At 38.2% G+C, this 144,179-nt stretch overlaps 3 protein-coding genes and 2 pseudogenes across 5 annotated transcripts; 4 read left to right on the plus strand and 1 right to left on the minus strand.

Moving 5' to 3' along the window:
- Positions 1–63,701: 63,701 nt before the first annotated feature.
- On the plus strand, positions 63,702–67,939 carry LOC149147071 (uncharacterized). 3 transcript variants are annotated; one of them, XM_089445399.1, is made up of 3 exons: positions 63,702–63,873; positions 64,685–66,868; positions 67,260–67,939. In XM_089445399.1, the coding sequence occupies exons 2-3, from the start codon at positions 65,169–65,171 to the stop codon at positions 67,483–67,485; spliced, it is 1,926 nt and encodes a 641-aa protein (XP_089301525.1). In that variant the 5' UTR covers positions 63,702–63,873; positions 64,685–65,168; the 3' UTR covers positions 67,486–67,939. The 3 variants fall into 3 exon arrangements, with proteins under 3 accessions (XP_089301525.1, XP_089301526.1, XP_089301527.1); XM_089445400.1 differs by lacking the exon at positions 63,702–63,873 and adding an exon at positions 63,899–64,100; XM_089445401.1 differs by lacking the exon at positions 63,702–63,873 and adding an exon at positions 64,110–64,589.
- A 12,145-nt stretch (positions 67,940–80,084) lies between these two features.
- Positions 80,085–81,207, plus strand: LOC149147072 (putative methyltransferase TCM_000168). The gene is made up of 3 exons (XM_089441708.1): positions 80,085–80,252; positions 80,495–80,752; positions 80,839–81,207. Exons 1-3 carry the CDS (start codon positions 80,085–80,087, stop codon positions 81,205–81,207), a joined length of 795 nt encoding a protein of 264 aa, XP_089297834.1.
- A 476-nt stretch (positions 81,208–81,683) lies between these two features.
- LOC149147073 (putative caffeine synthase MTL3) lies at positions 81,684–82,162 on the plus strand. Its single transcript, XM_089441709.1, has 2 exons — positions 81,684–81,707; positions 81,794–82,162. Exons 1-2 carry the CDS (start codon positions 81,684–81,686, stop codon positions 82,160–82,162), a joined length of 393 nt encoding a protein of 130 aa, XP_089297835.1.
- Positions 82,163–82,329: 167 nt separating this feature from the next.
- Positions 82,330–104,616, minus strand: LOC149147074 (peroxisomal 2,4-dienoyl-CoA reductase [(3E)-enoyl-CoA-producing] pseudogene; annotated as a pseudogene).
- Positions 104,617–142,125: 37,509 nt separating this feature from the next.
- Positions 142,126–142,609, plus strand: LOC149147075 (putative protein phosphatase 2C 59 pseudogene; annotated as a pseudogene).
- Positions 142,610–144,179: the final 1,570 nt, after the last annotated feature.

Here is a 144,179-nt window from a genome sequence, read left to right on the forward strand (position 1 = left end):
TCAACTCAATCTATGGTCGGGTGGTACATGGAAGTCCCTAACTTGGTTGGATTTTTCATATGTTAATAAGAGCTCTTCTTCCTATCATATTTCATGATTACTTGTACTTGTTATTATGTGGATTTGATGGTTGTTCTATCCCAGTTAATATTCTGGTTATATGCTAGTTATAAGCATGGTTTCATGACAGGTTCTAGCTATGGCTCTTGACATGTTTTGATTAGTTGATGAATGGTTATTGAATGCATGAGCTAAAAAATGTTATTGAAGCTATTATGAGAGGGAATTAAACCTTCTTAATGATTCTCAGATAAGTATCAGACCCCTATGTTAAGATATGCATTCATGATCTGTAGATTACATGTTCTCAATATGTTTGATGAAATTACTGTCATGATTAGGCCTGGTTAGATCAAGTCTCTAACTCAAGTTTGAATTTTTAGCCTTGTTTTCAAGGCATTTATGCATATGAGAAGTTATAGGAAGTTATGGGCAGTGGTATGGAGGCTGAGCTAGAATTTAGGATCAAAATTCGAGACCGCATTCTCCTAACTGGAATTTAGGTCACAACCACTACCTGGTAGGCTTATGCATGTGGTTGGAGGCCCTCAACCACAAGAAGGTCTTGTCATGCATGAGGTTGGAAGCCCATATCATTGAAAAAACATGTCATCTCAGGTTTTGGGTACTGGGAGTGGTTGTTTGGATCCTGGGTGTCTTGTAGATCTTGAGGAAGGTCAGTAAGATTCTATTTTGTCGATTCCACTTCCTTAACTATACTTAGGAGGTTGAGTCATGTCATAGTATCCCTCAGCGCATGCTTACCCCAATAGGCCAATGAAAGTGGTTAAATGTGGGAGGGGTGGTTACAAAGGGTTTCCCAGGATATATCTTGTGTCAATTGTGGTTTGTGAGTTTTTATTTTGTTTTTTTCTATTTTCTACATAATTATAATCTGTATGCATATTGGATAAATAGTGATTAACAGATCCAAAAATCTGAGGAGAAATAAACCGTCATAGCATAGATTTCTGATTTTCTAATATATTTTAGTATATTTGTTGTGACGAACTATCTTATGGAATATCCACGACAGTTATAGATCATATTGGTATCAGAGTGGGTTTCTTTGGGTATATCGTGGGGAGATGTAGGGGATCCGGATCGGTTAATCCAAAAGTCACAAAACCCCAATCATAGGTGGAAAACCTATTAATAACCCTCATGATCCACAAAGGAGAGGTTTTCATAGTTAGAAGCACAATTTGTAGATATAAACCATAATGTGAGTCTCCTTACGGCGACCCTAACTAATAAGCTCAATATATTCAAAGAAGATGGGGGTTCTAACAGAAAGTACCGATCAAAGGGGAGATCAGGAGATTGGGAAGAAACAAAGAAGGAGTCGAAAAAAAAACTTGAAAATATCCAATTCGAGTGTCGTGAACCAATCACAGTCCCTATTCCAAATGGAATTGAAGGTTGATATCAAGTTATATCAAGGTGAGATTGATTCTGTGAAGCTATATAATTGGTTGCAGCAATTGGAAGTTTATTTCAGTGTTCATCATATGGAGGAAGAATATAATTTTATTTCCAACAATGAAATTATAGGTCCATGCTCTAACCTGGTGGGAAAGAGACACAAAGACCTTAAAGTTGGAGGGAGATCCTCCAATCACTAAGTGGGAGGAATTTAAAACCCTCATAAATTCATAATTTTACGCTATCAGGTATGTAGTGGACTAGTGGATTTGATGGCACCGCTTTAGGCAAAAGAAAGGCCAGAGTGGACAAGTGTACACCACATAATTTAGAAAGATGGCCATAATGTTAGGTATCTCCCCAAAGAACTCAAATGTACTCCTCAATTATCTAGGGGGGTCTACACAACTATTTGTGGAAGCAAGTGATGTTGTTTAAGCCTAGATTTAAGGATGAGGCTTGTTTGCAAGCATAATACCAGCAGAACAGAAGCTAGAAGAAAGGGAAATCAAGTGAATTGAAGCAGAAGGAGAACCAAGACACTTCTAAGGAGGGGTAAAAGAAGTGGAAAGGGGGGAAATATAAAAATGCATAAGACACAACACATAAGTGCAAATATCTCAGCAACCATTGTAACCATTGTAACATTGTCGGTCATATAGAGGAGAAGTGTTGGAAGTTGCATCCAGATGTTAACCCAAAGAAAAAAAGAAATATGCAAAGAAGAAGAATCTCATGGTCACTGATTTGAGAAACCAGTTTGAAATCAACTCATACATGGATGAGAATATTATATGTACATTAGTGTAGAAGGAGGTGAATCTATGTAGCCTTCAACAATAGGAAGAGAACGAAAAGACAATACTCTTCCATGTAAAGATATAAGTTAAAAAGACCAAGATTAATGCTCTATTTGACTTAGGATCATAGGAAAATCTCATTGCAGCAAATCTCGTCAACAAAATGGGTTGGAAGTTCATGATCATCCAAGCCCATATCCATTGGGATGGGTAAATAAGGATGTAGAGATAAAAGAAACAAAACAATGCAAAAATAGATTTGTTATTAGTGTTTATTTTATTGATGAAGTAGAACTAGATGTAGTTCCCCTTGATGTATGTGGAGTAGTGTTTGGAAGTCCCTATATGTACATTCAAGATACAATATTCATGCAAATACCAACCAGTACCACCTCATCAAGTATGGAAAATCCTTCACCATTAATGTGCATAAGGGCAAGTCCAAAATTTCACTAGTAAGTGCTAACCAAGCCAATAAATTGATTAGTTCAAGCAAGAAGTATGTTTCACTATTCTGTAAAGAAAATTTATTCATAGAAGAGTTAGTAAGAGAAAAGACATCCCTGTCGGGGTGTACTACGAAATAGAAACAACAACTGGAAGAGTTGTTATAGGCATACAAGGATTTGTTCTAGGATCCTAAAGGGTTACCACCCAAGAGGGAAGTGGAGCACAAGATCCAACTATTCCAGGACTCCCCATTTCCAAACATTGGGTTGTATACGTAGTCTATTATAGAAGCAAGTGAAGTGAAGAAAAAATTGTAACAGTTATTGGAACATGGTGTCATTCAACAAAGTACATCAACATGTGGTTCACGCATCATAAATGTGCCAAAGAAGGATGGGACTTGGTGAATGTGTATAGATTACAGGGCATTGAAAAAAGTTACGCTCAAGGACAGGTGCCTCTTGCTCATAATAGATAGCTTGGATCAATTGTAGGAAGTCAAAGACTTCACCAAGTTGGACTTAAAGTCTGGATATCACCAGCTTCGATTCAGAGAAGAAGATACCTGGAAGACCACCTTCAAAACCATACAAGGCTTGTATGAGTGGTTAGCCATGCCATTTAGCTTGTGCAATGCACCAACTATGTTTATGAGGTTAATGAATGGTATATTGTGCCATTTTATATATTCATTTGTTATTGTCTATTTGGATGATATTGGTATACAATTCTACCTGGGAAAAGCATATATCAAATTTGACGCGGGTGTTGGAGACATTAAAGAAGCTCCAATTGCTAGCAAATATTAAGAAGTGTGAGTTTGTACAATAGTCTTTGGTGTATCTAGGGTATGTGATAGGTGGAGGAGAGTTAAAGATAGATCATGCTAATAAGGAGGCCATCATGAAATGGTTGGCACCTACTAATGTTTATGAGGTTAGGAGTTTTGTTGGCGAAACACACTACCCAAGGAAATTCATAACCTCATTTTCAATAGTAGCAGTGTCATTCCACACCCTAAAAACAAGTGGCGAGAGTTTTCAATGGGGAAAGGGTCAGCAAATATACTTTGTGGAGCTAAAGAAGATCATTCAAGCACCCATTCCAACATTACTGAACTTGCAACAACCTTTCGAAGTTGAGACAAATGTGAGTGGGTATGTTATGGGAGTGGCCTTGATGTAGATGGGAAGGCTTGTATGCTACCATTTTGAAACATTTCATGGGGTAGTTCTTAACTACCCTACCTATGAAAAGGAGCTCTATGCCTTGGTGCAAGCTGTGAAGAAGCGGAAACACTATCTGATAGGAAATGAGACAAGAATCACCAGCCACTATAGTACCTGTATGCTTAGAGTAAGCTACAACAAACAAGGCATTACAAGTGGATGGGGTTTCTACGATAGTTTCATTCAGTGATCAAATATAAGAAAGGAAACATAAACAAGTTGGTCGACATGCTTTCAAGACCATCTACATCAAATATCACAACTTTGGTAACTCACCCATGATGCATACCAAGGGGCAGGTTCATAGGACAAGGACTTCAAGGAGGTGTTTCAAAAGTTGTAGAGCTAGATTCATGTGCATGACAGTGGCAACAGAGTTGACTACCATCTCTAGGACGAGATACTATATAGGTTGGATAAGTCATGTGTTCCTAAAGGTGAGTGATTGCAACTTATTAGAGAGGCTTACACTTCCAAGGTTGTAGGGAACTTTAATGTAGGGAAGACAAAGACCAACTTACATAGGTATGTGTATTGGCCCAATATGCAAGAACAATTAGCTAGGTTCATAAGAGGATGCATGCTTTGTTGTACCAACAAGCCTAGTAACAGGAAACAGGTTGTATACCATCCCTTACCTGTACTCACTCATCCTTGGGAAAGCATTTCCGTGGAATTTTTGGGAGGTTTACCAACAACCAGGAAGGGGCATGACTACTTGTTTGTGGTAGTTGATAGGTTAAACAAGATGTGTGTCCTAATGCCCTATAAAAAGACCATCAACAGGCAAGAAGCAACAAACTTTTTCTTTGGAATAGGTCTGGTGTACTTTGGGTTACCATGGAGAATCATTTCAAACAAGGACATAATATTTCTCGGTGCATTATGGATTACATTGTGGAAGAAAATGGACATGAAATTGAAGAGGTCTACGACATTCCATCCACAAATAGATGGGGTAGATAGAAGTAGTCAACAATACTTTTGGTGTAGATTTTGAGGGGTTACAAATAGAAGCATGTGAAGACTTGGAATGAAAATATGATATATACACAACACTCTTATAACACATCAGTCCACACTTCTATTGGTAAGTCCCCATTTGAAACTTGCTTTGGATATTTGCCACCTTCATCTTTGGATATTACATATGGGAAACAAGGAGGAGAGAGGAAGGATATTATAAGGGAGGCCTTAAGGGAAGAAAAAATTGTTGTGAAGATCAAGCAAATCCATATATAGGTATAAGAGACACTACAGAAGTCATAGGAAAAATACAAGGCCATACATGATCGACATTGAACAAAGAAGTTGTTCAAGGTGAGAGACAGAATATGGTTATAATTGAACAAGGAGAGGCTACAAGGTCTTGGTACGAAAATCAAGGCTCTACAGTATGGTCATTTGAGATACTGGAAAAAGTGGGAGATAACACATATAGACTTACTCTACCCCCATGCATGCACATTTACATAGTGGTGAATATAGAGAATCTAAAACCCTATGAGCCTTCCATGCTAAATCGGGAAGAGGAATAGGTCCTACCTTCTGTAGAGGGTTTGGCACCAAATGCTTAGCCATAGTTGACTGAGGATACAATTTTATAGAAGAGGTATAGAACTAAAAGACACAAGCAACATGACCATTGATAGATTGGGTTGAAAGGAAAACTCCCAGGTAAGGCTAAATGGTACACTTGAGAAAAGGTCGAGGAAAAATTTCCTCACCTCATTCAGTAGAAGCTTTTGGGGGCCAAAATCTTCCAAAATTGGGTAGGTGTGATCCAGATTAAATCATTATATTTTTTTGTCATCCATCTTAATGCTTTCTTAGTGGAAAAATTGGATGAATTAGCTCATAGGACCATTTTTACCAGTGACGCCCATTTTGGAAAATTGGAGTCTAAAGCCTTCATGGAGTAGTTTGAGGCATTAAATGACATTTTTGGCGGGAAAAACTTTGTGGCTTCGGCATAGAATTTTTTTTCATATTCTACACACCAAGACCTTTCCAATGGTGCAAGAATCACCTAAATCAGAGTCTATAGTTATGCCACTTAGACGTTGACCTTCTTGTTTTGACCACCATAGTTCGAGAGGATGCCACATTAACCCCCATTATTCAAGGAATAGGGGCTAGACACATGATCACGGTGAAGATGACTATATAAGAGTCAATATTGTACTCTAGTTAAGAGTTGAAGGAGTCAAAATTAACCACTAGTAAGCTATCAGGTTGTGTTATAACTGGGTCACTAGGAAGAAAAGGGGTTCCTTTATTTTCAAGTGCATTTTGTTCTATAAATGACCAAAGTTTCCGAGAGGGATAGTGAGAGAGCACACATAGAGGATTTGTGCACTGTAGTAATCCATGGGCCACTTGCCTTACTTCTATGTACTTGCAGTCATTTTCTATTCAAAGAAAGAGAGTAAAGCGACCTCACCTTCCAAATGAGTTTTGTCCCAAAAGGGTTTCCCAGGATATATCTTGTGTCAATTGTGCTTTGTGAGTTTTTTATTTCATTGTTCTTTATATTCTGCAAAATTATAATTTACGTGCATACACAATAAACAATAATTAATAGATCAATAAATCTAAGGAGAAATAAATGCTCATAGTGTAGATTTTTTGTTTTCTAATATATTTTAGTAAATCTATTGTGATGAATTGTCTAGTAAAATATTTTCAACAGTTTGAGCATTTTAATTTTAAATTCTCAAACATTAAAGTAAATCTATATACATTATGGCTAAAATTAATTACAATATTTTAAAACATATATAAATTTCCATTTTAACAAAACATATATATATATATATATAATAATCCATTTACAAAAGACAAAATTTACATAAACCAAGCAAGCAACTTCACCACATAAATCAATATAATTGAATTGTTTGACCAACAAAACACACCCTTCAACCTAAAGTGAGAACAACACTAATGTATTCCCATGAAACCTAGGGCTCACAAGAAATAATGATGTATTCCCATGAAACCTAGGGCTCACAAGAAATAATGATGTATTCCCATGAAACCTAGGGCTCACAAGAAATAATGATGATGATGATGATGAACGTCCACCAAGACCAATGTGGTCTATCAAAACTCAAGAAAAGAAAAAGAATCTAATTGTGATTCTTCAAAATCTTGTTTCTATGATCAAAAAGAAGAGAAAGAAGTGCTCCAAGATCGTCATAGTCGGGTTGGCTTAATAGGTCAAGAAGATTGGAAGTGTGGCAAATGTTAGTGAATTGAGAGTGGGTGTGAGTAAGAACCGGGCAATCTAAAAGGAAGTGGTTTTCATGTTCCACCTTCTTGGTATTGCAAATCTAACAGATTCTATCATTATTGTCTTGAGGCTTCTGCGAATTGTATTTTGTGTAGAGTTTTCTTCCGGATTATCGCATCCATAATTCTTTGTATCGACGTTTCGAGCCATCTATTGTGGCTCATCATCAGGATAGATCAGAAAGTGTGTAAGCTAGATCTCTGTAGAATGAATAAATAGAGGTGTGAGATGGTGATGGAGTGAGAAAGATGGTAGCCGACTGTCTTAGGTTAGGTTAATTTGTAATTATAAAACTTTGTAATTCATATTTATTACAGTTAGTATTTTTATAATAATAATTTAATTTTAATTAATTATCATATTGTCTTTAATAATATATATATATATATATATATATATATATATATATATATTAAGTTCCTTAGAATAGAGATGAATAATATTAATTAATCTTAATTTTACTTTGTTTTATCATAATATGAAAGGATTATTAGGGTTTCTATAATTTTAATAATTTTCATTTAAATATGTTTGTATTAAATTAATTTAATTATGAATGTTATTTAGGATTTCTTATAATGTTAGTATCAAGAGGATTAGTTAATTAATAATTAACAATTTTATGGTAATAATTGAGTGATGTTTATTTTTATTTTATTTTATTTTATTATTTACTTTTGGAATTAAGAATGTTTTTTTTTTAATGTGATATTAGTATTTAATCTAAGATTCTATCATCTCAGGGAGTCTTGGGAGTAGACCACCGCCCGATTTCACTTCGAAGCTCATGAGAATTAGTTCTTATCCTAGCGATGTTCATTTTTTTCTTAGTGTTGGTCAACACAGAGAGATAATTTTGGTTATCAAGGGTGGGGTTGATCACCTCCTTATAGTATCTTAGCTTCCTTTTACCCTCCAGCTCCTTATCATCCCACAACTTGTCCTTAAAATTGGAGGTAATAGTATCTTTGACACTATCCTTGCTTCCCATGATGATCTCCTCCTTAATTCCCCAATGGTTGAGCCAAGACTGGGCATCCTTATGCCACCCATGCTTGAGGCGAAGGTGGGGGTTTTGACTAAAGTTAGAAGCAATTTTTGGGAGCCTCTTGGATTCCATGTTGTAAAGCTTCTTCTTATACATTAGATATCTAAACATAGTCGTACTTTCAATGGACATCCCTTTTATTTTAAAATTTTGACGATTCTAATTTAAAAAGATGTCAACATCACCACATAATTCCTTATGAAAAACAAAGTTGTTAATAAGATTTTGAGAATTAAGAAAATGCAACATATTTAACCTCATCAAATATAAGTCTTTAACATTTCAGTAATAAACTATTTAACTATTTCCATACATATCACATGTAGTTTTGTAATTATTAATATTAATTAATATGAATTTCCATAGTGTTATAATGATTCATATTAATCAATTTGATTTTCCATCCCTATCACATGAATTTTTTAATCATTAATAATAATATCAATAAATATTTGATTTATAAAGATTGCATTACCTCATAATAAACCTTTAACAAAATTTCAATAACGCTGCAAAACCATTTTCTTGTAATTTCCACAAAGAGAGGCAAACATGTATCAAGAAAGAGTCGCTTGTATATGGCACACAAACTTCTAAGAAACCATGGTAAGTCACACATAGTAATAGTATATGATATATCATTTTCATATTGTGTCACAAGATAGGAATATATTAGTATTGTTTGAAAAAACCATCAAACACTCGGTGTGAGTTTGTAATTTCCATGAATAAGATTATACCAAATAAAACTCATTATTTTAAAAATTTCCTTGGAATTTAATGAACTTACTCATGCCCGCCGAATGCAAGTAGGATATTTTGAAGAGAATATTTTATTTATATAAAAAAAAAGATTAGAAGGAAACTCGTTCGTTAGTTTTCAAGCACTTTTAATTTTTTAATTGGAACTTACTTAATTTTCCTTGTTTTAAAATTTCGACGATTCTAATTAAAAAGGATGTCAACATCACACTCAAACGTTAATTTCTCGACATATTATCATAAACGTTAATTTCTCGCATATTTTATTTACATAAATTATAAAAAATGGTATTTTTTAAATATTTAGCATGTTCGTTGTAACGATACTAATGATGTTTCGTAATCACATAATTTATAATAATAATAATAATGTTTTCTTGTGATTTTCCTATCATGGTTTTGATTTTAATTATTATTATATTTAAGATTAGACCTTTAGAATTAGATATGGGCTCGTGTTGACCTCACGAGTCTATTAAGCAAGTTGCTCCAATGACCATAAAAAAGCATGATGTGGAGGACTCTCATCTCATACTTTCCTAAAATTGCATACATTCACAAATTAATTTAATCAACTCAAATGTTGATTGAAAATTAAAGAATGAGATAGGAGTTTTAATCCATAAAATAATCTCTAGTGACTTCCCCTGTGGTGTGTATGAAATGACAAAACATGAAAGTTGTCTCGACTTCTTTTTTTTAACTCTTATGACGATAAATATAGACCATCGAGTGTTTGGCCCACGCATATGATATTTTCATAAAGTGAGTCGGTTAGTCAAGATATTTCCTTAGTATGACGCGGTTAGGGGTTATATATATAAATATATCATGGAAGGCTACTAAATAGATTATGCCACGTGACTAATATAATGTAGAGTGCAGCATTGCATTAGCAGGTAACCACATATACATACTAATACCCTTCACTCTAGGCCACCCAAACAAATACAATACCCTTCATTGTAGACTACCCAAAACAAATACAATACCTTTCACTCTAGGCCACCCAAACAAATACAATACCCTTCCTTGTAGGCTACTTAATACAAATACAAATACAATACCTTTCACTCTAGGCTACCCAAACAAATACAATACCCTTCACTCTAGGCCACCCAACTTTTTTTTGAGGATTCCTTTTGTAGTAAAAATAGAGTACATATTCTCTTAGATAGCGTATATTTTTATGAAGTTTTAATATTTTAGTTCTTATTAAATTATATATTATTGGCATATCTGGTTTAATGATTGTTGGATATATTTTTGGTGTTATAATGGTAATTAGAAATTTTGATCTTAAACTTAATATATTATTTCAACAAATTACTAATTCACTGTAATTTGGAAAAATATATATAACTTTGAATTTCATTGCAATTGTAATTTAAAAATTAACATAATTTTTTTATCAAATAACAATTAATGATGATGGTGGTGGTGGTTAAAGTCCACTAAGACCAAACTTTGGTCTATCGGACCTAAAGAAACGAATTATTTAGTTTGATTTAAGATTTTATTCCTATGCTCAAAAAGCTTGGAGAGAAGCCTCCCGAGCTCACTGTAATTTTGACAACGTAAAAGGCTAGGAAGGTCAGTGTTGCAACAAATATTTTGACACTGAGATCTAATGTGGTTGTACGCGGGACACTCTAAGAGGAAGTGATTTGCATCCTCGATGTTCGTATTCTCACAGGGATGGCAGAACCTTTCCATCCATGGTGTTTTAGGAACTGCCCAATGACCCATTTCACTATGGAACTCATGAGAGTTCGTTCTAATCTTAGCTATATTAATTTTCTTCTTTGAGCTAGTTAAAACAGAGAGATATTTTGATCTTCTAGGGTGGGGTTGATGACCTCCTTATAATATCTTAATTTTCTTTTAGCTGCTAAATCTTTCTCACACCACAGTTTTTCTTTGAACTTAGAAGTAACAATATTTTTAATGTTATTAATGTCTTGCAATGAAACATTCTCGTCGATCTCCCAATGGTTTAACCAAGCCCTGGTGTCTTTATACCAACCTTGTTTGAGCCTTAGGTGGTTTTAGCTGGAATTTAAAGCTAGCTTAGGAAGTCTATGGCCTCCTATGTTATTGAGTTTGTGCTTGTACAACAGAAGCCTAGTCATAGCTAGGCTCTCGATAGGGGAAAGACCCACTTCTATAAGGAGAATAGGATAGGGTGTGTTGCTTTTAATTTTGAGGTTATACGTTATAAAACGCTTCTGGATTTGCTCAATCTTTCTCCAGGATTCTCTAGAGATGCTACAACCCCAAACCTCACATCCATATAAGATAACCGGAGTGACTAAAGTTTCAAAGAGGAACTTCTTTCTATCCCACATTACGAGGTTTGTTGTTTTACAATTATTTTCAAGACCAAAATAAGCTTTCCATCCCCCATTAATCCTTTTCTCAATGCTATAGTTCCAGTTGAGCTTGTGATGAATATCAATTCCTACGTACTTGTAGGAAGACACTTCCTCCAAGTTACTATTGTCATACATAAAATTAGTGTAAGTGTCCTTCTTGGATTTGATGATCATAACTTTTGTTTTGTTAGTGTTAACTATCATACCCATGGTAGAGCAGAAATCTTTAAGAAGTATAAGTTACTTATCAAGATCAAATGAGCACCTTGTGAGAAGAACAATATCGTCAGCATAGAGAAGAAAGATGATGACATTTATAAACATAAATTATATAATAATGTCCAAATTTTAAAAAATATAAATTATCACCTTAATTGAGATACAAGTTTTTCTTACAATAATGCATTATAAATATCAATTTTTGTATGAATAAAAAGTACCTTTTGTTGTATTCAGATAATAAAGTGCATTTATAAATCAATGTGATAGAGATATATTATCATTCATATTAATTTCAAAAATAAATATAATATAATTAATTATAAATATTATTATATGTTAACTAAATATAAAGTATCATTCATATTGATTTTCAAAAATAAATATAATATAATTAATTATAAATATTATTATATGTTAGCTAAATATAAATATAAATATTTTTATATATGAAAAATTGTTGTGAAGTTTTATAGGATAATCAATTGAGAAAATGTTTCCTTGGTAAGGTGGTGTGTTTAAATCTCATCACGCTCTTAAGCATGTGCACTGGGAAGGGACATTTGATTTAAAAAAAAAAAAGTTATTTTCTCTAGGTAATTTTAAAATCATATTAATTTAAAATATATATATAATATAATTAATTATAAATATTATTATATGTTATTTAAATATAAATATAAATATTATTATACGTGAAAAATGGTTGTCAAGTCTTATAGCATAATCCATTGAGAAAGGGTTTCTTTCATAAAATGGTGTGTTCAAATCTCATCAAGTTGCTAAGCATATGTTGGGAAGAGACATTTAACTTTTTATATATATATATATATATATATATATTATTTTTTCCTAGTTAATTTTATATTCCACTTTGGTTCATACTTGCTAGCTTTATCATAAATTGTCACTATTAACTTAGTCTTAAATCCTAAATATTTTGATTTAACATGACCAAAAAAAGATTTAATATATACACTTAATATTTAAACTTTTATATAAAATAAAAAGAAATTCAAATTTATATATAAATAAACCAATAATAAATATAATATTTATGATCATCTTTTTAATCTTTTTCATTTACATTTAAATAATTTAAAATAATTAAAATTTTTACAATTTAAAATACTCAACTTCTTTACATTTAATTAAAATTAATTTATTTTTATTAATAAAAAATATCATATTTTATAAATTTTTAAATTTAAAAAACATAATTATTAAATTTAATATATACAAATAAATTAAAGTTATACTAATTAAAAATACTAAATTGTAAGAGTAGCAGGTGTGGAAGGGGCCTTTTTTGTCACCAAGGAACAAATAAAACTACAATATGCCTAGAGGTTGGGATGAGAAACTAACAACTATGCAAAATATTTGGCATTATGGAAAGGGCTTGAATTGGCAATAAAGAAGAATTTTTAAAGCTTATGGTCTTCAAGGATTCAATAATTGTTATTAGACTAGCTTTGTCCCTTGATCGACAACCAACAAATTCCCCCCAATCCTGCATCTGATCATTGGCTTGATTAAATGTTTTGAACACTTTGAAATCCACCATGTGCTAAGGCATCTAAACTCCATTGCACACACTTTAGCAAATGTGGGAACCAGATTGGACCAAGGTGTGTTGGAATTGAATTATAGTTCAACCATATCATGTCCACTACCATGAACATTTATCTATGGTTAATATACTTTCTAATGGTGAGAATTCTAAATATTATGAATCAAAGTGCGCCCATGGAAATCCCGCAATCCCTAAAGGTACTCATGAGAATTGTCAAGGAGTAGTTAATGTTTGGGTTATGGATTCAATGTTATGGTATTGGGTGTCTCGTTCGCCATAAAACTTGGCTCATACCTTATGTCATTCACATGCACAAGACGACGGTGGATGTGTCTCCTGCATCGGTGATTATATGAAATATAGTAGGGCTTTTAATTCTCATGTGAATGGTAATACCTCTCTATATCACTCACCAATACTAGAAAGCATTTCAAGGCATTCCAAATCTGGTTTATTGTGTCTGGCATTTAATATATGAAAAGAGAATGTTGGGTGAGGAATGCACATAATTAGTTGATGGAGTCTCTTTCACCTATATAAAGCAGTGATCTTCTCTAGGGATGTCGTCGAGGACAAGACTCAATCTACAGATTGCATCATTTTTGGTCCTATGTAATTTCATTTGGTTATTTCAACGGAGGTTCAATAGAGGATATATAGAGCTCAACATGATGGTTCCATGGAAGTTGAAGGCATTACCTCTGCGACCTTTGAGCAAGAGAGTACTCATCAATTATTGAGCAAATTAATGAAGGTTCGAGAAGGCCTCTTGGCCTCTCTAAATCACTGGAGGGAGGTTGAAGAACTAAAGCCTTCATCTTTTCAGTTGCTACTCAACACTCAAATCACATCCATCTAAGATCATATGGACAGGATGCGGAACGAGTTCAAGGTGGAATTGGCAGTACTCCACTGTCGAATTGAGGAGCTCTGGACTAGTTTCAAGGAAGGTTTCACGCTAGCCCAAGATACAGTGACACACAACCCAAGTCTAGCTTGGAAACAAGGATAACATGGCCTAAGGGAGGGTGGACAAGACTGAATACTATTGTTCCTGTTAAATGGCATCTACGTGGCCGAAGCAGGTCCATTTTAAATGTCAAAAAATTATGTAATTTTGATCTATGTTTTGTAGATTTGCATTGTTATTAGGGGTTTTTATCTAAATTTATAGTAGTCTTCCTCTTGTATAGTTGGTAAACAAGGTCACAATCAAAAAAATTGTCCTTTGGGTAGTTGAAAAGAGTCCCATTTTGTGGATCACAGAATATAGTTTCTTCTTGGGGAATACGAAGTTGAATGTAAAGGTTCTGGCCCGAAATCCAACATCTTTTATAATATACAATTTACCCGTTTCCTTGAAAAAAAACACCAAATTATCATTAATCCATTATCACTAAAAACCCTTCTCAACGACCTTATATTTGGTGTTTAATTATCACTTAAAAACCCTTCTCAAAAACCTTAAATTCAAATTCAATGTTTAACTAGCTGACATTTTCTATAGAAAGTAGATGTTAAATCATTTAATTCACATGCAATTGGAGTCTCATCGAGATAGTTGTTGTAGCGAGTGGGTTTTCCAATGAAATTCAACTCGGGGTTTAGCTCGAAATCCCCCTTGTTTGCATTCAATGGAGGAGGCCCTTGTAATCAAAGGATCAGTGGTTTGTTATATGGGAGAATTTTATCATATTCATGCTCAGAATTCTAGTATTTATATCCCTTTCAAATCTTCTTGCAGCGCAAGCTCCTCTTGTCTTAGCCTTTTCAAAATATGCTTCCTTAAGCTTTTGCGATTGTCCAATTTAGTCATGGATAAAGGTTGTGCTTCTTCTAGGGAGTCTGACTCAGTGGACATGAATTACATCTAGGATAAGGTCTTTGTGGTGATGGAAAATATGCAATTGGGGGTACAAAGAGAGGTAGGAGGCGGAGGAGAAGGCATGCAATTCACTGTAGAGGATTGTTAATTCATAGCTTGAGTTAATGCAGGCAAGATTGATCGGCTCCAATGTGAATTTAGGATGGAGTTAACAAAATTAAATTGTAAGCTAGAGGAGATCGAGTTATTGTACAGTGTTGGTTTGCAACTGACACTTGAAGACTCCAAGTAAGAGGAGGCATCAGCGAAAAAGAGAGGAAGGGCAGCTCGACTTCCTTGTCATCCAGATTGACTAGTCCCAGTGTTGGATCGTTCTATTAATTTTTGTTTTATATAAAATGTAGATATAAGTTTCTTTCATGTTCTTTTGTCATGATATATAGTAGACATATTTTTCAAATTATAGGGAAAATATGTCATAAGCTCAGACTACATGTATGTTGGACTTCAAAATCCATAATTTTGATGGAGATTGATGATCTGGATTTATGCAGGAACAAAATGAAATATAGAATTAAACAGAAACATAGAGCTATAGTGAAAACTAAACTTCAATTGATTAATAAAAAATACTGAAAATTGTTTACATGCATAATGGAAACAAAATAGCTCTTACGATGGTAGCTTATCTCTAAGAAGAGATGTGACAGGCTACATGCCTTCTGAACTGTGTTATAATGAGGTTTGCAAGCCTTTTTATTATTGAGAAATAAGGGAAAACCCTAAACATCCAAAAACCTAACCCTAAGAGACGAAGTGCCAAAAGTTTGTGGGCCCTGTTGGGGTTAGTTGGTATACCAACTTCCCGGTGTCGTAATTTTGGCATATGATCTTTGTTTTACGTGTACAATACCTCGTTAGAAATATCTATCTGAGGACTACAACTTTCAACTACAAACTTGTAACCTACAATGGTTTGTCCGTTTTCCAAAAAAAATGTTGTTTAAGGCCTCAAAATGACTCCAAAAGTTCAAGACCCAAAACACTGCCAAAAATAGTAAAATGTTCTACAATTAAGGAAACTAGAAAAAGCAGTGGTGGATGTCCAACTGAAATAAGTGGATGGTCACAAATATCCACCTAAACCAATTAATAAATTTTGTAAAAAGTATGACCAAAACTCTAAATTTTACATTTTAATAGAAAACTCTACCATTCTTCTGAAAATCATAAAATTAATTAATCAAACAAATTCATAAAATGAACAATGAAAAAAATTAACGTTCTATATACCTCAAAACTATAATATAATAAAAAATTAAATAAATTTATTATTAATTATTTATTTATTAAATTTATTTAATAAATAATTAAATAAAATTATTATTCGAAACATTCACTTTATATATTCAAAACTATATTATAATAAATTAACTAAATAAAATTCATCATAATTGATGGTCGGAAAAGTAACGTCTATGTATTTCAAACTATATTTACCTAATGTTATGATAAATCATTTAAACAACAATCATTAACATGATTGATCCATTGGAAAAAATCATCAACATGATTATCCATCGGGAAAATACCAGATTAATTGATGTATATTAGGGGATATTATGATTAGATCATTTCAACAAAAGTCATCAAAGATGATTAATTGATGGAAAAGTATTAGCAATTCATCAAGAAAAGTATTAGAAATTTATATATTGAATTAATCAATCTTTATTAAGGAAAAAGATGTCATTTTATAGAAGAAAAAAAGATGGTATGAAAAGTAGTCTGCATAGAGGATATTTGTTCCATCCAATGGCTCAAAGATGGAACGTCAAGAGAGCAGCCACACTGAGCCAATTCGATTGTCTTCAATTGTCTAATGTTATGATAAATCATTTAAACAACAATCATCCATTGGAAAAAAATCATTAACATGATTATCCATTGGAAAAATACTAGATTAGTTAATGTATATTAGGGAATATTATGATTAGACCATTTCAACAAAATTCATCTGATGATTGATTGATGGAAAAGTATTAGCAATTTATATATTGAATTAATGAATCTCTATGTCATTTTATAGAAGAAAAATAGATGGTATCATTTTCATATTTTCTTTTTTAATATAAATAAAATAAAATTAATGTACAAAGTATGTTAAGTATTTAAAAATAGAAACTAAAAAAATAACGCTCTGTAAAATATTATTGAATTATAGAAATGTTGAATTGCATGTTATAGATGAAAATCAATATTTCATAAGAATATAATAAAAGATATAACAAATTTGTGGATAAAAGCATATACATATTTTGTTCACAAAGAAAAAATAGCAGACTTTGCATTAATAAATGAAGTTATTACACCATGTGAGTTGCTCTATACCCAACCAAAATGCAGATCATGCAATAGCGACTAAACATATTAATTAATTCAGAAAGAATATACAGCAGATAGATCTGGAAAAAAAGCCTCGCCCGACAGATAAAAGACACAAAATTATGACTGCATATGATAGCAAAGAGCCCAAAAAGAGATAGGGGCTCGAGACAAAAGCATATCAGGAGAAGAGACAGACCATCAAGCAAAAATGAAGTGTCCAGAACTAGTCACAAATCCCTTCACTAGACAATCAAAATGGATATACCCAGGATGTTCCAAGATCCCACGCTTGGAGAGAAGGTACGCAATAGTGTTCTGCTCTCAGAAAATATGGCAGAAAGATAGGAAATGAAAAGTAGCGTGAATATAGGACATTTGTTCCATCCAATGGCTCAAAGATGGAACATCAAGAGAGCAGCCAACCTGAGCCCAGTCGATTGTCACTTTAGAATCTCCAAAGATGATGATCTCATCCACAACTAACCATAAAGCACGTCTTACGACTCCCCAAATGGAAAGCACCTCAGCACGTGTGTTAGTGTCGAAACCACTAGACTAGAAGAAGTGATAATGATGTGAAGGGGATAGGGAGATAACAAATCCACACCCACAGACACCTCCCTCAAAGGCACCATCAAAGAAACCCCTTCGAAATTTATGTCCAATATATTTGAAAGTATTATCACTTTTTTTTCTACTAGAAGAAAGAGGACCAATATCCAAGAAATACTTAACAGCACTGAGGGAAGTATGTCTCAGATTCAGAGCAACATTGTAAAAAATGCAAGCATTCTGACATCACCAAATTGCCAAAAAAAATACAGAGGAATGGTCATATACATTATGTTGTGTGTTTCCCAATATTGGAGGCATGATAAGATGGAGGCTTTGTCCAAAACTTTGTTAATATTGAGCAAAGAAGTGATCTCCTCCCAAACAACAAGAGCATAGGGACATACCAGGAAAAGATGCACGATATTCTCCTTTGAGAATCTATAAAGTGGACAGACTCCAGGACCTATGAAACCTCTTTTGGCAAGGTTGTCCCACGTTAGAACACGGTTGTGGAAAACTAGCCAGGTGAAGCATTTCAGCTTTGTCGGAACCTCCCATTTCCACATCCGAGTCAACCAAATGGAGTAGGGATCAAGCATAGGTCTGTCAGATATATAATTGTAAGCATCCTTAGCCGAAAATTCTCCTCTCTAAGATGTACCTCCCCAAGTGATATGATCTTCTTTATCGGCAAGAACAATGCCCGCTTGTATAAGGTTTGAACGGAAATATTCTCATTCAGGATGAAGCTCTGATTATAAATCCAATTCAGTTGCTTGTCTCCAATAAGTAGAGGGAAATATCGCGTTGTGCACATCCCCAATGTGTGATAATGTCACAATATTTATACTGTGTAGGTGCTGGATGATAGGAAAAGAGAGGGAATGGCTTCCATCCATACCAACCATATTCTTTAAACCAATCAAAATTTTGTTTCCCCTTCCTACTACCCACTTGAGGTTGTTGCAAATCCAAGGGTAGACTTTCACCATGTTGCGCCAAATATAGGAGGCCTTACTCTTCATCGGGGCACCAGCTCTGACCCAATCCTCCATATGTTCATTATTCAAATATTTTTCTCAAATTATGTTTTGCAAAATACCCCTCCCCACCAACGCCCTCCAAAGGTTTGTTGTGAACAAGGCACAATTGAAGACATATGTATCCTTAATACCCCAGCCACCATATTCATGTAGTTTACATATATTTAACCAACGAGGATAGGTGGAATTTCTTCTTGTCTCCAGTGTTAGACCAAATGAAATCAACCATAAATGAGTTGTTTTTGTGTATGATATCCATGGGGAGAAAGAATAAATGTATCCAGTAGACAGATATTCCCTGAAGGACTAACTTAGTCATGATCATTCTCCCACCCAGGGAGAGCCACTTGTTTTCCCACTGAGATAATTTCCTTTCAAATTTATCTAAGATCCAGTTCCAATCACATCTCATGTATTTGCAAGGCTTCAGGAAGGAACTCAAGTATTTGAACCCTTTAGCAAGGGGTTTTACTTTAATCCCCAGCAAATTAGCTATTCTTTTGAACTCTAGGTCCTCCGCCAGTCTAGCAATCAACTCCATTTTTTCTTTATTTATGAATAGTCCAGAGGCACTGCCAAACTTGTCTAGTATTTGGGAGAAAGTGAGCCATTCAAGAAATTTTCCCTCCATAATCCCAATGACATCATCCACGAACATTAAGTGTGACAGGTAAATGTTTGTAGAAATTCTTAGTCCCTTAATACTTCCCTCCTCCCTGGTAGACTTGAGTGCCCTGCTAAGTCCCTCCATCACAAGAATGAAGATTAAAGGGGATAGAGCACATCCATGTCAGAGTCCTCGATGGATTCTAAAAAATTCTAAAGTTTGTCCATTAATCAAAACAACTAGAGGAGACGCATGCCATGAACTAGTCAACATGTATTCTTTGAAACCCACGCCTATGAAGTATCAATCCTAGAAACTCCCAGTCCACCCTATCATAAGCCTTCATGAGATTGATCTTCATGAGGCATGCATTGATTCTTTTTGTGTGTATGGAATGTATACACTCCTGAGTTATTCCAACAACATCTTGGATTCTTCTTCCTGCAAGAAAGCCAAATTGATCCAAAGTAGTATGTTCAGACATCAGATGTATAATTTTGTTAGTTATAACTTTGGAGATCATTTTGTAAACTACATTGCATAAATATATTGGCCTATAATCAGAAAAAAGGGAGGGGTTAGGAATTTTTGGAATGAGGGTGAAGAAAGTTGTGTTTATAACACCTATGATCTTCCCCTGGAGACGATACTTCCCTACCATCTTAATAAGAACAAAGCTCATGATTTCAAAGAAGAATATAAAAAGTTCCACGGGCCATCCATCAAGCCCGATACTTTTGTCCTTAGCTAGCTCACTTAATACTCATTTTAGTTCTTTGACAGAGACTGGGTTGTCTAAACGAACAAAAATTGTTTTTTTATAAGCTGGAAACAATCTATATTAATATCAAAAAGAGAATTACATCACATATATCCAAGAGAGTTGAAGCATTAATACCACAATACATACTCCTCATGAGGGCCCAAGAAATGGACACCTATTTTCTAGCCATTGAAATATACCAATAATACCATATAAGAGACGATAGAAACATGAGCCACATGGCCAACAAGGACAATGGAACCATAGAACAATAAAGACAAGTGCCACAACACATATCATGAGGCAACTGATGGAGAAAACAGAGCATTGGAGTAATAGTAAAAACTGAGCATAACAAACAAATACAACAACATATCCCACGAGTAGCTCGACGAAGACAACAGAGTATGCAATGTTGGACTTTCACACTCACCTCATTGGTAATCGATCACGTGGACTAACTGCCACTCTGGGATCCACCCTGGGACCACTTAAAAAGGTAATGATAATGGTTTGGAAGTTTACTAATGCATGCGGTTTTTGGTGTAATGGAAAACTTAACATGTTATCAAAGCCTTGGCCCAGGTTCGATTCCCTGATTTGCATATGAGGGGGGGTGTTGTATTTTCACACTCACCTCATTTGGAATTGATCACGTGGACTAACCGCCATTCTGGGATCCACCCTGGGACCACTTCAAAAGGTAATGATAATGGTTTGGAAGTTTACTAATGCCTAAGGTTTTTGGTGTAATGGGAAACCTAACATGAAAGCCAGTTGGAAAGGGCACATAGCCATAACGAAAACATGTAACCAGAGAAAGAAAAATGGAAATGCTAACAAACCACATAGGACCTGCAAATAGAAAAATGTGCACCACCACATATAACCTACAAATAGAAAAATGTGCACGACCAACATATGACATATGTGCTGAGAAGATAACTGCCAAAATCAACCTACAATGTTGTATAAAAACAAAACACCATTGAGAGCTAACCTCTAGATCAACATCCATGTGGGAAACACAAGCCATGACTGACCCATATCCAGCATGAAAGAACATATAGTCATTGAATAGTGTAGCATAAAACCATGCGCTCTCCAAAAAGATAAGGCCTAGGGTTGATATGAAAATGATGTTCCATAATGATCCAAAAGCCCTACCATAGAGTGTAGAACAAACTACATCTACACAGAGATTGAAACCATGTAACCAAAGAAAGAAAATTGCCAATGTCAACAAACCACGTAGGAACTACAAATAGAAAAATGTGCACCACCGCATAGAACCTGCAAATAGAAAAATGTGCACCGCTAGTAGACGACATTTGTGCTGAGAAGATAACTACCAAAATCAACCTGCCATGTTGTATAATAACAAAACAACATAATTTGAAAGATAACCTCTAGATTAGCATGCACGTGGGAAACACAAGCCAAGACCGACCCATATCCACCATGAAAGAACATATAGCCGCTGAATAGTGCAACATAAAACCCCGCACTCTCCAAAAAATAATGCCCATGATTGATATAAAACGGATGACCCATTATGATAAAAAAGCCTTTCCATAGAATGTAGAAAAAACTAAAGCTACACAGAGATTGACAAAAAGCAAAACTCAACACCATAGGAGTCAATTGTGATCTAAAGAATCGATAGTGTCATTAGGATTGGTACTATCCATGAGGGGAATCAGATCCACGGGTGGGTCCGTTAAATCACGAGATGCAGAATCATAAAGCAAGCAACACTCCACACGACCCAAATGAGCATCAATGTTATTGAGACTAAAATGATGGTTCCTCAAAAAGTGCTTAATATCTTTAATACTATAGAAAACATTGTAGGTATTAACCTGCTTATTCTTAAAAACCAACTTAAATATTGTATCCAACTGTTGATGCAGAAAGAGGGAGTAAAGAAAATTGAGTTTCTTCCTCCGAGAATAATCCTAAGTGGGAAACCATTTGAGTCCATTGCCCATAATTTTTTAATCCAAAGAATACCCCGTTCCATATGTTCTTGTGCCTCTATAAAGAGCATTTCTTGACGAACCTTAAGGGGCACAAAATCAAATAAAGTGACCACAGAATCCCAGGTGAATAGTCATTCGTGTTTTATATCAATATTCCCCATAAAATTATATACATAAAATGTTAAATACTTTCTATATTATATTTCCAAATTAAGAAAATTTTTAACTTAGGTATTATCTATGATAATCACTATTTCATAAAAAAATAGTTAAAAAACATAACAAATTTGACCAGGAAAATGATTTATACAAAAGTTTATTTATTATTTGTAAATTCGATAATGCAAGTGACCCAAAAAAAACCTATCTTTTAAATAGGAAAATATTTATAATATTTAATGTTGTTATTTTAATTTTCATTAATACAATTTTAATATGTTGATGTGTAGTAATATTATTGTGTGTATTTTAAATTTAATCACTTACAATCATTTTTTAGTGGTTTACAAGCGTATTTGCACCTTAGATCATTATCTATTTCTTTATGTTTAAGGAAAACAAACTTTGAACAAATTAGAAATAATTTTAAATCATACTCCAAACCAAAAAGTAATTCCAACCTAAATTATCCTATGTTTATCTATTTCCTTATATTTAAGGAAAACAAACTAGAAATAATTTTGAGTCATACTCCAAACCAAAAAGTAATTCCAACCTAATTTATCCCATGTTAATCCTTGTTGAAGCTCTAACAATGAGTCATGTGGTTAGAGGTAGCATCTATCCTTAGTAAGTGCATGAGACTTAGCATAACATAGATTTATTTTAATTTTGGACTTAATCATTTTTTAAAAATAATGTAATTTTTTATTTAAAAAATTATATAATAAATATAGATGTTTGTTTAATTTGGAATAAACTTCGTACTGAGGAGGAGTACTAAGACTTAGCATAATATAGATTTATTTTAATTTTGGACTTAATCATTTTTTAAAAATAATGTAATTTTTTATTTAAAAATTTATTTAATAAACATGGATGTTTGTTTAATTTGATATATATATATATATATATATATATATATATATATATATATATATATATATATATATATAGTTTCTTATGTTAATAATTCTATGTATTTGTGAGATTCGAGTTATATAGAGAAAATTGAGTAAACCTATAAACGTTTTTGTAAGAGCCCTAGGTTAAAAGTTCATGTAATAAAGTTAATAAAGGCCAAAATAAGACTTAGCATAACATAGATTTATTTTAATTTTGGACTTAATCATTTTTTTAAAATAATGTAATTTTTTATTTAAAAAATTATTTAATAAACATGGATGTTTGTTTAATTTGGAATATATATATATATAGTTTTCTTATGTTAATAACTATATGTATTTGTGAGATTCGAGTTATATAGAGAAAATTGAGTAAACCTATAAATGTTTTTGTAAGAGCCCTAGGTTAAAAGTTCATGTAATAAAGTTAATAAAGGCCAAAATAAGACCAAGGTCACGAGACACTTATTCCAAGCTAAATGTTGGGCAAAACATCCTAGTGGGTGTTCATTTGGTTTATTATGGCCAAGGGGAAATTGACAAAGGCATTGAAAAGGCAAAGAGACACTTATTAATATTTTATTTATGAAATAAAGGAAAATAGGAGAAAAGAAAGGTGAAAGGTCATAGGTTGCATGTGAGGAGGAAATTGAAGGAAAAATAGAGAAAATTGAAGAAAATAGAGGTCTCATTAATAAAAAGGAGTTCTGAGGATCAGTTCACAACCTTTTGTCAGTTCAATTTTGGAGCTCTATCTCTCTATTCTCTCATACTTTTGCACACTTAGAGCATTCTTGGAGCACTCTACCATTGGAGAAAGAAAGGCAAAGGAAGGAAAAGAAAGTAAAGGAAAGCATAAGTCAAGCAAGGAAGAGTTAGATCAAATAGCTAAAACGGGATTACTGCAGCTATCAAGTTGCATATATGATTTTCTTGCAAGTTTTGGCATGCATGGTACATGCATGTGTGTATTTGGTTCTCTTGATGTCATTGGCATAGGTTTTTCTAGGTGTGACTGTGGTTTCAACCTTGCCTTGCCATTTTCGGATAGCCATGGTGTGATGGGGTTCTTTCATTTGGTTGAGTTGGATTGTCGGATGGTTTTGGAACCAGGTGATCTAAATGGAAAAATTAGTTTTTGTTGTGTTAAATTCCTCTTCAGAGTATGTAAATGTTCTTAGGGATTCATGAGGTTAATTGCAAGTTTAAACATGATTTTTTGAGTGTTTTTATGTAAATTTTATGTACAAATTAACATAAACAAATGACTGAACAACATCATATAACATACATGAACATCACCAAAACAGTATCACAATAGCACATGATGAAGGAGTTCACCCCACTTGGGCTATGTCTCCTTGGTCCAACTTCCAATGGCTTGGCCCTCTCTATTATGCTCAAAAGTGTGAATACATCAGTTTACAATGCTCAGATAGCTCTGAAACCTATTCCAATGGCTCCAGAATGCCCAAAAATGCCTGTCTAGCCTCTTTTTGCTCCTGATTTGGTAAAAAATTGAAGAATTTATGGCTTCCCCAAGTCTTTATGCTAATCGCACCACAATTTCCCCAAAATCCGGCACCATCCTACAAATTCGCCCCAAATTGTGCTAACGGAGTGCTGATTTTGCCGATTTTCAGGTGAAATTGTTGGACGCATTAAATTGCCTCTAATGCCTAAAATCCATAAATTATGGTCCACATGGGGGCCATGTGCCTGGGGCTAAGGCTAACGGCCCGCCCCCGTCATCTGGGCCCCCGCACTGCTCCTCTGGTGGTCCCGTGGGGTGGTGCATCCAAGGGTTGGCCCCTCCCTTCGAATGGCGCGAACATAGCATTTAAATAAATGCTGACAACATAACATGTTAAGAACTAATTCATGTGGTGTGTTGGTAGGAGGCTTGGTCTTGATGCTTGGAGGTCGCGAGTTCGACCCCCGCTGCTGCTGCCCGAACCTTAACCAAAATTTTGGTCGCTCCCGGGTTGCCACGTGGTGGCCTCTGGCTGGGCCACGTGTCAGCTTGTGTTTGGCCACCTTCCAACCAACAAAATTCATCCAAATTAGAACCTAGGTAGCTGCCACGTGTCAACACGTTATTTGTCGAAGGAGCCCGTTGACTAGTCAACCTGTCACATAGGCATGCTCAGTCAGCACCACGTCAGTAGTACGGACTATTGGCTGGGCTGTCACATTTTGCAAAAAATTGCTTGTTTGGAAAAGTGAACAGAACATGATTCTAGGAGCATGCGGAGTCTGTTTTGCATGAAACGAACTTCGTATTCAAGATGACGAGCACTATGCGGTCATCCAGTTTCCATACTAGTCCGACAACTTTTAATTTTGAGCCATTTTTTTGAGCACCTGATCATTCCTCCCCATTGGAAGCCTTTTGGACCTCAAAAGATCACTTTTAGTTATCCAACAGGTGAGGGTACAGTTCCCTCACCTTTCCAATCTCGATCCATTTGGCTTTTGAAGGATTTGTTCCTTTGAGCCCCACTCAAAGGTAGTCCACACTCCCTCATTTTGAAGACCTTGTTCTTCTGTCAAGAATGGTGTCTTGTCGTAGTTAATCAAGGTATTCAGGAGGAAAATCCTCAATGGAAGGAATTTGGACATTTTCTTCTTGATCTTCAATCATAGGAGGCTCATACAACCTTAAATTCTCAACATTAACAATAGCATAAATTTGCATATATGAAGGAAAATCCAACCTAAAGGCATTGTCACTAATCTTTTCCAGAATTCTGAATGGACCATATCTAATTGGTTTCAAATTTTTACCTTCTCCTTGGAGCCTCTCTTTGCTAATGTGAAGCCAAAATTCATCACCGACTTGGAACTTGTGATCTACACGATGCTTGTCATGCCTTGCTTTGTACTTTCCTTGGCTCTTTTCAAGCTGATCTTGCATTGTTTGATGTAACATTTGGATTCATTCAATAAACTCCTTGGCTGTGTCCATGTTACCATCAATAGCAACATCCTTCTTACCAAGATGATACAACACATTATGATGCAAATGGTAAACAAATTCCTCTACTTGATTCCTTTGACTCAAGCTTGAATGTACATCTTGAAAGTATGTATTTTGCTTATCATAACTTTCATGCAAAACAAAATGATGCTTGAGGAAAGTAGTTACACAAACAATAGGCCTAGAAAGCATATCAACAAACTTGTTGCTTATACCTTTCTTATTCCTTTTGACCAAGTGGAATAGTAGAAGAAAACCCATCCAATGAAAGTGCCTTTGTCGTTGCAACTTAATCACTGCACCATTGAAAATTTCTGAATGAAATGAAATGGGCTTACCATATTTCATAAGGATTACACCCATGGCATAGTCGCATACATAAACCTGAAACTCAAATGAATTTTTCAAGTCTAGAAGAGCAAGTATAAGGGTTGAACTGATCTTTTGTCTTAAAGCATCAAATGCCTCTTGTTGTTTTCCTCCCCACTAGAAGACCTTTTGCACAACTGCCAATGAATGAAAAGGAGCTATAATAGAAGAAAAATTAACAAAAATTTTCCTCCAACATTGGGTTGCTCCCAAAAAACCTCTTATCTAGATGACTATCTTGAGCGTTGACCAATCCATAATGGCATCAATCTTGGAGAGGTCTAACTTCAGCTCACCTTCTCCAATATTATGGCCCAAGTACATCAAAGAATTTTTACCCAACTCATACTTTGACATTTTCAATAACAAATGTTCTTGACTTATGACATCAAGTACTTTTCTCTCATACATGACATGTTCATAATGAAATTTTCTGAAAATGAAAATGTCATCTAAGTAGACTATCATGTCTAGAAATGGCTTGAATACATATTTCTTCATATGCATAAAAGTAGTAAGAGCATGGCAAAGACCAAAAATCATAAAAAGCCATTCAAACAAACCTTGCTTGGTTTTGAATATCGTCTTCCATATGTATTCTTCAACAACTCTACTTTGATGATAACCACTCCTAGAGTCCCATTTAATAAAATGTGTTCCATTCTTCTTGGGCACCAAAACAATAGGTGCACCACATGGTGAAGGAGATGGTTGGATGATCCTTTTGTTCAACAACCCTTGGATTTTCTTTGTTATTTCTGCACTTTCCCTTCTTGACATCCAGTGCATGTCAATGTTAGGAAGAAGACACTTTTGCTGCAATGGTATTTCATGTTGGATTCTCCTCTTGGGAGGAAATCCCTTTGCTTTCTGAAACACCTCATCATCATGGTTAACTACATCAACCAAATCAGTTTTCAATTTTGAATTACAACCATCAAACGCTTCATAATCAACATCAATATTGGGTTTGATCATAAGAAGCACTAAATTCTTTCTTGAATTCACTAGTCTTTTCATTTTCCCTGCATTAACTAATGAAAGATTTAGTTTCTTGCGATGAGCTCTCACAATATACTCCACACCATCTTTGAACAAGTGGTACTTGTTTTCATGACAATAGAAGATTGATTTTCTATCATAGAGGTAAGGACTACCCAAAACAATTCTTGAAATATCAAGTGGTACAACATCTAATTCAACTTCGTCAATGAAGTTTGTTGTGATTGCAAACCAAAGAATACATTTTCTTGTAACCTGTAAGTTTGTGTCCTTGCATATCCAACCCAATGGATATGACTTGGGATGTAAAATGGTTTTAATATTAATTTTCTCAACTAAGTCTTCAGATATCAAGTTGGCTTGAGACCCACTATCAAATAGTGTTTCGATTTTTATATGTTTTGAGATTACCCTTAAAAGAAATAATTCAATCTCTGTTTCTTCATTTGGAGTGCTAGTGTGACAATTTGATATGCTAGTGCGAGAAATGGATTCTTTTCCTTTTATATCCATGGATGTAATTTTTACTTTCATCACCCGAATCGGATCCCAAATCCTCTTGAATGATTTTAGTCATCTTTTCTTTTCCTTTGTTGTTGAGTTTCTTAGGATGAAGCTTCGAACAATGAGCTTCATCGTGACCCTCTTTGGAACAATGTTTACATATTGTTTTCTCTCCTTCCTTTTTAATGGATGCATTTTTCTTTCCTTTGAAACCCTTTTCTTTTTCTTTACCCTTAAATGGCTTTTTACTACCCTCTTCTGGAGTATTTTTCCCTCTTGCCTCAAGATGAGTGGCTTGCACACACACCTCATCTAGATTATTGGGATTAAACATAAGGATAGTATGCCTAAGGTAACTATGTAAACCTCCTATATACTTCAGCAACGTGCCTTGTGATTGCAAATATACACCAAACATTTGAGACCTTCTTCTAAATTCTTGGGTGTAATCTTCCACATTTTGACCTTTAAGTTGTCTAAAGTTTTGCCAATTCACGATGGCTTTTTGCATATATGCTAGAGGGTAAAATTGTCTTTTAATTGCAGCAATGAAATCAGACCAAGAAATTGAGCTCTTACCATGTTTTTTTATCTCTTCTTTTGTCTTGGATTCCCACCATACTAGTGGTGCACCCTCCAGCCTCAAGGAATTTAACGGAATCTTTATGTCATCGTATTGAAGGTTTTGAATTCTATAATATACCTCCAAACGATGAACCCAATTGTCAAACTTCTCTGCATTCACTTCACCATTATACATGAGCAGTTCAAATTTAACATCAAGTTTTAACAAGAGTATTTTCCCAGTTCCTTTTGAGGTATGCTAATGAGTATGAGTAAGGGTTGTATTAGTGGAAGAGGGTGAAGATGTCTGTGAAGATGAAGATGAAGATGATGGTGGAGAGGGTGGAGGTTTACCTCCATTTCTGTTACCTCCTCCTCCTGAAGAACCTTCTCCTTTTGGAGACTTGGAGCTTTCACCCTACAATCTCGTATTCCTCTCTTCATAGAGGACTTTCACCATCTCTGTCATGTTAAAGAAAGCCTTCCTAAAGACCTTCTCATCCTCTATCATATTTGTAGGCTCTCCTTCATGTGACTTGCTCACTGAAGCCTCAACTGCAACTTGAGGAAGAACTCGTGGTGGAGATTGTGGAAACCTTGCACTCCTTCTTTTTGACCGAACTTCAAGACTTTCAACCGGCTTCCCTTCTCCTCTCTTGAGCTTCAACCTTGTAAGCATGACATTCACTTGCAAACAGTTAAATCCTTCTTGCACAAAGAAAACCAAGAGCTCTGATACTAAACTTGATATGAATGGGAAAATTAGTTTTTGCTATGCTAAATTCCTCTTCAGAATATCTAAATGTGCTTAAGGATTCATGAGGTTAATTGCAAGTTTAAACATGAGTTTTTGAGTGTTTTTATGTAATTTTTATGTACAAATTAACATAAAAAAATGACTAGACAACAACATATAACAAACATGAAAATCACCAAAACAATATCACAACAACACATGATGAAGGAGTTCACGCTGCCTGGGCTACATCTCCTTGGTCCAGCTTCCAATGGATTGACCCTCTCTATTATGCTAAAAAGTGTGAATACATCAGTTTACAATGCTCAGATAGCTCTGAAACCTATTCCAATGGCTCCAGAATGCCCCAAAATGTTCGTCTAGCCTCTTTATCCTCCTGATTTGGTCAAAAGCTGAAGAAGTTATGGCTTCCCCCAGCTTTTCTACTATTCGCACAATAATTTCCCAAAAATCTGACACCATCCTACAAATTTTCCCCAAATTGTGCTAACAGAGAGTTGATTTCATCGATTTCCGGCAAAATTATCAGACGCATTAAATTGCCTCTAACACCTAAAATCTGCAAATTATGGGCCACATGGGGGCCATGTGCCATGCCCCCATACCACTCCACTGGAGGTTCCGTGGGGTGGCGCATCCAAGGGCTGGCCCCTCCCTCCGAATGGTGTGAACATAACATTTAAATAAATGCCTACAACATAACATGTTAAGAACTAATTCATGTGGCGTGTTAGTAGGAGGCTTGGTCTTAATGCTTGGAGGTCGCGGGTTCGACCCCTGTTGCTACTTCCCAGACCTTAACCAAAATTTTGGTGGCCCCCAGGCTGCCACGTGGCGGCCTCTAGTTGGGCCACGTGTCAGCGTGTGGTTGGCCAGCTTCCAACCAACCAAATTCGTCTAAACCAAAACCTAGGTACATGCCATGTGTCACCACGCCATTTACCGAAGGAGCCCATTGACCAGCCAACCTTCCACATAGGCATGCCCAATCAGTGCCATGTCAGCAGTGCGGACTGCTGACTGGACTGTCACATTTTGCAAAAATTCACCTTTTTGGAAAAGCGAACAAAACATGATTCTAGGAGTATACAGAGTCTGTTTCGCGTGAAACGAGTTGCACCGGATTCAGGATGATGAGCACTATGCGATCGTTTAGGTTCCACACCGATTCAACAACTTTGAATTTTGAGCTATTTTTTTGAGCACCTAATCACTGGGTGGGTGGTCCCAAGAAAATTCCCAAGGGCCTAGAAATCCCTTGACTGGTAATGGAAGGATACACGGTAAAGCCTGAGGGTGGAGACGGGAAAATTCCTCAAGGTATTGGTGAAGAAACCCAGAGGTGTCCATGCTTGTTTCGTCCTAGTGATCCCTTGAAAGGTAATTGTGAGATTATGGTAAAGCCCAGTAGTGTATGTTTATTGTTTGGCCTAGGAGTCCCTTGAACGGTAATGGCGGGATATGTGGTAAATCCTGGTTGTATAGATGAGGGTTTCGAGCCTAGAAATCCCTTGACTTGTAATGGAAAGATATGTGGTAATGCTTGAGGAAGCCCTGGTTGGTTTTGTTATGAGTCCACATTCATGCTTGGAATATGGCACGGGGGTTTGGCTGAAAGAAAGATTTGGTTCAGCCCAATCTATGGTCGGGTGGTACGTGAAAGTCCCTAACTTGGTTGTATTTTTATATGTTAATAAGAGCTCTTTTCTCTCTTATATCTCATGAGTATTCATACTTGTTATTATGTGGCTTTGATGGTTGTTCTATCATTGTTAATATTTTGGTTATATGTTGGTTATAACCATGGTTTTATGACATAATTTAGTTATGGATCTCATCATGTTTTGATTGGTAAATGAATGGTTAATGAATGTATGACCTAATAGACGATAATGCAGCTATTCAGAGAAGGTGTCAAACCTTCTTGACGATTCTTAGATAAGTATGAGATCCCTATGACCAGATATGTAATTATGACCTGTAGATTACATGTTCATGATGTTTTTGATGAAATGTTTGTCATGGTTAAGATGGGCCAGGCTAAGTCCTTGATCAAGATTTGAATTAAAGGATTTGTCTTTGTGTTATTTATCATTTCTGAGAGTTCCATTAAGTTCTAGGTAGTGGTCTGGAGACTAGCCCTGAAAAAGTGCCTCAGATCTCACGGTCGCGGACATAGAACTGGGTGAAAATGATTGCAGTCGCTCCCTTATAGGCTTATGCATTCAACTAGAGGATTACAATCAAATTTTTGCAGTGTTGTGCTAACATCTAGGAGCCTAAGACATTGAAAAAGAGGCTTAACACAGGGTTTGGGCACCTGGAAGGGTGGTTTATCCCTTGGGGGTCCCGTAGCACTTGAGGGAAGTCATTTTGGTTTTGATTTTGTCGGTTCCACTTCCTTAAGGTGATCTAGGAGGTTGAATCATATCATAGTAACTCTTCATCACATATTTACGCCGATGGACCAGTGAACTTGGGTGCATGTGGGAGGAGGGTGTTACAAAGTGGTATCAGAGCATGGTTTAACCCTTGGACTGGATGGGCGGAATGTGTTTTTCATGCATGAATTAAGGTTGTATAAGTGCTTGTTATGTATTCATGGTGGTGGTCATTGTTATAGTTGTGTTGACATGTATAAGTTGTTGATGTTGTTGTTGGGATGTGTTTTTCATGAATGCATGTTGGTTGAATATGCATTTGTTATGCATGTCAGTATCTATATGTTGTTGTGCATGCATTGTCATGGTTATGGTTGTTTTGCATGAGGTCATGGTATGCAGTTGGTATTGTCATGCATGATGTCAATATATTGTTACAATTATGATTATACATGTATAATGCTAATCCGGTTGATCTTGCAGATGAGATATCCTCACTTGAACCATATTGAGGTATGTTGGTTATTTGACATGATATACTTGCAGGAAGTAGAAGATCAAACGTGACTAGAAAAATGGTGGATTACAGTTCATGAGACTCTCCCTACAGATCAGATGAGCAACATGGTGATGGGTACTCTCTTGACATATTAGACACTTTGAGAAGTTTGAAGAAAAAAATAACAAATTGCAAAGCAGATAATGACATAATCATTCAGGCACAAGAGATACTTACCAGGGCACAACAAAAACAAGCAGAGGTCAATGCAATTATCTTTCAGAGTTTGTTAGACTTGCAAAGACAAGGACTGCTTAGAATTAGTCATGGACATGAGGACATGACTAATGGAGCCTATGGTAGTATATCTCATGATGAGAACAGGTCAGACAAGGATGATACTGTCAGGGATGGAAGATTCTTGGATACACCTGATAGGAGAGGCAGTGAACATGGGATTTATTCTAGTTTTGGCTCGGAAAATTACCATGGTCAACATTGCTATCATCCTTACAAGAGGAGTGACAAGGGATATTTTTTTATGAGTTTAAGAAATCCAAGCCACCTACATTTAATGGAATGTTGAAGTAGTCGGAGAATGCAGAGGCATGGTTTCTTGGAATGAAGAAATTCTTTGAGCTGCATGACTACACAGAAAAAACGAAGGCCAAGATAGTTATTTTCAGCCTCAAAGGGAAAGTGGACATCTGGTGGGAAGATGTGAAGTGGGTCATATAAATCAAGACAAAGGAGTTGAGTTGGCATGAATTAAAAAGGCTTTTCCGAAAGAAGTACTTATCAGAGAGGTACTATGATAGTAAATCTAAGGAGTTCTATGAGCTGAAAATGGGATCGATGACAAATGAGGAGTACATGACTAATTTCTTAGAGTTATTGAGGTATGTACCATATCTTAAGGATGAGAAAGCCAAAGTTCAAATATTTGTCAGTGGATTACCATTAGCATTTAAAGATTGGATTGAGTATGATGACCCTCGGTCACTAGAATAAGTCATTGGAAAATTGAAACTATTATGAGCAATCGAAGCGTAAGACAAAGTCTCAATAGGGTTGGAAAGGGAAAAACAAGACTAAAGGTATGTGGTCACTGAAGTGAAAAAGACCTCAGGATGTGGGTGAGAAAGAGAATGTTGTTCCTTACAAGAAGTTCAATGTAATTGGAAAGGGACATGGGTCATAGTCTGAAGGGAAACATAATCAAAGTTAGGGTAAGGAACAATTGCAGTGTTGGATATGTCACAAGGAGCATCTCAAGAGGGATTTTCCATTGTATTAGGGTGGTAGGCCTTAGATATATAGTGCACAGGAAGTGAAAACGTTTTGGGATGTTGTACAAAGCATTCCTCAGATCTATGTAGCATTGGATAACAGGTGTCGAGCCGTAAAAAGGGTCTTTTTCACCTCTAATTACCTCACATTAATTTGTCAATCTAGGAACGATTTGTTATCTCAAAGAGTGTACTCAGTTTGAGGCTGTCATTTTTCAGAGTAATGCTAGTAGTATAGTGCTCAAGAAAATACAAGAGTAAATAGATGTTGGAAAGAAAATCTACTTACAGCAAAATACTTTGAAGCCTAAATCATGCACTCGGAAAACTAAGCAATGTATCAGTCAAGGGTCTAGTAACAATAACTCATCCCTTTGGAAACTGATGTAACTAAAAGTAATCAAGGAATAGATCATCAATCTGGGGACTAGACAGCAAATGCCAATGCCCACTACAGTTTCAGATCGTTCTGCACACCAAAGCAATCAGTAACTCAAATAGCGGGAAATGGAACAGCAATTAAGAAATGGAACAACAACTAGAAAATGTAACAGCAACTAAGTCTGATGAATAGAAACACCTTAATCTACAAAAACAAGTACAACAATCTTACCCTACAGAAATCAAATGTCAATTCTCACTCAAAGGATAAATTGGACAGCAAATAGAAATGGAACGACAACCAATTACCAATGAAACATAGAACAACGCTTAGAGCCAACTGTGAATACACGGTGCCGAAATAAATAATACACACAACATACAGAGATATTAAGAAAAACAGTAATCTGAGTCTGATACCGCAAGTATTGATCCCGGTTAGAAAGGGTAACGATAACAATTCATAATGGAACAACAATGTCAATTGAACAGCAATCGTATGAAGTATAAACCATAGACGAATACAGTAATACCAGCTTAAGAAGGTTACAGCTCGGTTACCCTGCAATTGAACAGCAATAGCATTCTGTAAATAACAGCGATGTTAAATTAATGACTTTAAAGGAACAACAATACGTTATAAGATCAGAATGCACGATACGACTTTCCTGTTGCAGAGAACGATATATAAAATATAACAGAGCTGCGATACAAGATAACAAAACACACTAGATTACCGATTAAAGCTGATAATACAAACCACACACAAACTAAATATAATCATATAGGAGCAAATGTTCGACCAGGGTCGGGCCCTTAGCCTCCAGGGACACGCCGCTTGAGATTATTCCAGAATCATAGATGGAACAACAACCAGATTTATATTAAAGCATTAAAACAGAGTTACAGTAGATCACTTCTCAACGAGAGCCGATGATCAAAGTTTCAAATGCAGAGCAAAGTTACATGATAAATTAACAATCTTCTCGGGCTAGCAGTGCTACCCCTACTTATAACAGCTGAAGCGGAGATATCAAGGATGCAAAAATAGTTAAAGCAGCGATCCCTCAGGATCAAAGGATCCTGAGGGATTCGCCAAGCTGTTAATCCTCAGTTATTCGGTCATTTTCTTGCGCCGAGTCGATATCTCCTTTTCCTTTCCTTGGTTGAGATGTTTTAATTTAGATCGTCTTGTTTGCATATGGTTCCCCGCCAAAGGGACAGCGGTTAGCTTGGCCCTATCTTTTTCCTTGGAGCAGCAATCTTTAGTTTTTCCCTTTTCCTGCATAAGAAATAGCAATTATTAGCATTTTCATGTTGCATATAAATCTTTATAGATTTTGTCATGATTTCCCATTATCTACCTAGTTCATGATGCAAAGATGTTACGAGTTCTAAAGAAAAGATGGCAAAATAGTCAATGAAAACATACCTTCTTCAATACTCCACACACCCCCCTGCTTACCCTTTTTCATGCCCTCATGAAAACATTGTAGTTGACATGTAAGGTAGTGAGAGAGTAGGCTAGAGATGGGATCTCATGTGGTGGCCTACAGCCATGATGCCTAACTAGGTGTTCAAAAAGATGGCCTGTTTGACCCTCAGGCATCTCATACAGGGCTTGGTATCCAGGTGCAGGGTGCCAAATAATCGGACTTCGAAACCTATATCCTAACCAAGATGGCCCTACCCTCAAGATAATTTCACCATAGAGGTTCAGACGATCAGCGACTAACTTAAAGTTCTCGTAATTAAATGGTTCCCTGAGTTGGATGTTCGGATTAGAGGTCTGATATCGAAATTTAGCAGTTGCAACGACAAGGTCCTTAATGGTAAAGAAGTATTCTATCCCTTGTCGATTGATTGCTATATGAATGGGTTTTAACGCGTCAATCACGCCCGGAGTCCTCATAAGGCTCCTATGTTTGTTCCATAACTGTAATGGATCTCTAGGCTCAGCTCTTACCCATAAGTCTAATCCGTTTTCTTGTCTTTGGAAGGCATTATAGGCTTTAAGCCATTTTATTTGATTAACTCCAAACGAAATAAATGCCTGCAGTTGGATATCCCCAACGAAAGGGCCAGGGTTCTGCTCTGTGTCTTGGTCTAGCACAAGGTTATGCAGATAGAATTCACACAGTAGTCTTTGAACCTTCACTCCATAATGCTTACAACAATTTATAAAATCATCAATGGTATTAATTTGGATAGGGGCTCCTGCTTTGAGGGCCTTAATTTTCAATTGCAAATATCGTTTCATTAAAAACAAGGCATAATTTTTGGCAGGGGCTCTACATGCTAGGACGTTAGTGTATAAAGAGCTTAAGGTATCCATCTGTCTGATAACTACATCTAATCTATGAGTTACCTTTGCAACTTTTTCTTGTTCTTTTCGCCATCCTTCAAAGGCTTGGCTCTCAGATAAATTAACATTCCTTAGCTGTTGTTGTAATTCTTCATACTTTTGTCGAGAAACTGTTTGTTTCGTGAGTTTTTCAACTGCTTGCTGAGCTTGCATCAAACCCTCTCGTAGGGTTACTATCTTCAGATCGTTGTCCCACGCAATAGTGGCCATTGGAAGATTTACTTGAATCTTCCTATTGCGTCGCCTTGTGTTTATAGTCTGTATCGTTTTAGAGGAGTGTGCCTCTGCCTAAACTTCCTTATCACAGGCCAATATATCGTCCGTTTGTACTTCAACATGAGCAACAGTGGAATGCTGTTCCTTTTGCTTTTGAACGGCAGTCTGTGCTTTAACAAGAGTTTGAACAATAGACTATTTTTCAACGACGGTTTGAACAACAGACTGTTCTTCGACAACGGTTTGAAAAGTAGACTGTTCTTCGATAGCGGTTTGAACAGCAGACTGTTCTCCGACAACAATTTGAACAACAGGCTGAACAGGGATCTTTCGAATCTTTTTCTTGGGGGGTCTCACCGGAGTAGCCGCATGTCTTTCCCCTGAAGTTCTTTTTGCTCTCTTTCTCATTCTCAAAACCCTGATTTGTTGTCGAAGTTGAGCTATCACATTTAGCAACCTTTGCTGTTATTTCCGTAATCGTTTGATTTCTTCTGTTTCCTTAGAAGGAACAACTGTCTGTTTATTCGGGCCTGGACTGTTATCTTGTCCAATTCCCTGGTTTTCCTCTTGGGGTGCTCCTTCGGTGTTTTGTTCAGGCTGCTCAGGAGTAGAAACCCTAGCTGGCTCTGTTACTTCCTGGGTAACTTCCTTGTCCACCCCTTCTTCTTCATGCAATTCTTCTGGTGTAGTCTGGCTGGGAGCGGATTGTTCCCCTCCCATATCTTCATCATTTTCTTCTCCTGTCATACTTGCAAAATGATTCTCTTTATTTTCTTCCCCGTCGTGCAATTCCTCAGGTGCATTTTTATCCTGAGCAGAATGCTCTTTTGGTTCTTCCTTAGTCTGGAGGCCTGGCGGGCTGAGAGGCTGGCCATATTCACCCATATTGGCCAGAATTTTGGCCAATTCGTCCTCTTGCAATGGATTTTGTAATGGACTCTCTTCACGTTGTTCTGCCTCTGCCTCCACCTGCTCAGGTTGCTCGGTCTCTTCCTCTGTCTCTCCTTCCTCATTTCCTTCCACTTCTTTCTCATTCTCTTCTCCTTCCAATTGCGGGGGTTGCTCATCCCCTGAGTCATCTATCTCCACAGGCTGGCTAGTACTCCCTTGGGGATTTTCCAACCTTCCTCTAATCCGTGCCAATCTAATTGATTTTCTCTGCTTTGATGGTTTATTTGGTGTACTCGCAGTATGTTTGCGTTTTGGGGCTGGCGGAGTTGGTGCCCCATCTATTATAGCAACTAGTTCTTCCCAGCTGCTCTATTATTGAGCCAAACTGTGGCTAACTATCAGCCGTATCAGTCCATGGTGACTCACTACCGATTCCACATGTTGTGACTTTTTCATGCTTCGGGCAACATCATGCAGTAATGAATTTAAAAATGCAGGTAGGTTCACAGAGCATTTTTCTTTTAATACAGCTAAGAGTTTAAGGTGTCGTGGTCTTACCACGTCTTTCCTGCCTTCACAGGTGATGTAGCTCTGGATGATCCTCGCCAATTCTGCCTACGGCTCTCCTAATACTGCTGGTAGGACTCCCTTTCCTCTGATTGTTAGGTTCTAACCTTCATCCTGGAAGATCTCCATGATCTTTTGCAATATCTCCTTCTTCAGGGTCCATACAGGTACAGTGGCTGGCAGTCCTGAGACTTCTGCAATTACGTCATCGGTGACTGCTATATGTTTTCCCCTTACTGTGGAGTGATTTTCTTGTAAATTCTGCAAGAATTCTATTGCCACGGTCTCATTGGATTCCTGTACGCGATTAAGATAGACTAACCATCCTGCCTTTGCCAGGATTTCCTGTGCAGCGTCGAAAACTGTCAATACCTGTGGTTCTCTTCGAATTGACCTTCCTCCCATGTCTTAGCTCACTGTAAAAACACAGAGACAGCAATGGAACAGCAGGCTGTTCAAACTGTTAGAAACACAGAGAAAATAGCAAAATCGCAATGCTCGTTCAAATCTTACTAATTGCTGCAGACTATGATATGGAAATATCTTAGGAACAACAAGGCATGCAAATTGAAAAACGAGATACCATTAAGGCTTGCTATTCCCGAGTAAGAGTTTGCCGAGTAATAGCCTGACACGTATGTCAGCAAATTATGAAGTCAGCCCCCCCCGCAATGTGATAGGCCATCCTCGGCCGTCAAATGAAGGAGCGGCGGGCCGGTCTGTTCTGGTACAGGGTCATAAAGGAACAGCGTATGCAATGATGCCATGTTTACAAAAGTAGCAGGTTACCGAAATCGAGGTGTATAATAGGATCGCTTAATAAATAAGAAAATGTGGTTACATGATGCGAGGCTGGGAGGATAGGACAACTGACGTGCACAATGAGTGTAATGCGGTCATTGTCTACTTTTTCCGTCATGATTGGTTATAATGGATTTTCATGCGTTTAATGGTTCGGGGAAGGGATATGCATAATCTTATTTGACAGATTACCAAGGTATAAGACAGAGAAGGGTATTAATGATGACTATTGGTGTATAAGAAATGTGACTTCAATACCATTAACAGAGCTCTGCTGCTGACAGGTGTCCATAACCTTGGCAGAGTTGTTTGTTTCACCCATGGAACCATGATCCTTTGTGTATGCGTAGGAAGTTCTATTCAGTGTCAAAATGGAGGTCATTATGCTGGCTTGGTAACCAGTTAAATCATAATGCCATTCACCAGGAAGGAGTGAAAGGTGGGCAGGCCAGCTCGTGATGAGATCTCCTGTTCCAAGGACTCTTTATTTTTTCTGATGTGCCTCTTGGACCATATCCCTGGTGTGGTGGCCATAGTGGGAATGCCACTTCACTTTCTTCCTTATGATCATGGTAGGCTGGCTCTTGATGAGACCCCCTATCCTGCATTTGACAATTCAAAACATTCATCTTTTTTTTTTAATTTTTATAACATGCTTTCCCATTTATACACAAAGGGTGGTTCGGCCCTCCTTAAGAGTAGGAATGGTGGAAGAAGTCTTAACATCTCAATAGAAAAATATAAACCCTTTGTTCTTATTCCTTAATAATTATCAAAGAAGATTATGGGAATTTAAAAAGAACCAGCATGATAAAGATGACCAATCATGTCGGTATTAGTAGGGTAATGACAGCAAAAGTAATGAATAATTGTGTCCTTCCTTCGTTCCTCGTTATCAATTCACAACAATTTCTTGTAAAAGTAGCAAGTTTATATAATTCTCTGATTTCAGTATGCTCTAGCTTTGTATCCATTGCATGAGTGTATAGCTGTGCTCCAAAAGACCTGAAACAAGAGGAATAGCAGGGATCTTTAGGCATAAGTAGAAGGAATACAAGAATGTTGTCGTTTGAAAAAGGAAGGGCAAAGGAATACAAGTGTTGTTCCTTTGAAAAAGGAACAGCAAAAACCGAAAGTGTCGTTCCTTTGAAAAAGGAACAGCAAAAACCGAACATGCCGTTCCTTTAGAAAAGGAACAGCAGAAAACCAAAAGTGTTGTTCCTTTGGAAAAGGAACAACAAAAACCGAACATATCGTTCCTTTGGAAAAGGAACAACAGAGACGCAAGTGCTAAAAAGTGTCATTCCTTTGGAAAAGGAACAACAAAAATAAAAAAGTGTCATTCCTTTGGAAAAGGAACAGCAGAAAAACCCAAATGTCGTTCCTTTGGAAAAGGAACAACAAAAATCACAAGTGTTGTTCCTTTGAAAAAGGAACAACAAAAAAAGTCAAATTCCGTTCCTTTGGAAAAGGAACAACAAAAATCGAAAGTGTTGTTCCTTTAGAAAAGGAACAGCAAAAATCAAACGTGTTGTTCCTTTGGAAAAGGAACAGCAAAACACTCAAATGTTGTTCCTTTGGAAAAGGAACAGCAGACCACACAAATACCGTTCCTTTGGAAAAGGAACAACAAAGATCAAAAGTGTTGTTCCTTTGGAAAAGGAACAACAGAACACTCAAATGTTGTTCCTTTGGAAAAGGAACAACAAAATGAAAAAAAAAAGAAACGGTTGAAACAAAGGTGTTGTTCTTTTGAAAAAGGAACAGCAAACAAAAATGCTGTCTTTTTAGAAAAGGAACAGCAAAAATGACAAAAGTGCACACAAATGCTATTTCTTCATAAAAGGAACAGCAAAAATGACGGTGTTGTTTCTTCTGAAAAAGGAACAGTAGGAAAAACAATGGAAATACAAAAATATATACAAAACAAAGAAATTATGTACAAAGTATAAAAAGGTGAATCACTTAATGAATTACAGGTGAGGAAGATTGCTCTTCCCCCTGTAGAATTTGCATATCGGAGTCCTCGCATAGTTGCTGACAAAAGGATTCCCGAGTAAGTGGTTTTCGGTATAATCGAACTCAGTGGCCATTTACTTTAAAGGTATGTCCAGATCCATCAATAGTGACTAGAGTTAGGGTGCCATTATCATGTACCTTCTGGATTTCATATGGCCCCAGCCAGCGAGTCTGAAGTTTCCCGGGAAAATCCTGAAACCTGGAATCGTATAAGAGTGCCCAGTCTCCTTCGCAGAAGACTTTGTTTTTAATAAGAGCGTCATGCCATTTAGCTCGCTGCTGTTGGATTAATGCAGTATGTTGAAGGGCAGAGAGCCTAATTTCATCTAACTCATTGATCTGTTGTAATCTATTAACTTGTGCCTCGTTTAGATCTAGGCCGACTTCTTGTGTTGTTCGCAGTGTTTGGATTTCGAATTCTATGGGGAAAATGGGTTGCTTTCCAAACACCAATTGGTATGGTGAATAGCCAGTAGTGCTTCTCCACGTTGTTCTGTAAGCCCACAAGGCTTCTGGTAGTCTTGCAGCCCAATTGCGTCTATGTGATGCAATGGTTTTTGTCAGGATTGCTTCTATTATTTTGTTGTTGCTTTCTACTTGACCGTTTTCTTGTGGGTGGTATGGAGTAGTAATTTTATGCTGGATATGATAGTTTTTAAGTGTTGCAGCAATCTTATTACCAACAAACTATGGTCCACCGTCTATAACTATGTCTCTTGGAAGCCCATATCGCACAAATATATGAAACAAGAATTGTATGACAGAATCCTCTGTAGCTCTCGGTAATGCTTCTGCTTCAACCCACTTGGTGACATATTCTGTTGCCACCAGAATATATGTTTTCTGATTCGAAGATGGGTTGATTGGACCAATAAAATCAAGTGCCCATCGCTCAAATGGTTCAACAACTAATTGTGGGTTCAGGGGCATTTCATCGGCCTGACCAGGGCGTCCTGCTCTTTGACAACTGTCACAAGCTTGAATGAATTTCTTTGCGTCTTTGAAGATCGTAGGCCAACAATACCCTGTTTGCAACACCTTATGTCCATTTCTCTTATCGGCAAAGTGTCCGCCACATGGTCCGTTGTGACAAGCTTTCAAAATATCAAAAATTTCATCCTCTCGGACACATCTCCTGATGTGCATATCTGCTCCTGTATGGAACAGGTAGCCCCCAATCCAGGGAAATCGAACACTTCGCTGGACAATCTGTTTTCGTTCATTGGGGGTTAGATGTTTTGGTAATTTACCTACTACTAAGTAATTCGCAACATCAGCATACCAGGGTGTTTTAACAGTGACAACAAACAAATGCTCATATGGGAATTGATCTTCGACTGCTGCTGCATCCACTGGTTTTTGTATTCGCGAGAGAAAGTCAGCTACAGGATTTTCTTTTTCAGGTCTGTCCTTGATTTTAATATCAAATTCCTGCAATAAAATTAGCCATCTAGTTATTCTACCATTTGTGATTGGTTTATTTGCTAAATATTTTATGGCAGAGTGATCTGTATATAAAATAACAAGATATCCAGTAATGTAATGTCTGAACTTATTAATAGCATGTATTACAGCTAGAAATTCTTTTTCAGTAACAGTATAATTCAATTCAGCAAGGAATAAATTCTTACTAATATAATAAATTGCATATGGTTTTTTATCTTCTTCCTGCCCAAGGACTGCTCCAATAGCTGTATCTAAGGCATCTGATGAAATCTGGAACGGTAGGTTCCAATTTGGTCCACGAAGGACTGGAGCTGTGGAGACAAGCTTCTTTAGATCTTGAAAAGCACGGTCACATTTTTCTATCCAAAGAAATTCAACATTACCTGTTAGTGCATATAGAGGTGCAACAATATGTGAATAATGTTCTATAAACCTTCTATAATAACCAGAGAATCCAAGAAAACTGCGTACCTCTGTTTGAGTGGTAGGGGTGGGAATTAGCAAAATTATTTTGATTTTGGCTGGGTCTACTTGTATGCCAGCTGCTGAGATATAGTGGCCTAGAATAAGTTCTTCAGTCCTCATCATATAGCATTTTTCATGGCTTAAGCAAAGTCTGGTGGCAATGCAGCGCTGCAGGACTTTTTCCAGTGTGTCCAATGTTGGATCAAAGTCATCTCTGTATGGTGTAAAATCATCCATATAGACCTCGAGCCCTTCATTTATTAGGTCTGAAAAAATGTTGAGGATAGCTCTTTGAAATGTGGCAGGAGCATTGCATAAGCCAAAAGGTAAAACTCTGTAGGCAAATGTTCCCCAAGGACAAGTAAAAGTAGTTTTGTCTTGGTCTTCAGGGGCAATCTGAATCTGATTGTATCCACTGAAGCCATCTAAGAAAGAAAAGAATTTCTTTCCTGCTAAAGTGTCTAATACTTGATCAATAAATGGAAGGGGAAAGTGGTCTTTTTGTGTTGCTTTATTTAATTCTCTATAGTCTACACAAATCCTCCACTTTCCATTCTTCTTTGGTACCACAACAAGTGGAGAGACCCATTTACTATCGGAGATAGGGTAGATGAAGTTAACATCTAAAAGTTTTTGGAGTTCAACTTTTACAACGTCTTTTAGATGAGGATTAAGTCTCCTTTGTGGTTGGCGAACAGGTCTCGCATCCTTTTCTATGTAAATGTGGTGTGTACATAACTGGGGATCAATTCCTTTCATATCAGGGTAGTCCCATGCAAATGCCTCTTTATGTTTCCTCAATAACTGGATGAGTTTCTTTTCTTGTTCTAAAGTCAGGTTGGCATTAATGTTTAAAGTCTTTCCTGGCTCAATTTCCACAATTTTGCTATTCGAGACAGAGGTAGTAGGTATTGGTTGATCATGCGTATCTTTAAGAAGATCCTCTTCTAATTCATTATCAAATGCCACTTCTATCATGTGACATTGTACGTGGGATCTGGGTTCGGCTTGGCTAATGAAATTATTAATGGCACCGTCTTCTGTTTGTTCTTTGAAATCGAGGGCCTCTTGTATAGTTAATGGATATCTAATATTTTCTGTGAGGTATGATATAGGGTGCTTGTTAGTTTTTATTATTGTGACACTTGGCTGCGCTGGGGGATATAAAGCTAGATTCTTAATATTTGTCCCCCTAGTAATGGTCATATTACCTTGTCGACAGCCAATATAAGCATCGGCAGTTGCGAGCCAAGGTCTGCCTAAGATCAATGGATGTCCATCAAGTCAGTTTTTGGGGTTTATTATCAGAAAATCGGCTGGGTATTCCCAGGAATCAACAGATACCATAAAATCCTGTAGTGTGCCCTCTGGCCTAACTACAGATCAATCAGTCAGTTCTAATAAAGTGGAGGTTGGTTCTACTGATGTAATGCCCAATTTTTGGCAAGTAGCGGTTGTTAAGATGTTAATTGCAGCTCCTAGGTCAACTAAGGCATTTGAGAAGGTTTGACCATAGATTTGTATGGTTACTATTGGATTTCCTGGGTCTTCATATTTAACGGGTGTTTCTTTTCCTGATAATAAGTCAGATAAAGTGCCAACTACTTGGACTTTTGGGTTATTTGTTATTGTCCTCCTTGGTTTATTTATACATAGTTCTTTGATAGTCTTTGCATATATCGAGATGTCTTGAATGGCTTGGAGGAGCGGGATTTTTATGTACAAGTTTCGTAACTCTCCCAGAATGTCAAAATCATGATGTTGTATAGGTTGAGGTATAATTAAGCATTTTGGGAATGGAGGAGAGGATGTGGTCGCTGGATCATAAATTTGTTGTCTGGCCACGTCCTCTTCCTGTAACGGTTGTTCTACAGGTTGGACTATTTTATCTCCCTCTGTTTCAATGATACGCCCTGATCTTAATTGAAGGTCATCACACTCCTTTAGATCGGTTCCTATCTCTGGTGTTTCGATTATTTGAATGGTCTGGACCGGTCTGTTATTTGGATTGGGATTGGGTTGGGCTGGGAGTTGCGGTCTTAAATTAGACTGGGGATTTTGTTGTAGGGCTAGCAGTGTAGGTTGAGGGAGCGGGATAGTTCCTACTGGCTGATTCATCGGTATTTGCCAGTTTGTCTGCCAGGTTTGACTCTGTGAAGTAGGAGGAGTCCATTGCGGTGGAAAAACATTGTTTTGCCAATATGGTGGGGTATAGGGAAAATTTGGCCAATTGGGTTGGCTTACTTGACTCGGCCATGGAGATGATGAAGGGAATGATTGTTGTGACCAATTCGGGAAGGGAGGTTGATTTTGCCACATTGAATTATATTGTTGAGCATGGTATTGCTGAGGCTGGAAAGAAGAAGCTGGGTCTGAAAACATACTTGTTTGTCGCAGTTGCCACTGACGGCACTGATTAAGTAGATACATTGGTTCTGGCTCTTCTTCTGCTTCCTTGTATACTGCTTTCAATCCAGGAAGTGAGGGGCAGCTCTCTGTGGAGTGGTCTTTTGTACAAATGGCGCAAACTTGAACTGCATCTAATGGACACTCCTTGTGGCTGTGTTTCTTTCTGCATCTGGGACAGAAGATTGCCAAATTTTGTTCTGCTTCTGCTTGCTTTTGTTTAGCCTGCATAATATCAAGTTGTGTTGTCAGCGTCCCCAATATGTCAGTTTTAAAATTTTCTAATAAATTTCCAATTTTTGCACGAGTTACTCCTTCTGCCGAAATTCTATTATCTCTTACAAATCGATCATGCTCTGCTGGTTTTAGTCTTGTGCTGCCTCTCGAACTCCTGATACATAAATCAATAATGTCAGCAAAATTTTCTTGATAAATATCTCCTTTCCCCATAATGTTTAATGTCTCAATCCATTGTTCCTTCATTCCCCTAATTAATGTTGTTTTTAATACATTATCAAGTAAAGGTAATGATGCATAAGGATATCTTTGAAGATTATACTGGAATCGTTCAACATACTCTTCCAATGTTTCATTTGGTTTAGCCACCATCTGAAATATTTCATCTTTTAATTCTCGAGACCTGCAATAGTCCTGATACTTTTTTAGAAAAGACTCTTTCATTTGATCCCAATTATTTATAACACCACCACCTAATCCCATAAACCATCTTAAAGCAGCTCCTTTTAATGTAGAAGGAAATAATTTCAGTTTCTGGGGATCGGTGGTATAGTCATATCCTCTACACAACACGTCGAATTCAAATAGAAATGCATCCGGATCTTCTGATGTAAGGCCATGGAATGTAGGGATATGCTGAAGAGGAATTGCTTTCATAGGTGCATTAGCTGCAGTATCCACAATGGGGTATTGTAGAGTAGAGGTTTGGGTGTTAGGCTGATTCTGGGCCATTTGATCAAATATATGCTAATAGCCTTCTGGGATATCTAGGAGGGTATTCCTAGGTTGTCGAGAGGGAATGGCCTTGACAGCACTTTCTTTATCTGGGATGATGAGAGTGCCTAATGTCTGAGGGGATTCGGGTTCTTGAATTTCGTTATAAATGATTTTTGCAGCACTTCCCTTATCTGGGCTGCTTAATGGTTGAATTACCCTAAGAGGAGATTTTGGTTCTTCTGCTTCTCCTGTTTCTCCCCTTCCTTCACAGAGATTGCTAAGGTTCCCTTCTTGCAATGATTTTGGGCTAGAATTTTCAATTTCTTGCTCTTCGGTTTGACTATGCACCTCAGCAAAGGCTATAGATGGTGATCCTATGGCCTGAAGGGAACTAGTAAGTTGTCTAGAAGTAACTTTTCTAGGTCCTACTGAAGGCTGAGATTCCGCTTTCTTAAGAATTTCGTCTATAAAGGTCGATCGGCCAAGGGTCACCGGCTCCTTAGCTTTATCAGGCTTGGGTAGAGGTTTGGGATTCTTTTCTGGCTTTTTTTGCTTAGTCATGCACACAAATCAACTGCTAGGTTCTACCCAACCAAAACAGTAACAAATCTGCAGGAAAGCGGGCAGGGGAGCAGGGCTATTACATACTCCTTACGCAGGTTCTTACCTTCCGTTTTTAAAACCCAGCTCTTTCCTAACAGGTTCTTACACTACTCCGAAAAAGAAACAAATGGCTACACTCTTCCCCGGCAACGACGCCAAAATGTCGAGCCGTAAAAAGGGTCTTTTTCACCTCTAATTACCTCACATTAATTTGTCAATCCAGGAACGATTTGTTATCTCAAAGAGTGTACTCAGTTTGAGGTTGTCATTTGTCAGAGTAATGCTAGTAGTATAGTGCTCAAGAAAATACAAGAGTAAACGGATGCTGAAAAGAAAATCTACTTATAGCAAAATACTTTGAAGCCTAAATCATGCACTCGGAAAACTAAGCAATGTATCAGTCAAGGGTCCAGTAACAATAACTCATCCCTTTGGAAACTGATGTAACTAAAAGTAATCAAGGAACAGATCATCAATCTAGGGACTAGACAGCAAATGCCAATGCCCACTACAGTTTTAGATCGTTCTGCACACCAAAGCAATCAGTAACTCAAATAGCGGGAAATGGAACATCAATTAAGAAATGGAACAACAACTAGAAAATGTAACAGCAACTAAGTCTGATGAACATCAACACCTTAATCTACAAAAACAAGTACATCAATCTTACCCTACAAAAATCAAATGTCAATTCTCACTCAAAGGATAAATTGGATAGCAAATAGAAATGGAACGGCAACCAATTACCAATGAAACATAGAACAACGCTTAGAGCCAACTTTGAATACACGGTGCCGAAACAAATAATACACACAACATACAAATATATTAAGGAAAACAGTAATCTGAGTCTGATACCGCAAGTATTGATCCCAGTTAGAAAGGGTAACGATAGCAATTCATAATGGAACATCAATGTCAATTGAACAGCAATCATATGAAGTATAAACCATAGACGAATATAGTAATACCAGCTTAAGAAGGTTACATCTTGGTTACCCTGCAATTGAACAGCAATAGCATTCTGTAAAGAACAGCGATGTTACATTAATGACTTTAAAGGAACAACAATACGTTATAAGATCAGAATGCACGATACGACTTTCCTGTTGCAGAGAACGATATATAAAATATAACAGAGCTGCGATATAAGATAACAAAACACACTAGATTACCGATTAAAGCTGATAATACAAACCACACACAAACTAAAGATAATGATACAGGAGCAAGTGTTCCACCAGGGCCGGGCCCTTAGCCTCCAGGGACACACCGCTTGAGATTATTCCAGAATCACAGATGGAACAACAACCAGATTTATATTAAAGCATTAAAACAGAGTTACAGTAGATCACTTCTCAACGAGAGCCGATGATCAAAGTTTCAAATGCAGAGCAAAGTTACATGATAAATTAACAGTCTCCCGGGCTAGCAGTGCTGCCCCTACTTATAATAGCTGAAGCGGAGATATCAAGGATGCAAAAATAGTTAAAGTAGCGATCCCTCAGGATCAAAGGATCCTGAGGGATTCACCAAGTTGTTAATCCTCAGTTATCCGGTCGTTTTCTTGCGCTGAGTCGATATCTCCTTTTCCTTTCCTTGGCTGAGATGTTTTAATTTAGATCGTCTTGTTTGCATATGGTTCCCCGCCAAAGGGACAGCGGTTAGCTTGGCCCTGTCTTTTTCCTTGGAGCGACAATCTTTAGTTTTTCCCTTTTCCTACATAAGAAATAGCAATTATTAGCGTTTTCATGTTGCATATAAATCTTTATAGATTTTGTCATGATTTCCCATTATCTACCTAGTTCATGATGCAAAGTTGTTATGAGTTCTAAAGAAAAGATGGCAAAATAGTCAATGAAAACATACCTTCTTCAATACTTCACAACAGGTAGGCGAATCACCAGAAATATATTATTAAGATGGATGGTAAGGTTTGTAATCAAGTTGTTTCTATTTTGATTAACCCTGGATCTAATTATAGTTATGTTAACCCTAACCTGGTGGATAAGTGTGGTTTGAGAAAAGAAATGCATGCATAGTCGTGGTTAATGTAGTTGGCTACATGTACTAAGAAAAGAGTTTATCATTAGGTAAGAGCTTGTGCATTTGAGTTGAATGGTATGCCTACATCAACACATTTGAATGTACTTCCATTGGGATCATACAATATTCTTTTGGTTATGGATTGGTTGTATCTTCACAGGACTAAGGTGGATTTTTATGACAAGGCTATTAAGTTCTTGGATGATAATGGAGAACAAAGAATCTTGTAGGGTAAGAAGAAGGAAACATCAGTCAGAATGGTTACAACTATGTAGGCGAAGTGAACTCGCAGGAAAGGATATGTGTTATTTGCAGTTCATATCTCTAGTGATAAAGGTAAGTATGTTGAGGATGCAAAAGTCTTGAAGAGGTACCCAGTCTTGTGACAATTTCAAGATGTGTTTCCAGCAGATATTTCAGACTTTCTGCCTCATAGGGAACTGGACTTTTCTATTGAGTTATTACCAGGAGCAACACCAACATCAAAGGCACCATACATCATGAACACTCCAAAGTTAATGGAATTGAAGTTTTAGTTGAAGGAAATGCTTGATAAGGGATACATTAGGCCAAGTCTATCGTCGTGGGATGCACTAGTATTGTTTGTGAAGAAGAAAGATGGTACTCTTAGGTTGTGCATTGATTACAAGAAACTGAATAAGGTAACCATCAAGAAGATGTATCCATTACTGAGGATTGATGACTTGTTTGACCAATTGAAGGGAGCAACAATTTTCTCGAAGATTGCCTTGAGATCTGGATATCATTAGATACGCATCAAAGAAGAGGACATCTACAAGACAACTTTCTGGACTAGGTATGGGAATTATGAGTTTGTTGTAGTTCCTTTCGATTTGACTAATGCTCCAACTACTTTCATGTGTTTGATGAATAATGTGTTGCGTCATTATTTGGACAAGTTTGTGATTGTATTCATTGATGATATATTGATATATTCTAAGAATGAGGAAGAGCATGTCGAACACTTAGCAACAATATTGAGATTTCTAAGATAGCATAAGTTGTATTCCAAACTTAGCAAATGCAGTTTCTTTCAAACATAGGTACATTACTTGGGACATGTGGTTTCCAAGGAAGGCATAGCAGTGGATCCAGAAAAGATAAGAGCTATCATGGAATGGGTAGCTCCTAAGAATATGGATGAATTTAGATCATTCATGGGGTTGGAAGGTACTAGAAGAGGTTCATTAGGAACTTCTCACAAATCGTCTATCCTATTACATCATTGCAGAGAAAAGGAAATAAATTTGACTAGACAGAGGAATGTGCAACAAGTTTTGAGCAATTGAAGCAGTTGTTGTCAAATGCTCTAGATCTCAAGATTGCAGATCCGGATAAAGAGTTTGTGGTGTGTACATATTCTTGCAAGAGAGGACTTGGTAGAGTCCTGATGCAGGAGGGATAGGTGGAATTTTATGAATAAAGGAAACTGAATGAGCATGAGCATAACTATGTGACACATGATCTTGAGTTGGCAGCAATCATTCATGCATTGAAGATGTGGAGGCATTATCTTCTTGGCAGGAGGTTTGTATTGATGAGTGATCACAGCGAGCCGAGGTAACTTTTTTACTAACTAAATCTAGATGCCAGGTAGGCTAGGTGGTTGGCCACGATTGGTGAGTTTGACTTCGAGATCAGGTACATTAAAGGAAAAGAGAACAAGGTTGCAGATTATCTTAACATAAGAGTACAAGTGAATTACATAGCAGCTATGAGGTCATATGGGATGGATTTACAGGATCAAATCTTACAGGTAGGATAATAGGATGATAGGTGCAGGGAGCTTAAGCACAAGTTACAACAACAGGGTACAAGTGAGAAGGATGTGGATTATCAAATTTAGGGACATGATTTGTGTGTCAGGTTACAGTGAACTCAAGAAGCTTATCTTGAGGGAATTTCATGTTAAGCCATATTCAGGTCATCCAATATATCATAAGACATTGACAACGGTGAAGAAGTTCTACTATTGGCTGAATCTGAAGAAGGAAGTGGGAAATTTTGTGGCTAGATGTTTGGATTGTCAATAGGTAAAAGCAGAGTGCAAACATCCATGTGGTCTACTACAATCGATTCTGATTCTAGAGTGGAAATGGGAGGTCATTTCCATGGATTTCATTACAGTGTTGTCGAGGAAATCTAGGCAACATGATTCTATTATGGTTGTGGTTGACAGGTTGACAAAGGTGGCTTACTTCATAGTAGTTAAGTCTACTTATTCAGCTAGTGAGGTAACATGGCCTTCATCAGGGAGATAGTGAGGTTGCATGGTGTATCGAAGAAGACTGTGTCAAACAAAGATGTTGAGTTCACATCCAGGTTCTGGAAGGAGTTTTTTACCGGTTTGGGTATAAAGTTGGCTTTCAATACAACTTATCATTCACAGACAAAAGGACAAACAGAGAGGGCTAACAGGATTCTGGAGGACATGTTGAGAATATATGTAATGCAACAACATAGGAGGTGGGAGGAATATCTTCCACTAGTAGAGTTTGCTTACAATAATGGATATCAGGAGTCACTGAGGATGAGTTTGTTTGAGGCACTTTATGGGCGGAGTTATAATACTCCCATCAATTGGAGTGATCCAATGAACATGGTACTTATAGGACCAGACATGTTGGCAAACATGGAACATGAAATGCATGTTATCAAGAAGAATCTAAAGGTAGCATAGGACAGGCAAAAAATTTATTCATATCAGCAGAGAGAATTTAAGGAGTTTCACGTTGTGGAACATGTGTACTTGTACATCAAGCCCAAGAAGAGCTCCTTGAGTATTGGGTCATGTGAAAAGTTGGCACCTCAATATTGCGGGCCTTTCGAAATACTTGAGAGGATTGGACCAATGGCTTACAGACTTGCACTTCCGTTGACAGTGAAATTTCATGATGTTTTCCATGTTTCATTGCGTAAAAGATATGTAAAGGATGTTGATCATGTGATTGATTGGTTTGTATTGCAGGTGGAGCCAGAATGAGAATTCCAGTTGGAACCTCAGTGCATTTTGCAGCGGAAACAACTCATGCTCTAAAACCGAGCAATCGAGCAAGTTAAAGTGTAGTGGAAGCACTTTGGGCCCGATGAAGCTACATGGGAGATGGTTGATTAGATGTGGGCTATGTACCCTTCATTATTTCTAGGTGAAGGCAAATGTGTTTTTCGTGTATGTACATATTTATATATGGTTGTTATTGTAAATACCACAATGAGATGTGTTATAAAGCTCCAATAAGCGGTATGGGTGTCATATTGTTATGTTTGTCATGTTGGTTTACTTTTCAACATGTTGATATTGTAAATACTATATCGAGCTAAGTTATAAATCTCCATGGGAAGTATGTTTTGATTTTCAGCAGTATTGCTAGTCACCTTGTGCCATAGAACATCGAGGACGATGTTCCCCTAAGGGGGAGGGGTATGTAACATCCTTGGGTTAAAAATTCATGTAATAAAGTTAATAAAGGAAAAAATAAGACCAAGGTCATGGGACACTTATTCCAAGCTGAATGTTGAGCTAAACATCCTAGTGGGTGTTCATTTGGTTTATTATGGCTAAGGGGAAATTGGCAAAGGAATTGAAAAAGAAAAGAGGCATTTATTGATATTTTATTTATGAAATAAAGGAAAATAAGAGAAAAGGAAGATGAAAGGTCATAGGTTGCATGTGAGGAGGAAATTGAAGGGAAAATAGAGAAAATTGAAGAAAATAGAGACCTCATTAATAAAAAGGATTATGAGGATTAGTTCATAACCTTTTGTTAATTTAAACCTTTTTTTTTTTTTTTTTTTGGAGCTCTCTCTCTATTCTCTCATACTCTTGCACACTTCGAGCATTCTTGGAGCACTCTAGCATTGGAGAAAGAAAGGAAAAGGAAGGGCAAGAAAGAAAAGGAAATCAAAGGTCAAGTAAGGAAGAGTTGGATCAAGCGGCTACAACGAGATTACTTGTAGGTATTGAGTTGCATGTATGATTTCCTTGCTAGTTTTGGCATGCATGGTACATGCATGTGTGTCTTTGGTTCTCTTGTTGTCATTGGCATAGGTTTTGACAAGTGTGATAGTGGTTTCAGCCTTGCTTTTCCATTTTCGGATAGCCGTGGTGTGATGAGGTTCTTTCATTTGGTTGAGTTGGATTGTCAGATGGTTTTGGAACTGGGTGAGGTGGTCTCAGGAAAATTCTCAAGGGCCTAGGAATCCCTTGAATGGTAATGACAGGATACACGGTAAAGCCCAAGGGTGCAGATGGGAAAATTCCTCAAGGTATTTGTGAAGAAATCTGGAGGAATCAATGCTTGTTTAGGCATAGTGATCCCTTGACCGGTAATGGTGGGATTACGGTAAAACTCAGTAGTGTATGTTATTGTTTGGCCTTAGAATCCCTTGAACGGTAATGACAGGATATATGGTAAAGCCTGGTTGTGTAGATGAGGGTTTCAAGCCTAGAAATCCCTTGATCGGTAATGGTGAGATATGCAGTAAAGCCCGAGGAAGCCTTGGTTGGTTTTGTTGTGAGTCCCACATTCATGCTTGGAATATGGCACGAGTGTGATTGGATGAAAGAAATATTTGGTTTAGCTCAATCTATGGTCAGGTGGTACGTGGAAGTCCCTTACTTGCTTGGATTTGCATATGTTAATAAGAGCTCTTTTCTCTCTTGTATCTAATGATTATTCATACTTGTTATTATGTGGATTTGATGGTTTTTCTATCATTGTTAATATTCTGGTTATATGTTGGTTATAGGCATGGTTTTATGAGAGACTTTAATTATGGCTCTCATCATATTTTGATTGGTAAATGAATGGTTAATGAATGTATGACCTAATAGATGATAATGCAGTTACTGAGAGAAGGCATTAGACCTTCTTGACGATTCTTGGATAAGTATGAGATCTCTATGAGTAGATATGTAATTATGATATGTAGATTACATGTTCATGACATGTTTGACGAAATGTTTGTCATGGTTAGGATGGGTCAGGTTAAGTCTTTGATCGAGATTTGAATTAAAGGCTTTGTCTTTGTGTTATTTGTAATTTATGAGAGTTTCATTAAGTTTTATGCAGTGGTCTGGAAACTAGCCCTGAAAAAGTGCCTCATATCTTTGTTGGGTTGTGTTATATTCTTTCCACGACTAGCCCACGTAGTTAACTGGGGGGTTAGAGTTGGGGGTGGGGGGAGCCCCTCCCCCCCTCGTTGCGCCAATTACGTAGCGAGGGGGGGTCATAGGGGGTTTGAGGGGTGCAGGTAACCCCACTCTATGGGGTTCGGAGCAGCGCACTGGAAAATTTTGGTTTTGGAACCTATGTTAAGTTGGGTGGACCCACCTATGGTTTTGTGCATGATTTTTGCACATGTTTTTGGACGCGATGGTTTTCAGTCCATGGTATTGGGCGCAATGGTTTTCGGTCCATGGTATTGAATGCTTTGGCATGTATAAATATGTATTATAACATTGAAAGGAAAATAATGAAAAATCAAGCTGGTAGTCCCGGTTTTGGGATCCAGGGGAAATCTCCGTGTATATGTGTTTTATGTGTTATGCTCTTGCATTGTTTATTTTATGTGTTTTAGAATTTGTATGCAGGTAATTTCTGTACGGGGTTAAAACCTATATTTGGTATCAGAGTTGTTTTGGCTTCAAGGGGACACCTTTGTTGCTGAGGGGTTTCACTCGGGCCTGTGGTAGACCCTGTTCAGTGGGAGATCTGAGAGATCGATTATGGTGGTGAAAGAAGATGGCAAGCAGTGGAAAGATAGAGATCGAGAAATTTAATGGTCATAGTTTTGAGTTGTGGAAACTCAATATGGAGGATCTGTTGGTGGATAAAGATTAGTGGATCGTAGATCCGGGTACTAAACTAACGGGAGTGTCCGATGAAGAATGGAAGAAGTTGGATCGGAAGGCAAAGAGCACAATACGATTGTGTGTCTCAGATTCAGTATTGCTGAATGTATCAGGGGAAGCTACGACAAAGGTTTTGTGGGACAAGTTAGGGACTTTTTACCAATCTAAGTCTCTGGTGAATAAACGGTTCCTACGGAAAAAGTTGTATAACCTGAGGATGAAAGATGGAGATTCGGTGATAGAGCATCTGAACGCATTTAATATTGTGGTAAGTCAGTTAGCATCTGTTGATATTAAAATTTCAGATGAAGATAAGTGCATCAGTTTGTTATGTTCTCTACCAGATTCGTGGGATAGTCTGGTTATTGCAATAGGTAGCAATGCAACTGCCTTGCAGTTTGATGAAATAGTATCATCCTTGTTGATGGAGGAGATGAGACGGAAAAATATGGAGAGCCAGAATGGCGATGCCTTGTATGTACGAGGACGGTCCTAGAACAGAAACAAAAATAAGTCATCGAGTGGGAGATCTAAATCTAGAGGGAGATCTAAATCTCCAAGAAAACCTGTAAAGGTGGTGTGCTGGAAATGCGGAAAGGAAGGGCACTACAAAAGGGACTGTAAATCTAAAGCTCCTGATAAAGGAAAGGGATTTGATGATGCTCCTTCTGCAGAGGCGAAAACTTCCTCAGATGAAGGTGGGGATGTGTACTTGGCTTCTTCAAGTACACATGTAGATCATGAAGCATGGTTGATTGACTCAGGTGCATCCTTTCACTTCACTCCCCATAGGGAGTGGTTCTACGAGTATGAGAAATACGATGGTGGTGATGTCTTCTTAGGGGATGATAGGAAGGCTAGAATCGTTGGTCGTGGAAAAGTAAAGTTGAAGTTGCAAGGTGGAAGGGTTAGAACACTTCAGGGTGTTCTACATATTCATGCATTGGCCAGAAATCTGATTTCTGTAAGCAAGTTGGATGATGCAGGTGTAAAAACAGTGTTCGAGAAGGATACCTGCAAGATGGTTCGGGGAGCACTGGTATTGATGCGGGGAGTTCGGATTGGAACTCTGTACAAGCTGCAAGGTAGCATGGTTGTTGATGGGTGCAACAGTTCTATGGTTCCTGAAAGTGGAGAGAAGACCATGCTGTGGCATCAAAGGCTTGGACATATTGGAGAGAAGGGCTTGCGAATACTTCATGGTAAAGGTATGGTAGAAGGTATGAGTAATAGCTCTTTGGATTTTGATTTTTGTGAAAATTATGTATATAGGAAGAATCGGGTGAGTTTCCCCTCTGGTGGTAAGAGGACGAAACATATATTAGAGCTTGTGCATAGTGATGTGTTTAGACCTGTGAAGGTTCCATCACTGGGTAAGTTTGTGTACTATGTATCATTTATAGATGACTTCTCAAGGAATACATGGATATATTTCCTTAAGAAGAAATCTAAAGTCTTTGATAGGTTTAAAGAATTCAAGGCTCTGGTGGAAAACCAGACAGAGAAGAAGATAAAGGTGTTGAGGACAGATAACGGTGGAGAGTTTTGTAGTAAGGAATTTGAAGAATTCTGTAAGAAGTGTGGTATAACAAGACAAAAGACTACTCCATATACACCTCAGCAAAATGGAGTTGCAAAAAGAATGAACAAGACATTGATGGAAAGGGCAAGAAGCATGCTCAGTGGTGTCGGGTTAGGACAAGAATTCTAGGCAGAGGCGGTGGAGACAGCATGTTACCTGGTCAACAGATCACCTTCATCAACGTTGGAGGATAAAACTCCACAAGAGGTATGGATTGGTAAGAAACCCTCTCTTTCACATCTGAGGGTATTTGGAGGTGATGCATATGTACATGTTCCAAAGGAGAAACGAACCAAGTTGGATGGTAAATCTGAAAAGTGCTTCTTTTTTGGGTATAAGGATGGTTTAAAGGGTTATAAGCTTTTGAACCTAGTAACAAGGAAGGTTGTGTACAGTCGAGATGTGGTGTTCAGAGAGGTGAAAGATGTTATTAAACATGAAGTCCAACCAGGGGAACTTGAGAAGATAGAGTTTGAGCTAAAGGAGAAAGAATCAGACTCTACAATAGAGGAGGAATCAGAAGATGAAGAGCCACAAACTTCAGGTGTGAGAAGATCAGTTCGAGAAAGAAGGCAGCCAGAAAGGCATAGTCCATCTGCTTTCTGTTCAAATTTTGCTTTATCTATTACTAATGATGATCCCAGAAATGTGAAGGAAGCAGTAGATTCAGAGGATGGAAAACTCTGGAAAGAGGCCATGGTTGATGAAATGGCATCTTTGTACAAAAATGAGGCTTGGGATTTGGTGGAGTTGCTGGCTGGAAGGAAACCCATTAGCAACAAATGGGTGTTCAAGAAGAAGACAAATGAAGAAGGAAAGGTGGAGAAAAACAAAGCTCGGTTGGTAGCAAAAGTTTATTCCCAGGTGTCGAGAATTGATTTTGGTGATATTTTTTCTCCTGTTGCCAAGGTAACTTCTATTAGATTACTTTTATCTGTTGTTGTTGCTTTTAATTTTGAGGTAGAACAGATGGATGTGAAGACAACATTTCTTCACGGGGATCTGGAAGAGGAAATCTACATGAAGCAACTTGAAGGCTTGCGGTGAAGGGTAAGAAAGAACTGGTATGAAAGTTAAAGAAGTCTCTGTATGGGTTAAAACAATCACCAAGGATGTGGTATCAGAAATTTGATACATTTATACGGGGACTTGGATTCACCAGAAGCAAAGTAGATCACTGTGCGTATTTTAAATTAATTGGTGACCATGTTATTTATTTGGTCTTGTATGTGGATGATATGTTGCCGGTTGGAAATGACAAAGAAATTATCTAGGATTTGAAGACCCAATTGTCCTCCAAATTCGACATGAAAGATCTTGGTGCTGCAAACTATATTTTGGGCATGGAAATTAAAAGAGATCTGGCAAAGAGGAAGCTCTGGTTAAACCAGAGGAAGTATGTCGAGACAATATTGCAGAGATTTAATATGCAGGATAGTAAACCGATGAAGGTTCCTATTCCTGTAGGTGTAAAGTTATTTGCTGAACAGTGTCCCAAGACATAAGAAGAGGAAGAGGACATGTCCCATGTTCCATATGAAAGTGCAGTTGGTAGCCTGATGTATGCAATGGTCTATACTAGACCATACATTGCACATGCAGTGGGAGTATTGAGCAGGTTTATGTCAAAACCAGGAAAGGAGCATTGGACAACAGTGAAGTAGGTTTTTAGGTATTTGCGTGGCACTAGTGATTATGGTTTGTGCTACCAAGGAAGACCAGGATTGGACAGAGTGTTGGATATTTGTGGCTTTGTTGATGCAGATTGGGTTGGAGATCTGGATCAGAGAAGATCTATAAGTGGGTATGTGTTTAACCTATTGGGAGGTGCAGTCAATTGGATGAGTAAGAAACAATCTGTAGCGGCACTATCAATTACAGAGGCAGAATACATGGCAGCCACTCATGCAAGCAAGGAAGCAGTTTGGTTGCAGAGATTGTGTTCAAGTATGGGGTTAGTATAGGGAGCTATAAGGATAGACTGTGATAGCCAAAGTGCAATTTTCTTGGCGAAGAACCTTGCATATCATTCAAAGACAAAGCACATTGATGTTCAGTATCACTTTGTGAGGGATATGATAGAAGACAAAAAGGTGTTGCTGGTAAAGGTGGACACTTTGAAGAATACTGTAGATGCATTGACAAAATCTATGAGCTCTGAGAAATTCTCTTGGTGTAGAGAAACAATGGGCGTTGAAGGGCTGGATAAATGACTAAGCTCTCTTGTGGCCCCTTGTGGAAAAAAAACAACAAGTGGGAGAATGTTGGGTTGTGTTATATTCTTTCCACGACTAGCCCACGTAGTTAACCCTTCGTTGCGCTGATTGTGTAGCGGGGGGGGGGGTCATAGGGGGTTTGAGGGGTGTAGGTAACCCCACTCTATGTGGTCCCGGGGCAGCGCACCGGAAAATTTTGGTTTTGGAACCTATGTTAGGTTGGGCGGACCCACCTATGGTTTTGTGCATGATTTTCACACATGTTTTTGGACACGATGGTTTTCGGTCCATGGTATTGGACGCGATGGTTTTCGGTCCATGGTATTGGACGCGATGGTTTTCGGTCCATGGTATTGGATGCTTTGGCATGTATAAATATGTATTATAACAATAAAAGGAAAATAATGAAAAATCAAGCCGGTAGTCCCGGCTTTGGGATCCAGGGGAAAATCTCTGTGTATATGTGTTTTATGTGTTATGCTCTCGCATTGTTTATTTTAAGTGTTTTAGAATTCGTATGCAGGTAATTTCTGTACAAGGTTAAAACCTACAATCTTGTGGTCACAGGCATAGAACTGGGTGAAAAAGACTGCAATCGCTCCATTGCAGACTTATACATGCAACTTGAGGGTTACAGTTGTATTTATGCAGTATTGTGCCAGCGTTTGGGAGTCCAGGACATTGAAAAAGAGGCTTAACTCTGGGTTTGGGCACCTGGAAGGGTGGTTTATACCTTGGGGGTCATGTAGCGCCTAAGGGAAGCCAATACGGTTTTGGTTTTGTCGATTCCATTCCTTAAGGTGGTCTAGGAATTTGAGTCATATAATAGTAACTCTTCGTCACATATTTACCTTGGTACACTGATGAACTTGGGTAAATGTGAGAGGAGAGCGTTACCATTTTATAATAAATAACTTTAAGGTAAATTGTAACACACCTTATCTTATCTTAATTTTAAAGTTGAGATTTCAACTATTGAAACTTAAACATATTTTTAAATACTTAATATATAAGTGAAATTAATTAACATAAAAAATAATAGACTTCCTATAACTACTTTAAACATCCATAAAAAGACACTAAAAAAATCAAAAGATGATGAATTTAAATACTTAATATATAAATGAAATTAAATTAATTAACATAAGGAATAATAAACTTCCTATAACTACTTTAAACATCCATAAAAAGACACTAAAAAATCGAGGATGAAATAACAATGCACCCTTTTTAATTAAACCATTAAAAGATGGTCAAATAAGAATCCCTCAAAATTATGAATACTATTGAAAACAAGATTATAACTAAGCTTAAAATTGAAAAACAATGTTATAACTAAGTTTAAAATAAAAATTGATAATATATAATAAAAAAAAGGATGAAATAGAAATATACCTTTTAATTAAACCATTAAAAAATAGTGAAATAAAAATCGCTTGAAAATATGAAGAATATTAAAAACAATATTATAACTAAGCTTAGAATAGAAATGGATGATTTAGTTTACATAATCATTTTCAACTGAACAATTCTTCATATAAAGAAGTTAATGACTTGCTTCTTGGTATGGGGAGCCAATCTTAGCATAAAAGTTGCAACGAGTTTAATTATCAACTTTAATATAATTGTCTTATAACAAAAGTAATTAATAAAAAAGGCTACATTTTATGTTATTGAATGAATATATTTAGTGAAATAAAAAGTTTTATTTATAAAAATAGAGTTAATAAAATAGATGACATCTCAAGGTTAAAGATTAACCTAATTCAATAATTAAAAAGGAAGTGACATCTCATGGTAAGGGATAATTGGATTCATCCACTCATGAGCTTTCCATTTTGCAAAAGTATAATAAATAAATAAAAAGGTTGCCCCTCAGGCTCATGAATGACTTGATCTCTCCTTAAATAAGGAACTTTCTACTTTGCAAAAACAGTTAATGAAAGAAGACTATATTAATCAATAAAAGAGATTGCATTTCATGTTATTCAATGGCTTGATCTAATTAAATAAAGAGTTTTTATTATGTAAAATAATTAATGAAAAAATCTACATATAAGAGATTGCATTTCATGTTATTCAATGGCTTGATCTAATTAAATGAAGAGTTTTTATTATGTAAAATAATTAATGAAAAAATCTACATCTCAGGATGAATGAGATAATTCTATCTCATATAAAAGCCTTTCGTTTTCCAAAAGAGGTATATAATAATAATTATAGATTTTATAGAAAAATAGTTAATTAAGGAGATTGCATATTGAATTAATGACTAGTTGTAGTAAAACTCTCTATAATAAAATGTAGTCGTAGTCTTATATAAAAGTAGCTAATGAAAGAGGGTGGATCTCAGGATGCAAATGACTTGTTGACTTAACTTATTATGGTTGAATAAAGAGGTTTCTTTATTACAAAAGGTTGAATACTTGAATTGGACCCTAAAATGTAGAGTTTGTACCTTAATAGCACATCTCATACAAATAAGTCCATGCCTTATTACAATGAAATAAGGAGCTTGCCTTTATCATGTGGTTGAATTTTTCAAAAGGTTGGTTTTCTATACAAATCAGAGGTGGAAAGGCAACCTCTATTAGGGTGGTGAAAAGTGGAAACTTTTAGGTATAGAACGTGGTTTATCTTGTGAAGATGGAAACTTCTATGTTGAGTGGACTTTTTAATAGGAATTCTAGGTCTTTTACATAGAAGTTCTTAAGGATAAATTAAGGCATTATTGAATCCTTTATTTTTGAGTTTTGCTTTCTTAGGGGCTTCGAGAACTAAAGTGTTTTTTGAAATTTATTAAATTTAACATGTCACCGAGTCGGAGATAAGCCCTGCAACATAGGGGGTAGAACATCATTCAAGTAGGGGTGAGGAAATGATAGGGGTGTGGCTCGAGAAATGAACAAGATCTCTCCTTAAGAGATGACCGCCACCCCATTTATGGTTGAATTTATTTATTATAATATATATTTTGTAGAATTATTCAATATATAAATATTATTAAATAATTTGATTATATATATATATATAATGGTTTTTTTAGTAAAAATAATATTTATTTATTTAATTATTTTACTATGATGAATTGGTAATTTGTTAGAGTAAGTTGGGCAAGGTCTTTTAGTAACCATACTTTTTTTTAAACCATGGTGAATGGGAGCTCCTTTAACATTATTACAAGGGGTCAAAGATGCCTCCTATGGGATTTGAAACTAGGTGGAGGAGATAACATCCCATTGTGCCAACCACTCAATTGTCTATAAAAAGACAACAACAACAACAATAACAACAACAACAATAATAATAATAGGAATCTAAGTTTAAAGTTGCTGCCAACCATATATCAAATTATAATAGATACCTTTAGTTATAATAATAATAATAATTTAATTTTAAGGTAACAACCAAACTAAATATTTGCAAAACCCTATTATTTCTGGGAGAAGGGACCCACCTCTAAGTGCTAGAGTTTACACATGTGTACATTCTCAATTGATGTATGGGACCTTGTTTCTAGGACAAGGGTTTATATACTTAGGTGTACATACTCAATTGATGTATAAGACCCTTGTTTCTAGGACAAGAATCTATTTACCTAGAAGTTATAATGAATTTCTTTAGTTACAATAATAACAATAATCCAATTTTGAGGTGAAAGCTAACTCACATACCAAAATGATGTATGAGATCTCTTGTTTGTATGACAAGGGACCCACCTCTAATTACTAATGTTTATAGAAGTGAACCCCTCTTGATTTAAACATGTAAAAAATAACGTCTTACAAAAAACACCCCTCTTGATTTAAACATGTAAAAAATAACGTCTTAAAAAAACACATATTCTTAAACATTAAATATGCTCAAACTATAATATTATATTAAACAATTTTTTTGTTTTTTAAATTAGATATTCATTCACAAAGGTAAATTAAAGAGTGTTTGGAAAAAAAATCTATAAACACATGTATAATAAACACTTTCATAACATGTGATCATAAATACTTTCGATATTTTCTTATATGAAAATGAAGAGGAACATATCCCTAACCTTCACTTAAAACTATTCGATTCCTAATGTCTACATACTTAGCAAAACTATTCTATTCCTCGTGTTTACATACCAAGTAATGTCGGAAGGTTATTTTTTATATTTTAAACCTAATGCTCAAGTATATGAAAAATCATAATTAATAATTAAAAAATTACTTCGCATTTTACTATGATGATTGGGGAAATATATTTGTAGAAATAATACAAAATAAAAGTCCAAATTATTTTGAAGTTTAAAAATTTAGAAAAATATTTTTTTTGAAATAAACTTAAATAAAATCTAAAATAATAAATAAAAGTCGATACAATGTACGATGTTAACAATGAGTATCTATTAAAGTCTAATTTAATACAAAAATCTTGATTTCACAAATTTTAAGGAAAAATAAAGCTGGAAACCTAATTCATATGACCGTGACCTTTGCTTTTGTATAAACCGTTTCCATAATTGAACGCATAGCATGTGACCAGGTGCCACGTTAACGTGTTATATACACCTGCAGAGTCAGGGCTTCGCCACGAATGAGAACGAACAGACTTCGCAGATCCCGACACCTTCAAATACGGTGATTGAGCTAACATCAGGCTTACCGGTTAACCGTCTCCAGCAGGGGGTACCACTGGCTGCATCCAGTCACCAGATACGCCACCAATCCCGCCTACCAAAATCTCCATCGCCATCAGAACGTTCAAATAACTTTGTATTATACGCGTAGTAGTTAAGATATACGGATCTGTATACCTGAAGGTGGACCCGGGAATGCAGTCCAACAATCCTGCGGGTCCCATTGGTTTGAGTTCTCAGAAATATCCTCCGATCGATCTGGACCGTTGAATTAAGTGAAGAGCAGTCAGATGTTTAGTTTCTTCCACCCACGTGGTACAGTTAGTCGCAGTTAAATTTTTTACCATCGCCGAAAGTGCAAAGTTACCACGGGCAAGGGGGGTAGATTCCGGTATACGTATATTTTTTATATTCGGGTTTGAGGCGGTTGCTATATCACTCGGCGAAAGCAGCTTTAGGGTATTCAGAGATAACGCGTTAAGGCTAGTGTGGAGAAAATTAGAAAATGGAGAAACTTCAGCCCATTTACATGGACTTGGGCTTTCGAGTGGCCTCTGCATCTCGGTAGCTTCGATTAGAGCCTCGGATCTACGCGTTCCGTTCAGATTGGAGTAAGTTCAGAAGCTTTTCCCAAGGGCTTTTGCTGTATTACTTTTGTTCTTTTGCGTTGTCAAGTTGGGGAGCGGGGACTGGGTTTCAGGCGGTTGTCACCATTTTAGGGGCGGGGACTGGGTTTCAGGCGGTTGTCGCCATTTTATGGGGGTTTACGAGGTTAATTCGGGCATTTGCGATGTTGCTCTAAAAACGGTCTTGGATCGCGGTTTTGGCACGGGAGAAGGTTCTATTTTGTGCAAACCCTGGAAATTCTAGCAGTTTGTTTCCGCTAGTTTAGGGGAAATTTGAGTAATTTATTGTCAAATGTTGCTTGCTTTTGAATTTGCCTCGGTGAATCGCTGCCTTTTTTCTTTTCGTTTATAAGTGTGTTGGCCAAGGAGCATGGCGGAATTCGTGTAATTCTTCGATTTATGGAAGATTTTTGGTTGTAAAGAAGCATGGATTAGTAGGAGTCCAACTTTAAGAATCGTTTTGCTTGATTGCCCGAGAAATTTTAATGGGAGTATGAAAGAGCAAATATCATGCCATTAAGCACTGCGTTTATGGCGGAACTTTTTGTTGAATATTTTCAGAGCCATGACCATTTTTGTGGAATTCGGGACCCCTCTCTGATGCTTTGTTTTCAGTGATTAAAGAAATGAATTTCCGAAATATGTCGTTTTCTATCGAATCTTTTAGCGGTGGAGAATGGAAAAATGTGCCTTAAATAACGGTGAAAAACTTTATGAGAATGCTAGAATTATGCTAAATATCATATATTTTGGTTGTTCATCTTGTATTGACGGTGATTCTTGTTTTGTGCTGCAGGGAGTAAGCGGTCTACAAATCACCTGGTAAAGATCTGAAGAGAATTCTGTTCCTTGGATAGGCAGCTCTGAGGATTGTTTATGGAAGCTGAATATAGTGAGAACTTTTCTTCTGTCTGCTGCTAAAATTACCTTGGAAAACGTTCACAAGGTTCAAATTTGATCGGCGTTTGTGGAAGCTGAACACAGCTAGGAACTTTTCTTCTCTCTGCTCCTGAATACAGTTAGGAACCTTGCAATCGTCTAGAAGGTTCAATTTGATCGGCGCTGAGGAGTAAAAGGTTGCTTATTATTTCCTTGAGTCGGTGATAATTTCAACCTTGGGAGGAAAACCTCCTGAAATGGCATGGAAACCCGACTTTATTTGTAATAAAGACAGAGTCTAATGAAATTGTCTGCGGAGAGTTGTGATTACAGAGGGTTCTGTTTTGATTGAACATCAATCAAATAGAATTTTCCCCATATCGGCTGATACCTCAAGAAAAATGGGCGTGGAAGTTGCGAACTGTTTGTACCGACTTCCTGCGGTCTCCCCCATTGCATCATCCTCACAAACCCCCCCTCTTGCATCTGCAAGTTCTCAATTTGAGCGCAAGAAAACGCTTTCATCGTCTCCATCTACCATGGGATGCAGCAGCAAGAGCAATGCCCTTGGTGTGAATTCAATATATGGATTTCGTAACTCCTTTTGGTCTGTTGGAAGACGAGGACAGCTTAACAGAATGCGCTCGTTTAAAGAATGCAAGTGGCCAGGAGGCAGACTGAAGAGGACTTGCAGCGCATGTTCGGGGGATATTTCTGATGACGAGTACTTGAAAAGGCTACAAGAAATGGCCTGGCAGTGCCATATTTCAGAGGATAATGAGGAAGAAACGTCAAAAGCGGCAGCCGAGCAACCGAAGAGTGCCTCAGTGAACCATAACCAGGAAGGCCTTGCTGAAGGCAAAAGAGTTGGAGAAAATAGTATGATTAGTCTTAAAGATAGGAATTCCAGATTTGAGCATACAGGCGCATTGAACTCCAGGCCATTTCCTTCTGCACAACCTGATAACAATTTTAGCTGGCCTGAACCAGATTGGAATAAAGAGGGTATAAATGTTAGTAGAATTTCCCCTGTAACTCTTGAAAAGAAGGCCGATGGTGTAGGATTGCCTCTGTCGCTTCGAATGTTGAAGCGGAAGCAAAATAAGGAAAGGGGTGTTAGTCCCAAACAAGAAGGGTTCAGAAATAGCTTGGCGGAAGTGGTGGGTGAATCTGCATGTTGTTCCGTCAGGAAGGCTTTTTCTTCGATGGTTTTCATTATCCGCGAGCTCCAGAGTTATACGCTCCAGATGAGACAGATCCTCTGTTATGGCGATTTACAGGAACTTTTGAGCAGTGTGCACAAGGAAATGCATGCTTCATTTGTATGGCTTTTCCAACAAGTCTTTTCCTGTACCCCTGCTCTTATGGTTTCTGTTATGATTCTTCTCGCGAATTTTACAGTTTACTCAATGGGTAACAATGTTGCTCTGGCGTCTATTTCCTCCGTTGAATCCCCGTCTGCCACCATATCTATTTTGGAGGATGGAATGGGCATCGGTAATATGGGAGTAAAGGAGGCTCTAGCCAAGTTTGTTTCAGAGAACCCCTCTGGTAATAAGCTTTCAAATCTACCTTCTCCCCAGTTTGTAGATTTATCTCCTGAGCAAGGGCTTCTAAACATGGGAGATGGCTCTGGTGGTAGTGGGGGGAGAAATTCAGCAATATCTGGAGGAGCCGATGGGGATGCACACTTCGATGGGACATCTCATAATCAAGCAATGTTTTTGGAGGACAGCTCAGTGAAGCCCCCTGTAACTTCGTTTGCAAATCCAACATCAACTAAAGATGGTGGAAGTTTCGATAACAGGGTTGAAGAGTCTGCTTCCATGGATCAGTCTTCAGAAGAGATACAAAGGTGGGAGGCATTTTTGAAGGAAGCTTTCGAGGAGCTAGAATTCAGCACCAAGGACGAAGCTCTTGACCACAAAACCATGCAAAGATTTGTTTCACCCATTACCGTGCAGCTTGAGCCTGACAATTATGTCTGCTATGATCGGACAAATTTGCAATATCAACAAGCCATCAGCGGGGATCCTGATAATCCTCTTCTGCTTTCAAACTATGCGACATTTCTGCATCTTGTGGCTCATGATCATGATAGGTAATTTCCAATTCCTTCGAATCTTTTCTGAGAAGAGTTAAAGAAAGGTCAGAAAGAAAGGAAATTATGAAATTATGGTTTGCAAGCTTTCTTGCTTGTGAGGTATTCAGTTGTTCTGGCTGTTCTTTAGCAAGGGTTGTGAGATTTGGAAAAAAATAGATTAATGGTTAGAGGTTTACTATCAATGCTTACTTCGTTTAGCATCCTTTTGAGACCTGCATGGTCTGCAGGATCCCTCGGTTTAGAGTTAAAATTGAGATTGATATTGAGATTCTCACACGATTTTGGTCATAATTTAATTGGGAAGTTGATCAAAGATGTTGGCTTTTTAGTATTTCATCCGTGTGATTAAACAGAGCAGTTACTAATCGAATTGTTTATTTTTTATCAGAGCTGAAGAGTACTTTCAACGAGCAATAAAACTTGATCCTTCCGATGGCGAAATCATTGGTAAATATGCACACTTTTTGTGGTTGGCTCGTGCCGATATTTCCTCTGCAGAAGAAGCGTTTCTAGATGCTATTGCAGCAGATCCTGCAAACCCTTTCCACGCTGGTAGTTATGCACACTTTCTTTGGAATACTGGAGGTGAAGACACTTGTTATCCTCTTTCTTGAAGATAACTGCATCCTGATTCCATGCATGGTGTCTGTGTAGCCAATACATAGGTGGGTGTAGGACGAAGTGGTGTTTATCCCCTCAAGTATTGTGTACTGGATGTTACCAATTACTCATGAAATCTTGTAATTTCAATATTGGTCCAAGCCCCAATGATTTTGTGGGTAGGCAGAGATGAATGAATTTTAATCCCCGGAAGTGTCCTGCGATGTTCACGAGCCTCGGCGGTGTAAGACAGGAATCGGAAATAGATTTGTATGAACTAGATGGAAGATATTAAGAGTTGGCTTACAAACCACAGGGTTTCTTGGTTGTAAACTGGACCATTATCTTCGACAGAAAAAACATGGATCTCAGGCTCTCCGTTTGTAATGAGTGTAATTATATATCGATGTAAATGATTTTTTTTTTTTTTCCACCTAATTATATAATGGCAGTTTTTTATCTGTACCATTTATTGGTCAAATGTTCAGGTTTCTTTGACATATCAAATAACCTCGTCATCATGTCTTCACAGCCTGTATGGCATTATATAACAGTACGCACCCATTGCTATCGTGCATGCGGTTTTTCTAGCGCTATAGGTGTTTTGTGATGCTGCAGTTTGATGCGAGCATCCAGTTTGTTCATGTATGAAATGAATTGGTAAAGACTCCATAACTATAAATTGGGAAGTGCTGAATGACACAGCAGCATTCTCGCTATGAACTTCCAAGTGCTGCATAATCTTTGTTCACAGGTCTATATTGTTTCAGGTCAGGAAGCTTCCTGTGATATATAACCAATTAACATAGTAATAATAATCAATAGGCATCAAATTACTAGTTTGGTAAAATAAATGTCTACCTCTTCTCAATGCTTTTAGCATAAACCTAGTCTTCCAGTTTAAAGGATGAGATCAATCTTTTATGGGATGGATCTTTTATTGGAGGTCATCTTCATAGTTACAATTCAAATTATTTTATTATAATTATTGTCCTGAAGTGGAAATGTTAGGCTAAGAAACATGTGCTGAGCTCTGCACATGAAAGAGAAATACTATTTTCATTTCTTGGTCAGAAGGATATCTTTTCTGACAAAATCACCTGGTAATTTCACCGAGCTATCATTCGTTAATAAGAGTAACAAATCTATTAGATGGGGAGGGAACTAGGGAAACTAGTTTTGTCATGACAGGTGATTTCAAGGAAAAAATCTTTAGTAATGTCTGCCCCTGTCAAAATTTTCTACACCTAATTGAAAGGTATCTCAAAATGATCGAGCTAATGTTAAAAGTAGCTCAAGAAACAACGGGGTACCTTTTATTCTAGCAATGGATATGTAAGATCGGACACCATGCAAGTTCTTGATTTAGCGAAGGATAGCCTTGTAATTTAGATATTTAATATTTATTGCACATTAGTAAACCTATGTAAAATGATTTAAATTTGTCTGCGATTTAAAATCTTTTTCATTTCAGAAAAATTCACTCTTGTGCAACCTTGGAGGCCTGCCATTTTTCAGAATGGGGGGATACTGGACTTCTCTAGATTTTAGAATTTTAAAGTTGCCAAAGTCATTGATAATATCCCCACATCGCTTGTAATCTCTGTGATATTTCTCATAATCATGCCGAGATCTACTCAAAAAGGTAATTAGTGGAATATTCTACGAGGTAGTCTTTATTAATTATTGGAATATTCTACGAGGTAATCTTTATTAATTATTGGAATATTCTACGAGATATTGTTTGTAAAGGTGATTCATAAAATCAATAGTGAGTCTCTGGTTCTTGTTTTGAGTTGGGTAGGAGATTCATCATCTGGCAGAGGACCTTTTCAAGGGCTGGACTGTTGTTTTGAGTTGGGTAGCAGATTCATCATTTGGAATAGGAGGACCTTTTCAAGGGCTGGACTGTTGTTTTGAGTTGGTTAGCAGATTCATCATCTGGAATAGGAGGACCTTTTCAAGGGCTGGACTGTTGTTTTGAGTTGGGTAGCAGATTCATCATCTGGACTGTTTATATGGACCTTTTAAAGGGCTGGACTGTTTGTATAAATTCTCTGATACCTGGGATATTAGATTGTGAATGCAGTGTGTCATCTCTTCTTGGAGATGATTATGCCTTCCTAAATTTGAGTAGTATTAAAGTTCCAAATGAGCTTTGATTTAACATTAGTTTGCCCTTTTTACATATTCGTGGAATTCGAATATTGTTCTTATCCTTTTTGTTCTGCGACTATTTCTCTCTGGTTTGCCCTGCCATTCTTGAAAATCATAAAAGCCCTGCCATTCTTGAATTTCTCTCTGGTTTGTTCTTATCCTTTTTGTTCTGCGACTATTTCTCTCTGGTTTGCCCTGCCATTCTTGAAAATCATAAAAGCCCTGCCATTCTTGAATTTCTCTCTGGTTTGCCCGGCCATTCTTGAAAATCATAAACTTTTAGAACGATTAATTCTCACATTCATTGGAAAACCACAATACATCACAGACCATGAGATTAGTTATGGCCATTGTCATTATAGTGAGTTCTAACTTGTAAAAAAGGTTATGGCCATTGTCATTATAGTGAGTTCTAACTATAATTCATTGACAAGACTCTAGAGTGTTTCACAGAGCATGACATTAATTATTGCCATTGTCATTATAGCGAGTTCAAACTTAAAAAAAAAGTTATTATCATCACAGTCAGTTCTAACAAAAAAGTGATTATTTTCAAGTCTTTGACAAGACTCTAGCGTTGTAATAAAACTTGCGAGTTGATAGACTCTAGAGTAGTACATTCTAGAGTGTTGTAAATATAGAATTATAGTGGATAGACTCTAGAGTAGTACATTCTAGAGTGTTGTAATATAGGAATAGCACGTTGTAATATAGAATGCAATAGTATTCCTAATAGAGGATGGCATTAGTACTTTAATTTTTAATGGGGAGGCTTTATATAATTATTTTTACACTATAATTATAATTATAATAAAATTAAAAATTATAATGGCTATTGTGTGTGGCGATTATAATTTTTTTTTAAACAAAGCATTTTCATTGATAAAATTTTTGAGTTTTGATATTTTTTTTAAGCATATTACTTAGTACGTGTTATACTAATGGCCATATCTCTAATTCCGAATGATAACCTAATATCTCTAATTCCAAATAATAACAATGGGCCACATCTCTAATTCCGAATAATTGAGAAAATCATAATTTATTTACTGTTTTAAATATAAATTACCATTTTAAATATAAATCGCTGAGTAACCACTCTTCTTATAAATTTCTTTAATTCTATATAATGAATATAAATTTCTTTAATTCTATATAATGAATATAAATTTCTTTAATTCTATATAATGAATAGATTATAAAATCTTTTGTTATAACAACTCACATTTTTGTTATAACAATTTCTCAAAAAACTATAATAATCAGTTTTATTTAGAAAATAAAATAATCACTTATATTTTTAAATAAAACCAGTATAAATTAGTATAATAATCACTTATATTTTTAAATAAAACCAGTATAAATTAGTATAGATTTATTTTAAATAAGGATCTAACGTGAGCTGACACAGATTCAGTTTTTTCAAGTGCAATATTTTTTTTATGAACAAACATTTAACTATTTTGTATAATTATTTTTAAAATTTATAATTAGGCTTATATGAGCAAAATTTCAACTTTGATGACAGACTGTAAAATGAGCCTTTTGGCTCAATCAATCTGTAAAATGAACCTCTCGGCTCAATAAAATAAAACTGGTAATAACTAACTTCTAATCTTATAATGAAGTTAGCATTTAAGGAGAGAACAAACTTGAAACATGGTAATAATTCTCCTCCAATCTTATAATGGAGTGAGCATTAAAAAAGACAACAAACTTCCGAGGAATATATCTAATAAATACAAATCTTGTAATACAGGGAGCATTTTGAGCATTTAAGGACAAAACATACTTGAGGAATATATCTAATAAACGCAATACTTTTTCAAGGAATACATATAATAACGAGAACTTTCCAACTGCAAAGACAATAGAAGTTTGCTGTAACTGGAATTTGAACAAATTCTGATTTGTGCAAGGAGAATTTTCGAACTATAGACCACTGAAATTTGTTATTTTGTATTGTGGCCCTGATAAAGCTCTGATGGAAGTGGATTTACGAATAAAACCCCTGTAATACTTGAAAATCTTACCTTGAATATTTGCTTTTCTTTAAAACGTGAAGAGGTTAATGCATCTATATTTAAATATTTTCTTTAAACCAACCTATAAGTGAAAAGTTTCAACAAAAACTCCTCTGCTTTAGAGACGTGATACACCTAAAAATTTAAATATTTTCTTTCAGCACAAATTCGAGGTAAAATGTGGACATCAATCGAATTTATTACTTTTTTAATTATGACATTTAGTTTCCAGAAATTGTCGCCCTTTTTTAGCCCGCGAGAGTTGGGTGACACTTCAGCTACCATGGAAAAAAAAGGAAAGCGTTGAACCAAATTAAAGTTTGTTCTACCCTCATCATTATTTTGTTGGGATGGGTGAAAGTCTGGTCCGAAAAATAAAATTAAAAAATAAAATTTACCAAAAGGTTGAAAAAGATGAGAACGCTAGATTCATGTGATACACTGTAAGTCAAATTTGACCGAATCTGTACACACCTGAGAGCCTTATTGCCGGGGTTTCTAACAAAAAGTGAAAGTGAAAGTGAAAGTGAAATTCATAATGACTTCTCTTTTTATTTATTTTTAATAAAAAACTTTTATTTTTTTTAATTGTGTTGCAATCACAATTTTGTTTTGGATTCAGTTCCAGGAATCTATGACATGAGAATTTTATGGACGTCATAGTAGGAATTTTCATGGTTCCACCGCCTCAAAGTTCCACGTCTATACTATTAGCAACTCATTTTAGAAAATTTTGTTGCTTGATATTTCATATTTGTAATCTATGCGGAGAATTTGATTCGGCTATAAATAGAGGTGTTTCCCTATGGATGGCTCTGGTTGCGTTGTTGACTTTTTGGTGAAACAATATAGGGCCATATGGTCAGATTATTTCTCTATTCATAAATGTTCAACGGTACATTTCGTTTCCAAAGTGCTTATTTTTCTCTCAATTTAGTACATTGTTAGTTGTACATCTGAATATGGCAGGACTGTTTTTCTCTTCCTAAATGTTTAGGGTGATGTGTAGTTTTTTAATAATGTTTTCCCTCTTTTTTTTCCCAAAATTTAGCACGTCTTTTTTGACAATTTTTTTTAAGGTCGAATGGAACTTTTCGGCATGTGATCCAAGTTTTGTGCCGACTATCGGTACATTGTTAGTTAAAGTTAGTTAAATTTGTGACACATAATGCTGAGTAAACGATACTCATTCTTAGGGAGCCAAGGATTGTGTGGGCATTCTAATAGTTATTCATTTCGAATGGTGCTAAATAAATAAATATATTTATTGATTTTTTCGAGATGAATCATTTGTCGATGAAGTGTTTACAAAGGTGTTAGATGGTTGCACTAAAGTGGTTTTTTGTGATATCCAATAATAATAGTGGATCTCATTTTCTTTTTTTTCCTCATTGTATTTAATTAATTTAATTTTTATTATTATTGGCTATTTCATGAATGCAAATTTGCTCATCACTGTTATTCAAGGAAAATCAGACCTATTGCATATATTTTATTTGAGTGTTTAATTTTTATTATTATTGGCTATTTCATGAATGCAAATTTGCTCATCACTGTTATTCAAGGAAAATCAGACCTATTGCATATATTTTATTTGAGTGTATTTTAGTGAGACAATTATTTTTTACAAAAGATTAGTGAGACAATTATTATTGCTTATTATTTGCAAATACAAATTGACTAATCACTATTATTCAAATAAAATCAATCTTATCTTATGTATTTTATTTTTTTCTATTGCTTATATTTTAGTGTTTGTAAATTGAATAAGTATAAACAAATTATTCACCCAATTGACTTTGACGTTCCCAATTATTTACTTATATGACTTTGATTTTTTTGAGTTTATTAGAACAATTTTTTGATTTTTTTTCAATTTAAATGATAGAACACCGCAATTTCATTGTTACTTAATTTTGACCCACGAAAAACTAAAAAAAAAAAAAAAAAAAAAAAAAAAACTAAAAATTGATCTCTTTAAACCATGTCAATTGAGATACTAATATTCTGTGCTAATATTAAAAGTGAATTAAATAATCAAAAATTAAAACAGAATGTTAAATTTTTTATTCGTTTGACTCAAGATGGATTTAAAATTCCAATTTTATAGTTTAAATAATATTTTTTAATACAACCATTATCCATTAAACTATTTTTCATAAACTAAAATTAAAACAAAATATTACTTAAATAAAATATAAATAATTAATAATTTTTAATCCATATATCATTAAAAAATAATATCTATATATATATATATATTATTTCAAAATTAAATTAAAAAAAAATAAATTAACAAAACACAAATTAGTGAGAATAAAGAGAACCAAACCATAGAAACTCGCAATGAACAATTACAAAAGCTTTATTGATATGAGTGGGTAACAATGCTGCTTCCTTCCTTATTACAAAATAACTTGTTTACAAAATGAAAACTATAAATCTCTCATCACACAAAGTATTTTTTTAAAAGAGAAACGCTGTTTGGTCTTCCATCTACATTATTCTATATCCTAGGGCTCTTTGATTTTTATGGCTTCCTCCCACGCTCTTTGACTTTATCCCAGGGCTAAACGCTGTTTGGTCTTCCATAACCTTATTCTATATCCTAGGGCTCGTTGATTTTCTACCTTATTCTATATCCTAGTGCTCTTTGATTTTTATGGCTTCCTCCTAGGCTCTTTGACTTTAGGGCTTCTCATTTTCCTAAGATTCTTCATGCTCTATATCTTTGAGCTTCTCATTAATCCATTTTAAAATTATAAAAACGATAATCCTTCTCACTTCATACTATCTCCTAAAGCTATGATGTTTCAATTTTTTGAGATTCTTTTATTTTCTAAAGTTTCACATTTCTAAGTAGTTGACATTTTGATATTTGACTTTGCAAATCAAGTGATAAACACTGTTGAACATAACTATTATGTCTTGAAAAAAGTTTTCTCCAAATTGTTTCATTTTTGCGAAAATAACATTTGCGTATTTGGTTTAACTTTTAGTAATTCTCGACTCAAACTCAAGCTTCTGTTTAGTTAAGTCTATACTCGTATCATTAAATAATTCTGGTTGCGATGTAGGATTTACAATGTATTCACAAATATCAACTTTATTGATAATTTTCATGGTTTGCATTTCAATTTTTGTAATAAATTTTAGACCACATAAAATTGTAAAAAATACTATTAAGGTACAACTATGTGTTATTATTACATTTATTACCCACCAAATAACAATTAAACCTTATTTAATGACAACATTTTTGGAGAGATTTCTGGGTTTTAAGAAAAGAGTTTTAGAGGCCATCTTGGAGTTGCCCCCTTGCTTTGTTGGGATGTGGATTCTAATAAAAGTAATGAAAGTTGAGTAAATGGTAAGTCAACATGTGTGGTTGGGACTTTTTAGGCTCTTCATTTTGATTTTTGGAGATGGATACATTGCAACAACAAGAAGGGACATGTGTAGGTTTTAACTCTGTACAATTAATTGCAACAAATTGATTATTAATAAAATAGAAAAGATGCACATGAAGATTTTATCTTGGAAACCCAAGTCGGGAAACAAAAAATATTTTTCTATACATTCATCTTTTTAATGTTATAATATAAAATTATGTATCCTACAACATCCATAAACTGCCAATTTGATTACCTTATATTAGAATACAATCGTAGTTCCTTAATTGAAACTACAAAACCATGGGCTAAACCATCATGCACCAAAAAACTGCTAAAAGCAAAACCATGTGTTGTAAATCGCCAAAAACGGACAAAAAAATGCCCAATGTTTTTTGGGGGCGCTGCACCCAAATCCTTGCATAGTGGGGTTCCACCACCCTATGAACCCCTTGAGCAAGGGGGGACTTTGCCCCCCTTTATGACCCCATTAAGGGTTTTCACCCCAACCATACCCCAATCACTACACCCAACACAACGTATAACATGTCAAGGTAGTTGTGCAAAGAATATAACACATACTCAATGTTCTCCCACTTCTTGTTTTCTTTGCACATAGGGAGTCATAGGAGTACATGATCAACAATTTAGGGCAATAATGCCCATTGTTTCTTTGCACCAAGAGAACTTCTCAATGCTCATAAATTTTGTAAATGAATCTACAACATTCTTTAAAGTGTCCACCTTCACTAGTAACAACTTATTTTATTCAATCATGTCTCTCACAAAGTGATATTGAACATCAATATGCTTTATCTTAGAATCATATGCTAGGTTATTCACTAGGAATATTGCACTATGACTATCATGATCTATACTCATAGCTCGCTATACCAACCCAATACTTGAGCACAAGTTTTATAAACATATTGCTTCCTTTCTTGCATGAGTGGATTCCATGTATTCAACTTCTATAGTTGATTGTGCCACTAGAGATTATCTCTTTATCATCCAACCGATTGTTCCTCCAAAAAGGTTAAACACATACCTACTTGTAGGTCTTCTGCAATCAAGATTTTCGACCTAGTCTACATCAATAAAGTCATGTATGTCCAATACAAATCCTGGACTTCCTTGGTTGCACAATCCATATCCAATAGTGCATTGCAAATATTTGAATACCCTCTTTACTATTGTCCAATGTTTTTTCCCTAATTTTTGGATATACCTATTGAATACTTCCACTTCATGTGCAATGTCTAGTATAGTACAAAACATTGCATACATCTAGAGAGTCATGGAGAAAGATTGAGATGATTCAAAAGAAATTCATAACCTACAACCTACAGATCAAGGGAAATACTCCCTATCCCATCCTCTTGACTGAAGCTAGTCTATCCCCCATTGAAAGTATGGCTATGTTTAGGTATGTAATGTATAAGAAGAAGCTTTACAACATAGAATCCAAGAGGCTCTAAAAAATTTCTTCTAACTTTAGTCAAAACCCCCACCTTTACCTCAAGTGTGGGTGGCATAAGGAGGAGATCATCCGGGGAAGTAAGGATAATGTCAAAGATACTATTACCTGCAATTTTAAGGATAAGTTGTGGGATGATAAGGATTTGGAGGGTAAAAGGAAGCTAAGATACTATAAGGAGGTGATCAACCCCACCCTTGATAACCATAATTATCTCTCTATGTTTTCCAGCACTAAGAAAAAAATTAACATCGCTAAAATAAGAATTAATTCTCATGAGCTTCGAAGTGAAACCAGGGAGTGGTCTACTCCCAAGATTTCTTGGGACAACAAAATCTGTCAAATTTGCGATAGTAAGAAGGTGGAAGACGAAAACCACTTCCTTTTAGATTACTCGACTTTTACTCACATCCGCTCTGAATTTACTAACATCTGCCACGCTTTTAATCTTTTTGACTTATTAAGCCAACCCAACTATGGCGATCTTGGGGCACTTCTTTCCCTTCTCTTTGATCGTAGAACCAAGATTTTGAAGAATCAAAATTAGATTCTTCTTCTTTTATTAAGGTCCAATAGATCACATTGGTCTTAGTGGACAGTAATCATCATCATCATCATCAAACTTCTAACTGCACTGGCATATGGAAAACAAGACGTGTTCCCTTCCTCTTCCTATGTCTTAGGACAATATTCTGCAGATAGCTTTACACCTATATGAACAAGGACCTGTTATTGGTTTACATTCTTACATATTAATTTTCTACAATATTGTCTCAACATATTTCCTCTGATTTACTCAAAGTAACCTAATTGGTTGATCTATTTTAATTTTCGTACCCAAAATCAAATTTGCAACACCAATATCCTTTAAGTAAAATTTAGAGGACACTTGAGTTTTCACTTCTTAGATGATTTACCTGCCATTTCCAATCAACAACATATCATCACATACAAGACTAAATAAATAAGATGATCACCAAATGATTTGAAATAACACAGTCATATCCTTTGCTCCTTGTCGAGCCAAGTCGCAATATTTAAGTATCAGTTTTTTGATACCACTATATAAGCACCAATATAAACAATGTAAACTTTGAAACGGGAACTATAAACTCAAAACGGGAACTATGGCCCAAAAACCTCAAAAAAACCACAAAAACAGTGCTCAAAACGAAAAGTGTGTATACTGGAACGATGTTTTTTTTTTTTAGGTGTCAATTTTGCGGCTGTTTTAAAAATGGCAGTGACTACGAAATTTTCTACGAAATTTTTCTGCAAAATATAGCTTCAGAACGAAAGTGTTGATACTGGAATAATGATTTTTTTTTTTAGGGTCAATTTTCATACTTTTTAAAAAATGCTAATAAAACCAATTTTTTATGTCTCAAACAAAGTTAAATTTTAAGGAAAAAACACATTAATGTTTCTGGTAGAATATCATTTTTCTTTCCTAAGTATAAATTTAACATGTTTTCAACCACAACATGCTAGATACAAAAGAAATTGAAATTTTTTCAACTATAAAACTAAAAAAACATGACATTATGAACAAATTATATCACTGAATGAATTCAAAAGTCTTTATTTGTATACTCAATAAAACAGACATTATATCTCTAATTTGATATTGCATTGTAGATATTTAAACAATAAAATTTATCATACTTAAGACATAATCCAACAACATAAAAATGCTTCATAACTTCTCATTTAACAAAATATGGAAAACATTAATTTTATTTGAAGATACGATGCATACATCAGTTATATAAACTATCTTAAACAATTATTCAAAATCACTCATATTTTCTTGCACACCATCAGAATTCACATCTTCAAATGAGTGACTGGATGCTGACGAAGATGTTCCATATTCTTCTCTTTCATCAACTAGTGCCCCATCTGAGTTCACATGCATGCCCAACATTCCAGGTTTCAAAAGTCTTCTAAATCTATGACTGGTTTCAACAGACTCCCATGTCAACACTGTTCCTTTTGGTAACAACCTTTTTAGAATCTTTGTCGTCTTGAAGCGAAGAGTTCCTCTCTACTTCCATGGTGGATTTTTGCAAACAATACTAATTTTTTTTATATATTTTTTCTCTACACACTAACCATAACATAACCATACTTATTTGAATGAAAAAGGGACCAAGTAAATTGATTGTTATCCCCCACTCTATGTATTTAGTGGTTTAAAATTTAAAATTGTTCTTTAACTTGTTTGTCTTTTCATTATTTTCAAAAAAAATTCCACGTGGTGCATCAACTCGCAGTGATCATTGATGCTTTTACGAGCCACACTATGTACAATGGGTTAATATATAGAGCATATTGTTGGTTTATTATGCTTGTTAGTATACTTAGAAAGAAAGGACATACCATTTATGGTGATTTGGTACATCTTAACTCGCTATTGAGTTAAAATTTCCTGCAATTGTCGGTCAATTATTATTATTAAATGTAGTAATGCACCTTTAACAATGCTCCAATAGATCTTCAGTACATTAATAAACAAATTTTGAGGTAACCAGGAAAATTGATATATTTTCTGACGGTAATAGTCACTAGAATGCTTCAGTATAAATACATTTAATTTTTATTTTAAAATGAAAATTATATATATATATAGTTTAGAAGGAAAAGAAGTATAATATAAGTATTAAGTTTTTATATGGTTATTAACTAAATTTGAACATGAAGTTTTGAAATATCATAATTACTTATATGAATCATCATTATTTAATTTTTTTTTAATTTCATATGTATATTAAGATTTTTTTAAAGAATTAATCATTTTTAATTTTATTGATAAAAAACAAAATTGGAATATGACAAATTGAATTAAGCTAATTTATTATTTTTATTACTACTTTTATAACTTAGAATTTTATTTTTCTGAATACAAAAGAAAAATTGTGTAATATAAGTATTAAGTCTTTATATGGTTATTAACTAAATTAAAAAGTATCTATCTTTTTGCATATCATGGATGTTGTTAATTGTTAAGTACTAATGTAAATTATGTTTTATTTTGAGGTAACCAGGAAAATTGATATATTTTCTGACGGTAATAGTCACTAGAATGCTTCAGTATAAATACATTTAATTTTTATTTTAAAATGAAAATTATATATATATATAGTTTAGAAGGAAAAGAAGTATAATATAAGTATTAAGTTTTTATATGGTTATTAGCTAAATTTGAACATGAAGTTTTGAAATATCATAATTACTTATATGAATCATCATTATTTAATTTTTTTTTAATTTCATATGTATATTAAGATTTTTTTAAAGAATTAATCATTTTTAATTTTATTGATAAAAAACAAAATTGGAATATGACAAATTGAATTAAGCTAATTTATTATTTTTATTACTACTTTTATAACTTAGAATTTTATTTTTCTGAATACAAAAGAAAAATTGTGTAATATAAGTATTAAGTCTTTATATGGTTATTAACTAAATTACTTTCAACGCTCCGCCCCTCGGGCGATCTTCCCTCTAATGATTTCAACACATTGTTTCGGGCATTGCCTCCTCTGTTAGCAGATGACATGCCTGTGGGTGATGTAAAAGTAGTAGCACCGCATGATGAGCGAAAACCTTCGGCGAAAAGATCTTACTTTGCAGCAGCAGTTTCGGGATCGCATTATGGACGCCTTTTCCCACGCCAAAGCCTTCATTTCTGCCATTCTTCTGTCAACCTGCATTGGCTCTCGCAAGTAAGTGACATGACAGGAAATAATCCATTTGCACCTTATTTTTTTAGATTTTCCGTAATTAGATAGTTGGAAATTTGGTTCAGCGCTTACCGTAGGTTTCGCAACATACCCCGTGGATCTTAACTTAACTCTAGTGATAATAGCGGAGATTAAAGTCCGAAGGTTTTGGTCTAACCGCAATAGTGATTCCAACACAGGTCTAATCATGAAGAAGAAGGTATTCTAATGGATTTCAATTTCAGGTTCCTGCTATAGTGGTGGACAGAAATTCTCCTGCTTGGAACGGCGGGCATGTCTATATATCCAGTGATGCAGTGGCCGATGCATATCTCAACCAATTCAGACAAGACTTCACAGCATTCTTAGAAGCCAGAGCAGAAGAGATTATTCCCGGAGGATGCATGTTCATAGCTCTAGTCGGTCGTAAATCTGCAAACGCAAAGGAACAAGGGGGTTTCTCGGCTTGCGCCCATTACATGGAAGCTGCATTTGAGGAGCTGGTAACGGAGGTAAATGTTATAATTCAATTTAATATCTCATGATTTGGTTTGAATATATCCGATCTGTAATCGAGTTGGGGTGGCAGGGTTTGATTGAGAAGGAAACACTCAACACCTTCAACATTCCTTTCTACGATCCAGATATTGAGGTGTTGAGGAGCGTAGTGGAAACAGAGAAATCGTTTGAAATAGAGAGAATGAGGGTTCTGAACGGGTTTCCCTTGCATCCATCGTGGGACGTTAGAGAAGGGGAAGAGGCGATGTTTGGAAGAGTTGTAGGGAAATTTTACAGAGCAATGTTTGAGAATCTCGTGGAGACTCACTTGGGGTGTGATGAACACCTGGTAAATGAGTTTTTCACGAGATTTGCAAAGAGAGCCGCTGCGAAATGTCGAGAGTACATGCACATTACACTCGATCTGGTTGTCGCTTTTCTCGTTCGCAAAGGAGCATGACTCAACGTCAAGTTATTTTCTATGCACTATTATCTTGTAACAATCTATGAACTATATATCGCCAACCAATAGCATGTGAAATATTTAAGTATGGAATGTAAATATTGCTGTTGTTCTTCTAGTGTGGATTTAGATGGTGTATGCCACTAACGCTTGAAGAAATATTTCTGTGTAGCGGTCAATATGTGTTCACCGATTTCAGCAATAAATGAATCGCTACAGCCCATTCACAAATCACGACTTATCTTATGCGATCGCCGGCGCAGCGCCACCCCCGGCTGCCCCGCCCCGCTCGAGGGGCAGAGCGTCGATTCCCGGAATCGACGCTTCGCCCCTCGGGCGGGGCGGGGTGGCCCGGGGGTGGCGCTGCGCCGGGCGCCGCCTGCGCAGCGCCACCCCCGGGCCGCCCCGCCCCGCCCGAGGGGCGGAGCGTCGATTCCCGGAATCGACGGGGTTTCTTGGCTTGCGCCCATTACATGGAAGCTGCATTTGAGGAGCTGGTAACGGAGGTAAATGTTATAATTCAATTTAATATCTCATGATTTGGTTTGAATATATCCGATCTGTAATCGAGTTGGGGTGGCAGGGTTTGATTGAGAAGGAAACACTCGACACCTTCAACATTCCTTTCTACGATCCAGATATTGAGGTGTTGAGGAGTGTAGTGGAAACAGAGAAATCGTTTGAAATAGAGAGAATGAGGGTTCTGAACGGGTTTACCTTGCATCCATCGTGGGACGTTAGAGAAGGGGAAGAGGCGATGTTTGGAAGAGTTGTAGGGAACTTTTACAGAGCAATGTTTGAGAATCTCGTGGAGACTCACTTGGGGTGTGATGAACACCTGGTAAATGAGTTTTTCACGAGATTTGCAAAGAGAGCCGCTGCGAAATGTCGAGAGTACATGCACATTACACTCGATCTGGTTGTCGCTTTTCTCGTTCGCAAAGGAGCATGACTCAACGTCAAGTTATTTTCTATGCACTATTATCTTGTAACAATCTATGAACTATATATCGCCAACCAATAGCATGTGAAATATTTAAGTATGGAATGTAAATATTGTTGTTGTTCTTCTAGTGTGGATTTAGATGGTGTATGCCACTAACGCTTGAAGAAATATTTCTATGTAGCGGTCAATATGTGTTCACCGATTTCAGCAATAAATGAATCGCTACAGCCCATTCACAAATCACGACTTATCTTATGCGATTGCCGGCGCAGCGCCACCCCCGGGCCGCCCCGCCCCGCCCGAGGGGCGGGGCGGCCCGGGGGTGGCCCTGTGCGGGCGGAGAGACATGAATTTGATACCATCCTGCTGTATAATGCAATGTCGCACTTATGTTCAAAATAACACCAGCTTCTGAAGGAGACTTTCCAAGTCCACCTTTCTTTAAATATTGCAATGCAGCATTGCACATTGTAAATGTGCCAACAGAGTCAATATCCAATACTGTTCGGAAGCCATTTGGTGATAAATCTTCTGCAGCACAAAGAAAATTGCCCGCAGCACCATTCACAAGAATATCAAGTCTTCCAAACTGCTTTACTGTTACTTCAACAACACGAGCAGCATCCTCTATCTTGCGAACATCTCCTTCAATTCCAATGGCCCGAATGCCTGGCGCTTGGAGTGCTGCAGTAGCTTCCTCGACGACGGTCTTTACCGAAGATCAAAAGCATATAGCAGCAAAATCCACGAACTACATTGATAAATCTATTTCTAGGGCTGTTATCGTATGTCACATATTAAATTGAACCAAACTCCCCAATTTTAACGTTGTGTCGATGATTTCATATATAAATTCAATATCATTATACAATTGTACAAGAACAATAATCTAAACAAAAGTACTTCCACCTGTATCAGGCCATATATGACGTCCCAAACTATATGCAAATATTTTTCCATCCAGCTCTATAGTATTTTAATGCAGAAGAGTATTGATTCTAATTAGACCTACAACCCTCCAAAAATATTTACTAAAAAAAGTTCATTTATTAGGCGTCCATCCAATTGAGTGACTATCCAAATCCAATTGATATAGCGGCAAAATTCACCTAAATTGATAAATCTATTTCTAGGGTTCTATCGTATGTCACAAACCAAACTCCCAAATATTGACATTTTGTCCATGATTTCATCGATATATTCAATACCTTCATTTGATTGTACCAAACAATAATTTAAACAAAAGTAAAAATAGACACAATATGGCTTCACAACAATAATTTAAACAAAAGTACAAGTAGACATAATATGGCTTCACAAACTATATGATAATATTTTTCCATCCATGTCTATAGTATTCTAATGCAGATGCCCTTATTCTATATTGGTGCGCTTATTCTATATTATATCCATGGTACAGGTATCCGTGCAAGTTATAAACAAATATTTCATGAAATCATTAAAATGAAGCCTCAAACTTCCACCGAGCATTTGTCTAATTATGGCAAGGTGTGTACTCATGGTTTTGTATTATAAATGTAATTTAATTTTTTTACGGTTTTAATTAGGATATTAATAAAGTATAATAAAAATAAGATAGATGCTATATTTTAATTGAGTGGATTATTTTTAATTGGTTATATTTCTCTTTAATTTTCATAACTTAATGTTTTGACCAAGAACCCTTTTTGGCGTGAAAAGCTTACGAGTTGGGGTTTATAACTCTCACCAAATACATTTTAGAAATGTTTGTCTTTCTTCTTAACGAGTCTTTGACTGCTCACACTTACATTACTAGAACATGCTCTTTTGAGGTTACCTGTGGAGATTTAATTATGTAGTATATTCCTTTTATGGTTTTCTATACAAATTGTCGATTGTACAAGTGCTTTATAAATCATATCTGGGTACATTGTGTGGAGAACTATGGTATCCCCAGGCGACTAGATGCAAAAAAAATTAATTATGTTTTGCTAGGGATAGTAAAAGGTTACCTATTATGTTATGCATGTTGCTTGTACATCTTCTTTGGTGGTTGTTCATTTTTCATTAGAAAAATAAAGAAAAACCCTTATGTTCTCACATCTAAATTTTGTTTCACCATTTTGGGTATTAAACACCTTGGAAGGAAACACATGTGAATGATAAATCCTATAATAGTATGCTTGACATATATTACTAATATTACTAATTTTAAATTAGTTTTTCTTTCAATTTTTCTTAGCTCTCATGTATTACTTTCTTCGACTCTGATATTTTTCTCATTACATTATATTAGTTACAGTTGATACTTTTCAAATAGCTTGAAAGCCTTCATTCAACATATTATGTTTATGTGTGTTAGATAGAAATATCTAGAACAATAAATTCACTTAGTATTAAAAACAATCTACACATTCATTTACACATTTTTTTATGTTTTCAAGAGTACTTATATGTGTGTGTGTGTATGTGTGTTTAGTCTGTGGATAATGCAGGCTTAACCTAGGGCTTGCAGCAATCTTCAAGCCTATTAATTAGCGTTTATGATTGTTCCCCTTTGGTTCAATGACTTATAGTTTGTTTATTAACCTCGATAACTAACCTAACCCAAAGAAATATTACATTCCTCTTTTGATTTCATAATTTTCAAATTACAAAACATTAATACATTGGAATAACCACAAGCATAAAAAATAAAGACAAAAATCAGAAAACAAAAATACATGTTTAACATTCATTCGCTTATATGAATAAATGACTTGGCCTACCGCAAAACCACAGTGAATAGAAAGATTCTCTACCCAACCAATGGGAACTGGTACCTGTACTGGAACTCCCCCTGAGCAAATTTTCTTTTTGTTTCTGAACGGGGGGATAACCCTCGAGCATGTAGTCCACCCGAAATCCACCGATTCCCACCATGAAGCACAACAAACTCAAAGGATAACACTCACCTTGACCTACATACATATCCTTAATCGTCAAATCTCCTCGCTAAATCTAACGGCGGAGGAAGACATCGCTTGACCTACATACATATCCTTAATCGTCGAATCTCCTCGCTAGATCTAACGACAATTGAGAAAGATCCATTACAATGCAATTTCATTCAGCGAAGAATTAATGCTCTTCAATTTCTTCGAGATGCAATGCAAGAAATTGGGTTGAAGAAAGGGGACTTTAGTGAATCACGTGTGGCAAAAAAGGCGAAGGAACCCCAACCACCATTACATGGAATGTTTGGAAAGACATATATTGGGAGATTTGCAGACATCAAAGACCCATTAGAAGAGGAAAATGAGCAAAATGAAACAGAAAATATTGTGGAAGAGGACAATGATGAAACTCTAGAGGACGAAGAATTTGGATTACGTGACATTGTTGATTAAATTTAAGTTATGCTTGTAAATCAAGCTTTGCAATGTTTTGACTTTGACATTTTATGAGAAGAATAAACACTCAATTAGGGTTGTTATATGTTCAATATTGGTAATATGTGATTTCTGCATTGATTTTTAAGTTAATCATTATTTTTTGAAAAAAAAAAGTAGTTATTATTATCTTTTTGACATGTAATTCATAAAAAAAACTATTATTTGACCATTTTTAGTTAATATTTTTGTATAAAAAATGTGATTTTGACATGTTAATTCTAGCAAAAAATTATCAAAACGTTTAGTTTTTTTGTTATATTTATGTTAAAAATGGTTATTTTTTATGTCCATTGTTAAAAAATGTTGTTTTTTAGAAACAATTATTTCATGTGGATTGAAAAATTAATTAAGGATGTCTAAACATGTAGATTATCTAAAATTCAAACTATCGACTTTCTAATTTAAAAACGCAAAACAATAAAAACCCCACTAAAAAAAAAAAAAAAATTAAGATAGAGAACAAGAAAATATGAATACAATGACGACTTCAAAAACTATCAAATTTAGAAAATAATTTTTTACATTTCACACACTAGAAAATTTAAAGTCAAAAAATAGGTCTTTTAAAAAAAGGGTGTGATGCAGAATACTCACTTTTTAAAATCAGGATGAAAATCACTACCATTCACTACCATTCTAAAACTTAATGCACATGAAAAAAATTAAAGTTCCAAAAACCATGTTCTAAAAAAAACATGTGTATTCTGCATCACCACTTTTGAAAATTGGGTCATTTTTTTGCCACCTCTACAAAACGGGTAACAGTATCAGTTCCCATTTCAAAGTTTACATTGTTTATATAGGGACTCTTTTATCCTACATACTAGATCTTTCTTTCCCTTACCACAAATTCTTCTAGCCACTTCATGTATGATCCAAACTAGATCATTATGTTCTTTTTCATCCATTTTGATGCTTTCATAGTGGAAAAAGTGGAGGAATAAGTTCATAGGACCATTTTTACTAGCAGGACCTAGTTTGGCAAATTGGGGTTCGAACCTTCCAAGATCATTTTGAGGCATCAAAAGACATTTTTTGGTGGAAAAAATTAATCTTTAGCACCACATATTTTTCATATTCTACACACATAGACCTTTCCAACAATGCAAGAATCACCTCAATCAGAGTCTGTATGCAAAAGTTATGCCACTCGGAAGTTGAACTTCTTGTTTTGGCCACCATAATTCGAGAGGGTGGCACATTAACCACCATTCTTAATTGAAAATTGGATAGCCACACGATCATGATGAATAATACTCTATAATATTCCATATTGTAACTCTATTTAAGAGTTGAATGAGTCAAACCTAACCACTAGTAGGCTATCAGGCTGTGTTATAACCAAGCCACTAGGAGGAAAAGAGGTTTCATTATTTTCGAGTGTATCTTGTTCCATAGACAAGAATATTAGTAGAGAGGGATAAGGAGAGAGTGCATAAAGATTAATAGTGCATTATAGTTGTCCACGGGCCTTACTTCTTTGTACTTGCAACCATTTTCTATTCAGAGAAAGAGAGCATAGTGGTTTCATCTTCCAGCTGAGTTTTCTCCCTAAAGGGTTTCCCAGGATAGATCTTGTGTCATTCGTGGTTTGTGATTTTTTATTTCTCTATTCTATATTTTCTGAATAATTATAATTTCCATGCATATATAATAAACAATAATTTACAAATCCAAAAATCTACAGAGAAATAAACCCTCATAGTGTAGATTTTGGATTTTTAAGTGTAATTTATCAGATATGTTGTGATGAACTATAAACTGGAATATCCACGGTAGTTTATGGATCATATTGGTATTAGAGCGAGTTTCTTTAGGTATATTGTGGAGATTTGCAGGGGACTTGTTGATGGCCTGAAATGACCTTATCAACATTTGGAAAAACACCTAGTCAGAGCCCCAAATTAGACTCTTTTTTCATTTGGAATGGTGGTTTCGACTGGTTTTAAATTAGGTTTAGTTACCCGTATGGAATTTGCTCCAATTGATGGAGGCTTAAGGATATATAAATGAAAAGAGAAATATAGCAAGCAAAAAAATGATTCTAAGTAAAGTCAAGAAAGTAAAATAAATAAACTCTAACAAAATTATATCATTTAATATATAACCCAGGTGTAATTGCATGTGTGAAATGAAATATAGCTCAATATTTATAAATATAAATTTCTTTGTTAAAGATTTTAATTAAAGCAAACTGTAAATCATAAATAATTCAATTAAATAGTTAATTGAATTTTTATATTAACAACATCACATGTAATCTCGAATAATTATGTTTACAAATGGAAGATAGAATAAGACATAAGTGAACTACTAAATCCTTCACTCATAAATATGAATATACTCAATTGATTCCAATAAAAAACGTAAACAAGAAAAAATCAATAATAATGCCAATTTTGTTTTGCTTCTCTGAGACATGGAATCAAAATTGGTCCAACTTGTATTAGAAAAGAGACTTGTACAAAGGTGCAACAGGGCCTTTTCTTTCAAAAATTCAAAACCCATAGTTCTGAGCCCGGGAGTGTTTAAATAGTTTTTCAAACAAAAAAGAGAGGATAGTTACATCTTTGATATTCTCCCAACTAAAAAAAACAAATTGGAAGAAAATAGACATATTGTTACAACTCAAAATGAATTCTTCAACTCGGAGGACAGCTATTGATGAAGAGCCAATGGGTGCTTGCCATTACTTATAGAATTTTAGAAGATGAACCCACTTGGGAGGTGAGTGAGGTCTAATTCTCACTTACTGGCTAAATACCTAAGCTTGCAAGGATGGAGGTAATTGAGTTACTGTCACACGGAATAAGTCGATCTTGCGGACAAGATAGACCTTCCTAGAATCTAAAGAAGACCTAATGACAAGCAAACCAACCAGACACTATCTTTCTCTAAATATGCTTTGATAAACAATAGCAAACAAGTGTTTTTAGGGCCTACCTTAGGTCCAACGCAAGCTTGTGGATGCCCTCGCTTCTTCGATCCAAATGAGCTCCTTTGTCGCGAATCTGCAAACACAAACAAGGCAAACAAATTAAATAGCACCTGAAAAGCCAATTGCATAAAACATATTTAACATGAAAGTCAAGGAGTCCATGAAACAAATAACATAAGATACTTGTTGAGAAAAATGAGTTTGATTCTATTAATTCAAAAGAAGAAGAACTTTACAACCTTTGCCTTGACGCTGTACAAGCTCCTCCCAGGGTCCAGCAAGAAGTCTCCTCTACTTTGACAAGTTTCACTCACTCCCCAATGAAGCCAAAAAGGTATGTGATCTCTCCTCTTAAGCTCAACTAGGAAGTCTTGATTTCACCAGCATTTACCCTAAAAAATGTTCAGCTTCTAACCTCCTCAGCAACCAGCCCAATGCCTGTATTTATAGTTCAATGGAGGGAGGTTACTAGGTCCTCCTTCAAAGGGATAAAGCCCTCCTTCAAAGGGATAGCTCCTCTCATCAAGGGATTAGCTCCTTCTCTTTTGGGATGCATGAACCACCTCAGAGCGAACAATCCACATCAAAATTCCTTCTAGAAACCTCTAGAATAACCCAAAAGTGAGTTTTTTAAGATAAAACTTGCGCATTTTGACTTTCACAGGGGTCCGCACCTACACGGTTAGGGACAGAGCGGGCAGGTCCGCAGATTTTGTACACAGAAGGTGCGGGACCGCAGGTGAGAGTGAGAGAAAGTGCGGAACCAGAGTTACATTGATTTTTAATGTCTTTCTCCCATTTCCAAAGCTTGATTTGAAGAGCTGAGGTCTGAGACTTGCTTAGGAGGACAGTACAAGTGATGATAGACCCATACTGACTGCAAATAATCATGGTGACAATATTTTTGTGTAATAGATTGCCCCCTAAAGTGCGAAGTCTGTAGTAGATGAGGATTTCTTATCATTTAGGAAGAGTGAAGTACTTTATCATTTCGAGGATCATCTTGTGGAGAGCCCGGTTGGAACCTATAAAAAACATTCAATGCAAGATATATATATGAGATCATATCATCGTTGAGGTAGGCATTCCCATACTCAGATCAAAACTGACTAGAAAAAACTAACTACTGCTCTGATACAGGAATGATCTTGTAAAACATCACAAGTATAGACTCAGGTGGACACAGTATGGACGCAACTATCTGTTTATGAATAGTCCATCAGATAATGAATACAAAATTCCTCGCAGCCTGGATTGTGGAAGTTAGATCCAGGGTCTTCATTTCTACTTCCCGAAACAATACGATTCTATCCATGCGAATGAATGTGTTGATGTCGAACATGGTAGAAACCACTTGATTACCAGTCAATGATGTAAACTATTAACAAGTGTGAGAGAAACCACCAATGATGTCAATGGCTCTCGAAGTACCCAGTACAATCCATGAGATGCGAATAAATGTGTTGATGTCGAACATGTCACGGAATCCTTTGATCGAAAGTCAATGATGAAAACTGTCGTCAAAGGTGAGAAACCTGCCATTGAGGCATGCAGATCTCAAGGTACTGACGATTCCTAGATCATCTTTCTAGATAATGAGCTGATGTCGATAGAAAGCGATTTGTCGTAGGCAAGCCCACAACACGAAATCATAGATCAAGTTGAAGAAATTTAGTTGCAAGGACTGACTCAGGGATGGTCAAAATGGATGACAGATATTTTGCAGATGAATGGCTTATTGGCAGTGACCTCTTGAACACATAACGACACGACAGATGGCTTGGTGACAATTGACCCAAAGTTAATACCCAGAAACCGGCTGAAGACTTTCAATGTGGTTTGATCAACTGTTAGGCAAAGGATTTCCCAACCCAGGTGAATAAAAGTGTCGTGTTCAAGAGTGGTTACAAAGTATGACAAACAGATTCATTTTTCTCTCTTTTCCCCCACCATTTCTGGCAAGTACCTCTTTATTTTTTGACAAGCTTGAGGAGGATAACATTTGCTTGATTATAAGCTCATCCTTCGGATGAGTCCAACTTAGTTTAAATTCGAACCTTAAGAAGGAGTGGTTCGTTCCTGTTTTTAATTGAGCAGGTCCTTTACTATGAAATTTTAACGAGTCCAGTATAGGAGAAACTCGGCGTTTTTCAATTTTAGAGAGTCTGAAAAACTTAAGAAGACTCCAGGGTTGACCTTTTTCGTAAATTTGTGTCTCCCAAGCCCGAAAAAGTATAAAATAATACTTGAGAGAACCGCTTGATCTTTTACGACCAAGGAGTACTTCTCGTCATTAGTGCCCTTGACCCGAAAAGTAAAAAAGCGATCAATGACACGTCGTTTTATAACCAATATCGAATTTGAAACGATAAAAATCCGGCAATCTTTCCATGTTTTTACGGTCGGAAAAGAGCTGTAAGTGGACCGTCTTTTAATTCCGTTTTAACGAGTTTAAAAGAAACACTTGGCAATCTTTTCATGTTTCAGGAGTCAAAAAAGAGCTTAAAGGTGACTCTAAATGTTTTTCATCGAAAATGATAGATTTCACTTGAATAATCCGTTATTCTGCACAAAAACACAAACATTACTCATACTTGTTTGAGATGGATAAAAATGTCGCAAAAATACCTTTTCAAAGTGAAACATAAACAAATTTGCAATTTATTTACTCAAAAAACTTATAAAAAGGGCCTTTGTCAATTCATTTTTACCATTTGAGTTTTGGTGAGAAAATAGTGCTTTTGCTCAGAAAACTTCCCGTGAAGATTGCGGACATCCAACCGTTGGAATCGAACGCCGTCTTCTCCAGGTAATCCACATCATCCCACTCTTCATTTTTAACCGTTTAATTTTTTGTTTTAGTCATTTATTTCATTTTTGGGAGGGTTTTTAGGCACAAAACCCGCGCACGGGGGCCCGCAGGTTTACCATTGCGGGCCTGCGGACCTCGAATTTTTCTCCATTGGGAAAAAGCTCGGGGTCCGCACCTTCCATGTAGACAAAGTGCGGTCCCACGCACTGTGTCTAATCCGGAGGGTGCGGTCCCCGTCGCAAGGGTTTTTAACCCAAAAATTCTCAAAAATGGACCAAACAAAATAATTTCTAACAATTTAATTTGTCTTTATGCTTGATGCAGAGAGTACATCATGCTAGATTGCCGTGAACGAGAGCATGAGGACGTAGATGCTGCCGCATGGAATCATCAGCCTTCACTTGATGCTTTGAGGGCATGCGGCTTGTACAAATTCTGGGCCATTCCTGGCATGAGGGCTCAGGTGGATTTCTTACAGTGGATGGTTGACAGATGGAGCGTACAAGACCAGTGATTTTTCATCGGTGGCCACCAGCTCGAAATCGAGCTGACAGACATATATTTCTTGACTGGTTTGCCTAAGAGAGGCGAAGACTTGACTCTGTTTGGGGCTAGGGCAGGTGGCCAGTCTGTCGATAGCCTCAGGCTAGAGTACTGCAACAACCAGGCTAGAGACAAAGGGATAGACATAAAGACCATATCCCGTCCTAAGCTCATGGTGATTGCATTCACTGTCACCAGACTTTGTGGAGCTGCCGCATTACATATTGCCACTGGGTCCCAGATGCGTATGGCAGTTGATTGCTTTCGAGGCACCATCTTCAACTAGTGCGATGTCGTGTTGGCCAATGCGAAAGGCCAACTGATCAGGGCCAAGAACGGACGACTAAAGACCTTTGGTTATGGGGCTTTGATTGTGAGTTTTGGCCTGGAGAGGGTTCCTATGCTGATCCCACAACACTTTACTGTTGGAGCTGGGCTTCCTCGAGAGCCCAAACTGATGCGATGGGTCGCAGTTATGGCCCGTCACCCGGACGAGAGGACAGAGGTTGCTCGATTCAAACCTGAGTATTTCCAATGGCTGGAAAATTAGGTCTTTTCTATTCAGGACTTCCCTTACGCTGGGATAGATTTTCATGGTGACCCAGACATGGTTCTTCCACCAGGAGAGCAGTGGGACGAGTCAGGTAAAATTCTTTTCAACATTTTTTCTATTTTAATTTTTTTTGTTATTTTTCCATCATCTCAAAATTGATAGTAAAAAATTTCAAATGCAGATGTGGGTCCACAGCGACCAGCCGCTCTCCGGCCTTACGAGAGGAAGCAACCAGTTGCACCCGCGCCAGCCCCACAGGACGAATCAGCAGAGGTTTTGGCCGAGTTGGAGGGTCATCTCGAGCACTTGACAGGAGATATTCCTGAGACCACTATAGATGACATTCCTCGTCGACTTCAACGCTATGTGATTGGGGTCCCGGGACCTTTTAGGAGGTTCCTTTGCAAGGTGGCCCGTGCAGTGGTTTCTTATAGAGATCATCACCAGTGATAGGATGATCGCCTATTGTGGGCACATGTGACATTTTTGTTTTTTGTACTTATCATTTTTGCCGATCATAAGGTATTTTTCAACCTATGATCGAGGACGATGTATTTTTGACACACTCCTATATATATATATATCAGTATTACCGGCTTATCTTGTAAATCATGTTATGGAATGGTTTTAAATTTACATGTATGATTATTGCAAATGTCTATTTAACATTCGAGAAGCAATTGCATCTGCTAATGTATTTAAAGACCTTGGATATTGCTGATATTCAATATAATCAAATTCATGTTCCAAGAGACACACTCTCAAAAATAATCTCAATAACACTGGATTTCTAATGGCATACACTCTATTAAGTTGTAATACAACGAGTTCAGAATCTAACCTCACTATCAAACTCCGAATCCCAAATGAAATAGATTCAGATAATAACTCAATCACTGCACTATACTCGGCAATGTTGTTCGTTGTTTGACTGAGGCTTACCCCATGCATAGATACTAACTCGTCAGAGGGCGAATAGATAACCCAAGCTGCGGAAGAGATGTTTCATGTATTACGACAAGCACCATCAGCGAAACCAATGTATGTTCGGAGACGCATCGACATCTGCAATATCAAGAGTAAAACCAAGATAAGCAGGAATAATGACGAAAAAAACACTCTCTAAGCTAAGCACACTTGTTTAAACTAAAACACACCAGCTAGAAAGAAAAACTATCCTAACTAAAAATCTCCATACCCATTCTTTTAAGCATAATACCTCTTCAAGTAAAGGCCATTTCTAGGTTTACCCAAAGAGTCCCCGTCAAAGTCTACCAATTCATAGGCCCCTTTGGCTAGCTTTCGCTTGGCAACATAGGGACCATGCCACATAAGAACGAATTTTCCACCGCCTAATTTATCATTAGCTTGATCATAAACTAAGACTAGATCTCCTTCCGAAAAATTTCGAGGGGTCACATTTCGATCATACTGAGCTTTCATTCGTTTTGCGTGAATCTCGATCGCCAATGCAGCATCACGTCGATTCTCATCTAATTGAGCCAAGTATAACAAACGCTTTTCCTCTTCAGAAGTGGCTGGAAGTAACTCAATGGCCATTTGCAGTGACGGGATTTCGCATTCAATGGGTAACACAGCTTCTAAACCATAGACTAGTTGGAAAGGAGTGAACCCTGTTGATGTTTTTACTAAAGTTCAGTACGCCCAAAGCGCTGAAAATAGCATGTTGTGCCAATTCGACCGATGAATCCCAATGATTCGTCAGATCATGATAACTAAAACTTTGTTGATGGATTCAACCAGACCATTCGCTTGTGGATAATAAGGGGTTGAACTATCGTGACGTAAACCAAGCTGGCCTGTAAGTTCGGTCATCATAACGTTTCGAAAATGGCGCCCATGATCAGTGATTATTGCTTGCAGGACACCAAACCTAGCAATTATATGATTGAACACGAAAATTGCAGCTGTCTTGCCGTCTGCCTCAAATGTATGCATCGCCTCGGCCCACTTAGTAAAATAATCTACCGCAAGGATGATATACGCATGCCCCCCGGCCGAGTGAAGGGTTACATGTAATAAAATCGATACCCCATTTGGCAAAAGGACCAACGACAATTATAGGGTGGAGAGGAGCAGGTGGAGCGCACATCTTACGATAAAAAATTTGGCAATTGTGGCATTTTCTGGCCGCCGTAATACAATCTTTAAATAAAGACGGCCAGAAGTAGCCAACGCACAATATCTTTTGGGCTGTGGCAAACCCAGACATATGACCGCCACACGCTCCAGAGTGACAGTCATTTAAAACCCTTTCAGCTTCCTCGTGAGTTAAGCAACGTCGAAAGACAGAGTCTGCCCCACGGCGATAAAGAGTATCTCCAATAATCCTATATTGTTGGGACTGGAATCGAATTTTCCGACGTTCTGACCTTGAAATTTCTGGCCGAAAGGATTGGGTATGGAGATAAACGATGATATCCCCATACCACGGATCTAAAGTGCTGATTAGAAACAAGGATTCGTCCGCAATGGGCTCCTCCGCCACAGTTTCCGTGTCAGCACGTGGGAAGTCACACATTAACTCCGCAAAAACTAAAGATTTCTTAGACTTAGATTTCTCAAATTCCAAGTCGAACTCCTGCAGGATAACGATCCATTTAGAGTACTTGCCCCCTAGCAATTGCTTGGTCAAAATGTAGATCATAGGGTTGCAATCCAAAATTACCGTAGTTTTACATAGTAGAATGTAGTGACGAAAACGTTGGACAGCTTGAACGGCTGCCAATGCCAATTTCTCCACATGTGAGTATTTTAGCTCAGTTGGATTTAACGTTCGACTAAGGTAATATATCACATGTTCCGTTCCGAATTCATCTTCCTGAACTAAGACCATTCCAATGGTGGAATGAGAGGCGACAAGATACAAGAAGTAATCCTGGTTGTAGTTGGGAGGATGCAACAACGGTGCATGGGTCAACGCGTGTTTGAGTGCATCAAAAGATTTATGAGCTATCTCATCCCAATAGAATGGAGTGTTCTGTTTCAACAACCGGGTGAAACCCTTTGTAACCTCGGCGTAGTTAGGAATGAATCGTCGTAAAAAGTTTGCTTTCCCCTGCAAACTTTGGAGTTGGCGAAGACTCGAAGGAGGAGGCAATTTGATGATAGCTTCGACCTTCGAGGGATCGACGCGAATGCCGGCTTTCGAAACTACAAACCCCAGCAATCGACCCGTTTCTATACAGAAGAAACATTTGTGTGGATTCAACCGAATACGATAATGCCTACACCTCATAAAGATTGCTCATAAATGGACGAGGTGATCAGATCGATGTAATGAATGAGCAGGAAAATCATCGAGATAGGGTTGCACAATGTGCTTGATGTCATGAAATGCATAAGACATCGCCCTTTGAAAAGTTGCTCCGGCATTCTTAAGCCCAAAAGGTAACTTGCAATAAGCAAATGTCCCCCATGGACAAATGAAAGCCGTTTTTGGTTGATCGGCAGGTAGAATATTGATTTGATTGTATCTGGAAAAACCGTCCATGAAGGAGAATAGTTCGCTGCCGGCACAATCATCAATGATTTGATCGATATAGGGAGTTGGGTAATTGTCCTTTGGACAGGCTCGATTAATGTCCCTATAGTCGATGCATATTCTTATTGTTCCTTGCTTTTTGTTAACTGGAACAATATTCGATACCCAATCCGTTAACGGGATCGGATAAATGAAACCTGCTTTCAATAATTTTTCAACTTCTGCTTTAATTGTAGCAGCTTTTCGTGGGTGAATCTGACGCAAATGTTGCCGGACGGGTTTAGTGTCCGGGTAAGTCTTGATCTCATGAACAACAATCGCGGGATCAATTCCTGGCATTTCCTCATAGGACCAGGCAAACACGTCGCGGAATTCTTGAAATAGGGCCTTATATATTTGAATTTTGTCATCTATACATGAGGCACCTATATGAATGTTTTCAACAATTCCGGGCTTAACCGAAATGTCAATAGGAATAGTTCGAGAGATGTTTCCCAAATTTAACTCTGAATCAGGATGTTTCATTGGATTCTGAGGTTCCTTGACATATTCAGTTGTAAAAATTGATGAGAAATCATTTTCAAAACGATCATCCTCAGGTAAAAACGAAGATCTGTGATGGAGATCTTCCCATGGTAAATCATCTACACATAGGATTTCACGAATTTTCTCATCAGAGTGAACAAGTTCAGAAAATGTGGTTAAATCCGAGGTTGATGTGAAAAGTGATTTCTCACGGACCACATTCATTAAGTCATTTTCAGTTGAACAGGGGTCAGCAAACGACTGCACGGCTTCATAGGCAATTTCATATGGACTCAAAGGCATGGCATTACCAAATGAGTCTATCTCAGATTCAGAAGGGACAATCCAAGGATCATCATAAACAATGGTGTCTGATGTAATCATATGAATGGTTGCAAATGAAGATGATGCGTTGATCAGAGGAAAAGGAAAAGTTCCCAGTAAACCGGCATCTTTAACTAGTCCTACTCCAACATCCTTATATGGGATAGTCGTTTTACCAACATGCTGAATACTCTCCGAAGAGGCTGGGTCGGATGAAAAGTAAGCCAGTTGGTCTATTGTTACGATCTTTCCATTATGTGGAAACTTTATTACTCGAAAGACCGATGAAACGACCGCTGTCATAGCGTAAGACCAACTTCGACCCAAGAGAAGGTTGTAATCTAGAGGGGCATCAACCACCTCCACATATAGACTAACGGTTTTTCCTTCAACCCCTATAGGCAAATCCTGTAGAATGCCAAAAGGATGAAACCCACGGCCATCAAAGGCCTTTAGAATCGTCGGGGATTGATTTAGTGAAGGAGAACCAAGCGATCTCCAACACTGTATCGACATAATACACGTTGAGGCTCCCTCATCAATTACAGTCCGATGAATAGGCCTGTTTTTGACTATCACTGGAATCTGGAAAGCCATTTGATGAGGTAAACGCGGTGTACTATTTTCTAGATCGAAAATCATTAGGTTCGAGTCCTGAACATCAACAGCTCCTATAGCCGACAAAAGTAATTTACGTTGTGCTGGGCATGATTGCAGCACTTCCAAAGTCGACATTGCTGAGGATGAAACAATTAAATCCTCAACAATGTTATAATTCTGAGCCGCTCTCGCATGTGGATTGAAAGCTGACTTTCGAAGTATACCCTTGGCGGGCGGTTTGATTACCAAGTCTGGATTAGGTTTCTCGATTTGTAGTGGATCAAAACTGGGAGCTGAGGTTGATGGATTAGAATGAGAAGATTTTGCTTCTTTACCATCAACAGGACTCTTACTACCATAATCTTGCGATCGAGTCGCAATCCTAACATGGGACATCATCTATATGGGTTCTTCATTGGCATTCGAGGATGAACCTATCATCTTACTGTCTTGAGCCAGAAAAGGATCCTTCAAATCAGTAGGAGTTTGGGAACCCTTGACAATCTTCGCAACCTCTGCACGATAAGGGCAGTCTCTTGTAAAATGTTCATCGTCACAAATGAGACAAGGATAACGAGGTTTGCGCTTTTCATCATTGGATTCCGCCTTTTCAGGTTTCTCCTTTGAACTTTTGTCCGTTTTATTCTTCTTCTTTCCTTTCTTCTTCCCACCAGATTTTGATTTGGCTGTAGATGATTCTACAACGTGAATATCGGCGGAAATCTCTGCAGAAGAATCTCCTGTTGGGGAATCAGGCAAGGTTATGATAGGGGAAGAATTCTTGGAAGAATTCTTCTTACTTTTAGTGTTAACCGTACCAATCATACCATCGGTGGCATGAGATCCCGAAAGAGTTGTAGCGATTTGATTTTTCTTGGGAAGATCGGGGATTTTTTCGTGTAACGTACCTGACTGAGTATAGACCAAGTCAAGGTACTGTGCTTGAGAAATTACTTGCTCCTCAGTAACAACTCTGGCTTTAGCAACATCTTCAGTGATCTTTGGCAACAAAGATTTTACAAACCACTCAGCCAAGATCTGATCCGGAATAAATACCTTCACTAAACGTTGTCGACGTCTCCACTCATGAATATGATATGAAATGTAAGTGGATGTTGATTGTTTTAGCGAAGTTAACAATTCCGTGCCATTGTCATATCGGACTGGCAACTGAAAATGAGTTAAAAACGAGGTAGCTAACTGACTAAAATTATAAAAAGTGCCTCGCGGTAACTCAATGTACCACTTGGCCGCGAGACCAATTAGAGTGCGCTGGAAAAGTCTAAGACGGATCGAATCATCTGAAATGGAGTTAGACGCGCACCAGAGGTGGTAAGTCATCACATGGTTCGACGGGTCCTCTCCTGATTTACCTTCAAACTTGGGAATGTCACTGGGTAACTTATTCGGCATTGGCGGCCAAAACGGAAGATAATTAATGGGATCGTTTGTTAGGCGCGACAAGTCAGGTAAGTCCAAAGTTGCGATAAACGGTAACTGCCGATTAGGATCCCTAAAACTCTGGGTCATGAGACCAGCCCCAGGAGGAGGATATCCGGGATAAATAGGAATAGGAATTGCGTTCGGGATATTGTATCCTCCCAGAAAACCAGGATTAACCGGACCGTACTGGGGTTGTTGAGGTTGTTGATAAGTGTACCCAGGGTACGGTTGATACTGATAAACTGGCTGCTGCATAGCAAGACCGAATTGGTACTGTCCCTGGTAGGGTTGATAAGTGAATTGTGGTTGACTTGTGACAACCGTACTTAAACTAGGTTGTCCTACAGGCATCTGAACCGAAGTTTGAATCGTAGATCCAGACGGTGGTAAAAATGTCTGAGGAGTAGATACGGGAACAGTAGAAACCGGAGCTGTCGATACTCCAGAAGTAGGTGGGGTAGATTGAACAGATGTTGCGGCAGTTGTAGCAGTCGTTTGAGGCGGAGTACGAGGTGTACTGGGCCCAGGCTGAGAAACTACCGAAGGTACAGAAGTTTGAATGTTAGACTGGACTGGTTGCTGGGGTGAACCAGAAACTAGGGGTTGTCCAGTTTGAGATGACAACTGTACACTTGGCTGCAATACCTGTTGAGCTTGCGATGGATCCCACACTATATTCATTCCGGGGTACTGACCCATAACTGGTTGAGAATACTGAGGACCATAACCAGGTTGAGGGTAGGATTGATAATTGAAAGGTACATTTCCCGTTCCTTGAACATACGTTTGACCGGAGGGTGGTTGGAAACCTTGGTTCGAGTATTGACCTTGGGGTTGATACCCTTGAGGCACATACTGATACTGGGGTTGACCTTGAGGTATAAATTGATACTGGGGTTGACCTTGGGGTACATATTGAGTCTGGGGTTGACCTTGAGGAACGTACTGTCCCATAGGTATGTACTGTCCTTGAGGTTGCCCCCCAGATGCAAACTGTGTACCTTGAGGTTGCCCCCCAAGCGTTAATTGAGGCTGCCCCCCAGGCGGTAACTGGCCACCTTGAGGTTGAGGATTGGGAATAGAACCTGACATCATAAGAATGTCTTCAACGCTCAACAGCTTAGTACCATTGTTTCCAGTTAATAACCCTTGCTCAATGGGTTGAGGAGATGCACCCGAAAAAGTACCAGAAAGTGACTGATACCCGGAGGGAACAGAAGGACCGCCATACAAAAAAGATTCTGGCGATTGAGTAAACATGGATGACTGTCCTGCCATATTGACGGGAGTATAATAACCTCTAGGTGTTGGGTGATAAGGAGCACGAGGTGGTGAAAAACTTAACCCTGAGTTTTCTAGAAAATTAGTCAAAGAAAGATACCAAGAACTTCTCCTAGGTGGACTGTAAAAAATTGATTCACGCTCCCTTAGCTCAATAACATGTTGATTTTCAGGGATAGGGATGCCTACTTCTGCTTCCAGAGCAAGTTCTTCAATAGTAATAAGTCCAGAAGGAAGATCTTGGGTGATTACTCTTTCTACCCTAGGTGAACCAGGACCACTAGAAGTTGGAGAAACAAACCCCGATGTCGGAGTAGCAGCAAATTCACTTTCAGGCTCGGATATTTCGGGTTCTTCACCTATATCACTAGTAGATGAAAAACTACCAGCAATTTCGGAAACAGACACTGACTGTGGATTATACTCTGCTACTAACGGTTGAAAATCAGGATGTACTATCAAAGAAGATTCTCCTTCCTCAGGTGACCCAACTCTACTGTCTCTAGGAGTTACGAGGACTTTCAAGCCTTCGAGCTGGCTCGGTGCTTCCTCAGGAGGTTGGCCCCGAAGTCTACGGGACTTCCTCAGTAACTCAGCCACGTTTACAAACTCAGGAGATTGGCCCCGAAGTCTACGATACTGTCTTGGTAATTCAGCCACAGTTGAAAAATTTTAACTACTTCACACGCAAACAAAGTAAAATCTCAATGAAAAGCACCTAAAGTCTCTAAAGAACCAAACAAATTTGAATCACACGCCTAAAGAATCTAGGAGATCAAACACACAGAAACAGTAACTTTCCGTACCAAAAACACTAGTTGGTGATGAAATCCAACGTCGCAGAGTTCAATATAGAAATGGTGGTTGGAACAGTTACCCCGGCAACCTGCTTAATGAATAGACTGGCACAAGTTCCTCCACTTAACCGTCTCGAGTGAAGAGAACCCCCCAGAAAATCCAAGTGAGTCTAGCCGACGTCTGCTCCAGGTACAGTGGGATCTTCCCACCACTGTCACCTCAGGAAGAGTCCTAAAGAATATGGCCACTAAGGTTACCAACTGAGACAAATATACCTGGGGGAACAGTCTACGATCTGATACGCACGCAAGGGCAGAGTAGCAAGCTCAATCCCCTTGAAGGCTCCTTGACATAGTCCAAGGTTTACCAACAAGTGACCCCAGGCTCCTCGACAGTGGTTAATCCGAGGTTTACCCTTTTTAATACGTGAATATCTGGCGTCGTTCCCAATGAGGAAGGATTGATTCCCACACTGGTTCGGACACGATCTCGTGCTTCTCCTTTAAGAGGAGCTTTCCTAGAGCATAAATGCAACAATTGGATTTCTTCCCTACCACAAGATACAGCTACTTGTTTGTTTTTACTATCTTGGAGAGTTAATTACTCTCCTACTCCAAGACACTAGCCTAAGCTAAGTTGGTGTATCAGAGCCCTAGAAATAAAAACGTTACTAGGTGAATTTTACTTTAAGCATTAATTTTAGTGGTTTTTGTTTAAGTCCAAAGGTGCGGAGATGAAACTCGTGGTATGAAGACTCGACTCAAAATCACTAAAAATGAACCTAAGATGATTTAAACAATCTTTTTCTCTTCGATGAACTTCTAAACTAAGAAAGAGTTTGAGAATGCAAATACTTTGTAAACACAAATCTTTCTCAATTCAACAAATTAAAAGAAGAGTTTTTGTCCTTTTCCAATGCACTCAAAACGAGACAACTAGTTATTTCACAAAAATTTCCCTTTTTCATTTCAAAGCACTCAATCACTACAAAACAAACTTTTTTCAAAAGAGATTTTTATATTTTTTAAGTAAAACACTCAAAACTATGAAAATGACTAACTTTGAGATCTAAAAACTATAAAAACCTATTTGAAGTCAAAGCCTACTAAAAGTCTTTTTTAAGGATGTTTTACTTAGCTAGATGTAAGCTAAGGACCAATTTATGCAGAATCACAAATAAGTCAAGAACAACCAATTTTGTTTTCTTTTTGAAAATGAAAATCCAAACTTTCAAACACAAGCCTTTCCAAGTTTTGTAAAGAGAAAACTCAAAGCGGATTCCTCAAACAAGGGGAGATTTCATAAATGGTCAGACTCATAAGAAGGCTGGTAGACACTAAGGTGATCTGAAGTCCCTACAGCTTCTAAGCTCAGAGCCACTACACAACCAAAATGAAAAACAAACCCAACAAGCAAAACTCCTAGGAATTTCACCTAAAACCCTAACACTAACGAAATCAATCCAAGGAAAGCTTCTGACAAGTTATATGCAGGTCTGGGCAATGGATAACAATTTCTAAACACAAACTAAGCTGACTAACAGAGGAAATCTTAGGGTTTTCAAAATTTTGACAGGGTCCGTAGGCCCACAGTTGGCACAGGTGCGGTCCCGCTCTGTGCTAAAAGCCAAGCTGCGGGTAAGTACGCACTGTGTCAAACGGCTAGGGTGCGGTCCTCTCCCAAAGCTATGAAAAACGAAAAATAATCCTGGATCTACAAACTCTACCCAATTTTACACACAACAAGCCAAAAACAGAAACAAAAACACAGTTTCTCAGGTCAAAGTAAAAACAAGGAAAACAATCAAGTCCCCAGTATGGTCGCCATTTTGTCACACGGAATAAGTCGATCTTGCGGACAAGATAGACCTTCCTAGAATCTAAAGAAGACCTAATGACAAGCAAACCAACCAGACACTATCTTTCTCTAAATATGCTTTGATAAACAATAGCAAACAAGTGTTTTTAGGGCCTACCTTAGGTCCAACGCAAGCTTGTGGATGCCCTCGCTTCTTCGATCCAAATGAGCTCCTTTGTCGCGAATCTGCAAACACAAACATGGCAAACAAATTAAATAGCACCTGAAAAGCCAATTGCATAAAACATATTTAACATGAAAGTCAAGGAGTCCATGAAACAAATAACATAAGTTACTTGTTGAGAAAAATGAGTTTGATTGTATTAATTCAAAAGAAGAAGAACTTTACAACCTTTTCCTTGACGCTGTACAAGCTCCTCCCAGGGTCCAGCAAGAAGTCTCCTCTACTTTGACAAGTTTCACTCACTCCCCAATGAAGCCAAAAAGGTATGTGATCTCTCCTCTTAAGCTCAACTAGGAAGTCTTGATTTCACCAGCATTTACCCTAAAAAATGTTCAGCTTCTAACCTCCTCAGCAACCAGCCCAATGCCTGTATTTATAGTGCAATGGAGGGAGGTTACTAGGTCCTCCTTCAAAGGGATAAAGCCCTCCTTCAAAGGGATAGCTCCTCTCATCAAGGGATTAGCTCCTTCTCTTTTGGGATGCATGAACCACCTCAGAGCGAACAATCCATGTCAAAATTCCTTCTAGAAACCTCTAGAATTAACCCAAAGTGAGTTTTTTAAGATAAAACTTGCGCCTTTTGACTTTCACAGGGGTCCGCACCTACACCGTTAGGGACAGAGCGGGCAGGTCCGCAGATTTTGTACACAGAAGGTGCGGGACTACAGGTGAGAGTGAGAGAAAGTGTGGAACCAGAGTTACATTGATTTTTAATGTCTTTCTCCCATTTCCAAAGCTTGATTTGAAGAGCTGAGGTCTGATACTTGCTTAGGAGGACAGTACAAGTGATGATAGACCCATATTGACTGCAAATAATCATGGTGACGATATTTTTGTGTAACAGTTACCTATTCAATGACGACCTTGGTTACTTGAAGGTAACCATGACGTTTGACAAGAAATCCCTAGGTTAACTCGAAATTTACCTTTGACAATTGTTCAATCCTATTACGGAACTCTACCATGTCATTTTTCCATTTTTCTTTTAATATTTCTGCTTCTGGGAGAGTCTCCTCTGAATCACTTGGTAATATTTTTTCCTCTTTAAGTAATTGAATGCTATATCGAAAAACATAATTAGAAAGTCTTTCAACATCTTTTACCAATTCCTTAACCAAGCATATATTATTCTTCCAAACATGAAGCACCTTATACTTTTGGATTTCATTAATCCTAAGCAGCTTTGGAAATAACCTTTTTGGATCGTCTTTCCATTGAAAAATATCATTGAGCTCCCTCTTGGTTTCATCATATTGTATTTCAACATCAATCACATCATTAAGAAAAAAACTGACCAATTTTTTTAAGCTTGTATTGTGCTTAGTTTACTACAGAGAAGTTGCTACTCATGTTGAAGTTGTTTCTTTAACTCATGAGCTTCATGCTTAAACTTAAGAAGGTCCAAAGATTTTTCCTTAGTTTGCTTTATCTTTACTTGCAATTTTCATCTCTTTCCATCCCTCTGTTTGATTTCATACTCATAGTGGCCTCTAACCAAAGAAAATTGAGCTTGCATTTGTGCTTGAGTCTGCGAGGAATGTTGTTCCAGCTGCTGTATTTCTTCAACTTTCTGTCTGATAAATTATCAGACTTTTGCTGCTTTGTCTACATTGGCAGAAGCATACGCCTGTGCATATTGATCCAATTCCTCAAATTCCTCTGATGTGCCTTCCCAAACCATCTCCAAGGAGGTTTTTCGTAAAGTAGTAGTTAGTGTTGAGACCTATGTCTTAGCCGCCTTTATTTTCCTTTTTCTTTTATTCAGAATGGTTGTATTCTTTGGGTTTTAGAATAGATCTATGGGTGGTATTTATTCAATGTTAAACTAAATAATAGTATTAGGAGACGTGTTGTGGGGAAAAATGCCTATGCAGGACGATCCTATCCACCTAAGGTGTGACAGTGCCTTAGCAACAAACAAAGACAGCTATTCTAGTATTCTTCCTTTATGAATTAAGAATGAGGAGAGATGGATGGACTAACCGGTGTCTTCCGTTTGTCCCTCGATCTAGTTTCTCTTCTCTTGGAGAGTTCCCAGCTACTTGCCTTCTCGCTCACCCAGCTTCAACAGGTTTCTGCAAGATCACAAGAGAAGAACACTACACAAGACATAGATTCATATTCATAACTAGTTCAGGATTAGAAGTAAACTAAACATACTAATGCAATCATACATCAAAGATACACCAGTATATAGGAGAAACCAAGATAGCTTTATTGATGAATAACAAGGTTCAGGAAGAGATACAACCCAGAGGGCTCCAATCCAGCATCTCCTTCCCAGCAAAATGGAATTCCTATCTTCACCTCCCTTCAAAGCATTAAGCACCCAATGATTCTGATCTCAAACCAACAACAATTCTTTGCAATAACAAAATTCCAGCCTCTAGATCTCATGGAGGAGAGATCCATATATAGATGTTTGGAGAGAGGATGAGTCAGCTTGAGATCTGACTAGTGTCCTCTCCCTCTGTCAGTTCTTGATTCCACTTGGAGGTTCTTGCTTCCACTTGGAGATTTGGAACCTCTTACTCATCACCAGTCGAATTCACTGAGGCAAGTGTCATTGAGGAAGATTTTGGAAGCTTCCTGGGTTTTGACACCTTGTGGAATGAACTTGCCACATGTCAACTCTCGCTCAGCGCAGGTAGCCAGTGTTGGCTTTGACATTCAGCGCAGGTAGCCAGTGTTGGCTTTGACATTCAGCGTAGACAGCTAGTGGAGCCACTGAATTGATCCTGAATTGACTTGTTTTTGAGCAGTTTCTGGTGGAGAACTTCTGTGAATTGCTGTGGTTTGTTAGCCTTGTTCCTCTAGGGGTAGGAACAACATGTTTAGGGACTTTGGATCCCTTAGATTATGGACATTTCATGCTCAATGCTGTATGGCACAAAAATGTCTATAACAGTTGCCCCCTAAAGTATGAGGCCGTTTATTGGGTGAAATGCTTTATCCAGGAGGGTCCGAAGTTCATCCAATGCTGGGAGGAGACCTGTAATAAGATACAATACAATACATTATTTTTCATACTGCTTTCATGATCTAGCTGAGGCGGGCATTCCCATGCTCAGCTTTATAAATTCATTTTTCTGTACATAGAACAGACAATCGTCTGATGGTAGACTGATAATTTTGATGAAATTATCATCCTTTCTGGTAGGATGATTATCTGCTGCAAGGATGTACATGTCAATGTCTTTATCTTTCCTGAATATATATCGCGGCCTGGATGGATGAAACTAGATCCGGGGTCTTCAAACTCATTCGATCTTCACTCTAAGTACAAGTCGATCCATGTGAGAAATGTTCTGAAGTTGAACATGGAAAGACATCGCTTGATTACCGGTCAATGAGGTAAACCGTTAACAAGCGCGAGAGGAATCACCGATAATGATAATGACCCTCAAGGTACTGCAGTACAATTCACGTGGTGTGAATAAAGGACTTGGTGTCGAACACCACGCAAAATCTTTCGGTCGAAGGTCATTGATGTATACCTGTCGCCGGAAGTGAGAAACTTGCCATTGAGGCATGCAAGCTTCAAAGTACTGAAGGGGGTGTTCCTAGATCAACTTCTTGGATAATGATCTGATGTCGACAAGAAGCGATCCGTCAAAGGAGGGCCTTAATGAATCCCACATCAGTGACACGGAACGGAACTAATGATTTTGATGGAGGTGAAAACGATCTGTGACATATGATTCAGGGTGGCGGTCATGAAAGGATGAAGGATAATGTATGGCAGTGGATGGGACACGGTTGACTTTTCTGAACGACTTCTCTTGAACATATGGCGACACTGATGCGATGGATCGGTAGCATTACCCCAAATATGGATGGTATGGCGAGACCATGGTGATGTGACCGGTGAATGAAACAACCCAACCCAATTGTGGTACGGAGGAAAAGTGTCATGTTCAAGAGCGACTTGCTACCATCAAAGTTTTCTTGAGTTTCTCCCAATTTTTCCCTAGTCATTGCTGACCAGTACCTCTTTATTTTTGTCAAGCTTGAGGAGGATAACATATGCTTGTTCTATAACTTACCCTTCGGGCAAGCCCATCGCTATGTTTTAACGAGCCTAGCGATAGTGAAACTCGTTCTCGTCTAAAGACAAGTTTGTCGCTATTTAATGATTTTAACGAGTCTAACGACAAAGACAACTCGGTCCCTTTTCATTTTTAGAGAGTCTGAAAAGGTACGTAAAGATAACTCCAAAGTTCCTTTTTCGTCATCTAATCCCTTAAGTCCGAAAAAGTATAAAACAATACAGAAGGGATGAGTTTTCGATAGTTTTAACGAGCCGAACAAAACAAGCGCTCGATCTTTTTGTGCAATAATCCCTCAGGTCCAAAAAGATTAAAATCTAGAGGAGGGATAGCACTTCCTGTCGCTTTAACGAGCTGGAAGGCCAAAACTCGGCAATCTTTTCATATTTTACGAGTCAGTTGAAAAGAGCTTAAAGAAGACTCGTCTTTTGAGGAACGAGTGATAAACAGGGTTAGCAGCTGATTCCAGGTACAGGTTGGAATTTTCCAATCACGGCAGTGTCACAAGGATGGCTAGGTGAAATCACTCTTCGCAGCTGTTCCTCAAAATGGGTAAACAATCATATGGAGGTGAACGATCGGCCAAATGAAAAGTGGAGGTGACGGTGCAAACACGACCAAGGCTTTTAATGGCGGATAATGTTACATTCACAGATGGTTATTTACCATGTAGTGGTTCATTTTTTTAAAATGAGCTTAAACGCTGGTGGAAACACTTGCTCATTGCTTATGTTTATTTTTTAATGAGCATGAAGTCCGCGTTAAAACTGCTCGGATCTTGCGTTTATTTTTTAACGAGCATGAACTTTGTGTTAAAACTGCTCGAAATTATATGGTCAAATTTTTGACTTCTTACCATAACTAGCATTGCCCTTTTCAAAGATAGTACTGTATCCTCAATTGCTGCATCAAACTAGTTAGAAATGAATAACAGTTGCTTGAAAACGAGATTAAAACCCTAATATTTTGCTTTGAACTACGTAAAAAGCAATTAAAAAGTGTTTTTACCTCTCATTTTACCATTTCATTTGAACTTGGTTTGTTGGAGCTTTGGAGGTGCCTCTTCCCCCTTGATTTTCATCAGCTGATTCCGGGAGATTCTGCGGACGATTTTCGGCGCCGTCTGGACCAGGTAGGAGCTAAACCCTAGCTCTTTCTTTTCATGGTTTCCTTTTTCCATTCTGTGCCTGTTTTCCTGTTTCCCTGAGCCCCTGGGGTTTTGTTAGGGCGCTCTGCCATCAGCGCAGCTGGTTCACTCGAAACCTGCGCTGAATGTCAAGCTGCCTTAAGGCAGTTTGACCTTCAACGCAGGTGGAACACTGGCTAGTTGCGTTGGGCACAGAAAATTGGTTTTGTTGCACAGTTTTTGATGAAAATTTCGCCAGTTTCTCATCAAATCCAGGATCTTACTCCTTCTCTTGTTTGTTTTGCAGGGACCTTTGAGCAAAATGACCCTTACATGGCGAGAACGAGAACATGAAGAAGAGGATATGATTGCCCTCCATGATCCTGTCACGGTGAACGCGCTGCGGAACTGTGGCCTGCTGAAGTTCTTCCGTATCTCTAGTATGAGAGCGCAGATCTCCTTACTGCAGTATATGCTTGATGCTTGGGATCCTATCAACCAAGTATTTCAGATTAGGGGCAAATCTATCCCCCTGACCGTAGTAGACATTTACTTCTTGACTGGCTTGTCGAGGCGGGGTGCTCCCATTTCTTTGTCAGGTTCGGCCCGAGGGAATGACTCCGTGAGAGATTATGTCTGCCAGTATTGCAGGGAAGGATCTCAGCCGAGTAGAGACGGCAAGGTCATTATCCGTGAGATTACTCACAGGTCTCTCAGGTCCATTCTGTATACTATTGGTAGGATGGCCGGTAGTGCATGTCTTCATGTTGCCAACAGATCTTATGTGCAGCACGCCTTGGAGTGTCTCCAACCGAAAGTATTCAACTGGTGTGATGCAGTACTTTTTCAGATGAAAAGTCAATTGACCAAGGTAAAGGACGGGAAGTTGAAGAACTTTGGATTTGGTTCTATTTTGACTGCCTTCGCCTTGGAGAAGATACCACTGATGCAGCCTCAGTACATTGCACTCGACTTGCCTTCTCCTACCGAGCCACGCATGCAGAGATGGGTTGATCACATGTCTAGGCATGCTGGTCAATCTCAGATTTCTTTCACTGATACCTTCTTCAGGTGGTTCGAGCGTCAGGAGATGGTCTATTCCGAGTATCCATATGTTGGCATGGATTTCCGAGGTGATCCGGATTTGGCACTGCCGGATGGCGAACAGTGGGGCGCTATTGGTAAAATCTTCGACCATATCACTGTTTACTGTTTTTATTTATAATGTCCTTGTGCTTTATTCTATCAAGACTTTAATCAAACTCATGTGTGCATGCAGATGTTGGTCCTGTTCGTCCAGCAGTTTGCCCGAGAGCGCCAGTCGCTGCCCCAGCAGGGGAGACTGCTGGGAGGGTTATTCTTCGCGACCTTGACGTGGCCGAGACCCTTACAGCTGTGCAGGAGCAGGTTGAGAGCCTTACTCTTGGCATTCCGGATGTGCGGATCGACGAGTTACCTTTACAGTTGCAGCGGCATACTACTGGTGTGCCTAGACGATGGACTCGTCTCTTACGCATAATTGCACAGGCCGTGACATGCTATCATGAGCATCACTAGGCTAGGGTGCCCCTTAGCATTTTTGAGTTTTTGGGTCACGGGACCAATTTTGTCTTGGTTACAGAACATTATATGTAAACGATAAATAGCTTATATATATATTTTGATTTTCGGGGTTTATTTCGGTTGAGTTATATGATCCATATGTACAACATTGATGATGTGTCTCTTTTTACAAATGTCGCAAATGTCTATCTAACACATAGTTTGCTAATGAGTCGGTTAATGTGTTTAAGTTTATGGAAATATGCTGGTATTGAATTAAATCAAACTGTCTTTCCAAAATATTAACCTTTAGAAACATACGATAAATAGCTGGATTGCAGACGGAATATATACCATTGAGTTGTAGTATCACGAGTTGTGAGTCTAGCCTGACGATTAGTCGGCGTATACCATGGGTGATGGCATCAGAGAGTAGTTCTATCAACGCGCTATACTCAGCGATATTATTCGTTGATTGACCAATACATACACCTCTGAAACTTACTAACTCGCCGCTTGGATCAAAAATGGCCCAGGCCGCGGAGGACAAGTTCCGCGAACTACGACTCGCTCCGTCAACATATCCCACACATGTCTCAAAAAGGTTCGACATCTGCAATAAATGTAAAAAGGTGGATTACTCGACCAAAACAAACACTTTAGCGAAAACAAAATACAACAAAAGCATACAGGTTACTATTTAAGCATAGTAACGCTTAAGGTACAACCCATTGCGAGGTTGCGCCAGTGGAATTCCGTCATAATCCATTAACTCGTAGGCTCCTTTTGCTAACACTCATTTAACAATATAGGGGCCCATCCATAAAGAATTAAATTTACCTGCTCCCAATTTGTCGGATTCTTGGTCGTAAAGCAAGACCAAGTCACCTTCTGAGAAGACACGGGGTTTGACATTTTTGTCAAACTGCGCCTTGACTCGTTTCTTATGGGCTTCGTTAGCCAAAGCGGCATCACGACGGGTTTCATCCAATTGGATTAATTCCAAGAAACGGGCCTCTTCTTCCGAAGTTCCGGGGAGGAGATCGATTGCGAGTTTGAGAGACGAAATTTCACATTGGACTGGTAAGACTGCTTCCAGGCCATACACCAGTTGGAAAGGTGTGAACCCGGTCGCATTCCTTACTGATGTTCGGTAAGCCCACAAGGCTGAGTACAGGATTAGGTGCCACCTTCTTTTGTGAACTCCGATCATCCTTTGCAACATACGCTTCAGGACCTTGTTGATCGCTTCAACTTGTCCGTTGGCTTGCGGATAATACGGGGTAGAGCTGTCGTGAGATAGCCCTAGCTTGGCAGCTAATTCAACCATCATGTGATTGCGGAAATGCGATCCATGATCTGTAACTATAGCCTGTGGTACGCCGAACCTGGCGACTACATGATTGAAAAAGAAAAGGGCAGCTGTTTCACCAGTGTTATCTAATGTAGGCATCGCCTCGGCCCATTTGGTAAAATAGTCAACGACGACTATGATATACCCATGCCCCCCTGTCGAGGTGGGGTTACATGTCATGAAATCGATGCCCCATTTGGCGAAAGGCCCAACAACAACTATTGGCTGTAAAGGTGCGGGTGGTCTTCTGGTTTTGCTATTAAAAATTTGACAAGCATGGCAACTTCTGACTGCGGTTATGCAATCTTTGAACATGGTTGGCCAGTAGTATCCTGCTCGTAAATTTTTTGTGCTGTTGCATATCCAGATTGATGTCCCCCACACGCGCCTGAATGACACTCATTCAGGGCTTTTTCGGCCTCCTCATGGGTGAGGCACCTCCTCAGAACTGTATCGATACCACGACGGTAAAGTGTATCACCGACGATCATGTAGTCTTTTGCTTGGTATCGTATACGTTTCTGTTCAGAGTGAGAGGTGTTAGGCCTGAACTTCTGGGTTTGGAGATAAATTATTATATCTCCATACCACTCATTGCTTGTAGATATCAGAAACAAATTCTCGTCCACGATTGATTCTTCGGATGTTTCATCGTTGGACGACGATGGGAGATCGCACAATAATTCTGCGAAAACTAGAGCTTTCTTTGATTTGGATTTTACAAATTCCAGATCAAACTCTTGAAGGATCGCTATCCATTTTGAATATTTTCCCCCCAGCAACTGTCGCGACAGTATATAAGTCATGGGGTTGCAATCTGATAAAATGGTAGTTTTCTGAAAGAGGACATAATGTCGAAATCTTTGAATCGATTGAACAGCTGCAAGCGCTAGTTTTTCAACATAAGAATGTTTGCTTTCTGTATCATTCAAGTTTTTACTTAAATAATATATAGGATGTTCAATTCCATCGACCTCTTGAACTAAAACCATCGCAATGGTCGTATCTGCTGCAGCCAGATACAGGTTAAAATCTCTTTGATAGTCTGGGGCATACATTAATGATGCTTTTACTAGAGAATCTTTTAGAGCATCAAAGGAAGCTTGCACCACCTGATCCCAGACAAAAGGTACATCCTTTTTCAAAAGACGAGTATAACCTTTAGCAAGTTCTGCGTAATTTGGAATGAACCTCCTCAGAAAGTTTGCTTTCCCTTGGAGTTTCTGAATCTGAAGCAAATTTGAAGGTGGAGGCAAATTAATGATTGCCTGAACCTTGCAAGGGTCGAGACGAATCCCATCCTTAGAGACTACAAAGCCGAGTAAACGACCAGAACCGACGCAAAATACACATTTGTGTGGATTGAGTCTTATCTTGTAGTGTCAGCAACGTAGAAATATCGCTCTTAAATGCTGCGGATGATCAGTCCGCTTTCGCGAATGAGCCGGAAGATCGTCGAGGTATGGTTGAACGATGTTCTTGATGTCATGGAAGGCATAATTCATTGCCCTCTGAAATGTCGCCCCTGCGTTCTTTAAACCAAAGGGTAATTTTCGATAAGCGAATGTGCCCCACGGACAAATGAATGCAGTCTTTGACTGGTCCTGTGGGCGGATATTTATTTGATTATACCCGGAAAATCCATCCATGAATGAAAAGATTTCACATCCGGCGCATTCATCAATTATCTGGTCGATGAAGGGTGTAGGGTAGTTGTCTTTCGGACAAGCTTGGTTTACATCCCTATAATCGACACATACTCTAATTGTCCCTTGTTTCTTCATAACAGGGACAATATTCGATACCCAATCGGTTAGAGGAACCGGTAGATGAAACCAGCATGGAGAAGTTTTTCAACTTCTGCTTTAATGGCAGCGGCTTTCTTGGGGTGCACCTGCCGAAGCCGTTGTCTTACTGGTTTGACATCAGGATACATCTTAATTTCGTGTTCAACTATACTCGAGTCAATGCCTGGCATTTCATCATATGACCAAGCAAAGACATCTCTGAACTTGCGAAAAAGAGCGTTATATATTTCCAGTTCTGAAGGAGAACATCCTTTGCTGACATAAATATTCTCTACAACATTTGTTTTAGTCGAGATATTTATGGCTATAGTCTCTTCAATATTGGATAAGTTTCGCTCGGAATCCACCGTATTTACAGTATTTGATAGGAATTCAAAAACTGAAGGGTGATAAAGGTCATGGTGGCAATCATTCCATGGTGTCCCCTCAATCAACATTGATTGTAGGATTCCTTCGTCAGTCCCATGCACTTTCGACCAAGGATCTAATGGGGTACCATATTCTCTAGACCTATCTACCCAAACGCTTGATGAGCGTTGATTTGGGTTCGCCTCCCATGCCCGAAACATTGATTGCTACAATATTTCTATTGGGCTTGGGGGCAAAACCATTGCATGATCCATGTTGATATCGTCTTCTGAGATCTTCGTGGAAGATATCATGTTGCAGGCTGCTACCAACGCTATTTCTCCTATATAGATTGGAGGTGGAAGTGCGAAAGTTCCCATTAATGTGGGGTCTTTCAGTAGGCCTACTCCGATATCTTGAAGCGAATGGTTGCTTCCATGGATCATGGGAATGCTTCCTGTAACTTGTGAACTATTAGGGAGGAAGTTTTGTTGGTCGACGATCGTAATCCCTCCTTGAAAAGGGAATGCGATCTTCCTAAAATAAGTCGACACAACAGCTGCCATGGCATATATCCATGGTCTTCCCAGTAGGATGTTGTAATCAAGATTCCCATCGATGACTTCAACATCTATTTCTACGGTTTTTCCCTCTAGTTCAACCTTCAAGTTATTTAGGATACCGCACGGGGTATATGTCCTTCCGTCGAATGCTTTTAATGTCGTCGAAGATCGCGACAAGGTTGGAGATCCTAAAGTTTTCCAGCAACTCATCGACATAATACATGTTGATGCCCCCTCATCAATAATTGTTCGGTGAATAGTTTTGTTGAGGGCTTTCACTTGAATAAGGAAAGCTAGTTGAGCTGGTAACTGAGGATCATATCCTTTGTGGTCGAAGGATACAAGATTGGAATCCTTAGGATCAACCCCACCAATAGCCGATAACAAAGCCTGCCTTTGGGATGGACAATTTTGTAGTACTTCAAGAGTCGACATAGCGGATGGCGATTGGGCCAAATCTTCCACTATGTTATAATGCTGCGCCGCTCTGGCGCGAGGATTAAATGTCGACTTGTGTACTACTCCCTTTGGCGGCTTTAATGTTAATTCAGGAATGATGGGAGGTACAACTTCTGTCGAAGTTGTTGTCGAACTACTCGGTTGATCTTTACCTTTGTCGTTCGACAGCTACGGATTCCCGTAATCTTTGTTCCTTGTCGAAATCAAAGCATCATTTTGTTGCTTGGAGATCGACAACATTAGCACTTGCGACGGGAAAGCATTTCCACTATCAACCAGATTTTGACCTAGATTGGGAAACGGATCAGTTAACACAGCTGAGGTTTGCGAACTTTTGAAGAACCTTTTAAGCTCAGCTTTGTATGGACAATTGCCTGTCCAATGATCCTCGTCACATATCATGCATGGACTTTTTGGTTTCCCTTTCCCAGGAGGGTTTGAAGAAGTTTTTTCGGGAGATGACTCACCCTGTTTCTTCTTCTTCCCTTTGTTTTGCTTCTTCTTGCTTCCTGGTTGATTGGTTTCTTTGCCTTTATCTGCTGATACGGCATTTACTTTCGAAGCAAGAATTTCTTCTTTTGCATTTTGATCTGAAGTCTTACGGGCTTTCTTAGACGAAGCCTTTGTCGATTTCGCGTTTGTCGTGCCAATCACACCATCGCCGGCATGAGAGTCACTATTTGATTTAGGAGGAGGAGGAATTGAGAATTCCGGTCTAGGGGCGTCAGGTATTTTTTCGTAGAGCGTGCTAGACTGAGTGTAAACGAAGTCTAGGTATTGTGCACGAGCAATAACTTGCTCCTCCGTTACGACTCCCCCCTTGGCCACATCTTCTATTATGGTAGGAAGCAATGACTTTATAAACCATTCAGCTAATAGCTGATCGGGAACGTAAGTCTTCACCATCCTACGACGACGACGCCACTCATGTATATGATCGGATATATGAGTGGCCGTTGTCTGCTTGAAGTTGGTTAAGATTTCCGTTCCCGTTTCATACCTTATCGGTAATTGAAAATGGGTTAATAAAGTCGTGGCTAGGGAGCTGAAATTGTCGAACGAGGCTCTAGGTAACTCAATATACCATTTAGCCGCTGGACCCGTTAACGTCCTCTGAAAAAGGCGAAGCCTTATCGAATCATCGTTCAGGGTGTTTGATGAACACCACAGATGAAAAGTCATCACGTGATTCGATGGGTCTTCACCTGGATTTCCATTAAATTTAGGAATGTCTGATGGAAGCTTGTGAGGAATCGCTGGCCACCAAGGGGTGTAAGCAATTGGATCGTTTGTTAACCGGTGTAAATCGGGTAACTCTAAAGTTGCCACGAATGGTAACTGTTGATTCAGGTTAGGTGAAGCATACCCAGGGTACGATGGAATTGCCTGAGCAGTGGGCCTTTGCATACCAGCATAATGTAATTGATGTTGGTATGACTGATACGGTTGGTGGACTTGACCACTGTAAAGCGGTTGGTTTTGACCGTTTTGAATATACGGTTGTCCACTGTTCGCAAAGATCTACTGCTCAGAACCTTGGTACACTTGCTGGAATTGTGGTTGTTGGTATTGCACCAGCCACGGTTGTGAAGCCATGCTCTGTTGTGCTATACTAACCGTCGGACCAAGATGTGGGGTAATTGTACCCGTTTGGACCTGTGTCGCCCCACCAGTTGGCGATTGTGGTTGAGTCACAGGGTCAAGGGGCTGTTGCATTACGACCTGAGAAATCTGAGGTTGACATACAACAGGCATCGTTTGAACTTGTGACACTGTTACAATAGCTGGTGTTGTCGGGATGTTCGACATAGGTACACATTGTTGCATAGAATACACAACTCTTGGTTGTTGGGGTAGCATAGGTACCCAACCACTTGTCGTAACTCCAGTATAACCTGAATACTGTTGAGAACTCCCGTATGGATATCCTCCCGGAGGGGGTAATGACAGGGCATACTGCCCCCCATACGGTAGCAATCCGGAACTCAAGGGGATTGTTTTCCCTTGGGGACTGGATGGCCCAAATTGACCTCCATAGGGATCAATTTGTCGAGTCTCAACATAAGAGTTGCCGGATATTATTCCGGAGGAACAAACTGGAACAGACCACACTGTCGAAATAGTCCCTGGGTGGACTCCTTCTAGCGGTTGTGAGCTAGTTGGGACAGATGGTACGCCGGCAAACATCGTCGGAGTGACGGCAGGGAGCTCTGCTGTCGCTGTGTCGTTCGACACAGTCCTAGATGTTGACGGTTGTTCAGACATTTTGAGTCTATCCAATAGATTGCCTAGCGATTCTACAGGAACTTCCACTGGTGATAGACTAACTTCTGATGTAGAAGGAAATAGAGTGACCCCTACTCCAAAATGTGTTGGAGTACTTGCTTGCGGATCTTCTACAATTTCCTCTATCGCAATCAAACCAGGTGGAAGAGGAAGACCGTCAGGTCCGTAAAATATTTCTGGTGCCGAAGAAGGGGTTGATTCGACAACGACAGTTGTTTGAGGAGCAAGACTCTCTGAACCGGTCACAGATGGAACTGGTTCAGTAACGCAAGTATTTGCTCCCAGACTAGGATCAATGTCACTGTCCCTCTGTGGCTGTTGAACTTCTTCAATAGAGGCAGGGTTTCCAGAAATGTTTGGAGTAACCGGAATCTCAGATGTTGTTGGAACCCTTGTTCTAACTTTGATAGGAGATTTCGAACCGGTTAAACGAGTTCGCTTTGTCCGTACTGTTTTCGATTCCGGAGACAAAGATGGTTGACTCGTAAGCCTCCGCGAACGACGGGGTTTCAATTGACTTTCTTCCACGATTGCGGATTACTCGATCAACCAAAATACAAAAGGGGAAAGTGTGTTTCCGAACTAAATGAATTTTTAGACGCTTTAGACACAACTTGCTTTTTCAATTTTAGAGAGTCGAGAAAAAGCTAAAGATGACTCTAGTCTCCTTCGATGTTTTAACGAGCCCGAAGTGACAAATGCTCGGATGGACTTTTTCTGTTATAGAGTCTGAAAAAGGCCAAAAGAAACTGCTCTGGAGTTCTAGGCAGAGGGTGTGCCAAACTTTTCGCAAAACCGCAGAATACTTTTTAGGGTATGGGCGGTCGATCTTCCTGAATGCTGTGTTCAGTGCATTGCGATCAGTAGGGCGGCCGACACGGCTTCCTAAGGATAAAGGTTTTATTCCTATAAGGTTCTCCCAATATATACGCGACGGTACGTGGGAGCACAATCCGTACTGGCGCTATCTTCCCTCAGCAGGAATCACCCACCTTCAACGAGATCGACAGTCACCAGGCTTTACGACGCCGGAACACGTCTCTAGCCTAGACCTCTATGTTGTGCGTTATGTTGCAAAGCGTTGTTAAGTTCATTCCGTTTATTTTAGGTTGATCTTTTTAGAAGTTTGCCTTTCTGGATCACCACAAGATGTATGGTACAATTCCTAAATGCAGTCTAAAGATGATAAGCAAGCTTTATATCTTTTTAACTATGAAAATCCTAGCTACAAAGGGAAAAGAAAGACACCATCTTTTCTCAAAGAGCAATCAGCACACTCTAATGCACTTTTCCTAAATCAAGCATGCAAACTATCAAAAATGCAAATGCACAATGCAGGTGTTTGTTTTCCTCTTTCTTAGTATTGATGCCTACAAAGAAAGCTTTTTGTACAACTTTGAATTTGCTTTGAAATGACAAGTACAAACAAGTTTACTTTTTCGAAATCAGAAAGGGTAGAAGAGAATACAACACTTTACGACTTTCGAAATGAACACTTGTTTCGACACTTAAAAGAGACAAACTCAAACCAAAAGCAAAAGCAAATGTATAATCAACTGTAAACAGCCAATGAACTCTCTCCTAAGATCACAATCAACAGATCTGAATCAAGGGCTACAGGATGATTATTTCACTCATGCAAAGGAAAACTGTAAATGACGCCACAAACACATAAAAACACTCACAGTCTTTTTGTACAAAAGGAGGCGGAATTTAAGCAGAGAAAAGGAGTTATCAGACTGGTACCTATGCTGGTTACAGGCTGCAAAAATCAGAGATCAAAACAGGGCAAAACAGAGCAGAGAACCCCAGCTGCACAAAGCCAAACTGGATCAGTGCAACCTCAACACTGGGGTTTTGACATTCAGCGCAGGTAGCCTTCACGGGACCTGCGTTGAAATGCAGAACCTCTTCACAGGGGTCGCGCTGAAGGAGAAACAAGAGTTTCTCACTGGGTTCTGGGTCACAGATTGCTGATTAATCAACGGTTTCAGGCCAAATAAAAGGAACAAGCAAGGTACAATCAAAGGGATGCTTTGAGGGAGTACTAAGATCTATCACAAAGGATCATCAAATCATTTGTGAGTCCATTGTTCAGCTCATAGACAAATCCAGTGATTGGATCAAAGCAGCAACTGTCTACTTTGCATCTGAGAAGAGCAGATGCAGTTCGATTGTTGCTGTTGAGTCTATGAAACAAACAATGATAGAGACACAAATAAAATGACTAAACAGATCTCCCCAGCGGAGTCGCCAATTTGTTGTGGGGAAAAATGCCTATGCAGGACGATCCTATCCACCTAAGGTGTGACAGTGCCTTAGCAACAAACAGAGACAGCTATTCTAGTATTCTTCCTTTATGAATTAAGAATGAGGAGAGATGGATGGACTAACCGGTGTCTTCCGTTTGTCCCTCGATCTAGTTTCTCTTCTCTTGGAGAGTTCCTAGCTACTTGCCTTCTCGCTCACCCAGCTTCAACAGGTTTCTGCAAGATCACAAGAGAAGAACACTACACAAGACATAGATTCATATTCATAACTAGTTCAGGATTAGAAGTAAACTAAACATACTAATGCAATCATACATCAAAGATACACCAGTATATAGGAGAAACCAAGATAGCTTTATTGATGAATAACAAGGTTCAGGAAGAGATACAACCCAGAGGGCTCCAATCCAGCATCTCCTTCCCAGCAAAATGGAATTCCTATCTTCACCTCCCTTCAAAGCATTAAGCACCCAATGATTTTGATCTCAAACCAACAGCAATTCTTTGCAATAACAAAATTCCAGCCTCTAGATCTCATGGAGGAGAGATCCATATATAGATGTTTGGAGAGAGGATGAGTCAGCTTGAGATCTGACTAGTGTCCTCTCCCTCAGTCAGTTCTTGATTCCACTTGGAGGTTCTTGCTTCCACTTGGAGATTTGGAACCTCTTACTCATCACCAGTCGAATTCACTGAGGCAAGTGTCATTGAGGAAGATTTTGGAAGCTTCCTGGGTTTTGACACCTTGTGGAATGAACTTGCCACATGTCAACTCTCACTCAGTGCAAGTAGCCAGTGTTGGCTTTGACATTCAGTGCAGGTAGCCAGTGTTGGCTTTGACATTCAGCGCAGACAGCTAGTGGAGCCACTGAATTGATCCTGAATTGACTTGTTTTTGAGCAGTTTCTGGTGGAGAACTTCTGTGAATTGCTATGGTTTGTTAGCCTTGTTCCTCTAGGGATAGGAACAACATGTTTAGGGACTTTGGATCCCTTAGATTATGGACATTTCATGCTCAATGCTGTAAGGCACAAAAATGTCTATAACAAGACGCTGGAATCATCTCCACTCTATGTTGAGTAATAATAGGCATTTCAAGAATAACACCTGATTTTCCAAGAGTAGTATTTGAGGTATCAGGGGAGGCATCAACTGATTGTTGTCCAACAAAAGCCCTAACACATTTTTTAGGAATTGTTGTCTCTTCTACTAGTTTAACAGGCTCTGAAGTAATCTCCTCAAACATTTTCTAATCCTTGATAATATCATTAATTACTAGATTTTCTGAAGTCGTTTTCTCCTAATACTTAAGAGAAAGAACCTGAACATGAATAGTTTTCTATGGAGTAATTTTCCGTGTTGAAGAACTTGCAACTTTTACTTATATATTTTCTTCTTCTGGAAATTTCAAAAAATTCAGTGGCAAGGGAGATCTTCTTGTGTCTCTTTAGACTAGAAAATCCTTATAGATGTCTGGACACAACTGTTTAGCTTTATGACAAATAGATAAATAAGATGAAGCTCCACAAAACAATTCATCACAATGATGAGTCTCATGAAGATATCTCCTAATATTTGTAACAACATTTAAATCTTTAACCAACTTGGTAAGATCATGTAGCTCCATAGGAATGGTATCCAATTTTAACCCATATAAGGATTTCAATTCTTTTTCAGCATGAGTGTAATTCTGTAGAGTAAAGATACCGATTTGCAAAGGGAATTTGGGCCACACTTTCATGGAATTATTCTTTAACTCAAGGGTTATCCCTGTCCCTACTGTTTGGTGGCAAACCCCTCTGCATAAGAGCTTATCTGGAACATAAAGAGGTGAAACATGTGGTTTACCATAACTTCCCCAAACCTTGATATACATAAAAATATCTTCCATTAACCAATCTCCCATCCTTAATGGACAATCCATTATGGTCGTGGACATTCTTGGATGTTTGGAACCAAACATGTTTTAATAAATGGGAATCATGAGTAGATGGAAAATTTGATAAAAATGGTCAAAATAATTCTCTTCTCATAGTTTACTATGATAAATGTGGATGGACATAAGATCGAAAAGTGTCCATTTCCAGTGCATTGCTAGAAAATCTAGTGTGAAATAGATGGAATCCATTACAAAAACTGAGATATAAAAGGGTGGATTATGAGTGGAAGTGTGTTTGGTGCAAAAAGAGAGAATATGTTTGGTGAGATTGTTAGATAACATTTGGGCTCAATTGAAAGAAAAACCACCGACAACTCTGTGAATAATAGGGACCCAGTCTAATGGAAATTGAGAGACATTTTGATAAGCAAACAATATACACAACATAGAGGAAACATAGCAGAAAGGAGGATTTGGGGATTGTATAGAATATTTACAAGATGATCCCTCTTTATGCTTATTGGGGTCTCCTCTCCATTGTTTAATTAAACTTGAAAGCTCTTTTTCAGCATTATTACATTCTTCCTTCATAAAACTGTCAACAAAATGAGAATTATATATGAGTTATGGATTGGATAATTTTTACAGTCCCTGAAGGTGTTATGGATTGAAAGAACCGATTATAGTGTTGCGGGAAGTGACAAATTGCCTCTCTGTGATGTCCACTCTCTCAACTACTCAACGGATTATATATGTGTAGGCAAGATGTCTTAGGCTAGCAACAATTATTTGCAAGCGGGATTTTGAGGCATCTTGAATTGTTGTCTCAGAAGTTTTGTTACCACCCTACTCTGTAGTTGTGTTTTACTACGAAACAACCCCCCCATTTTTAACTAAAAATAGCTAGCATTTGAGTTATAAATGGGGACCCTTTTAAATTTTTTAAGCCTAGGATAATAATGCCTAACTCTAAAGAAAAACTTAGCAAAACCTTGCAAAATGAGCTAAGGATGAAACCTATATCGCAAATCGCATATCGCGCTTTTCCACATTACTATTTTATAAATCCTTTACGAAATTGCGATATGTGAAAAGATTTCCCGTTGCGATAACCTCATCTTGTCACTACACAACTGCATTTCGAAATTCACAAAAAACTTGAACATGCCTTAGGACAAACGTTAACGATTTTGCGAAATGCGATATTGCGATTTTCGCAATCGTATTTCACTTGATATATCTGATAAGAGTTATATGGTACCCTTTTAAAGACCACGATCTGTGGTTAGGGAAGTAAAGCACATGAAATAATTGCGTTTTAAATAATAAGAACAAACAAGTTGACAGGTTATTATTTGTTTAGCGGCCCGAGGGAGGATAATAATTTTTCAGGTTATGGGTAGTTATAATCAAATATCTCATAAAAACCTTTCTCACGATCCAAAGTCATTTCACAGAGGATTTCAGTCTTAATTACTTGATATCGTTTGCGCTGATATATCTTGTCTGTTTCAGGCAAGTGACAAAAGACATGTCCTTAAGAAAGGTGATGCAGAAGCAAACTAAGAAGATCGTTGTTGAAACAGAGGATACAGAGATGGCTCCTATATTTGTTGATACAGTTTGTGATGCAGCTGGAGGCGCAACAACTTGGGAAGTAATTTACAATAGACTAGAGGACGAGCGTCCTAAAATCACTGTTACGAGAGCAACAACTAGGTCAACAAAGCCTTCAGGACCTCAATGCAAGGATGCCTCCTGTTCTTTCCTTCATAGGATAGGAGCAAGAGCCAAAATCCTCCCCTACACAGACATGATCAGATGGGTGGTTGAAAACCTTATCATTGAAGATAGGCAATTCAAGAATTCAAGGATGGAGCTTGTAGGATCGTTTAGGGAAGAAGACTTGAAGGCAATGTATCACATACCTGACCTAGAAGAAATCTACGACAACACATTTGTGGCTAACTTTGCAAAGAATAATCTAGACCCCTTCAAGTTAATTCAGACTTGGAGAATGTTAGACAAAAAATTCAAATATGAAAAATCAGGTATGTATGCAATAGCCTCTTTGGCAAACCCCTACAATTATGCAATAGCAATGTTATGTAGACTGTATGGACTGCCAAATAACACTAAGTTTTCAATAGAATGGATTCCCTTAATCGATGATTGTGTTAATTCCTATATCATGAATTAGCCTTCTACTCTATCTGACAACTTAGCCACCTCCATTACTGAATATCAACAAAAGAAAGCCTCCTGTTTAGATAACCTTCCTCCCTTCTATTTCTGTGCTTATATTATGGATGCTATCTATTTTTGCATGAGATGTCCAACCATGGGTTGGAAATGGACCATACAAGATCCTTACCCAATCCATCTCATTCATAAACAAATATGGGAATCACATTGCATACCTCACTTTTATAAGATATTTCATTCTTTCGTGTTGCCCTTACACCAAATGATTTTCAATAAGAAAGCCCCTAGGTTTTCCCAAGAAGCTGCAGTAGACCTGCTTGCTGTAGGCAAGTATTTCATTGAGGAATGGTTCACCTACATTAGGGTTTTTGGTAGCACTGCTGATCCACATGTCCTTCCTTTATATGTTTCTGATAAGCTATTAGCAAGGGAGATTGCCTACCAGACTATAGGAAAGGGCCTGACTAAAGTTCTTAAAGATGGCAAGAAGTCATTATGGCCTACTTTCCCTATCAAATGCGGCTCTTTTACTTTAGCTAATTTTGTTCATGCTACTAAGGAGTCAGCACAAATGGAAGCCCTTAGGTTTCATACATTGCCTACAAGGAAATTCGACCCAAACAAAGTGGCATACAATGTCACTACAGGACTAAAGCTCAAGGCATACAATCATGGAGATAATTACTTTGAGGATTTGTTACAGTGAGCAGCTTCTTTTGAGCAAGCACTTGAATGGGCAAAGGCAAACCTGAAACTTGAATATTTTCAAAGATTTCAGGAATTCAGGAATGAGAGGCTATGGGTCATTCCAATGCATCTATTAAAGCCTGAAGATAAGCCTACCCAAAGTAACACTATCGATAGCGCAACCCCTAGCTCTCAAAAGGACTCTTAGGTAAACACTGAGAATACACCAGACACAAGGAAAATCCAGGATACAGACAACATGGCTGAGTCCAGTAGGAAGCCAGCCGAAAAACAAGTAATGGACACCCCGACCACAGAGACAAGTTCAAAGGCCCAAGGCACTAGTTTGGAGCAGGAGTGGGATCAATTCAATCAGAAATTGCAAGACACTCCCAAAGCTCCAAATACTCAAGAAACAAAGGAATTCAAAACTCCTCTGAAAATTCATCAAGATACAAAGCCCAAGTCTGTCGGTGAACAATATACACCTATAGATCAAGAAACAACAACATCCCAACATGCTGAAATTATCCCTGCTCTGCCCACATCAGAAATTGTTCTTAAAGTGACGGAGATACCTCCACTTGATGTATTATATAGCCCTCTCCACAAGGCTGTAGTCCGAAGGCAAAGGAAAAGGAGAAGGGTAGATGCACTCGAATTCTCACCTGGTGATGAGCCAATGGACGTTTTTTGGAAGGACATGCCTTTCAATCCGGTCGAGAACTTGACTAGACTATCACAATTCATAGGAGCATACGCATCAACCACTATGGATAAGGCTACTGAGGTGTCTAGTTTGCTAAAGGAAAAGGAGGAAAGAATCGTGCAGCTCGAACAAGAGCTCAAGACAGAAAAAGCAAGCACAAATAAGCAAGCAGCCGAGCAACTCGCACAATTGCAGAAGGACATGGAAGTCCTAAAAATAAGCCCTGAAGCTAACTTATCGGCCAAAAATATGCGGCTCCAAGAATTACAACAATCTATGGACATGTACAAGAATGTTACCACTACTGAGGAATTCATTAAAGAGGCTCTAGAACTAAATTCTATTCTAGTCAAGCAGCAAGAGTATTTCTGCCAGACGTTGTCACACATCACTCCCTACCTGATTACCAGTGACCAGCTCACAAAAAAAGCCATTGACTGAAGAACATAGTTTAATGATTTAAACACCAAAATATCTGATTTCATTGAATCGCAGAAATTAGAAGAGGGAAAGAAGGTCAATCTACCCGAGATTGAGGAAACTCACAAAGACATCCTCTTCATTGATTGGGATGCTAGGATCAAACAGGCCGAGCTGGCAGTCGTGAGGGAATCTAGAGTATCAAAGAACATCATTAAGGCAATAAATCATACCCTGTTCGCTACCGATCTCATGAAGGAGGGTAATACGAAAGAAATGCCTGACTTAACTACTCTGAGTAAAGGTTGGCAAGAAAAAGCAAGGAATCAAAGAGATGCAATTACAAAATTGACTACGACTGACTGGGAGTCATATTAGCAGTATCTGGTCAAGCCACATAGCCAGATTATGACCCTCAACTATTCCCTTCATGCGACTCAAAGGATGTTGCCACCTCTTTCCGATGCAATCTTTACAGGACAACTCAAGTCTCATTTCAGGCCACCTCCTCAAATTCAACTGATGATCGATATTTGCAATTTAAAGGAAAATATGGTGGACAACAAGTCATCCTATTAATTCTATTTAGTTGATCTCTATTTATTTTTGGATTTAGTTACTGTTAGCTTTGCTATTAAATTCACTGCTTAAAAGGCAAATTCAAGTGCTGGCAGCGGTCTTTTCTTCCTTCTTCCTCCATTTCTTTTACACTTCCATGAACCCTGCTATCCCTGCTTTACCTTGAAAATCAACATAAAGCCTTATTCCCTTATAACTCCCCCTACCTCCATTTCTTCTTTCCCCTGTATTCTTTTTATTGTTCTCATAATCCCTTCATTTCTGTTTTTATCCCTTTAAATCCCGTATAAACCCGTTGTTTTAAACTCCTGGGTGTTTACTCCACGAACCCGCGCTATTTTAACCTCTCGTCGTCTACTAAATCTTTACTGTTGATCGCCGTGATCCAACAGTTCTCATCCCTTTTCCCGCGTGTTAAACTTCACACTTGTTCCTTGTGATCTATCTGTCCATCGCAGATCTGATGGCTGACGCATCCCCTGATCGCGCGACCTGCGCACGCGATAACTCACGGGGGTGGTGGTTTTGGGCTGCCACGCGTCACGAATCTGTTGGATCGTGCCTTCATGTATGTAAATCGCCTTCTCCCAAAAGCGGTGCGGGGAAACCGCTTACCACCCTTCTGGTACGGTCCCCCACCCGTTAATCACCATGCATCTTCCCTGTCATTTGACCGTCCATTGTTCATCGGGCGGTGGACGCTCCCCCTGATCACGCGACTTGCGTGCATGTTACCCCGCGGGGGAGTGGTTTTGGGTGGCCACATGTCTTCATTTGATTGCATCGCTTCTCCATATACGGAAACCGCCCAGCGCCAATAGGCGGTATGGGGAATACCACTGCCTGTGAAAACCGCCATTCCCCTGCTCATTAACCATCGAGCAACTCCGCCACCCAATAGCCATCGTATCTGCCTAACAGCAATCCGATGGCCCGCGTGTCTCCATTCGCGTTGCCTCCCGTACGATTCCCCGACCGTTAACCTGTGCGCGCCTTCCAATAGCGATCATCGTCGGATCTGGTGCATCCTGATCCGACGGTCCTCGTTCTTCTGATTGTTTACCTCTTGATAGCCTCCAGGATCTAATCTCCACCGTTCATCCTCGCGATCCAATGGCCCATGATCGCCCATCCTCGTACCTCCTGATAGCTTCTCTTGCGCAGTCTCAACCGTTGGTTTATGCGATCCGAAATCTCACGTTCCATTCACCTGGTTCTCCTGATAGCCCTAGCAATGCATTCTTTGCCATTGATCCACGCGATCTGACGATTGATATTGGTCCTTTCGCCCATGCCTCCGCCATTCTGTAGTTTCTCCGTTAACCTGTTTTGTGCTTTCGAAGGAGGAAGGAGACCGCAATTCAAAACCCTGCGCAATAAAGCTCCAACTACCTGCATTTAAAGAAGAGCATGGCTGAAGGACAAACAAGACGACCTCGAGTAGTGAAAAGCATTTATCAGGCATGGAAATTGATCCATAATTCATTCCAGCTGCCAGAGAAGGACTTCAGAATATCAGAAAAGGCTGATTTTTTCCATTAAAATCAGCAGACAGTATTAGAGCCCATTTCTAAATGTAAATGTGGTTGGTGGTCATTTATTGACACCTCCACGCTTAGTAGCAGAGATATTTTGTAAACCAACCTCTATATATATCCAGAAGACAAATTTAATAGGTTGATGAGTGTTGGATGAGTGTTATTTTGCTGTAAGGTTCAACTTCTGGAGATTGTAACTGCTGTGATACCTGCAACATCTGGTCTTCATTTTCAGCTAATGCAAGCTTATTTTGTTGTTAATTTCTCACTATCCACTTCTTCTTCTTGTTCTAGGCTGTGCCTGTCTTGCGTTTATTCATGTGCTGTTAATGTTAGCATTAGAGGGGCTGTCATCCCACCTCTGTGTTAGGATTTAGCATGTATCATTGAATTTGTATGCAGGTTTCTATTCTTTTAGTGCCAGAGAGCTGTCATCCTGTCTGTGTATTAGAAAACAGATTTACAAACCTTTTAACTTGTTGCAGCCGACCATCACAAGATCCTGTGCATCTGCTGGTGTGGTCAGTCTTCTCCATTATCACATTATCCTGAAACTGTGAGTAATTGGTGGTCTAAAGCCTTGTAGTTTGGGGGTGTTCACCCATGTCTGGGGTCAAGCACAGTAGAAGTGGTTATCTGGCTTGAATATGCAACATTTCTTTCATTCATCCACCATTTTCCAACATTTTTGTTGAGTTTGTAATGTTCCTGAGCATCTCTGATATACAACCTAGGAGAGTTTCTTGGGGTGATAACATTAAATGGTGCCATTGCCGAGGAAAGGAGAATCGAAGCTCAGCTTCCCTGGGAGAATGACATAGCTTCAAACTTTGATGATAGACAAGGTTTGAACACAGTTTTTGGTTGTAATCATCTATCTGACGACTCCACTGGTGGAAGACCATCCTTTGGCGACTCCACATTGCAGTTCTGGTGCAGTTGGTGAGGCATGTTTGGAGATATCTTCAGAAATCACCAGCTGAATCAGTGCCTGATCTTGAGAAGATCGTTCAGTATAAAAAAATATTGCAGTAAGGAGCACCAGGATCAGGTAAGCCTTAAAGGTTCCATGTATCTCTGTTAGTGTAGAAATACCTTCAGAGATTCATTTAGCTCCTTAGTCATTCATTTCCCTTTCAGATCTCAGTTGAAAGAAACATTCCTTGCTGTCCATCATAGTCCTCTGTTCTCCTATTCTCTTCATTGCTTCATTCTACTCAGTCCACCAGTATCCTTTCATACACCCTAGCCATGGCAAGTCAGCAAGCTCTCACAAAGATAGAATGAATAGTTGTTGTTAGGTATGGACCCTTAGTCTTGCCTACCCTTTTGAATGCCATGCCTGCAGGAGATTATCAATAATTTATGCCAAAGTTTACTGGTGTAGAAGGAGTATCAGCAGAAGAGCATTCAGAAGCCTTTTATAGCTATTCTGATAACCTGGATATCAATGAAGAGGATGTATGGATGAGGGTTTTTGTTCAAAGCCTAGATGGGGAAGCTAGAAAATGGTTTAGAAATTTACCCCTAGGTATATTGCAGACATTAATGCTCTAGATGATGTATTTTTAAAGCACTGGGGAAATAACAAATATTTGCTCTTTTATCATGATGAATTTGGGAACTTGCAGAGAGAATATGGTGAGTTGCTGTCCGATTTCAACAAAATATTTAATCATATGTATAGCAAAATGCTAGCTGAAATAAAACCCACCCCTACTTCTGCCATGATTACTTATTCTAATGCCTTTGATTCTCAGTTCTGCCTGCTGTTAAGAGAAAGAAGATGCACTTCTTTGGCTGTTATGCAAGCTGTAGCCTTTGAAGTAGAAGTAAATATCATTGCTGCAGAGAGTCTCGAAGGTGATGCTGAAAGGAGAAGGCAGGGAGGTGAATCCTCTTCATCCTATGATTCTGAGATAGATAAATTGGCTAGGATGATAGAGCTATTGACCTCTGAAGTTTCCAAATTACAAGCTAAGCATCATTTTGATGAATTAGGAGCTCATTCTTCTTTTTCTCTTCCAACTCCAAATCCTTATAGAGGAGCACATGAACATGTGCAGATTTTGCAGAGAAACAGAGATACAAACGAAGATCAAAGGGTGAAGACCCTTTGCAAAAATATAGTCATGGAGGAAGAGCATCTTGATGAAGAGGAGGAGGTCCATGTTTTGGAAGGTGCACCTTTCCTAACAAGGGCTGCATATGAGAAAGCAATATCCAAAGGCACTGCTCAAAAATTTGTTGTAGCCTCAGAACAACAAGTTGACCAGCAGGGGTAGCCAGCAGCAGTTCCCTTCTTCCTCCAAGAATCTGTGCCCGAAGCCAGCTCATCTTCATATGACTATGCAGATCTACCAATTTTTCAGCCTGCCTTTGTCCCCAGTCCAGTGATTAAAAAGGGAGAGGACAGCTCCCCATCATCTTTTGTTTCTCTGTCTGATCAAATAACAATCCCTCACAGTTGCCCCTTGAACACTAAGGTAGAACAAAATTCAATGCTCAAGGCTGAAATTGATCATTTCAGTCTTGATAATTTAATACCTGCTCAGATGGCCTCTACACAGACTGAAGAGGCAGCTTGTCAGATGACAGAGGAAGAAAATGTACAGTTGTGGGATTCTTCCTTGGATGAGGATTGTTCAAAGAAAAAGTTAGGTGCAGATAATGTTTCTGTATCCCCTGCACAAGAATACACTGGTGTATCTTTTATATTATTTGTGCAGACTGCAATAGACACAGACAAATACACATCATTCATGGTTATCCAGTAGGTGTACAAGTTCTCCCATGAAAAACATCCAAGGAGGAAAATACACAGAAGGGAAGTGAAGGTTGATCCATTTCTACCCATCAAGCTCAAATGTCCTAAATTGTTTGAGGTAGAGGATCAAATAAATCCTGTCTTGCTGATCTATGATGAACCGGATGACAGACATCAATTTTGGTGGCTCAACAAATGGGCAATTTTTGAAGTTTAAGTTTTTTAGGTTTTAATGATTGTAAGTAGTTTCTTGTTCAGTTTTTAGTATATGCTCAGTTTGACTCCATGTCCAATGGATACTAGGCAATGTTTTGAAAGCTAAGTTTTGTATGAAGGCATTGGTCTACAGGTTCTTGAGACCTCACAGGGAGGATCTCATCCCCAGAAGGAGCCAATGTTAGCTCTGCTGTTAACTTCACTGCTTAAAAGGCAAATTCAAGTGCTGGCAGCGGTCTTTTCTTCCTTCTTCCTCCATTTCTTTTACACTTCCATGAACCCTGCTATCCCTGCTTTACCTCGAAAATCAACATAAAGCCTTATTCCCTTATAAATCCCCCTACCTCCATTTCTTCTTTCCCCTGTATTCTTTTTATTGTTCTCATAATCCCTTCATTTCTGTTTTTATCTCTTTAAATCCCATATAAACCCATTGTTTTAAACTCTCAGGTGTTTACTCCACGAACCCGCACTATTTTAACCTCTCATCATCTGCTAAATCTTTACCATTGATCGCCGCAATCCAACAGTTCTCGTCCCTTTTCCTGCGTGTTAAACTTCACACTCGTTCCTTGTGATTTGACTATCCATCGCAGATTCGACGACTGACGCATCCCCCGATCATGTGACCTGCGCATGTGATAACTCGCGGGGGCTGTGGTTTTGGGTTGCCACGCGTCACGAACCTGTTGGATCGCGCCTTCATGTACGTAAACCGCCTTCTCCCAAAAGAGATGTGGGGAAACCGCTTACCGCCCTTTTGGTACAGTCCCTTGCCCATTAATCGCCGTGCATCTTCCCTGTGATCTGACCGTCCATCATTCGTCGGACGGTGGACGCTCCCCCTGATCGCACGACTTGCGCGCGCGTTAGCCCGCGAGGGAGTGGTTTTGGGCGGCCACGTGTCTTCATTTGATTGCATCACTTATCCATTTACGGAAACCACCTAGCACCGATAGGCGGTGCGGGGAATACCGCCGACTGCGAAAACCGCCATTCCCCCACTCATTAACCATCGAGCAACTCCACCGCCTGATAGCCGTCGAATCTGCCCGACAACGATCCAATGGCCCACGTGTCTCCATTCGCCCTGCCTCCCATACGATTCCCCAGCCGTTAACCTGTGCGCGCCTTCTGATAGCGATCACCGTCGGATCTGGTGCGTCCTGATCCGATGGTCCTCGTTCTTCCGATCGTTTAGGTCTCGATAGCCTCCAGGATCTAATCTCCGCCGTTCATCCTCACGATCCAATGGTCCATGATCGCCCTTCATCGTACCTCCTGATAGCTTCTCCTGCGCAGTCTTAACTGTTGGTTCATGCGATCCGACGACTTGCATTCTGTTCACCCGGTTCTCCCGATAACCCCTGCGATGCATTCTCTGCCATCGATCCACGCGATCTGACGATTGATATTTCTCCTTTCGCCCATGCCTCCGCCATTCTGTAGTTTCTCAATTAACCTGTTTTGTGCTTCCGAAGGAGGAAGGAGACCGCAATTCAGAACCCTGCACAATAAATCTCCATCTACCTGCATTTAAAGAAGAGCATGGCCGAAGGACAAACAGGACGACCTCGAGCAGTGAAAAGAATTTATCAGGCATGGAAATTGATCCATAATTCATTCCAGCTGCTAGAGAAGGACTTCAGAATATCAGAAAAGGCCAATTTTGTCCATTAAAATCAGCAGACTGTATCAGCGCCCATTTCTAAATGTAAATGTGGTTGGTGATCATTTATTGACACCTCCACGCTTAGTAGCAGAGATATTTTGTAAACCAACCTATATATATATCTAGAAGACAAATGTAATAGGTTGATGAGTGTTGGATGAATGTTATTTTGCTGTAAGGTTCAACTTCTGGAGATTGTAACTGCTGCGATACCTGCAGCGTCTGGTCTTCATTTTCAGCTAATGCAAGCTTCTTTTGCTGTTAATTGCTCACTGTCCACTTCTTCTTCTTGTTCTAGGCTGTGCTTGTCTTGCATTTATTCATGTGCTGTTAATGTTAGCATTAGAGGGGCTGTCATCCCACCTCTGTGTTAGGATTTAGCATGTATCATTGAATTTGTATGCAGGTTTCTGTACTTTTAGTGCCAGAGAGCTGTCATCCTGTCTGTGTATTAGAGAACAGATTTACAGACCTTTTAACTAGTTGCATCCGGCCATCACAGGATCCTGTGCATCTGCTGGTGTGGTTAGTCTTCTCCATTATCACCTTATCCTCAAACTGTGAGTAATTGGTGGTCTAAAGCCTTGTAGTTTGGGGGTGTTCACCCATGTCTAGGGTCAAGCACAGTAGAAGTGGTTATCTGGCTTGAATATGCAACATTTCTTTCATTCATCCACCATTTTACAACATTTTTGTTGAGTTTGTAATGTTCCCGAGCATCTCTGATATACAACCTAGGAGAGTTTCTTGGGGTGATAACAGTTACCTATGTAGGAGGACAGTTGTTTGAAACCTCCTCAAATTTTGTATAATCTATTTTCGCACACTTAGCTAGAATAGTATTTATACCCTTCTCATGCATTTAGAGAAGGGTCCAGAATTTTATCAAAAACATTTGCAAAGAATGCACTATTGTAAGTTTGTGAATGCTTTGGTGAAATGATGGAACATGATCTTTTCTTTTAGATATTAGACTACTTTCCTTTGTTGATGCACTTCTGTATTCTTGGGAGACAATTTGATTTGAAGGAAGAAGTTGGTCTATGTCATTTGTCAAATGAGCAGGACTTCATACATTTGGTACTATTATCGTGTATGCATAATTCTGTCTACATTTAATTAGTGGAAAAACTTTATTTTCATGAATTATATGTGAGATTTATTGTTTCTGTGAAGCATTAATTGCACTTTTGTATGATGCCATAACTGAAGTTTTGACTTTCATATATAACTCATTAAACATGCGATATATTTTATAAATTTATTTGACTAACTATTTAGTCAAAGGAATTATCTTTTACATTATCATCTTCATTAATTGTGTTCAATCTTTATTATCACATGTTAAACGGATATCTTTGTAGATCGCATACCATACAAAAACACCTGGGTTTATATTAGAATAAGTTAAGTTAGAGAAATTGCATCATAGAATAAGTCACTTAGATTATCATTATTCTATTGCAAAACACTCATGAACCACCCACTGTCATCTTAAAACCCACATTGGGAAACTGGTCCCATTATCTCCAGTCGGAGCCGCCACTTTAAACAGAAAAGGATCTGTCTTAAGGTCTGGACCGGGTGGTTATCCCCCATGTTTCGGGCTGCAGAATTCTGAGGCCGGAACAGATTGCTAAGAAATTTCTTAAGTAATCTTCCTATGGTAATGATTTCTCTAGAAGTTGGTACATTGCATTCTCAGAAAAAATTACAGAGGCGATCGTGCACACAATATATGAAAACAGGAGAGAGTTGGGCAACTTCTCGTCAATTTCTTCTAGGAATGGCCCTGTAGGTGGTTGGACTGACATCTTCTTCTTGGCTTTCACCATCTCAACAATTTTGGCAGGGCTCACAAAAGTATTGCACTGTTACAATGAAAATAAGGTTTAGAATGTCATTCACATAATAAAACCCATCAATTTGATATAACTACATACAATTGTTAAAACATTAAGTTTCACATGCAAGAGTTAAAATTCACAAAAGGTGTTGAGTACATAAAATGGAATTCTGGGTGTGCTAATTGATTTTCCATGTAAATGTGACAGTTGTACATGAGTGACAATTGGCATGATTTTATTTGGTGAGAGGTGAGTTGGTAATCATCTTGGCTCCTTATGTTAACCTGGGAACTAAATCTTGGAAGAAACAAAAAGTGTGCGCTAAGAAAATTTCTAGGATGACTAGATCTGGGGTGATGTGGAGGCTAAACACACATTGGTCCACTAGAAAATGTTGTGAATCAATATATATTCCATGTGGAGAGGTTGAGTCGTCCCGTGAATGGGATCCCAGAAGAAATCAAAGAGGTGATGCATTAAAAGTTCTAGGGTGTAAGGCCCGAGATTACATGGAAGGTGGGATTCGAAGGCCTAATGTGATCTGAACTTAAGTAGGAACACAAAAACTTACATATATAATCATAAACACAGAGATGCAACAGACAAACACTTCATTTCATTAATAGAAAAATACTGAACTATTCTTACAAACATAATGGAAATAAGATAGCTCAGGCTATGGTATCTTATCTCTCAGAAGATATGTGGCAGCTACATGCCTCTGAATGATCCAGGTGGATCTCCATACACAGTGGCATGGAAAAAGCTCAAAATTCAAAGTGGTGGAAAGGCAATGAACTTGACATCAGATCGAAGTACTCGTCGCCCTGATTCCAACGGTGCAAATGACACTCCAATCCGAGTCTGGATGAAGGAGATAGAGGTAGTCAAAATTGGGTTGACTTTTGATGACTGGGTAGGATTAATGGAGGCACAATTTGGAATTTTTCCATCGGATGGAATCCAGCCAACTCCAGCCAACTTCGGCCAGATTGTAGGAAAAATTTTTGCCTCGTTAAAAAGACTCCTATCCAAAACCAAATTTTCAAAAATGCGCAAGTTGTTTTATTTAAACAAAAAAATATTAAAAAAAGGGGGTGGCGGGCCACCAAGCCCACCACCCCAACCAAACACATAACAATGGAGGGGCCGGCCATGGCTCCCGGCCCCTCCCCCACCCACGGAACAGTTACAACGCAGCAAACGGGGGTGGGCGGCCATGACCCCACCACCCCACAACCGTCCCACGGAACGGGGCTCATAACAAACATCATAAATTGGTGGGCCGACCCTTGGGGCATGGACCCAAACCAAAACACAACCAACATGCAACTAAATGCAACGGCCATGGTGGAGATGGGTATGGTGGGCGGGCCTGACCCAACCAAACATTTGTTTTAAAAAAAATTTGGTTTATAATGTGCCAAAGAAAGATGGCACATGGAGGATGTGCATGGATTACCGAGCACTAAACAAAATCACGGTGAAAAATCGTTACCCTCTTCCCCACATTAATGACTTATTAGATCAGTTAAAGAATGCTATCTATTTCACCAAATTGGAATTGCATAGTGGTTATCACGAGTTCCGAATTACAGAGTAGGATGTGTTGAAAACCACCTTCAAGACCAAACAGGGGTTGTTTGAATGGATCATGATGCCATTTAGAATTTGCAATGCTCCAGCCACTTTCATGAGGGTCATGAATGATCTCTTTAGGCCTTTCATTGATGAATTTGTTCTTGTAAATCTAGATGATATCCTAGTAGTTAGTAAAAGTTGGAATGAACATGTATGTCATGTGAAGAAAGTGTTTGATGTATTGAAAAACAAAAAATTCTATGTAAAATTGTCAAAGTGTGAGTTTGGGAAAACCTCTTAGGTTTACCTAGGTCATATTGTTGGTCATGGTTAGCTAAAAATTGATCCTTCTAAAGTTGAAGCAATTGTAAATTGGCCTAAACCTACTTGTGTAACCGAGGTTCATAGCATTTTGGGTGCAGTATAGTATTGGAGGAGATTTATTACCAATTTCTCTATTATTGCATCACCTTTACATGCATTGACAAGTGTAAAACAAGTCTTTCAATGGGGAGGAAAGCAGCAAAGTTCTTCGAAACATTGAAATAAAATATCAGCACCGCATCGGTCTTGGCCTTACCAGATCTCCAACAGCCATTCGAGATCGAAACAGACGCCATTAGATATGCCATGGGAGCTGTACTGATGCAACAAAAGAAGTCGATATGTTACCATTCAGAGAATTTCTCTAAGGCTGTGATAAACTATCCCACTTATGACAAGGAATTATATGCCTTGGTCCAGAGTGTGAAAAAGTGGAAACACTACCTGATCAGCAAGGAGACCATCATCCATACATATCATTAGCCCTTTCAGTATCTTCAGTCACAGACCAAGTTGCAACAATCTTGTCATTTCAGGTGATTCGGTTTTCTGTAGCAGTTTCATTTGGTAATAAAGTATAAGAAGGGCACTAGCAACAAAGTGGCCAATATGCTATCTCGCCCTCCTATTTCTGCTTCTGTTATTTCACATAATGCTTCGTTATCTTTTGAAAGTTATGCTGGACAATATGCTAACGATGATGACTTTAAGGAGATTTATGCAAAACTAACCCATGATTCATGGGTGGACAACTATCACTTGTAGGGGAAACTGTTGTATCACCTTGGAAAATTTTGCATACCCACACGAGAAAGGGTACATGTAATCTGGGAGGCCCACACTTCCCTTGTGTTTGGCCATTTTGGCATTGAAAAAACTTTGTGTCATGTACAAAGATTTTGCTTTTGGCCTCATATGAAGAACATTGTGACTCGCTATGTAAAGGGGTGTGTGATGTGTTATGTTTTTGTTAGAGCCTAGATTTGCCTCAGGCTGATAAGGCAAGGTTCCAGGTCCACATCAAACCACACTCAGCCTCGTAGCTAGCCCTACAAGGACAGGAGAGGGCTCTCTCTGGGTCAATCTCAGTGAAAGATAATTAATGGGGCTGAAGATGACTGATTTAGCAACTGATTTTAGGCTAGGTATTAAGTGAAAAGGATTTGATTTGAGTTTTTTAGGGTTTTGTGTTGGAAACAGGGAAAGGCAAATTGGGCTCGGGGATGAGGCACAGTTTCTGCAGAGTTCTGATTGGGGAAAGGAAGGCAATCATTTTAATGCTTTAAATTGAGTGAAATGGATAGATCAGACTGGTGAGGAGCTAAGGAGAGCAAGAGAGTCTCAAGAATTCTCCTTAAACAGATGAAAACATGGAAATTTAAACAAATTCAAAGGCAGAGCATAGCAGTTAATGGATTCTACCTTAATCACTCATTTGTTCAAATTCAGAAGAAAAGAGAGGAAAATGATACACATAACACTAATGAACTTACAATTACTCAGAGAATCACACCATCAAAACATAAAGCCACATGGATCCCAAACAGTGCTGCAAAACCCTGGTCTTTCCTCAGCCAAAAATGCAGAGATAGAATGTACAATGATATGCCAAAGCAATCCCAAGTGTCCAACCCTGAAAATGACTTAGGAATTACATGATATAGGCAAGCCAAACCTATTTCCTTGCCTCTAGGGGTCGAGCTCATCATTCTAGGAGTTTTTTGAACCAATTCTAAACAAGGAACTGAAAACTAGGTAGTCAAACAACTTACCCCTATATGCTAGGAAACTGATTCATTCACTCACATTTCACCTTTTGGTAATGAATCTTCTAGAACAAGTAAAAATGTGCCAATATTACATCATGTGTCAGGCCAGGAGTAACTCCAGTTTGGCAGAAAACTGATTCGATTTATTTCATTAGGTAGCTATTGTTATATACAAAGGATGTGACTGCTCAGTTCATCTTCTGATGACTGTTCACATTCCTAATTCAACTATTTTCACAAATTCACCCAATCGCAGAGGATTAGGTGTCAACATTCCCCCCCTTAATCTGAAGGGATGTTGGTGAGTCCAAGCATCGTTCTGAATCTTTCAAGCTTTTCTCTTCCAAGCGCTTTGGTGAAGATGTCTGCAATTTGCTCATTTGTGGAACAATGATGGAGATGGATTGTTTTGGCCTCAACATGATGTCAGATCAGATGATATTTAGTATTGATGTGCTTTGTATGATCATGGAACTTTGGGTTCTTGGCCAACTTTATTGCAGAGGTGTTGTCAATCATGAGTGGAGTTGATTGTACTTGTTTTACCTGCAAATCTTCAAGAATTTTCCTGAGCCACACAATTTCTTTCATTACTTCAGCTGCTACCACGTATTCTGCTTCTGTTGTGGAATCTTCTAGAACTAATTGTTTGCGTGATCTCCAGGAGACAGCTCCTGATCCAAGACTCATAGCATATCCTGAAGTAGATACCCCAGTTTCTTTGTCTCCATCGAAGTCTGAATCAGAGTATCCAATCAAGCTGAAGTCGTCCACCTATGTATACTTGATTCCAAGGTCTTGAGTTCCCTTCAAGTACCTTAGAACTCTTTTTGCAGCAGACCAATGTCCCTCACAAGGCTTTTGCATAAACTTGGAGAGGATTCCAACAACAAATGAAATGTCTGGTCTGGTAGTAGTGAGGTAGATGAGACTTCCTACAAGTTGTCTATACTTTGTTGCATCCTCAAATTCCTTTCCTTCCATAGATGTGAGCTTTAAGTTTTGTTCCATTGGAGTAGAAAGAGGATTGCACTCTGTCATGCCAAATCTGTTTAACAAATCTCCAATGTATTTCTTTTGAGAAAGAAATATGGATTTTGGATGTTGGGTTACTTCAATGCCAAGATAGTAATGAACATAGCCCAAATCAGTCATTTCAAAACTTTTACCCAATTCCTTCTTTATGGATGCAATGTAGCTTTCATTGTTCCCTGTCATTAAAAGATCATCTACATATACCACAAGATATACAACTGTTTTTCCAACTTTTTTGACAAATAAAGTTGCATCATCAAGATCAAAATGATTGAAATTGAGTTTCAGAAGATGCTCAGTTAGTTTTTCATACCAGGCTCGCGGTGCTTGTTTGAGGCCATACAAGGACTTCACAAGTTTGCATACATTATGTTCATGTCCTTTCACAGCAAATCCTTCAGGTTGGGACATAAAAACATTCTCTTTTAGATCTCCATTCAAGAAGGTAGTTTTTACGTCCATTTGATGGACTTTCCAACCGTTCTGAGCTGCTAGTGCAAAGAGTGTCCGGATGGTGGCCCATTTTTCTGTGGGGGAAAAAGTTTCCTCATAATCAACCCCTTCCTTCTGTGCAAAACCTTTTTCCACAAGCCTAGCTTTGTGCTTGTCAAGTGAGCCGTCAGCTTTGTACTTGTTCTTGTAGACCCACTTGCAGCCAATTGGTTTGGTTCTAAATGGAGGATCAACCATCTTCCAAGTGCCGTTCTTTATGAGGGCATCATATTCCTTTTGCATCGCTTCTTTCCATTCATCATGAGAAGCAGCTTCTTTGAAGGAAGTTGGTTCAAAATCTGTAGACAAGTTCAATTCACAATCATAAGAAACATCCATATCAACAGGTGAATTAGAGTCATCTACATCACCTCCATTTTGTCGGTTTGAATTTCTGGTTCTTGTTTTTCCAATTTCATCGGGATGAACACTTTCAAGTGTCTTTGTCAGCCACTTTGGGGGACCTTTCTGAGATGGTCCAGGCTGCTCTGTTGATTGAGTTGGGACTGAATCAAGATTGAGTTGGGACTGAATCAAGATTGAGTCTCCCAATTCTATCAATTACATCACTTAAAGCATCATCCGTTGTTGGAGTTTCATTCGAGGGAGAGTGTTCTTCAGAAGAATATTCCACATGTTGATCTAGAATAGGGATCCCCCCTTCAAGATGTGGAATCTGATTATCAAATTCTTGAAATGATTTTGTTTTTGCGAATCTATCCAAGCGATCAAGTTGCCGCTCAATAACATTGTCAGATTTGGATGATTCAAGAAAAATTACATCTCTCGATACAACAAACTTTTTATTTACTTCATCATAGAGGCGGTATGCTTTGGAGGTGTTTGAATACCCCAGGAAGATACACTTACAACTTCTAGCACCAAGTTTGTTTCTATGTACTTTTGGTATTAAAGCATAACAGGTGGAACCAAAGACCCTGAGATGTTTTACCGAAGGAACATGTCCATACCACAATTCATAAGGAGTCTTATTTCTTATAGCATTAGATGGACATCTATTCTTTATATATGCAGCACATAGAACTGCATCAGCCCAAAACATTATCTTTACATTTTTGAAGAAAAGCATGGATCGTACCATATTCAAGATTGTTCTATTCATTCTTTCAGCTACACCATTCTGTTGGGGATTATAAGGCACAGTTGTTTGATGTTTGATCCCATGTTGGCGAATATAGTTTTCAAATTCATTTGATGTATATTCTTTTCCATTATCAGTGCGAATAGACCCAATATGAGATTGTGCATCATTTTCAATCCATTTATGAAAATTCTTGAATGTTTGAAAAGCGTCAGATTTGTTCTTCAATAAATAAACCCAACACATTCTGGTGTAGTCATCAATAAATGTCATGATATATTTATTTCCATTTGCAGAAGGAACAGGCATTGGACCACATAAATCTGAATGAATGAGTTCAAGCTTCCTATGTGCTCTTGAATGTGAATCATGAAAAGACTGTTCGCTATGCTTTCCTAGAATGCAAGCATCACATTGCTTAAGTTTCCTAGGAATTGTAGGCAAACCAGCAACACCATTTTTCTTCAATAAGCGGAGACTGTCATAGTTCAAATGTCCAAATCTAGCATGCCATAATAAAATTCATGGAAGTGTACCTTCTTCATGATGAGAAATATATGAGAAATGTTGTGCATGAGCAGATGTTCCTTGCAGTTTGAGAAGCCTTTCTTCTTCTATTCCCCTCATGACAAGTGAGTGATCAGATGCTTTTCTTACCTCAAGCTTGCCATCAAACATATGAATGGAGTTACGTTGCTGGCGGATGTGAACCAAGGACAACAAGTTTCTCTTGAGCTGTGGGAGATATAGAACATGATCTAGAAGAAGGTCTGGAAGACCAGGCAGTTTAAGCCTGATTGTGCCAAGCCCTGATGGCTTGATTTTTGACTGATCTGCAAAGTATACTGCTCCATCAACATTGTCAGTGAAATCTTCAAAAAAATATTTTCTATGAGCCATGTGACAGGTTACTCCTGAATCAAGCAACCAATCATTTTTCCAGGAAGTAAGTGAAGCATTAAACAAATCTTCATTTACTCCAATGTTACATTGTGCCTCAATATAGTGAGCGGATTCAGGTGCTTTACCTTTGTCTGTATCATCAGTTTTACCTTTCTATTGGTTTCTTTTCTGCTAAATTTTGTCCCATGGTAGCTTGCATGTAGAAGCATCATGTGATCCATTTCTTTTGCAACGAATGCAATGCAGATCTGCCTTTTCTCCTTGAGAATGTCTGCCCCCCCTGCCTCTAAAATAACTTCCTCTTCCTCTTCGTCCACCTCTTCCTCTTGTAGAGTCTTGAGCAGGATGCTTTTCTTTATGAGCAAGGCACACAGTCTCTTCAGAAGATTCAGGGGCTGTCTTCTTTCCGAAAGCTTTCTCTCTTTCAGCAAACTTTTTCACAAGAGAGTCAAAGGTTATATCTTTAAGATTTCCATTTTCTTGCAATGACTCAAGATAGTTGGAGTAAGTAGGATAAAGTGCCTTGAGAAAAGCAATAAGAGGAATATCCAATTCAACCTTAGTGGATTTGATATCATGCATTATAGACTTTACTTCAGATGCAAGAGCAAGAGGATCATTATTTTGCAGTTCAAGAGTGAAGAGTTTAATCATGAGTTGGACTACTTCAAGTGCAGAATGTGAGTCATAGAGTTCTTTCAGCTTTTGTAGGGCTTCAAAGGCAGTTGAATATGACGAAATATGGCGACTCACCTCTTCATTTACAGATGCTACGATTAATGCATAAGCTTTGCTGTTCTTGTTTTCCCAAATGACGAGTTCTTTCTCTGAGGTAGGCTGTACTAGGTCATTGTCTCCTTCTCCGACACACACTCCTTTCCACAACTCATTGAAGATGAGGGTGTGTTTTATCATCCGGGACCATTCAGGATAGTTCTCCTTGCCAGTGAGAACTATTCCTACCATGGATATGATTGAATGCATTCTGTAAAAAAAATTCTGATAGAAAAGAATACTTCTGCTGCAAAACTTTTATTCTCAAGGGGAAAAAAAATACTTCTGATGTGACTAGCCAGCAAACTCAAATATTAATTCATATTCATCTGCACAGCATTAAGTCCAAAAAATATCCCCAATAGCATAAAGCACAGCATTGAACAGTCATATTTGTACTCTCAATTCCATTCACAATACTGTTTTCTTTCATATAAAACCAACGATGCCAATTTTCAAAATGTCAATTATCAGATATTGTGCCCAACTCAATTATTCAAAATGTATCAGTGCATTCCAACCAAACGAGCTGCAGAAATAAGCAATTGAAAACATTGTTTTCTTGCTTGGATCCCCACGCTTCAGCTGCTTAAAAAACAGAGGCTCCCTTTCTAATTGACTCCAGAGAATGCAAACTTCTGCACGTACTTTTCTCAGTTGCTTACAACAACACAATTTACGGCACTCTTACAAGACAAAAGAAAACCCATTTACTAAATTTCAATATGAAACAGCGGCCCATTTTCTGGAGCTACATAACAGATCAAAGAAAATGGAACATTAGAGAACCATAGCTCTGAAATTAGCTGAAAAGCAGAGGAAAAGTAAGAGCCGTTGTGAAGACTCGTCCTTCTCTTCGTCTGACAGTGAGGCCGAGGTCGTCGATATGACTTGGCTCCGGTCAACACAACAATCTGATCGGATTTTAGAGGCTTCTGATCAAAACCCGTCGGTGTCGATAGAGAACCCTCCAATTGTAGCGGAGGTTAAAGGATCTGTGGAGGCGGGGGCTTTGGGGACTTCCACCACGCGAATACGTGAAACAGAAACTTTTTGCAAATTTGATAAGCCACCCAAAATTTATTAGTGATACAAAGCTGGCAATAGCTGATGCTTACAAACAAACAGACAAGGAATTTCTCAATACAGAAAATAGTCAACACAGAGATGCGGGGTCAACTGCATCAACTGCAGTTCTTGTAGGGGATCGATTGCTGGTTGCAAACGTTGGGGATTCGAGAGCTGTTATATGCAGGGCTGGAAAAGCTGTTGCTCTTTCTCGGGATCATAAACCAAATCAAACTGACGAGCGTCAACGAATTGAGGATGCTGGAGGATTTGTTATGTGGGCTGGTACAGGCTCGATTTAATTCCCCATGGCGCCGTCTGTGGGAAACACAAAATCAAAAATGCAACACAAATGGGATCGATCCGCAGACAAAAATGACTGAGCTAGATCAATGCGGCTTGCTGTTGATCGATGGGGTAGGATTGAGGTGACTGAGCCTGAGGAATTCTCCGTGAAGGAGGAGAATAATCTCTGTCAAACGCTCCAGAAACAGTTACCCACTACAGCGACCATTCCGCCAACAATTTGGAATATGGACAGATACTATGTCAGATCAGTGTTATGGACAGATACTATGTCAGAGAGCGTTATGGACAGATACTATGTCAGAGAGCATTATGTAAGGACAGAGGCAGCGCTGGTGCGCCAGAGAGTGTTATGGACAGATGGGTTATGGCAGAGGCAGATGCGTGGACAGAGGAGTTACAGGAGCATAAGAGCTAAAACAAGGAGCTGGCTCTGATACCATGTCAGGCCAGGAGTAACTCCAGTTTGGCAGAAAACTGATTCGATTTATTTCATTAGGTAGCTATTGTTATATACAAAGGATGTGACTGCTCAGTTCATCTTCTGATGACTGTTCACATTCCTAATTCAACTATTTTCACAAATTCACCCAATCGCAAAGGATTAGGTGTCAACATCATGGTTGTCAAATTACATCATGGAAAGTCAAAAATAAATTCAAGAAGAAAAATTGGTCAAAGCTGGGCGAATTACTGAGTTGTACAGTGAAAAACAGGCCAAAATTCTCTGTGCGTCGCGCCAAAATCTGTGTGCGTCGCGCCAAAATCTGTGTGCATCGCGCCACTTTGGAGCTGATTTTGAGGCACTTCCTGAAGTCCAAATTGAGCCCAAGTGTGCTTGTTGGAAATCCCTGCCTGTCTACTTTCCAACCCAAGTGGAATATCTGAATTTGGTGCCCATTTTCCTCTCCAAAACCTCAATCTCCCAAGACTACTTCCCGTGTGTGAAATTAGGGGCAGAGAGGTCATTTTTTGAGTGTTTTTGACCTCCTGAGGACTCAAAACTTGCCCAAAATTCTTGGCCATGCACTAGCAGTCATGTTTTTTCATGAAAAATCCAAAAATATAATTTTTTTTCCATTTGGAGCTTCCTATCATAAGCGCGCGCCACGTGGCGCGACGCACAGGGAGAAAAACCCTGTTTTTTAGTGCAAAAAATTTCAAAATGTCAAAAATTGCTCCAAATTTCTTGAAATTTGGGCTGGATCTTCTTCATCAAGGGAAATGGTGGGACAGGGATGCATCGGCCAATATCTGGAGTCGATCATGCTATTTTTTCCTCTTTTGCCTTTTTGATGCCTTCTCTTTAAATTCCTTATTCGCGCTTTGCAAACCTGGTTCCGCGCCATGTAATGAAATGCCATGTGTCTCCATAAGTTTTTCTCCTTGTTGACCTTCTCCAACAATAGGAATCATCTACTAATGTAAGGTCTTTCCACAACCAAAAATAAAAGTTGGAAAGTTGTAATGGAAAATACAACTAAAATCTGTTTCCTTGAAGATTCAGATGTACAATAAGCACCAGCAATGATCCCTAGTGCCATTCTTCTTGCTAAATCTAAGACT

The sequence above is a fragment of the Pinus tabuliformis genome, chromosome 9 (assembly GCF_031772625.1).
Source record: "Pinus tabuliformis cultivar Carrire ecotype Pingquan chromosome 9, CPIR1, whole genome shotgun sequence".
Classification (NCBI taxonomy): Eukaryota; Viridiplantae; Streptophyta; class Pinopsida; order Pinales; family Pinaceae; genus Pinus; species Pinus tabuliformis.

Bases quoted from the DNA above. Each gene is read 5' to 3' on its own strand.
- LOC149147073 (XM_089441709.1), top strand. From the start codon at position 81,684: ATGGAAGCTGCATTTGAGGAGCTG. The intron at 81,708-81,793 runs GTAACGGAGGTA...TTGGGGTGGCAG, and splicing joins AAGCTGCATTTGAGGAGCTG to GGTTTGATTGAGAAGGAAAC.
- LOC149147071 (XM_089445399.1), top strand. From the start codon at position 65,169: ATGGGCGTGGAAGTTGCGAACTGTTTGTACCGACTTCCTGCGGTCTCC. The intron at 66,869-67,259 runs GTAATTTCCAAT...ATTTTTTATCAG, and splicing joins GTGGCTCATGATCATGATAG to AGCTGAAGAGTACTTTCAAC.
- LOC149147072 (XM_089441708.1), top strand. From the start codon at position 80,085: ATGCCTGTGGGTGATGTAAAAGTAGTAGCACCGCATGATGAGCGAAAA. The intron at 80,253-80,494 runs GTAAGTGACATG...TTTCAATTTCAG, and splicing joins ACCTGCATTGGCTCTCGCAA to GTTCCTGCTATAGTGGTGGA. The intron at 80,753-80,838 runs GTAACGGAGGTA...TTGGGGTGGCAG, and splicing joins AAGCTGCATTTGAGGAGCTG to GGTTTGATTGAGAAGGAAAC.